Consider the following 140,152-nt stretch of genomic DNA (forward strand, 5'->3'; position numbering starts at 1 on the left):
TGGGTGGGGCCACACCTGGGCTGATGTTCCTGGGTTCTGTAAGACAGGCTGAGCAAGCCAGTAAGCAGTACCCCTCCATGGCACAGGCCTCTGTCCCAGCCTCTGGGTTCCTGTTCTGACTTCTTTTTGATGTGGAAGCGGGAGTTGAATAAACCACCCTTTCCTCCCCACATGGGTTTTGGTGGTGGTGCTTCATCCCAGCAGTAGTCACTCCAATTGAGACACGTGGGTTCCCGGAATTGAACTCAGGTTGATACAATAAGCATTTATTTATTGATTGATTTTTTTGAGACAGGGTTTCTCTATGTAGCCCTGGCTGTCCTGGAACTCACGCTGTAGACCAGGCTGGCCTCGAACTCACAGAGATCCACCTGCCTCTGCCTCCCAAGTGCTGGGGTTAAAGGCGTGCACCACCACTGCCTGGCTTATGTAATAAGCATTTTACCAGTTAAGCCATCTTGCCAACCCAAACAGAACCACACTCAAATCAAAGTCAAGCCGCAGCCACTGGTCCAAACCCTGAAGCTGACTGACCTCAGCCTCCTCTTGTGCCCAGGCTCTGGAGCAGGACCTGTGCCCTGAATTCACGTTTGCCCTCAGTTACGAGCACAGCTTCACCACCCCTGGTCCTGGGCTCTCCCTTCTGGTCTGCACCCCTGAACTATAAGCTGAGGATCCTGGAGCCCACAACCTGAGCTACTAGGAGACAGGGGTAACGATGCCACGCCATGTGCAATCTTGTAACCAGCCTTCTCTGAGGAACCCAGACACAGAGAAGGCTAGGGACACTCGGTCAGCAGGTGGCACTTGGCAGAGGAGCCATCGACCAGTCAGGCCCTCACAGGCAGCAGCCTCCAGCAACAGGGTGGACTGGTAGCCACTGTAGCTACACTGCACAGGGTCTTCCAGGGCACTGGCTCAGGGCCACGGCCCTTCTGGGAAGATGTTGGTTCAGTGAGGCCTGCTCAGAAGGCCCCGGCCACACCAAGGGCTCCCATCTGTGCAGACAGGCCTCCTAGGCTGGGAAGTATCAACAGCCCACCAAGCAAGAGTAAGGGAACTGAGAGGTTCTTGGGTTTGAGTCCCAGCACCCTCATGGTAGCTCACAACTGTCACTCCAGTTCAAGGGGATCCTATGCTTTCTTCTGGCCTCCACAGGTATCGGGCACACAGGTTGTACACAGACATACATGGATGCAAATCACACACGTGTAAACTTTTTAAATGAATAAATAAGCATTAAAAAAAAGAAGAAGCTGAGGTTTCTGGACTGGGCTAGAGACGCCGTTCCTTCCAGGAGGTGAGTCCACTATATTCTGAAGAGGCCAAGGTGGGAACAAATGGCCACTGCCTACGGGGACTGGCGCTGAGAGCAGAGTGGCTGGCTACAGGTCACGTCCCTGTCAGCTTGGACAGTGGGAAGAGGGAGAGGCAAGAGTGGGAGATAGTCCATGGCCATGAAATGGGACTCTCTGTGGTCTCACCTCCCCAAGCCCAACACAGCAGAGAAGGACAGGCAGGTGACACAAAACATTTTTAAAAAACAATGAGGCTAACTTATTTTACTATAAAACACCTGCAGGCATGCTGACAGTAATGTCCTGAGCACTGGGGTTCCATGAGGGGTGCCTCTCACACCGGCTGCTATCCTACCCTTAGCCCTGTGTCTTGGGATGGAACCTGGACACCAGCTGCAGCGCTGAGCATCTGCTTCAGGCTTGGTTTTTCATCCTAAGGGTGATGTCACTTAGCATTCAAAGATGGCCGTCTGTGTTGCTCCAGAAGCTCCTCTAGGTGGTCTGCCCGTTTCACAGCGGCCTGCAACACGTTTCAGTCAGGCCCCAGACGCCCCCCCCCCCAGGCAAAAACCCTCACAGGCCCACAAGGGACTCACCTCGTGCTGTTTCCGGAGACTGTTCACGGCCTCCTCCTTCTTGGCGAGAGCCGTCTTCACCCTGCAGTGGAGTGAGATGGGCTTCTGCGTAGCCCCCAACTTCCGCACCGGGTCAGCCTGAGGGCAGCCTCCTACCACCTGGTCTCCACCCTGCTGACCCTGACCTGAGCAGCTGGCCCTAGGCCACTGTCTCCATGAGAACCAGATGCTAAGGTGGTTCTTGGAAGGGAGGTGGCTGGGCACGGTGAGAAGTCATTTCATGACTCTGTCTTGTTCTGTTAGCCACACAGGCAGGCAGCCTCCGCCTCAGGAAGGACTAAGATGCTGGGTGCTCACTGTCACCCTCCCTGCAGCAGGCCCCCTGCTGAACAACACCTCCTTGGAGAAACATGTGGGCCCTCCCCAGCCCTGATGGGACACTCGGTGCTCCAGAACTAAGTGACACCCGGGGGAAAGGCACAAAGCCGGGAGCCATTGAGCTCCTGCCAGTGGACCATGTCTGCACTGTGTGGAAGAGAAAGGAAGATGAATGACCCCTACCCCGCCCCCCTGCACCGACCTGAAGTCCTGACCACCCACCTCCGATGCACCTCATCTAGCTCCATCTGCTGGCGGGCCTGCAGCTCAGCAAGCTCCGCCTTCACCCTCTGGTTTTCCTCCTGGGAGGCTGCCAGTTGGTCTGCAAACTCCTGTCGGACCACCTGGGCCAGGCTGGCCCTCTCACCGCACATCTGTGTGTTCACCTGGGCAGCGGGGGAGGCTGTGAGTGGGCTGGCAGGATGGAGGGCTCCGATGCAGAAAGGGCCTGGGGATACTTACCACCCTCACGTCTTCCAGTTCCTTCTCCTTCTGCCGTACCAGGGACTGCAGGCGCTCCTTCTCCCCCTCGGCCTCCCCGAGGCGGCCTTTCAGCTCTGTGCACCGCTCCTGGAGCTTCCGCTCTGACTGCTCCAGCTCGGAGAGCTCCAGTTCATACTTGTCCCGCACACGCTTCACGCTGGCAGGCACAGGAGGGATGAAGACAAACTGCTGCTCCCACGGCTTCTGCTCCCGGCCCTCCCCATCTGCAGAACCAAAGGCAGGGGGCAGCTCACCGGCTCTCGGCCGCCCTCTCGCTCTCCTCCTTGACCAGTGCCATGTCGGCCTCCAGTCGATGGATGACCAGCTCGATCTCCTGGTCTCGGCCTTTTCGGATCTCTTCCTTCAGTTCCCGTTCCCTGTTCAGCATCCATGCTTCCTGTAGGACACAAGGAGTCACAGAATCTGTCACCAGGACAGAGGGTAGGAGAAGCTGGAGACAGTGGCAGGACTAGCCTCGTGGACTCCGGGGAATGGTCCTTGCTTTGAGCCACAGGTCAGGGGTATCAGAGGACCTTTGTGAGCACAGTGGCATGAGATGGCCTTGGCTAAGAAGGCCACCACTGTAACAGGTTATTCATCTCTCTTAGAGAACTAGAGCCCAAGACAATCAACTACTACTGTCTGCTAGACAGGCCAAGCCAAAATGGCAAACCTGCCCTGGGGCCAAGGGGCCTCAGCGGATTCTGAAGGGCACAGGTGGGTGACACTTGGAGGGGACATCCTCTCAGGACCTGCCCATCCTATTTCCTCCTGTTCTAATTAAACAGCCAGCAGCAGGGCACAGCTAGGGATGAACCACCAAACCCCAAAGCAGCTACAAGGGACACCCAGAAGCAAGTGCCCAGAGAGCCCTGAATGGCAGCCCACTCTGGCTGCTCCTACCTCCTTCTTGGCACAGCTGGCCACCCACGCCTGTCTCTCAGCTTCCAGCTGGTCCTTCAGGGCTTTCAGCTCCATCTGGAGGGGACATGCTGTGAGTAGCCCCAGGGCCACTACAAGGCCCTGCCCGCCCTGTTGAGGGGTCAGGCAAAAGACAGAAGACACTCCCTCCTCCACTAGAGGCTAGATTCAGCCAGCGTTCTGAGGGGTGGCACGCCAACCTGATGCCTCTGCTCTTGTTCCTCCCGGCTCTTCTCAAACTCGGCTCTCAGGGTTTGAGTCAGAGTCGCGCTGCTCTCCTCCAGCTCTGCCCGCTGCCTGCAGGCCAGCAAGAGTCAGGGAACAAGAGTCAGTCACTGTGAGGGGGCTGAGCGGGCTGGCATCACTGTGAGAGAACAGCCCTCAGCAGCACCTGGCTGCCTGCTGGCCCAGTCGCTCCTTCTCTTCAGCCACCTCATTGTAGAGTCGCCGCCGCTGCTGCTCCAGGGCCTGATGTTCCTGCTCCAGGTGCTGCTCAAACCTGCAGGACAGTAAGATGTGTCCACCATGGCGGTGGCCACTAGCCAGGGTAGCCACATCAGCTCCCGGGGACCCTCTGTTGTTGGCGGCACCCTCTGCAGCCCCATAGGATGCTATGACACGGCCTCAGCTCAATGAGTTTGGGGCTCAGTGTGTCCTTACACTGGCCTCCCTCTGCTTAGGTCCACTGTCAGGTGAGAGCCAGGCACCTGCTTCTTTGACCTGAGCAAGCTCCTGCATGGCTGGTACCCTTGTCCTTCCTGAGAGTGGGAGGGCACAGGTCAGCCAGACGTGTTGAAGAGGGCCAGTGGGTCACGTAAGAGAGTCCAGCCTGGAGCCACTGACAGTGAAGGAGGGGCTGTATACTGGCTACTGGTGCCTAGGGAGTCCCAGGCTCTGACATCACAGCCTGGTCATACCTGCGAGTGGTGAGCCCTGGAGCTGAGGGAGTGAATAAGGCTGTCTGTCCTCTGCAGCAGATCAGCCTGCACATTACTGTGTGCTCAGCTTAGAGTCTGGACATCTGAGTACTGTGACAGCAATGTCATGTGACCCCCACAAGGGCGTCCCACTGCACTGGCCCGGCAGCTGGACTGCACAAGCCCAGCACAGGCAGCTGCTGTTCCAGGGGGAACCAGGGGCTGCTCTAAGACCCCAGCCTCCGGTGCCCTCCTACCTCTGCTGGGCGCGTTCACGCTCCTGCCTGGCCAGCGCCTCCTTCTCGCGCTCTAGGTGTTCCCGCAGCTCTTCTTCCTGGCGCAGGTGGCGCTGTGCGGCCTGCTCCTCACGCTGCTGCAGCTCAGCCTCGTGCAGGCCCCTGAGCCTCCTCACCTCTTGCTTGTGTTTGGCAATGAGTTTCTGGATCTCCGGCTCCAGACCTGTGGGGACAGGGGTTGCACCAGAGACAGGGCTGCGAGGCCACTCCCATCCAGTCAGTGCCCGAAAGCACCACAAGCCAGATAAACTATGGAAAGAGAAGAGGCAGGGACTGCACCCTAAGACCCATCTCCAGGAGTGTCCTGGAGACACCATCAGACCACAGTGGCTTTTCCAGCCTGTGGTACACACGGCCACCCAGCCCCCTGGTGTGTCTCCCAACGGCACAGTGTGCCAGATCCTGGACGAAGAGGACTTAAGGTAAGGAGAGTGGCTCCCTAAAACCACCCATGTCCACGGCTCTTTCACACACCAACTCTGTCAGCTTAAAGGGCCCTGGTACTTTTCTATAGTTTTCTCTGGGGTCTGCAGTGTGACCTACACGCCAGTCACCTACTCCCCCTCAGGCGTCGGTGAACTGGGAGTAAGCAGCTGAAGCGGGGCTTGTGTCTACCTGCCACAGGCAGCCTTCACAAGGGTCTCGCCCAGGAACACCTATCTATGCTCAGTGCTGTACCATATGGGACTGAAGTCACCACTCTCTCTGAAGTGTCCCCAACTCCCACCAGGGCGGGAAGCCCCCCACCTCTGACTGTGATTTCTTTGATCTTTTTTGTTTTCTCATTGATCCACTTCTCACGGCGGATTTTCTCAGTGGCACTCATGAGTTCTTTGAGTTTCTTAATCTCCTGGGTAAAGAACACAGGAAGTCGGAGTGCAGAGATGAAAGGGGCATCCCGAGTCCCCTGTCCCCTTGCTACCTCCTGGGCCTGTACTCTGCAGCTCCTTCCTCTCCCCCAGGGGTGGGGACTACCCTACCACATGTATTCCAGCCTGAGGCACTAGGTAGGGTGGCTACAGCCACCGGCTTGTAGAGGTCTCAACCCCAAGAGGGATGCCTCCCTCCGCTGGAACTGAGGCCATACTGAAGGGCCGAGAATGAAGGGGACATAGGAAGGAAGAGGAGCCCTCCACCTGGGAGCTGGTGTGCCTGTCCTGATGACAGACACCATCGACAAAACCTCAGCTGACTACAGGGACAATGCATGTTTTCTTAAAGACACCTCCAAAGGAAACTAAAGGCATAAATGGTTTATAACCTTGTTTAAGCAATTCTCTCCTCTCTAAATCTAAGCAATGGCCTTCATACATTTACCTTACAGAACCACACTTACAGAAAGAAAAAACTTTTCCCCCCAAGACAGGATTTCTCTGTGTAGCCTTGGCTGTCCTGGAACTCCCTCTGTAGACCAGGCTGGGATTAAAGGTGGGCGCCACCACTGCCCAACCCAGAAAGAAATTCTTTAACCCCTAAATCTTACGCATTACACGCTCCAACAATATGACCTAGAAAACTATGGGACCATGCATACATCCATGGTGAAGAAAGCCCAGGTCTGCTTGGAGAAGCCACACTCACAACTGTAGGTCTCCTCAGTACCTGTATCGATTTCTGTGCTTAAGATCTACAGAAGCCAGGCGTTGGTGGTGCACGCCTTTAACCCCAGCACTTGGGAGGCAGAGGCAGGCGGATCTCTGTGAGTTTGAGACCAGCCTGGTCTACAAGAGCGAGTTCCAGGACAGCCTCCAAAGCCACAGAGAAACCCTGTCTCGAAAAAACCAAAAGAAAAAAAGAAGAAGAAGAAGAAGAAGAAGAAGAAGAAGAAGAAGAAGAAGAAGAAGAAGAAGAAGAAGAAGAAGAAAAAGATGGAGGGGGGGTGTCCCCTTGGGCTGTTGGAGATGGCTTGGAGCAACAACTCTGACAGGAGAGCCCAAGAGCTGCAGTCTCCAACTCTGGCTGTGGGTTATGGATGCTGGGGTCTCTCTATTGGAGCCAGCCCCTCCTCACTTGGGTCTGGGCTCCAGTCTAGGTGTCTTCAGAGACGCCAGGTCTATGCTCTGAGGAGCAGCACAGCCAGGTGGCGGAGTCAGACTTAACCAGCTTCTGCAATCAGGTGGGAGCTGAGGTACACAGAACATCGAAGATGGACGGTTCTGTTACTCAGGACTTCGCTGGACTCCTGGGTCTATGGCCGCTGTCCGGTGAGAGGGGCCAGGTAGGCTGTGCATGCTTACCTGGGATGTGGCAGATACACCTCAGAATACAGTTCAAGAAGAGGGAGAGGCACCAAAAAGGTAAAAACAAAAAGCTGGGTGTGGTGTTGCACGCCTTTAATCCCAGCACTCAGGAGGAAGAGGCAGGAGGATCTCTGTGATTTCAAGGCCAGCTTGGTCTACAGAGTGAGGTTCAGGACACTAGGTCTGTTACACAGAGAAACCCTGTCTAAAGAAGCAAGCAAAATCTCAAAAAGTAGGAAAGGGAATGAAGGAGAAGGTACTGGCAATCTTTTCACCAGCCGCCTGGACCTGCATCCTCAGGCCACGATGCCGTGTGCCCCAGGAACTCGCTCATAACCAGTACCATCAGGGAGCTCACCAGCTCGTGCTGCTCCTGCATCTGGGCCACGCGCTCCTGACACCGCTGGTCCCCATGCTTCAGCTCAGCTACCACTGCCTCGCACTTCTCACTCAGAATCTTCTTGTCTTCAATCAGCTGTGATGGGGGTGGGGTGAGGCTCTGATGCCCACCCCAAGGCACCTCCACTAGACCAGCCAGCTAGAGAACTACCTTGGGGCCTCGGCCACAGTGGGCTTGCAGCCAGCCAGCGTTGTGCTCTGGTGGAGGGACAAGGACACCAAGCCTGGGTCTGCAGACCAACTCCTCTCACCCCACACAGCCTCCCAGAGCTTTGTCACCTGGTCAATAAAGGACAAGTGCCGTTGGATGGTGGCCTCATAGTGCTCCTTCTGCTGTCGCAGCTGCCGGCTCAGCTCCTTCTCTGTCTCCTTGACACGTCGAATGGTGAGGTCCCGCTGCTGCGCCTGCAGGGGGCATGCACAGGAGGTACTGGCATCGGGTCCCTACCAGAGACCAAGGGCTATGTGGGAAAGAAGGCGAAGACATAGCCTTGGGATGGCGATGGCTCAGGCCTCTTCAGTAGGATGTGGCGGGCCCCGTCCCAGCGCGAGCCCGGATGGCTAATGGCCTCACCAGAGCTCTCTGAAGGAGAACCATGGCCTGCTTCTTCTCCTCCACCTCCAACTTCAGCCGCATCATGGACGCACTCCTCTCAGAACCCAGCTCCAGGAGCCTTGGGCCCGCCTCCAGCACCAGGCTCTGAGGATATGACAGGACTCAGGCAGGCCACCCAGCAGCTACCACCCACCTGATACCCACCCTCCATGGGGGGGTCACTACAAGGATGCCCCTGCTCCACTCTGCTGTGAGGGAGCAACAGCTGCACGGGGCATCTGGTTGAGGGACGATGGGTGACAAGTTAGCCCATGAAGACAGCATTTGTTCTTCAGTGCAGAGGGAGAGCTATGGCCTTGGCGCTCTAACGCAGGTCATCAGACATGATCTATCCACTCCTGACCTTCCTGCCCCCCATGAAAACAAGACATCACTCCATTCATCATGGTCACTGTTGTTCACTCAGGAAAGACAGCCCAAGGAGACCAGAGCCCAGGGATTTCAGCTCCATTCACCTGGACAGGATGACCCACCTAGACGGGGGCAGCCCTGTCAGCCTTCACCTATTCGGAACTCAGGAGTGGGACTGCTTGCTGCACAGGGGCCTTGTGAGTGGTCACTTCCCGCTGGGAGCCTCCCCCCCAGGGCCTGGGGCTGACTACCTCCCGATGGGGCGCCGGCTGGTCCTGTGCCGACCTCTCCATCTCATCCAAGAAGTTCATGATGCTTTGCAGTTTTGCCTCTGAGAGCAGGGTGCCGTCATCGGGTGGACCTGGGGGTGCACTCAGTTTCCCAAACTTCTCCAGGTTGTCGGCTGTCAGGGAGTTGGTGTCATCCTCCTGCAGGCGGCCCAGCATTGGAGGCTGTCAGGGAAGCTGAGGACTTGGGATCCCGCAGGGATGGGGCGGGGTGGGGGCGGGGTGGGTGGGGGAGGCAGTGAGGAGGGTGGTAATGATGACTGTGGAGGAAGGGCCTCCTACTGCTCACACCTTTGAAAACATCACTGAAACAAGGGAGCTGCGAACCCTGTGGCTCACTGTGTCTTAAGCTCAAGGACCAGAGGGGAAGGGAGAGGTAGCAGAGGTCAACAGGCCACATCTGGCCCTTGTTAAGGTCTTGACTAAAGCAGGAACACGGTGGCACCCACCTTGCCTGATCCCTGTGGAGGCCTCCTGGCCTCTGCAGATGGTTGTCAGTGCCAAGGGCCCACTCACCTCATCTGTCCAGGCGTATCTGTCTTTGTGATAGGTCCTGGGGCGGGGCAGCGGCTCAGGCTCCTCCTCCAGTATCCTCAGTGTGTCTAGCAGCTCATCCAGGGTTGCCCTGGCCCTGGCCTTGCCCCTAGCAGTGCCCAACACTTCCAAGTCCTCTCTTGCTGCATCCTGGGAATGGATGGCCTATAGGAGGGAGACCAGTAGGCTAGTGGTGACAAAGCCGCCCCACGTACAAGGCCCACCCAGTGCTGCTGGGCAGGGGCCTCTGTACCTATCCCCAAGGGTCAGCGCACGCACCTACCACTTGGCACGTATCTCAAGGTGACCTCCTGGGGGAGAAAGGCCCCTGCTCAGTCTCACACTAAGCAGCCTTGTGGCCTTGCTGTCCCCTTTGAACTTCTAGTTCCTCTTTCATGGAGGGGGACATAGGAACCCTCCCTCCCCTGGAGAATGTGAACTCCCAGCAGGATTCCAGAGCAGCTCTGATACCCCACCCCAGCAAGATGACCAGGCTGCTGTCTTGCATCACGACAGGAGCCCTGTGGGCATCCTTTCAGGACACAGGGACCCCCAAAGCTGAAGAGAGGGCAGGGAAATGTCAGCTTAGGCCACCCAGGCACAGACATACCCCAAAGCCAAAAATCAGAGGGGAAAGGTCACTGTGTCCAGACCTGTGGTTTGTCCTCTGGAGGCTGCTGGGGCTGTGGGAATGACTCAGAGGCAGGAGGGCAGGGGTCTCCTGGGCCTGTAGGGTAGACGCTGACATCTGTAAAACACAACAGTGTCATCCCTCCCACGGCCTGAACGTGGAGGTGCCCTGGGAAGGAGCCAGGTAGAAGCTTAAAGAGACACTGAGGGGCCTCCTGGCCTTTCAGGGGATGAAGCTGCAGGGGAGCATGTACAACCCCTAATGCTGGGCCTCGGTCGCACAGGTCCCACTGCCAGGACGATCTGTCAAGGTCTGGACACTCTCAAGTCCAGTGCCACAAGTGACCCAGGCATTAGCAGAGGTGGGGAGTGATGACCTGGGGCCGAGAACCCGATTCTGCAGGAGCAAGTCACCAAGCTTGGCCACAGCAGGAGGATTGAAGCCGGCAGAGCGTGCAGCTCCTTCCCAACGTGGACCTCCCAGAAGCAGGTAGACTGGGGACCACTCACTAGCATTGTTGGCCTTGAGGGCCGGGTGGGTAACACTGCCTGGCACCAGGGGCGGCTCCTGCATGGGTCGAGGCTGTCCTGGTGCTCTGGTCTCCGGTCTGTCCTTAGGTGGCCTGTGCTCAGCCTCGCTTGCCTTCTGGGCTCGTTTCTGTTGCAGTTCCTGATGGAGGAGCATCTCTAAGTGGCTGCCTAAAGCACCATGTCCCCTTACCCCTCAGCGGCCCAGCTGCCCTGAGGCTCGGTGTTTCCAGGTATTGGTGTCATGCAGAATGGATGCTACCTGGGGTACCCGGTACCTGAATGGCTGCCTGCCTGGCCCGGCGAGCCTTCTCCTCCCGGGCCTTCTTCCTTGCTGTCTCCTCCTGCCGGTGCAGGTCCAGAAGGTTCCCCCTACCCAGCCGTTGCCTCTGCCCCTGCCAGGGAAGCCAATGCCATGAACTTTACAGAACTGAAAGGTGACAGAGCCCTGGAACCAGCTGGTAGGTCTCCACAGGACCCTGAGTCATGGGAATCTGCAGAGTTCACTAGCAGAGAAGAGATGAGATCCCTAGGATGCTGGACCTGCCCCCTTAGCTCAAAAGAGAGCCCGCCCCACCCTGAGATGCGGGGAGGCATATCAGAAGGTGACATCTCTGTAGCACGCAACCAGGAGCTTGCTCGGGGTGTCATCCTGGCCCTGGCTGGTCTCTTGACACAACAACCCCAACAATAGCTCCAAGAACCAAGCAGGGCCCACAGAAGGGTTATGCACCAGGTCTGACTCCATTTGGTTTGTCTCAACAAAACTCCACTGTGCACTGTCAGACCCCCGAAGACTCCATGCTCAGCCTTTGGGTGAGCTTAGGTTAGCTTACACAATCACACTGACCTCTCGCTTGGACGCCAGCAGGTGTTCGAGGCTTGCCGCTCCTGCTTGGCGTCTCTGTACCTGGCGGCGGTACCAGCGCTGGATGGTGACTGCCGCCTGGTTTACCTGGTGGATAAACCTGTCCAAAGAACCAGAGTCAGGACCAGAAGGGGTCCCCACATCCCTGTGCCCTAGAACAAGAACCTGTTAGTTGTGTCCAGATGGAGAGAAAGGGCTACACACAGCCCTTTCCCACCAGGCTGTGATGTGGAAGGCCAGCCCTCTGGATTCCTTTAAAACCTGAGCCCGCCCTCCTGGGAAGCTACCGGGGGACACAAGAATCAGTCTATAGCACATTTGGATGGCTCTGTGCTCAATCATCAGAAAGCGAATGGCCAATGGTGATGGAACACAGTGTGAACGGTGATGCTCCCAGGCAACGGTTACTGCTTGGGAGCAAGGGCCAGCACCAGTGAGCCGTGCTAAGAACACAAAACAAACAGGTCAGTGGCTGCTAGGTCAGGGCGCACAAGGACACACACAGGGTCGGTGTGGGCTGAGGGAATTGAGGGAAGTTGAAATAGTCTATTTTCAGTGTTACTTATTTTTTAAGATAGGGTCTCTCTATGTAGCCCAGGCTGGCCTTGAACTCATGGAGATCCTCCTCCTCTGCCTCCTGAGAGCTGGGATTACAGGCATGTGCCACCACACCTGGTCACTTATTTGTTTTTGAGAGAGTCTTATGTATTCCACTCTGGCCTTAAATTCACCATGTAGCTGAAGACAACCTTGAACTCCTGATTCTCCTATCTCTACCCGAAATGCTTGGAATGCAAGCTTGTACTACCACATACATTTGTCAAGTGGGTACATTTTAAAGCTAAACCTGACAGGCTGGGGGTAAAGCCCAGAGGTATAGCTCCTGCTGAGCATATGCAAGCGGCTGGGTCCCATCCCAGTACTGTAAGAGGAAAAAATAAAAACTCAATAAATCCAATTAAAGAAAAACCTGTCAACCTGACCAGAAGGACTGTGAGTGGATCCATTTACTGAGGACGGTAGCAGAGGTCCAAGAACTTGCAGCTACCTACCACAGGAGCCTTGGCTGTGGGATGAGGCCCATCCACAAGGAAACACCAAGGGCTCTGGGGAGCCAAATGCTCCTGGCCTCACCTCCCAGCCACTGTCTACTTGCAGGGCTCCTCCCTACACTCAGCCTTGAGTCACAGGCTAGGTAGGTGGTCTGGGTGGAGCCTGGGAGGCTCCAATGCAGCTATTCACCCACTAAGGGGGGCTGGCAAGGTGCCACCATGGTAGCTACAGAATGGTGTGCCTGTGCCCACCCCTGTAGCCCCAGAGGGCACTATCAAGGACAGCCCCACAGGCAGGTGTTTTGTTCTCCTCAGTCTTTTATCTTCTTTCTGCTAAATGTGTTTCTAATTACCAGTTTTCCTGATGTATAATTACCATACTATAAAACCCTCCCATTTGTGGTGTACAATTCAATGCTTTTTAAAGCAAATTTACAGGGTTGTGCATCCATCAGCACAATCCAATTCTAGAACATTCCCATCACCCTAAAAACAATCCCTGTGGCATCCTGGTTCCTGGCAAGCCCCAAACAACCACAGCCCCCTCCCCCCATATACTCATTTTGTCTTTGCATTTTATACACAAGCCAACTATTGAGTGGAAACTCCTATCATTGGAGTCATAGGTTCCCAAGCCTCCTCTCCCTGTGAGCAGTCACCTCTCAGCTTCCTCCTCAGTAACTTCCTTCCGCCTCAGCAGGCTGGTGGCGCCTCGGGTGGAGTGACTGCCACCAGAGAAGTTCTTCCGAGGCTTCCCAAAGTCACTGCCCTCGGTGCTCTCGTGAGCTGCGGCCTTGATGATATTGCTGACAGGACAAAAAGAACCCCTAGTTCTGTCCCCAGCTCTGGGCAGGGTCCCTGAGCCATCCATGGCTCCAAGACTGGAGGAGACCTACAGGCCATGGTGAAAGGTCGGCCCTTTGGCTCCACCTTGCTGGTCCCCAAAACTACCTGTATGCCCAAGGCCCACTGACTGCCACCCAGGTACACAAAAAGTACTGTACATTAAAGACAGAAAGAAGTTCTCAACAGAGGAGTCCAGAACCAGACGGCCTCAAGAGCTCTGAGGACCACTGACTCAAGGGTAGAGGGTGTGTCTGCTTCTCGGTTATCCCAAACTGTGGTACCCTTTTGGTTCTGTATGTGAGTCAAGGCTCCACCCTGAGCAGAGACCAGAGCTTCCCCAATCAGCTGCTTGTTCTCCCCAGGGAGATGCCTTAGCCCAGATGGGAACAGCAACGTCACAAGAGCCAAGAGCCCTGCCACGGGGCCAGTATCCTCACACGCTCACACTGCGCACCCCACCTGGGGCCCACCCCCAGGCCAGTGCTTCCTGTGTGCATGTAAGCAGGTCTTACTTACTTGAGGGAGGGGGCTGTCTGGTTGGAGCTCTTGGGAGGTGACGCCTTCTTCAAGGAGCTATAGTGGTTGTGCACCATGGTGGTGACACAGTTACCCACGGCTCCTTTGTTGCTCCTGTCAGAGTGACAGGGAGGGCGTCAGTCTGGAGGACACAGTCAGGTTGTTTGTGGCACACACTCATGTAAAATACCTCAGTGAGGACTGTGACGATGATCAAGCACCTCCAGGACCCATGGCCCACACCCCAGTGGCCAAGCCTTTTCTGGGTTAGAAAAACCCTTTCTTGCACCCAAAGGAGATGGATAGTGTCTCCTGACCCCAAGGTCCAGGGAGGCATGCTTGCTTTGGAGGTGGCCTGGAGTGTCTTGCTATCAGGAAGGACACCGCACCAGCACCTGCCATCTTGGATACTGCTCTCAGACATGCTTTGGTCTGTCATGTCCCTGGGGAGCATGCCCCCAAGAGGGGCAAACACAGCTCTGACACAGGCTCACCCTTCCTTGGCAGGCAGGTTGGGGGCCCCAAGGTGACACAGTCCCACCTCCCCAAATCTGATGAACCTTCCAAGTCAGGTACAGCCAGCCCTGAGGGAGCCTCCTAGACCTGAAATCTCCAGAAAGCACAGCTGGGTGACTCAGGCCTCTAGAAGGAAAGGCGCCCCAAGGGAGAGGGGCGTCCCAGAAAGCCTGCTGGGCCTGGGCACAGCCGCTACCCTTAAACAGTGGCCAAAGGTCCCTTCTGTGCAGGATACCACTTTATAGCCCCCTCCTGTGGCTGAGGGGGAAGCCGTTCATTCAGTCACTGACTTCTCCATTCATTACAGAGGAGCGTGATACATAGAAGATGAAAAGGACAAGAGCTCCTGGGCCAGGAGCGTCTGGGGGAATGATACCTGTTGTTAACAGTGAAGCTGGGCGCCAGGGCACACTCCTTCCTCCGTGGGCCCAAGGCAGAGTCAAGGGTGCTGGGACTCTGGACACTGGCTGGCAGACCAAAGCCCCTAGGCTGGTCATCCTGTGGATCACATGGACACTTCTCAGCCTGGGACACCGGGAGCACAGCCCAATACCAACAGCAGGCTCTTACACGCCACGAGGCAGCAGCTGAGGTCCCCAAGTGTTGGAACTGAAGCTCACCAAGCCCAAGACATACCCTCCCTGCAGTTGCCCCTCTCTCTGCAGGAAGGATGTGGAAGGAGCCAGATGGCGACCCTAGCAGGATTACTGGGACTCGTGGTTACCATACCCCACCCTTACCAGGACATTCCAAGAGGCTTCCTTCTCACTGGACGCCTTGCTAGGACTGGCCATCCTCCTTCTCCCACTGGCGCCACCTTCAAAGAGCATCAGGAAGTCGCTGGGATCTGCTGGCCTGTGTCAACGAAAGGTCAGCACACAAAGTCAACCGTTAGGGTCATCAGCAAGGACAGGCCTGTGTCTTAAGGAAGGCACGGGGCAGGGATCCAGTACAGGACTCCGGTCTCAAGCCCAGTTTGAAAGAATGTTTCTTGGAGGCTGAAGAGCTGGCTCAGAGCACTTGCTGCTCTTACATAGGACTCAGGCTTGGTTTCTAGCACCTACAGAGGCTCACAACCCTTTGTAACTCTATTTCCAGAGAATATGACACCTTCTTCTGGCCTCTGAGGGCAGCAGATACAAACGGGGTGTACATATATGCATACGAGCAAGTATCATATACATAAAAAGAAAAATGTTTCTTAGCCCTGACCTACATTCCTGCCTGGCAGAGATGCCGCCCAGGAGATGAGGTCTAGAAGCCTGGGGAGTCTGGGTAGCCATATAGAGCGTAAGGATCCAAAGCCTTAAGATGTCTGGCTACCAGCTATGGCTACTACTGTCATCCCCCTATAGACAAAGAGCCACACAGCGATCAGCTCAAGAGAGTCAGGGGCCGGGTGTTGGTGGCGCATGCCTTTAATCCCAGAGGAGGCAGAGGCAGGCAGATCTCTGTGAGTTTGAGACCAGCCTGGTCTACAAGAGCTAGTTCCAGGACAGCCTCCAAAGCCACAGAGAAAGCCTGTCTCGAAAAACCAAAAAAAAAAAAAAAAAAAAAAAAGAAAAGAAAGAAAGAAAGAAAGAGAGTCAGGGATGACAAGAGCAGCTAGATGGCAGGAACTCCCCCAGGTGGCCATGGACACGCCATACTCCAAGGTCTGAACCTGGTGCAATGCCCTGTGCGAGGCCATGCAGATCTTGTGGCAAGTATAGGATGTGCACAGGGCGGCACAGTATGGCAATACACAGACATGCAGCACACACCATCACACGGTGAACCTTAAAAGCATGGCACTCAGGGACCGGCCAGACACAGGAGGCCATGCTGTGTCTGAGACTAGTTATGACAATGTCCAGGCCACAGGGACAGAATGCAGACTGGTGGCTGGTAGAAGCTGGAGGACATAGAGGGCCTTAGCAGATACCATGGTGCTGGCTACATTGAAAACAACAAGTGGGTTAGCCAGGTCCCAGAAGGCTCCTCAACTGTGTCCTGTGTCCTCTCAGCCCAGACATACCCCTGCCAAGACTGCCACATTGACAGACCACACCCTGTTACAGGCTTCACATGTCACCCCTGACAAAGGTCAAGGCATAGTGCTGGTATCACCAGCCATGTGTCCCAGCCACAGAAGAAGGTACCACAAAGTCCACTTTCATGTGGAGAGGGGTGGGCTCATTCTTCATGAGGTACCCGGAGAGGGGCAACTTGTCCTGATTCACAAAAAGTAGAAGAGACTAGTCACAATGCAGTGCTGGAATCCTGTCGTGGAGTGAACACTGAAACCCACCAGAAACAGGGGGAAGGAGACCCAGTACACAACAGCAGGGACTGGAAGGCCCTAGATAACCTAGCAAGAAATAAGCAAGACTCTCCTGGACATTGAGGCTGGTGAAGTGGGCAGTCACAAAGAAACAAGGATGAGAGGGCCACAGGCCTGAGAACAAGCATGGCTCTACTCTATCCAAGTCATCATTTCATAAGCATGGGTACAGAGACATGAGACAGTAGGCCCACCCTTACTGACACACTTCTACCAGCCAGCCCCCACCACCACCACTCCCAAAAATTCCATTTCCAAAACATTGAGCTCCTCCCATTTCTTGTCTGTCCCCATGAGCTCCTGCTGTCTGGTGACAGCCATGCAAAGCTTAAGGAATACAGAAAACTGGTACAAAAGAGTGGGGGGGGGGCGCATTGCTGTGATAAACATAACCATATCGGCCTTGGAAACTGGTTCGTGGGAGGGATTTGGAAGTTTGGGGCTGCAGGTAAGAGAAGCCTTAGGATGCTGTGAGCAGATGCCGATGGAAATATCAACAGTAGACACAGCTCATGGGGCTTCAATTGCAAGCAAGGACCTTAACTCAAATGGAGGCTATCTGTGTTACACTGTAGCAACAAATCTGGCTACATTTTGCTGGAGTCCTTGAATTTTAGGTGAGGCTGAATTCAAAAGCAATAGATCAATTTATCTGGCAGGAGAAATTTCATGACAACATAGCATCCAAGCTGAGACTTTTAGTCAGACTTACATTGAAAATTGAGAAAAGAGAAAAAAAGCAGAGGACTTTTAAGAACACAGAGCAGCAGGTGAGGAAGGAGCTGGGGAAAGGATCACATGAAGTAGCTATGGTGAAAACACTCAAACTTTGCACCAGGCAACAGGAAAAGTTCCTTGAAGGCGGACTGCACTGTCAAAGGCTCCAGGATATGAAAATGTGAATCAAAGTTCAAAAGGGTTCGTGGGCCTGGAGAGATGGCTCAGTGGTTAAGAGCACTGCTGCTCTTGCAAAGGACACAGGTTTAGTTCCCAGTACCCACAAGGCAGCTTACAACCAGCCCTAACTCTAGGTCCAAGGAATCTGACATCCTATTCTGAACTCTGGCCCCCACCCCCACCCCCGCTCAAGGAAAAAAAAAAAAAAAAAAAAAAAAAAAAAAAAAAAAAGCCTGCAGAGCCTCAGGAGGCCCTGCTCCAAACAACCAGCTAGGGACACATTTTTTGCATTTAACTGCTGAGGCCCTGTAAAGTGTCTTGAGTTGGCAGAACTTGGTGCTGACTACATGGCGGTAGTATTACAGCATGCAGAACGCCAGAGTTACAATAGGGCCAACAAGGCTGTGTGCAGTGAGGTTGCATGGGGCACTTGAGCAAGCTACGTATAAAGATGACTTGGTGAAGACCCCAGAATGTGTGTGGGGAAAACAAGGCTTCTGGAGCCCAGCTGAACACACTAATGCCAGATATGGCTGCAATACTCACTGTTTGCCCTGCTGGGTTGTGGGTTTGCATTGATGTGACTGTTTCTCCTTATGCCCTGTTTTCCATTTTGGAACAGAAGTCTCACTCTGTGCTCTGACGTGTTTTTTATTTTACAGGAGTTCACTGTGACAGACTACAGGGGCTTTTAAAGTTGGAACGCAAGCATTTTATATTATAACGTGGTCAGGAACCTATGTCGATCAGGAGTGGGAGAGTATGGCTTAAGTGATATATTTGGGTATCATGCTGATGAGGGGTGGAGTTGTTCTGGAGTTTGTTGTCAGCCTGACAAAATCTACACTCTCCTGGGAAATGGGTGTTGGAGTGTGACTGTGTGAGATTATCTGTGATCCATTAATGTGAAGTAGGGAGATAAGCCCACTTTTCCTTCCCAATGTGGGTAGCACCATTCCTCGACCGACCGGGATCCTGGAGTAAACACAGGGATAAAGGAAGCAGAGCAGTGTGCACCCACTGACTTCCTCCAACTGCAGAGGCGATATGATCGGGTACTTCAGGCTCCCGCTGTCCTAACTTCTCGGCAGTGAGGGACTAGACCCATGTGGTGATGGACTGGATCCCTGAGTTATGAGCCAGAATGAACACTTTCTTCTTTAGATGGCTTTTGTCAGGGTATTTTATCAGAACCAACAGGAGAAACTAAGCCAGACATTCAATTGCTAACACAACCAGGCCTGCTCTCCACCAGCGGGAGAAGTGCAGGTATGTCTGCAACGGTTTTCTTGGATGTTATTTAATGAATATAACCACACCACACACACAGACACACACACACTATATGCATCCACCCCGTTATACACACCACACACCTATAACTCATATCATCTATACCACACAAACACACCACAAACCATGAATGCCACACATGAAGCGCATGTACAGCCCCCCCATACACCCCACTTCTAACACTGACACACATGTGCCCACCCCACACCCCCAAGAGATCCTGAATTTTCAGCCACTTGCAATTTGGAAGAGTGGACATCCTGAGAAACTGGCACGCTGTCTCAGCAACAGTCCCATCTTGGGCCCTGAGGTTGCTGCTTAGTGGACACTGTGAGGCTGAGGCTATTTGCTGTTAGCACAGCTCCCATGTTCCCAGGGGAGGGTCCACCTCTGTTGGCTCAGAACCTGTGAGTATGTGACTGGGTCTCACTAGGGCAATTCATGCAAGAGGGCCTCATTGGTCCCTCTCAGCTCAGTAGCCCTGGCCACTGCTGGCTCTTTGCTGGCCTCCCCATCACTGAGCTTCCAAGACAGCTATGCTGGTTGAAGACAGGCATGGGGTCCAAGGGAAGACTTAGAAACGTCCCAATACTGATGTCCCCACTAACAGTGGGTTTTGACATCCAAAGGGCAGGAGAGGCTACAGCTGAAAGATGTGTAGATAAAGGCTCACAGGCAACCTCACTTGCACTACCAATCTCACTGAGTACTGCTGAGAAGGTAGGAGAAAAAGGTGGAGGAGCAGGTGGGACCTACCGAGAGGGTCCAGGGTCTAATGTCTCGCAGATGTAGCAGGACAGAATGAACACTCTTGGCTGCCCCTGACCCTCCTAGCTCAAGACAACAGAGTGGGACACCAAGGCCAAACAGTGTGAAGGTCACCAAACCCCACAGCTCAGCAAAGACCGTGACTGACAGAGCTGGAGGAAAGGCTGGAAGAAGGGTAGGTGGCGGTTACGGGTGACCTGGAGTCACGATAGGCTACCTGGGGGAGCTGGTCCATGACTGGTTGACCTGTGTAGTGCTGTTAGATCTTCGAAGATTGTTGATAGCCCGGGAGCCCCCAGGCCCAGCGGCCTCCTGTAGAAGGGAAAAAAGAGCCTAGTTGGTAGAGTGCTCAGCACTAGGCCGGGCCTTGAAATCATTGGGGAATAAAGGAGTGTTCCGGGTTCCAAACAAGTTGGGAGGCTCTGAAGGTGGCACACGGGCAATTAAGGGGGTGGCCACAGGACAGGATGGGTGGTCAGCAATGCTAGGCCTAGCCGGCAGTGTGTGTGAGGGGCAGGGCCCCAGCCCGAGAGTCTAGGTGTACTGCACAAAGTAGGGAGCTCCTCACCCCTGCAGGGGGGAGGTTCCATGAAGTAGCACAGGGCCCAATTAGGAATGGCCTGCTGTGGGTACTATTGTCCTCAAAAAGTGAGCCTAGGGCTCTCCAGGAGTGGAGATGTTGCATTGCAAGGAGTGGGGAGGAAACAGGGGCGTGGAGCACGAGCCATCTACAGACCAGGAGTGGCTACCATACCCAGCAGCAGGCTTATCTCTCCCTCCTTTCTTCCTCTACACATCTGACCTAATCCCCATCTCCCTCCCCCTTGGTTTTCTGAGACAGGTTTCTCTGTGTAGCCCTGGCTGTCCTGGAACTCACTCTGTAGACCAGGCTGGCCTCGAACTCAGAGATCCGCCTGCCTCTGCCTACAGAGTGCTGGAAAGCCTGACCTACTTCTTTTTTTTTTTTTTTAGATTTTATTTATTAGCCGGGCCTTGGTGGTGTACGCCTTTAATCCTAGCACTCGGGAGGCAGAGGCAGATCTCTGTGAGTTCGAGACCAGCCTGGTCCACAGAGTGAGTGCCAGGATAGGCTCCAAAGCTACACAGAGAAACCCTGTCTCGAAAAACAACAACAAAAACAAAAACAAAAACAAAAAACAAAAAATAAAGACTTTATTTATTTATTATGTATACAACATTCTGCTTCCATGTATATCTGCACACCAGAAGAGGGCACCAGATCTCTTAACAGATGGTTGTGAGTCACCATGTGGTTGCTGGGAATTGAACTCAGGATCTCTGGAAGAGCAGTCAGTGCTCTTAACCTCTGAGCCATCTCTCCAGCCCCCCTGACCTACTCTTAATAATTTGGAATTGCTAAATACATCAGCACACAGTGCCAACACTGCCATCAGTTGGTTCAGGGATACCCCTTTCCTTTTCCGTTTTCCTGATGGCAGTTTTATGTTCTTCACACCAAGGAAAGAGGTGAGGGTGTGTCTTGTGCTCACTGAAGGTTATGGAGGTGGAGAAGAAGTGTTCATTAGATAAATAAGGTCATGGGCTAAAAACCTAAAATGCCATCTGTGTGATGGGCAGAATGTCACCAGCCCAGGAGCAGGACCCCTCCTGGAGATAAAGCTAGCTCGCGCCATTGTCACATATGTGCTATCTGCTCTAACGGCAAGCTGAGTCCATTGGGATTTAAAGGCCTGGCCAGGGAAAATGCTCTTCAGAAACCCAATGGGATGAAGCAGTCACAAGGACCAGCACTAAGAAGATGAGGCCTGTCCAGAGGAGGCCCTGGCGAGGGCTGCTCTTTCATTAAATACAGCGGCTAGGGTCATCCTTCAGAAACAAACAGCTGGGCCAATCCATAGAGAGAGGGCTTGGCAGCTTTCTCTACAAATGAGCCATACAAGCTGTCACCGAAGGAAAGACTGGCATGATGGGACCACTCTCAGCAGGAGGCCTGGAAGAGAAAGCTGTGGTCCAGGTAGCCACAGAGGAAGCCCAGGTATGCAGTATGTAACCATACGACACTGTCGCCACTCAGCAGCAGACCCTGAATTCACACATACAGCCCTGGCTCACCACTCTGCTTGGGGCTTCAGGGCAGTGGAGGGACAGTAACTCAAGAGCAAAGCTGAGGCCACAGAGGGCATCAGGGCCAAGCGTCACGACAGCCAGAGCTGCCCTCCGTCCCTCTGCTGAATCAGCCTAGTGACTGGTTTGACATCCCAGGTCCTTGCTGCACTGTAGGAACTTTGTTCCAAACAAACGTCCTTTATTGGATGGCCATCCCTGTGTGAGGCCAGAGCTCAGCCCGAGCAGCGTAGGCCAACCCCCCCTGACAGCCCTCCCCCGGGAAGGAGCGGGAGGTGAGCCTTTTACCTAGAGAGGAAGCTCAGCCCAGTCAACCAGCCCTTCGCCCTCAGTCAGGAGCTGCTTCTCAGGTACAGACATAGACTAGAGGCAGCAGCCAGGTCATGCCCAGGCTCCTCCCTCTTCTACAAGTTCAGGCCAGACTCAGGCACAGTCCTGGTCCCCAAAGCACTTGACTCCTCTCCTGGTCTGACATTAAGAATGCCTAGCAGGGGGCTGGAGAGATGGCTCAGAGGTTAGGAGCACTGGTTGCTCTTCCAGAGGGCCTAAGTTCAATTCCCAGCAACCACATGGTGGCTCACAACCATCTGTTATGAGATCGGTGCCCTCTTCTGGTGTGCAGATATACATGGAAGCAGAATGTTGTATACAAAATAAATAAATAAAATTAAAAAAAAAAAAAAAGAATGCCTAGTGGGGCTGGGCGTTGGTGGAGCACGCCTTTATTCCCAGCACTCAGGAGGCAGAGGCAGGCTGATCTCTGTGAGTTCAAGCCCAGCCTGGTCTCCAGAGTTACACAGAGAAACCCCGTCTCAAAAAAACCAAAAAAAAAAAAAAAAGAATGCCTAGTGGATAGCATTTGGGTGGCAAAGGTCCACCTTGGCCTCTCATGGTCACCCAGTTTCCACAAGGCCCCAGTAGCTCGAAACCCTCCCACTGGTCCACCCACCAGAAGAACCTAAAGAAACCTAAAGGCAGTGGAGCAGGAGGGGCAGGGCCTGATGTCAGAAGAGTGTGGGTTTGCCCCAGGGTAGCTGGCTAGGCTTGTGAGGCACAGCCCCCTGCCCACAGGGTGACCATGGATATGAGATAGATGCTCCTGTGAGAAGCTATACCCAGAGACCAGATGCCACCCCCAAAGGGCCGGGGGCCCCCACACTCACCAACGCCTTTTTTCTGGGCTCAGTGCCCGTGGCCACAGACACAGAGCGGACAATGGACTTGGTGGCGGAAGCACTGCTGGGACGCTGAGACATGGGTGGAGGGAGGCCAACTAAACTCAAGTCCACACCTTCTGGACTGCCTTCCGGAGCAGCACTGATGGTCCTCGAACCTTTCATGCTGGGCCAGGCCAGCCCTGAGAAAGAAATGAGAGACACAATCAGACGCCATGGTAGGGGCTAGGGACATGGATTGGTCTAATCGCCAGCATGGCATTGGGCCAGCACGGCAGTGTGTGTATGTAACCCCGGTGCTCAGAAGGTGGAGGCAGGAGGGCCAGAAATTGAAGACCATTCTCAGATATATAGTGAATTCAATTCAAAGCCATCCTGGGCTACACGAGACCTTGTCTAAGGACGATGGGGATGGAGCTTAGAGAGGTGACCTGGGACTTACGAGAGCTTGCTGCTCTTCTAGAGGCACAGAACTTGGTTCCCAGTTCCCATATCCTTGGTTCACAACTGCCTGTAACTCCAGCACCAGGGGATTTGACACCCATACATAAATTAAAATAAATACTTTTCCCCCCAAGACAGAGTTTCTCTGTGTAGCCTTGGCTGTCCTAGAACTCATTCTATAGATCAGTCTGGCTTAGGAACTCACAGAGATCCACCTGCTTCTCAAGTGCTGGGATTAAAGGTGTCCGCCATCACTGCCCAGCCTCATGATTTTTTTTTTTTTTTTAAGAGACAAAAAAGACAAGAAACCATGGAAGAATCTCAAGCCTCACACTTGCCCTGGACATCTGGGTCTACCTGCCACCTAACTCAGAAGCCACAATTAGGGATGGGAGCTTAATCAGGAGCATGACAAGACAAGGCCACTCTGAATGCTACACAAGGCTCTGAATGGTGAGAAGTGAGCACCTGAGGCATGGCCTGGTGGGCACAGGGGTGGCAGCAGCAGGCTGTGGTGGGTGAGCCCAGCCCTGCCGCTTACCCCAGTCCTAGCCCTCGGTCAAGGTACTCTACCAGTTCTGGACGGTCTCTGCATTTAAAAAAGTGCGTCTTTCTGGGCTATCCTGAGGTTAAAATGTGACTTTGAGGTTGGACCTTGGTGATCCCTCAACAGCTTTCATCTACTCCAGCATCACCTCAGAACAGAGCTCACGGTTGTACTGTGGCCTCTCTCTGGTCCAGCCATTGGGTTCCCACCGTGCACATGTACAGCAGCCCTACTTGGCCAGGGCTCGATCTCAAATCACTCACCGAATCCTTCCAAACTGCTCTCTGCTCACTTCACACCCTGGGGAAAATGCCTTCTTTTTTTTGTTTTGTTTTTGATTTTCGAGACAGGGTTTCTCTGTGGCTTTGGAGGCTGTCCTGGAACTAGCTCTTGTAGACCAGACTGGAATGCCTTCTTAAGACAGAATAAATCTGAACACCTGACAGGCCCAGCTCTGACCCTGTCCTCTGCAACCACTCCACTTTGTATTAACCAAACCTGCCTTCCTGCTGTTCCCCAAATGTAGGCAGTGCACCCCAACACACCTCTGCACCTGCAAAATCCCCCTGCCTCCACACTGTCCATCAGGACAGGGACCCTGCAGTCTCAGCCGCTGGCATGTGGAAGACACTAAATTTAGCGTTGAGTACTGAGGAGAGAGAGATGGACAGAGGGCACATGGTAAGTGATTACAATCCCCTTGCTGAGTCCAAGGAGCCAAGCGCATACACTCACCATGGTCCAAAGTGATGCTGCCTTGGTGTGTGTGGTGGGGGGCGGTGTCTGCTCTGCCATCAGTCAGGCCAGGTCCTCACTTACACATTTCTCACTGTGTGGGTGAAACCTAACACCTTCCCCTTCTTGGCACTGGCCACACCCGGGTGGACTCTGGCTGGCTCCTGAGCTGATGGACATGGCTTTCCCTGCCCCACGTGCAGTCAGTGAGGTAAACATAGCTTCTCCATGGAAACCTCCAAGCCAGAAGAGGGGAGGAGGATGGGGAGGCCAACCTCACCCTGGACAAAACCGGGCCACAAGCTCGCAGGACCCGGAGGGGCAGGAGCCTGCTCCTAGGCCCTGGGGTGGCGGGGGAGCTGACTGGGAGAAGCAGGGCCCTTGAGCAGTGCAGTGCGGCGCCCCCGCGGGCGACCCGCCTCTCCCAGGCCTCTCGGGACTTCAGGCAGGGGTTCCGGGCCGCCCGAATGGGCCCCACGCCGATCTCCCGGGGCGAGGGGTAGGTACCGGGCACAGGCCGTCCTCGCTGCAGGGCCCGACCCCTCACCCTGCGATGCCCCTCACCTGCGCGGGCCCGGCCTGGGGCGCAGGGCCCGTGGGCTCGGCCTGGCGGGCACGACTGCAGAGCCACCCGGGGCCCCACGGGGCTGCCCTCGGCCGTGGGTGACAATAAAGAGCCGTCCGCAGGGGCGAGCGGCGGCGGCTAGCAACCAACCAGGCGCCTCCTCCGCTGTCCGTCACGCCGGCCCGCCTTTGCAACGCGCGCCGCCCAGGGATTGGCTCTCCGGACGCCCTCGGGTCGTCCGGCAGCTCATTGGGCCGCGAGCCTGTCCTGCAAGTTCCGGCGTGGGAGGAGCTGCGCGAGCAAGGTGGAGGGGCGGGGCTCCGGAGGCGGAGTCTGGTGGAGGGGCGGGGCCGCGGCAGGAGGAGGAGCCTGCGGGCCTCTGCGCCTTCTGCCGCTGGGCTTCTGGTCCGCTCACCCTGGGCTCCCGCCCAGGCCTGACCCGACCACGAGGTGCTGTCCGCGCCGCCTCTTCCCATTCTCTCCTAACTAACCGCATTGAAGAAGCTTGGATGAATCCACTCGCTGCTTGGTGCACAGTTGTGGGCTCTCCTCCCTTTTCCCAAAGGGCTCGGGCCCCGAATCTGAGCTGCCTAGTCCCTCAGAAGTTACCTTTATAAACTCAGATGCTTAAAAAAATTATGCGCGGATATTTATTAATTTGTGTGTGTGTGCGCGTGTGTTTGGGATGGTGGCCCGGGGCTTGCACAAGCTAAACAAGGGCTCTGCCACTGAACCTCAGCCGTTTTTGTTTTAAGAAAGGGTCTCAGGAGGTGGTGGCGCACACGTCTTTAATTCCAGCAGAGAAAGAGGAGACGAGTTCGAGGCCATCCAGGTCCACAGAGCGAGTCCCAGGACAGCCAGGATTACACAGAGAAACTGTCTCGAAAAACAAGCAAACCAAAAGGGTCTCATCTAGGCCAGCCTGGAATTACAGGCAAAGTGCCACCACCTGGCCTCCCCCCGCTTTTTTGTTTTGTTTTGGTTCTTTTGTTGTTGTTGTTTGTTTTGTTTTCTGAGACAGGGTTTCTCTGTGGCTTTGGAGGCTGTCTGGAACTAGCTCTTGTAGACCAGGCTGGTCTCAAACTCACAGAGATCTGTCTGCCTCTGCCTCCTGAGTGCTGGGATTGAAGGCGTGCGCCACCACTGCCCGCCTCCCTCCCCTTTTTAAGATTTATTGTGTGTATGTGTTTTGCCTGCATGTATGTCTGTGCACCATGTGGAGGGGGCTGGATCCTGGAACTGGAGTTAACGGATGGTTGCAGGATGCTACATGGGTGCTGGGAACCAAAACCTGGGTCCTATGCAAGAACAGTACGTGCTTTTAAACACTGACGGCTTTTCCTCTTAATTGACAGAAAGCTTTGATTATACATATTGAAAGTCACATCCTTTTGTGGGTCACTCAGATGGGGTCGCTATTCCACCTCCATGCACACCCCTGTGGAGGCTCAGTCAGGTCCCTGAGGCACATAGTGTCTTCCTGTGGCCCCACTGGGAAGCCCCGGGCTTCACCCTGTTGTCCCTCTCCTCAGTATTCTAGCCTGTGGGAACATGTTACCTAACTTATCTTTAGAATGACCCAGGGTCTGAGTAGATGTTTGAGTAGATGTGATGGAAGCAGCTGTAGACACTGACTTTTGTGTAAACATAGCTTTCCACTTGTCTGCTGTAAATTCCTACGACAGAAATCAGGGTTATTTCAGAAACCGCCAAGATGTTTTCCAGACACTGCGTGGCCAGTGTCATGTAAAATCCAGATGGTGTGTGTCTCCTCAGCACTTGATGTCTTGTTCCTTTAGTCAGGTTAATAGACGAGTAGGAGTAGTTGCGTTTACCTGCTCAGATGGGGGAGTTTGATGTGTGTGCTTATATCTGCCACACACTCACCAGACTCCTTCATGTCTGTCCAGATCTTTTATACACTTTGTAATCTGGGTGGTTTTCTAGTTTTGAGTTTTAAACTGTATGTACACATGAGAGCACACTCATGTCATGGTATACATGCAGAGAGGCGTCTTAGTCTGGGTTCTCTGGAGTCACAGAACTTATGGAATGAATGCCCCCATATATATATATAAATATATATATATATATATATATATATATTATACACACACATCTATATGTGATTTATTGGAATAATTTACAGGCTGCAGTCCACCTAATCTAAGTATGCTGCCTATGAATAGAAGGTACGAGTCTAGTCGTTGCTCGGTGCCACGAGGCTGGGTGGGACTCAGCTGGTTTTTTGTATAGGCTGGAGTCCTGAAGAGGGAGGAGCCAGTGACAGTGAAGGAATGGATGTCTAACGAGGACAAGCAGGCAAAAATCAAAAGCTTCCTTCTTCTATATCCTTTTGTAGACTTCCAGCAGAAGATGTGGCCCCAATTGAAGGCCTGTGTCTTCTAGCCTTAAGATAAAGGCTATGCCTTCCCTACCTCAAGATCAGGAATAAAGGTCTGCGTTTTCCTACCTCAAAGGTCTGGACTAGATGTGGATTCAAACACTTCAAGCAGAAAATCTCTCACAGGTATGCCCTCCACTATTCTGGATTGTAGTTTATTCCAGATATGGTCAAGTTGACAACCAAGAGTAGCCACAAAAAGTCAAAGGATAACCTTCTTGCACCAATTTTTTTCTCCCACGTGGGTCCCAAGGATTGAACTCTGCTTGTCAGGCTGTGTGGGGGGCAAGTACCTTTACCAGCCTAGCCATCTTCCTGGTCTTTGTGTGTGTGTGGTTTTTTTGTTTGTTTGTTTGTTTTTTGTTTTTTCGAGACAGGGTTTCTCTGTGTAGCTTTGGAGCCTGTCCTGGCACTCGCTCTGGGGACCAGGCTGGCCTCGAACTCACAGAGATCCACCTGCCTCTGCCTCCTGAGTGCTGGGATTAAAGGCATGTGCCACCAACACCCGGCTTCTTTATGTGTTCTTGACAAGGTTTTCACATTAGTCTGCACGAGACATTCAACCTAAAAATACTGTCTCTCTGTCTTTGGCTCATCTTTCCATTCCCTTAACTATAACATTCAAAGCTTTCCCCCTTTGATAAAGATTTTTTTTTTCTTTTCCTCCACAGTATTTTACTATGCAGCCCTAGCTGGCCTAGAACTCTTTATGTAGAGCAGGCTAGCTTCAAGTTCACCTAGAGCCATCTCTCTGCCTCCTGAGAGCTGGAATTAAAGGAGCACACCACCACACCTACGTGTTTGATACTTAGGCTATGGTTCACTTTAAATTTCTGTATAAAGTCTGAGGTACAGGCCAAGATGTTTTAAGTCTGTTTTTACACATCAGTAGCCCCAGGACCATCACTGGAGGGTACGACCTCCTCACTAAACTACTCCTGTAGGTGCCAAAAACCACTTGACTAGAAGTGTGGCTGGTTGTGCTGGCACACATAAAACCCCAGGTCCTACCCCCAGGATATGGATGCTGTTGTGGACCTTATTTGTGCAGCTCTGTCATCTTAACTTGTTTAAGACTTCCCCAATACCAGTCTTGGTGAGCATAGCTGCAGTGAGACCCTAGCAAAATCAAGTCTGCTACCATTCCCTCACAGGAGGGGAGGGATCTCAGGTGTCACGCCCCCCATATGTCATCAACAGTTATTAGGAAAAAGGACACTCCAGTGGTACAGCTGCCATGAGCCTTCCCCTGCCCCTGCGACCCCAACAGAACCCTGATTCACTAGCTGAACCTATGTGAAAATGTTTCTGTTCCCAGGGTCAACAAGAAGACTCCCAGGAAGACACACTGTAGGAGCTGGAAGACGTAACAGGGGCTGGAGAGATAGCTTAGAGGTTATGAGCACTGGCTGCTCTTCCAGGGGATATGATCTCAATTCCCAGCACCTACATGTCAGCTCACAACCATCTGTAACTCCGGTTCTAGGGGATCTGATTCCCTCACATGAACACATCTGCAGGCAAAAACACCAATGCACATAAAATATTTCCTGTAAGCTTTGGTGTCAGCTCATCACTACATAAAAACTTAAGCTGGGACTACAGCTCAGTGATACCGTGTGCACTTGCCTAATACACACAAGGTCCTGCGTCTGACCCTGAGACCCTGGTGGGGTTTAGGACAACACCTCAGAACATGTTACCTCACCAGCCAAGTTCACTGCTCACCCTGGAGTGCTGTCACCACAACTTCCTTTCAGAATATCTTTCTAGCCCCTTGAGGATGAGGGCAAAGAGCACCACTGAGTAGTTCCACTGAACACTTAAGGAGAAAGCATCTGTTCTACTAGAAGTCCTTGAAGTGTGGCCCTGATGAATAAAAACCAGCCAGAGTGGCTGGAGAGATGGCTCAGAGGTTAAGAGCACCGAGTGATCTTCCAGAGGTCCTGAGTTCAATTCCCAGCAACCACATGGTGGCTTCCAACCATCCGCTATGAGATCTGGTGCCCTCTTCTGGTGTGCAGATAGACATGGAAGCAGAATGTTGTATACATAATAAATAAATAAAATCTTTAAAAACAAAACAAAACAAAACAAAACAAAAAAACAGCCAGAGGAGCGCAGGCTGTGTAAACATTGGTTTTATTGGGAGAGTGCATGTCGCAGCTCCACAGGCTCTTCTGGGATAGACAGGCAGGTTCACTAGGCTCCCATGGTCACAGAAAACACCTGGGACAAGCTGAGCATCCAGGGAAGGGTCCTACAGGACCTGACACTAGAAATGGCCACAGGCACAACCCCCCAGTGACCCAACCTGAAGGCTGTGGCTCCCAGCTGCTGAGACTTCCCTCTGGAAGGAACCAAGACCAGAACCTTAACTAAGAACCAGGTCAGTGCTTCCAACCCATACACGCGCTCACTTCTGAGGGTCAGGAAGGCAGGGCCTGCCCAGCGTGCCCAAGCTCAGCACCACAGCCCTGCTACTGCTAGTTGCTACCATAGGAATTCAAGTCCATATAACCATTGCCAGCACCAAGCAAAGGGACGGGAACTGAGGTAGCCCGTGTGTGTGTGTGTGTGTGTGTGTGTGTGTGTGTGTGTGTGTGTGTGTGTGTGTGTGTGTGTGGTGTGTGGTGTGTGTGTGTGTGAGAGAGAGAGAGAGAGAGAGAGAGAGAGAGAGAGAGAGAGAGAGAAAGAGAGAGAGAGAGGTGAGTATGTGTGTATGAATGTATGTATGTGTGTGTGAGAATGTGTGTGTGAGAGAAGAGAGAGAGAGTGTGTGTGTTTGTGTGTGTGTGTGTGTGTGTGTGTGTGTGTGAGAGAGAGAGAGAGAGAGAGAGAGAGAGAGAGAGAGAGAGAGAGAGAGTATGGCCTCTGTGTTCAGCGTCCTAGAGTCAGAGCAGCATGGGGTGGAGGAGCCGTGGCCAACAGCCCTGGGGAAGCACTGCCCTGTCTGTACTACATGAAGCAGGAAGCCTCTGAGGTGGCCCCAAGCCATGGGCAGACAGACCTCCAAAAAGGTTTGTGTGGGTCTTGCCAGGAGGAAGAAGGAACCAATCTCAGGGGCAGGGCCAGAGAGTCAACTTCCCAAGAAGCAATGGGTGTGCAGACACCTTCTGAGGCACCGCTGACCCTCCTTTACACACTCCCACCTTGGCTGCTCACCACTGAGGGCCCAATGCCATCTTCTGTGACTCGTCTGACCACTGGAGGCCCACACAGGGCTCCGCTGGCTCAGAGACTGCCTCACCACAGCTTCTTGGGTGAAAGAGAGGGGCCAGAGGACACATAAGGACCACTCCTTGGTGGACATGAGGCCATGAGTACCTGAGGGCCTCAATATGAGGACCAGGGGACTCTGAACAGCTGGGCCCAGAGAGTCACATGTTTAAAAATGCAAAAGCTGATGGCTCTGAAACAGAAGGTTTTGTGGTCACCTTCTGTGAACCTGGCTGGAGATCCTGGGAGCTGGGGCAGGGCAGGCTGGGGCAAGCCACCAGCTCCATTCCCTCAAACAAAGAGTTGGAGCTCCACAGGCATGGTCTGGAGCTGTCCTCGGGGGTGTCTGTGTTCTCCGGGCTCTGCTCAAAGCCTGTCCCCTGTTCACTAGAACATACCAGGTGGGTTTTGACCTCACTGGCATCCTCCAGAGTAGGAGGAACAGTATCTGGCAATGGAGCAGGCACAGGGTCCCTGGGCACCACGGTGGTGGAGCTAAGAGGCTGGAGGAAGACCTGGCTCCCAGGGGGTGGCACAGGGCTGGTCAGCAGATCGGCTGGACCCACAAGGGCAGCTGCAGAGCTGGGCAAGGCACTGGGCCTTAGGGCAGGGATCTGCTGTCCACAGGAGGCTTCAAAGTGTCTTAGGATCTAGAGGAAAAAAGGAAGTAGATGGGAGGGGTGTGAGGGAGATGCCCAGGGACACGGGTGAGACCCTGAGACATGACAGGGGAGAACTGCAGCCAAGGGAAAGTTTCTGGAGAAGGTAGTGTGTGTAGGAGCCAGACACAGAAACAGTATGCGTAGGAGGGGGGTCCAGGCAGGGGAAGAGGCCAAGGCACCCACAGTGCCAGAGCCCAAGGGAGGTGGGCACCACCCACTAACCAGGGCTGTAGCAATCACGGCCAGCTAGAGGAGCACTGCCAGGGGAGTGAATGGTAAGACGGACTCTGCTGTTCCCAGGGCCCACTGCCCACCTTGGTAGCTTTGTTGGTCACAGGTCCAGGGTTGCCTGCACCAAGTTCCTGCAGCTGTGGCCGGCAGAGGTGGAGGACATGCTCCTGAGGCAGAAGGTCGGCAGCTCCAAAGGAGGCAATGGCACACAGCGCCCTCTGTGAGCGGGAAGCGGGGGGCTGGAAGTCAGCTCTCCATGGCTCCTCACTTAGGGTGGTGAAGGCCACACAGGAGGCCTGTGTGTGGCCCCACCGTACTCTAACTGCCCTCTCCCCACCTCACAGCCAACGCCGGCTCCCTCACACTCATCCTCACCATCTGCTCTCCCTCACTGGTCCCGACCAGCTGGTGGAGGAGCAGCTCCAGCACAGCCTCACAGTTGAGCAGCCCACACCTGCACAGGGAAGGGACACAGGGCAGGGATTGGGGGCAGCCACAGCCGGTCCCCTCCTCCCTCAGGGGGCAGGCGCCGGTGGGTAGCTCACTCTTTGATGAAGTGCTGGGTCTCCTCGCGGCTCAGGAAGACACGTGACCCCTGTGTTATGGTTCTTACTAGGCTCAGCTCTTGCTGGCAGTCATTTGGGGCCATGCCCTCAGCCCTGGAAAAAGCAAAATGACATGGCCAAGTCAGGATGTCAAGGTCTCAGGTAGATGGGTGGGACAATACCCCGTAAGCTCCCACACTGGAGAAGGGTAAGGCCTGGAGGTTAGAGAGCCTGTTGACAGCCCCTTTGGGAGAGGTGGTGTGGTGGTTTGAAAGAAAATGGCCCCCAAAGGAAGGGGAACTATTAGGTGTGGCCTTGATGGAGGAAGTGTGTCAGTGTGGTTTTGAGTTCTCATATGTGCTCAAGACACTACCCAGCATTTCAGATCCCTTCCTGTTGCCTGCAAGATGTAGGACTGACTCTCAGCTGCTTCTCCAGCATCAAGTCTGCCTGCACGCTGCCATGTCTCACCATGATGATAACCCCAACTAAATGTTTTCTTTATAAGAGTTGCCATGGGGGCTGGAGAGATGGCTCAGAGGTTAAGAGCACTGACTGCTCTTCCAGAGGTCCTGAGTTCAATTCCCAGCACCACATGGTGGCTCACAGCTATCCATTATGAGATCTGGTGCCCTCTTCTGGTGTGCAGATATACATGGAAGCAGCATGTTGTATACATAATAAATAAATAAAATAAAATAAAAAAAAAGAGTTGCCATGGTCACAGTGTCTCTTCACAGCAATAGAAACCCTAACTAAGACAGGGACCACCTATCCCACACACCTTTCTGTCAGGTCGCCTGTCTCATGGCTGGCCCCAGATTGGCTGTCGCTGCCAGACCGACTGCCTGAGTCGGAGGCCCTGCTCAGGTTGCTGGTGCAGGAGGAATTCTGGGAACTAGGACCACTGTCCAGCTCATCCCAGCCTCCTCCTGCCTGCCCAGGCTGGTGTCTCACAGCTGAAAGACAGAATAGCAGGCAAGGTCCTAGGACTTTCCATAGGCCTCACACCTTAGGGACACTGGGCTAGGAGACAAGAGGTTGAGTTCTGAGCTCACAGAGCAGCTCCGGAAACTCCAGACACACAAAATGGGTGAGTGCTTCCTGCCGGGTCTAGAAGCCTGGGGCTCCTGCCAGTCAGGGCAGCATCAACACTTGTCTCCATATCCATAGTATCCCATTGTAGGGGAAGCTGTAGCCACGCCTTCTTTGGGGCTGGCTACAGGTGTGCCTGACCACGCTTGTGAGGGCGTGGTCAGTGTGACTGCGTTTTCGCTTTCAGTTTCTCTTTTTTGCTTCTTGTACAGGTTGCTGCCACCGGCTGGCTAGGTCTCCATATCCAAAGTGTCCCATTCCATGCCCCCACACTTGACACGAAGCAATGACTCAGATCTGCAAGAGTGGCAACCCTTGCCTCCATACCTCTGGCTCCAAGGATTAGATTCCCAGGGTTGGGGTGTGTGTGGATAGCTGAAGGTGTCACCGCAGGCTGATAGGCATCACGGTGTGGCAAGAGTCCCTGGGTACTGGGATTCTCAGGTCCAGGACGTACAGCATTAGCCACCACCTCTGCAGCCTTCTGGATCGTAGAGAGGAAGGCTTCGCCTGCAGAGCCTGAACACAGAAGAGGTGGCATCAGTAGAAGAGGTGGTGCCAGCACCCTTTTGAGCCCACGTCCCCTACCTCCAGCCACACTCTCCAGGACAAGACCAGGGCTGCCGCCTGCTCAGATCTAGGGAGGTACAGACAGGGTTACAGGTAGCAGAATTGCGACCATAAATCCCAGGCATTGTGGTCTGGACACTTAGCTTATAGCAGCTGAGGACAAGGGATGTTCTAGGGGGTTGTGGCAAGTGAAAATGTCCTTGGTTGTTCACTCTAGTGTCAGGGACCCACCCCTGCCTTTGAAGAAGGGACTTCCAAGTTAAGGTATCAGTCAGAGGCCTCAGAGCTGCAAAAAGGCCTGTTTGCAGCAAGTACAACACAGAGCTGGATACAGCCTGGCATTCTGCCCCAAGGATAGCTGAGGTTCTTGCTCCATTATGTGCCGTTGTATAGACTTCAACAAACAGACTTCAAGAGTCTGATGGCACAGGTAGCCACAGGCACTACACCGTTTCAACCTGTACAGATGACCCTCTACGTTCCTGTCACAGCCTGGACCCTTGCCCCTCAAGCAGCAAAAAAGGCCAACACAGCCAGCTGGACTAAGTCTACCTTCTCCTCCCCGTCCATCAAGCAGAGCTGGCCACTCCTGTCACACCTGCCTCCCAGCTGGGCAGAGTTAACAACACAGGGGAGCATACCAGGAAGGAAGGAGTCCACACGTGGTATAGCTGGGGGATAACTAAAGAGACGGGGTGAGGTCTGACCTGACCCTTTCATATCCCTAGTCAAGAGCCCTGTACCTTACCTGTCCGGCCCCACTCCTTAGAGTAGCCGAAGCCCTGGAGAGCACTGTGAGGTCTGGCCTGGGCGCCCATACCTGAAAGAGGGCACTGGCGTCAGTGTGGGCTTCCACCTAGACCAGCCCACATGCACAGAGACGTCGAGGACACCAAGAGGGACAACCTTGGTGGTTGGAGGTGGTCACCGGAGTGGCATACCTGCTGGAGGCAGGGCCTGGGGTGGCTGGGAGGGAGGCAGCGGCATGGCATCTGAGAACAAGGCGCTACCCAGATCCTAGATGAAGAAGTGGGTGCTCAGAGTCCCTCCCGAGCCTGCTGTTCTGCCCGTTCCCACCAGCTCTGCTCTGTTTCAGATGCCTCTCCTGAGCTGCCCAACCAGGCCCAGGGGCTGTGGCCCAGCAAGGAGGACAGAGCTGGGTCCTGCATGGCAGGAAAACACTTCACAGGCATTCTGCCACTCTGTGCTCTGACCCTGTCCTGGACTCACCTGGGCAGCTGCCCGCACCTTCTGGTACAAGCTGTTCCCATGAAGAGGGTCCGGGGGGCCTGCGAAAGCTGCAGGGCAAAAGTTATACAGGACAGGCTGAGCCTGGTCACTGCTTGTGACCCACCAAGTTAAAACCTAGCCCTCCCGAATGGTATATTCCCCAGGCCCTCCTCGGGACCCTGTAACATCCCCTCTTTTTTTGTTTTTGTTTTTGTTTTCTCGAGACAGGATTTCTCTTTGTATCTTTGGAGCCTATCCTGGCACTCGCTCTGTAGACCAGGCTGGCCTCGAACTCACAGAGATCCGCCTGCCTCTGCCTCCCGAGTGCTGGGATTAAAGGTGTGCGCTGCCAACGCCCGGCTTTAACATCCCCTCTTGACCACTCACAGTAGCAACTCCACCATCTACCTACTGCCAGAGACCACTCCCCCTCCCACACATACTGGAGTTATGACTGTTTCCTTGGGTCTATTCTCTCCCACCTACCTGCAACAGGAACCTTTTAGAGGTTTCTCAGGGCCTGGATGTAGACCTGGGGTCTCTATCAGAGCCTTTCAGGTATGATCTAGTCCCTGATTCCTAGACTGGTTTGGCCTGAGCTAATCCCCCTCTGCTAAAAAGCTTCCATCACGGAAAATCAGGTTTTCTTATATATTATGCCACCCCCAAGGTTTCCCTGGTTCAGGGCCTTGCACATACAGGTGAATACCACAGCACCCCTGTACACACCCACTCTGACTCATCCTTCCAGAGCCATTGCCCAGAGAATCCTTAGTGGGCATTTCCCAGCACCGATGCATTTCCATTCATAAGCCCAGACCAGTCAGAACCCCAAGCCCGCTTTCCCTGGGCACATCTGTGTCTTCCTATACCTGTGGCTTCCTGGATGAGGGCAGAGTTTCGTCTGAGGGTGAGCAGGAAGGAGGAAGAGCCATGACCACACAGGTAAAGCAAGATCTTCAGCACCTGGAGAGTGGACAGGTTCATGGGGCTGGCGGTTGTGGCACAGGCCACTCATTCAGCACAGCTGAGTGCCTGTCCTGTGTAGCCTGGCCGGTGCCTGCCCCTCGTTGGCGTCTGCCCCTCAGGGACGCACCTTGAGTTTCACGTGACCAGAGCTGCTGTCCAGACGGTTCAGCAGGTACTCCAGCAGGCACTGGCTGCTGCCCAGTGACTCGTGGGAAATTTCTGAGAGTCATTTAGGTTAGGGAAGGAGCAGGCAGATGCAGGACCCACTGGCGAGACAAACCCACTCTCCTGTGACCATGACCCTTCCTCAGGCCACACTCCCTGAAGTCCACTACCACAGGCTGTAGTTTCACCAACACTGGAACTTTTAGGGTGTCCTGGGCTCTACGCCACTGGTATTGCAGCTTCGGTGCACCCCGGCCACACATAAGTTGTTGGTGCTCCTGGCAGAGCAGAACACTTCCGGCTGCTATGTCAGGATCCCCACTGTTTACTCCCCCCCGACCACCACCAATGGGGACAGTGCAGAAGGATACTGGCAATCTCTTCAAACAGGTAGCCTGGACACGGGGTGTCATCGTCTGAGGTCCCCTTCAAGAGAATGGGAAGCTGAAGAAGAGGAATGAGGATCACGGTGAGCTGCCATGGTACACAGGGAAGGTCCCAGCCACCAAACGAAATGGAAGCAAGCCTCAAGCTCACTGGTGCAAAAAAAAAAAAAAAAAAAAAAAAAAAAACGCCCAGGAGAACGCCTAAGAGGCACCAGAACCACCTAGCAGTCACAAAGCATAGCTTTCAACAGGCTCTGTTCTGGCAGGAGCGAGGGGCCCCAGGAAAGAGGAAAACCAATGAGGACTCTCTAAGAAGGTCAAGATAAGGTTCAGCCCTAGCCTCTTAGGAATCGTAAGTGTAAGGATATTTTAAATACACCTACTTATCAAGCAGCCAATGGCAAGAACCTCAGGGTATTCCGTGTATTGGATGGGCGCGGTGCCGGACCCCAAAGAGCCACAACTGCTCAGCTTGGTGGGTTTCATGGCTCAAGAACCGCTAACTTAAATTTCACACGGTCGTGAGCCAGCACGGTCCCGTCTGCCTATGCCACCGGCTTGCCTGTCGCTGCAAGTGTATAGTGTTTATTTGGTTGAAATCTAGAAACACCCGTTTCTCATCACTCAGTATCTGGGCAAGCGGGCGGGTGGGGTTTGGGCATATTTGAGACAAGTCTACGGACACTGCTAGGGTCCCAGCCTCAGACATCTGACCTGTAGCATGACCCTGAAACACCCGACCAGGGTCCCTAGGGCCACTCGGGACCCCCAAGCCGCAGTCAGAAAGCCCAGGGCGCTCAGCAGGGGCAGCGGGCTCCGCCTCTCTGCCCGCAGCTACGGCCTTGAATTGAAGACGCCTCCCATCCCCTTGGGACGCTCCAGTTCCCGGGAAAGGACCCCTGGCCAGCCGGCCGGGCCCCGGGGGACAGCGCCCGCCGCCCTGGGGCTCAGCAGCTGCCGGGCCGCCCTGTCCCCGCTAATGTAGCGTCAGCCGACCCTGCGAGCTTCACTCACCCTGTGCAGGAAGCTCAAGCGGTCCCGTAGCGGCGGCGCGGCCGCCATGGTCCAAGGAGCCCCTCAGCCTGCCCCGCTTCCGCCAGGCTTCGCCCCTCCAATCATCGCGCGGCTCTGGCTACCCCCAGCCAATCGCCCGCAGGAAAGGGGGGAAGGATCCGAAAACATGGAGCGCCTTGGCCAATCCCAAGTCCCAGCGAGAGACGGACAAGGACTCAGACCAATTACAGAGGAGCACGCCAGCGACGCTGACCAACCAGGAGGCAGTGTGGGCGGAGCTGACGGATGTTTGCGTAGTCGACGCCGGAAGAGGCGGGACCCAACATGGCGGCGCCCACGGGGGCCTGGGAGGAGCGCCCATGTCCGCCAACGGAGCCGTATGGGGGCGCGTGCGGAGCCGTCTGCGAGCCTTCCCGGACCACCTGGCGGCCTGCGGGGCTGAGGTGAGGGGCGGGCCGGGCCGGGCCTGCGGGGCAGCCGGGAGTGGGGAGGGCGGCGGCTCTGGTGAGGCCGCACTACCGACCGGCCGGTCTCCTCCCCTCAGGCTTCGGCGTACGGCAGGTGCGTGCAGGCCTCCACCGCGCCCGGGGGCCGCCTCAGCCAGGACCTGTGCGGGCGCGAGTTCGAGGCCCTGAGGAGCTGCTTCGCCGCCGCGGTAGGTGGGCGTGGCCCCCGCGCCGCCCCGCGCGCCCCGCGGAGAGGCCAGACCCCCTTTCCCGCCCGCAGCTCCCGCAGGGAGGACCGCGGCCGCACCGCCTCCCCCGGCCTCCTGTGCGCTGTCGTGGGGGTGGTGGTGAGGTGCGCGGTGCCCGAGCCGGTTCCCGGGGTAGCGCGGTACAAACGGCGAGACCCGCTTGGGTCCTTGGCCCTGGTCTTCGGCCTGTGACCCCCCTGTCCCCCGTCCCCCATCCCCCGCCTCAAGTCCGCCCTGGGAAGACGGCTAGCACTAGAAGGGCTAAAGACCCCGAGCTCTGAGTTGGGCGTCTTGGTTAGACCCCGGAGGAACTGCGAAAAGGGTGCAACAGACCATAGTGAAGTATTCCACAACAAACGGGCACGTGCCACCAGATGAAGGGGACGGTGACTCATGCTAGGACAGGTTCCTGGAAAGCCACTACTGCCGACCCAGTGGGTCTGGGGTAGGCAGGTCGTACCACAAGTGCTACTGCTAATGCCGAAACGGGACTAGAGGAGAGGCAGGGCTGATGCTAAGACCCCAGAGCGAAGCAGTGATGCTGACACTGACGCGATCTACTGACATTCTGGAATAGCCGTAGGCAGAAAGAGCAGTGCTGGGGCTTCTAAACTCCCCTTGAGTTCACTACAGCCTAGCCTTCCCTAGCAGCCCGTGACTAATTCAGTCATCAGATCCCTGCCTTTTGGAAGCTTTCCAACCCTCCATCCCTCCCTGAGGGGAGAGGCAACCAGACAGGCCCTCATTCTGTGGTGGTCAGTAGCCAGGCGCTCTTGCTGAAACCCAACTTTCCCAAGGTTCACAGCTTTCTGCTTTCTCTGTTACCCTTTCTGTGGCTGACTAGAAATGTGTGGCTGGCAAGCTGTTGGGTCCCCCTCCTTCTGCTCCTTTTCCTGAGCCAGATGCAGGAATCCCACTGCGATTCGTCACCCATCCCTGCCCAGCAACTAGCAGAACCTCCCGCTCAGTCACAGGGTCCGGGTTCTTTAAGGTGTTTGGAAGAATGTGGCATTTGATGTGTGGATGTCTTGCTTTTAAACCACATCTAACTTGGAAATACATGCTTTCTCTTCCAGGCCAAGAAGGCCCTGAGGGGCAGCACCTAGGAGAGCTGTGGGAACAGCTGCCCTGTACCCATGGCACACGTGGACCGCTCTGGGAACTGAAAGGAAGCGTGGGCTTCGAAGTGTTTGTTTTTTTCTCAGCTTGAATGAACCCTGGCCAGGGCATAGTTTGTTTGCCAGTGGTGTGTGTGAGGATCTGGATTTGACTAAGATGTAACAGAAACAGCAATGAAGGTTATGTAATCCAGCCCTGTTTCAGGTGTTTGTGTAAGGAACTGGTCTCTCCCAAGGACACTGCATCCCTTCCCCCCCCAAAAAAAAAAAGCAGGTAGCAGGGCTGGACCACAAAACTCTGCCAAAGGGTCCCCATTTAAAACTGTTGTCACCAAGAGCTAGAGAGATGCTTCAACAGGTGAGACCACATGCTGCTTTTTCAGAGGACCCAGGTTCAGTTGCCAGCACCAACATGGTGGCTCACACCCATCTCTGATTCCAGTTCTAGGGGGTCTAACACCTTCTTCTGACCTCCGTGGGCACCAGGCACACATGTGGTACAGACATGAATATAGGCAAAACACAATATAAAATTAAAGAGTTTTCTTTCCAAGACAGGGTTTCTCTCTGTGACGGTCCTGGCTGTCCTAGAACTCACTTTGTAGACCAGGCTGGCCTTGAACTCACAGAGATCCACCTGCCTCTGCCTCCAGAGTGTTGAGATTAAAGGTGTGCACCACCACCTCCCAGCTAAAATGAAACCTCAAAAACCAAAACCCTACCACTCTCATCATAAGTATTTAGTCTAAGTCTAGCATACCAAGCTCTGGATCCAGATGCTTACAAGAAAAAACACACCAACGATAACACACAGCACCAGGGCAGGGAGCCCACAGTGTGAGACGTCCTGTGTAGATGGCTGTCCAGGAGTTGGGCAGAGGCTTTTCTGGACAAAAGCCATCAAGGAAGTTCTGCTTGGGGCTTTCAGTGAGGGAACAGCCATTCCTGCAGTCAGTCGGTCATGGACTTCCTTTCCCTTTTCACATGGGCAGTTTAAAAAGTTCAGCAAGGGATTCCACGTGTAGGAGTGACACCTGCTGGAAAACATGGGAACTGCGCGGTCCCGCTTCTAGGTGTGGAGGTCACGCTGTCCTTGAGCCAGTCTGTCTGCACCTGTCTCAGAGCCTTGGTACTGGGAACAGGGCCAGAGGCCATCATGCCCTACACTTCATGCCAAAATCTGCCACCCTGTGGCATTTAACTACAACTCTGGAACTGGCCTGGCTTACCAGGGTGAGAAAAGCCAGGGCTTTTTTGTTTAAAATTTGAGTGTTTTAGATGGATGTATGTGCAATGTGTACGGGCCTGGTGCCAGGGAGGCCCAAAGAAGGTGTTGGATCCCCTGGAACTGGAGTTAGAGATGGTTGTGAGCAACGTGTGGATGCTGGAAGTCAAACCTGGGTCTTCTGCAAGAGCAACAAGTGCTTTTAACTGCTGGGCCATCACTTCAGCCTCTAGAAAACCTGTGTGATGGATCTGAGTCCACCTCAAGACATGACTTCTTGGCTATTGCAGAGAGACAGGTCAGCTAGTTTGTCCCAGTGGACAGTGATGTCGGGTCTCAAGGAACCTGAGCATGTGACTCTGGACAGTCCACCCCTCCTGCTGCTGCTCAGGGACACAGCTAGACTGTCTTCCCAGCCTGCCACACCATCTTGAAGCCCTCCTGACACTCAGGCTATAGGTTCTTCCAACTTTGGGCCCCACTGAGCTCAGGCCCCTCCAGTTTGCTGGGCAAACGTTCTCTTGCTGTCTTCATCCTCCCCTCTGAGCTGGCAGACATCCACTGCTTTTCATGGCCCAGGCCTGCAGACTCAGCAATCAGGCCTGCAGGGCTCACTTCTTCCACGCTCTCATGGTTTGAATATTAGATTCCTACAGATGAACCCTATTCCCATGGACTAGTGTTAGTGAAGTCTTGGTCCCCAGCTAGAGGTTCTATTTTGGGAGGTTCTAGAAACTTCAGGAAGTAGGTCACTGTGGGCATTCTTTAGTAGGTTGTGCCTGATCCCCGGTTCCTGTCCAACAGGATATGGAAAACCTCTACCATAGGCTCGTGCTGCTGTGATATCCTGACTGGTCACATAGACCCAGCATCACAGTACTGAAACTGAGCAAAAGAAATGAAGTCGTTTTCAGGTACTCAGGCCACAGCTGTGCAGGCACCTTTGGCCTTTGCCCCTGTATTATCCCTAGGCCTCCAAACTGTCTGAGGAATGCATTCACTGGCTGCTGGAGAGACAGTTTCTGCAGCTGTGTCAGCCGCACAGCACCGGCTGCTTAAGTGTGCTGTCAGTCTGATTGGGCTGTTGTGGTAGAATACTCAACCAGGGGATTACCAGGGATGAAAATGCATTCCTCACAGCCTCCCAAGCCCAGAGGTTTAAGGTCAAGGTCTGAGGACCTGCCTGCTGACTCTTTAAGGGACAGGAACACAGCACAAAGGTTGCCCCAGCAAGGGCACTAGTGACCTTTGTATCCTAAGCACTTAAAACATCCTCCTGGTACTCTTACTTGGAACCCCTGAATGTTAGACCAATTATCTTGGTCTCAGATGAGATCGATTGTTCTTTTTTGTTGTTTTCAAGAAAAGGTTTCTCTGTGTAACCCAGGCTCTCACTATGCAGACCAGGGTGGCCTTGAACTCAGAGATCTGCCTGCCTCTGCATTCCGGAGTGCTGGGTTTAAAGGTGCGCACAACCACTTCTTGGCTATCTGTTGTTCCTTTTAGAACTTGAGCTCCACTGTTTCAGCCCTGCTCTGTTGCCCTGGTAACAGAGCATGCACCCTGGCCTGGTAGCGCTGCTACCAAGCATACCTGTTCTACAGCAGAACCCTCGTGGGTGGACACAACATCCCAGTGTCCTATGCCAGGTGACCAAACACCTACTACAGGCCGCAGCTGAACTGGCAGGTGGCTCCCTGGTGCCCCGGCACTTGTACTGGAAGTACAAGTCCCCTGCTGAAGGCTGCTTACAGAAGGGTTAGAGAAAGCAGCTAGGAGGAAGAGCTGGGGCAGAGGCAACCCTGTCTGCTCTACGATAGACTCTCAGCGGACCACAAACGCCGAATTAAGGGGGGATTTTCCAAAATATCAAGCTGTGTGAGAACCCCAGTTCCAGCAAAGTGATAAGAGTTCCAATCCAAGAGGATGGCCAGGTGGCATCTAACTGCCAAACAGCTTATTTGGAACTGTTTTTAGTCAGACAGGCTAGGAGGAAGCTGAGACTGCCCATCACAGGCACTCCCTTCTGTGTGAGCTACACTTGGTCCTGCCCAGCACAGTCGCACAGGACCTGTGGAAGCTTTTCTAGTTTTTCAAGCTGTCCAATGAATGACATCTTTAAAAATTGTAATGAGGGCTTGAGAGATGGCTCAGTGTTTAAGGGCCCTTATTCTCATAGAGGATGCAGGTTTGGTTCCCAGCACCATATGGCAGCTCAAAACCATTCGTAGCTCCTGTTCCAGGTATCTGACACCCTCTTCAGACCTCCAAGGGCACTGCATGTATCTGATGCAGAGATGGGTGAACAAAACACCCATAACGTAAAATTTTTTTAAAAATGTAGTAAAATATTTTAAGAGGTGCAGAGACAGCACATGACGGGGTGTGGCCTGGTTCACATATGACCCCATTGACACTCCAAGCTCTTCATGTCAGGGCTTGAGGACAAACCAGGGTCTTGTCTCTCAATCTCACAAGTGCCTAAGTGTCCCTGCTCTGACATGGGAACACTCCCGACAGCCCTGCCCTTTGAACTCGAGGCCATGCAGCAGATGCCACCCCAAGGCTTGCCCTGGTGGCCACTCTGTCCCTACAACAGGGATCAGCACGACAGACTAAGCTGCCTGTGGAGCCCAGGACTGTACTCCTCCACCCGAGTCCAGCGATGATGCTGGGGAAGGTACCCCATGGTCTCTAGGCCGTTTGGTACCATTCAGGTTCGTGAATAGGTTTTCCTTAGGCAAACCAACTTGACTCAGCAGAAGTTAGTGGTGTTTTATTGTGTTTCATAGTCAATTTCAAAGAATGTGGAGACAGGAACCCAGGAGGGTCATGTGCCTTCTCCCCACCCTGGGCCTCCCTGGGGTGGGGCTCAGAGGTTCCGACTGCAGGCTTCCCACACATGGAGAACATGGGACAATCAAGTCAGCCTGGAATCTGGCTGTGACAGGTGGCAAGTTAGATGAGGACTGCGCCCTGCTGTCAGTGCTGCCACTGGTGAGTCTGAACAGACAAGAGCCGCCACCGTGCAGCAGCAGAGCTGAACCCCAGCACTGCCTTTCCTGGGCTGGCTCAAGGCCCAAACCATACTTGGGCTAATGGGTGCCTTGGCCTTGGGGCAAGTGATACCACAGAGTGACAAGCTGTCTGGGGCTATACTTTCCCAGCTCATCATGAGGGGCTTAGATACCAACCCCTGGGGACATAAGAATGTGGCCTCCAGTCAGTGTGTCACCAGCTGCTGTTCAATGTCTGGTTCTCACGCTTCCTCTAGATCTCCAGGCAACTGTCTAATTTGCCGGCTGTGTACCACCTGTACCACGGCCCCCGCAGCCTGCCGGAGCTGGGTGTCCAGGGCGCTGCGGAGGTCATTCACCTGTACGTTAGGCAGGGAGTCAAAGCTGATAATGACTCTGTCCTTGGGAGCCAGCTCCTGCTCTGGAGGAGAGGCCAGATCCCGTCGTCTCCTGCGGAGGTCAGAGTCAGCCTGCACTTTCAGGTCTCGGTTGGGTTTGGCATTCTCTGGCTTCTGACCCCCAGGCACAGCTAGCCTGGGCGCAGAATCAGGATCTGGCCTCTTGTTGGTCTCCTCGATGGCAGCACCCCCATTTCCTCTGTGCTGCCCCTCAGCAGGTATGTGAACCCCTTGGGGGGCCTCACTTCTTACCTCTGGGTGAGAACCCTGACCTTTGTCAGGGATGGCCTGGGGCTCTTGCTGAAACCTGGCCTGGGGCTGAAAGCCTGTATCTGCTAGCCTAGCTGGGACCATGGTGGGTTCTGATTGCCTGGACTTTGTGCGAGAGCCTCCAGCCTCTGCCCTTGCCAAGGGCTGGGCAGGCTCTTTTGGAATATCGGCACCAGCGGCCATTGCTTCCTTCGCAGTTTCCTTCCTTTCAAGGGAACCTCCACCAAAGGCATCTAGGTGCTGCCTGGCGACTTCCTCTGCAAATTGCTTCTCTGGACTCTTGGGTGGTGCCCCAGCAGAGTCTGCCTTGGGCACTGGTTCCAAGTCCCTAGGAGCCAGGTCCCTCACAGCCCCAGCCACCTTGAGTGAAGCACCCTTCTGGTCCTCTCTCAGTTTAGTCTGGGCCCCTTGGGGCCCTGTGTCAGAGCCACCAGCAGGAAGATCAGCAAGGTCTCTGCCTGGCACTGGCTTGGCTTCCTCCAGGGGGTGCTGGCCCATCTCTTGGGGTGGAGCAGGGCGACCCATGGGAGCTCCAAGCACAGGCTGCAAAGGCTGTGGAGGGCCACCTTCCACTGTCTCCCCAGCATGCTCGTCCAAGGCCTCCTCCTCCTCCTGTCTTCTGAGTACCGCCATCCCAGGTTCTGGCTGCAAGTCTGCTGCAAGTGAAGGTGAGCATCAGTTTGGCCACAGAAATGAACACAAGCTGCTGATTCACTGACTGAAAAGAAACTTTCAAGCAATTAACAATCACTAAGAGCTGGAGAGATGGCTAACAGTTAAGAATGCTTACTGGCCGGGCAGTGGTGGCACACACCTTTATTCCCAGCACTCGGGAGGCAGAGGCATTGTGAGTTTAAGACCAGCCTGGTCTCCAGAGTGAGTTCCAGGACAGCCTCCAAAGCCAAAGAGAAACCCTGTCTTGAAAAACAACAAAAAAAGAATGCTTGCTGTTCTTACTAAAGGCCAGAGCTACGTTCCCAGCACCTATTTAGGCAGCTCACAACCGTCTGTAACTCCAGATCTAGGGTATGTGACAACCTCTTCTAGCCTACACACACATACATAATAAAAATACATAAATAAATCTAAAATTAAACAAATAAATAAATAAATAAATAAATAAATAAATAAAAAGGATCATTCATCAAGACCAAAATTCTCCTTCCACACTTCTGGCCACCAGGTCTTAGATGTAGCCCCAGACCTGGCCTGCTGCTCGCCAGGGCTCTACCTACCTGGCTTAGCCTTGTCCTCCTCATCCTCCTGTCGCTGCTGTCGAATCTCCTTGTGCTGCTCCTCAATCACAGCCAGCAGCTTCTCCTGCTGGTCCAGGAGGCGCTTCTGCTGTACCTGCTGCTCTTTGATCACCTGCAGCAGTACTGCATGGTCCAGCATCTCAGCCCTCCCGGCTTCTGGTGGGGACACACACAGTCAGATGCCCTCCACACAGGGTGGCCAGAAACCTGTGGGACTGCTGGCCTTGCAATGCAAACAGTGACCCATGGGGGAACTGGCCCTGCCACGCCTGTATCAGCAACACTGTCAGCATCACCACAGTCCCTCTGGCACAGCAGGGAGCACTGAGCTAAGGCTGCAGGGATGTGCCCTAACTAGGAAGAGTAGTCTTCCTGGAGCTGCCTGCTTTTACTTTCACCCTCTGTGGGTGTTCACACACCCTGGCAGTCTGTGGTGGCTGAAAGTGCATGTGCAGACAAAACTCAACAAGGAATGTGCCAGAAAGTTAGAGGTTCACTAAGCTGTGCCATTCTCCCCTACCACCTCATAGTTGTTCCAGGACCAACACAAGAGAAAATAAAACCTAAAAGCTTTTTTTAAAAAAAGTTTTAACATTTAAAAAAAATTTCTTCTAAAATGAAGAGAATCTTAAAAATAAAAGAGGTCTTCAAGTGGACGTGAGAACCTGTCGCAGTGGCCTGGACACCTGGGGGCAGCCTGATGAGGGAAGAGAGCTTCATCTCATCACCAGAGGTGGGGGGTGAGGAGGGTCAAGACACAGAACAGCACAGGGAAGATGAAGGCCCTCCTATGCAGATTTGATGTGTCCCTTCCATGTGACACTGCTAGGGTATGGCACAGTCTCACCCACAAGTGCAGCAGGTGCTGGCTGGCTTTTTACTACAAGCACCTCAGCACTGGGCCAGTTATTCACAGCAAGCAGCCAAGGCAAGTTCGTTGTTACAGCCATACATTGTTAAACTAGGCATCTTTAGAAGATGACGGGTGAAGGGCTGGGTGTCAGGGCATAAAAACTGTCTTATGTAGGGGATGGAACACACCTTTGATCCTAGCACACAGAAGATATAGACAAGCAGACCTCTGTGAGTTAGAGGGCAGCCAGGGCACACTCACAGGCTCCACACCAGTAGCTAGCTGAAGCAGTTCATAGTCAGAGTCCTTCCAGGGGCAGTGATGAATTCCCATGAACACACCCTTGGGCCTCCTCAGGAGCCCATGCAAGGAAAGAAGGGCGAGTTGGACAGTGGAGAGGATACTGGGGCCAACTATGAAGAGAGCAGAGCTGACCTAAAGGGAGAGAACTGTCCCTCTTGCCGATGCCTAAGGTTCACACACTGGCTTGGGAAGGAAAGGCCTCACAACACAGGGCTCCTTCTCCTCCCTTGGCATGAAAAGCTCAAAGCACTCTCCCCAACAGGCCACACCTCACCCTGACTGTATGATCATATAACTACCAGCTGTATAAAGACAAAGTTATATATATTGCTGGCACTTCCCAGCCTCTAAAAGCAAAGTTCTGGAAGAGCAGGCCCCATGTCTCGTGTGTTCCTCAGCAGACTAGCTGATTGGTTCTGGGAGAGAAAGAATTGTGCCATGTCCAGCTAGAAGCCCCACACGGCAAATGGGAGACAGCATGGCGACTGGCTTTTCCCAGCCAGAACCGACCAGGACCAGGTGTACAGATGGGATGGAGACCCCCACACTAGACACAGTGGGACATATGGACGCAAGCCACACACAGCATCAGCAGGTACATGCAGCCCCAGCCCTGTCTCTAGCTCAGGTGGTACCTTAAGTTACTTACAGACACCATTCAGCTGTCCTCTGAGGACAAAGCCACAGGGGCTGAGGAGAACTAAAGTTGAAAGGGAAGAGGGGACTGGAGTGTCAGAGATGCCACCTGGGGGCTCTGCTGCATCTGGAGGGTGCCACTCCTTGGGACTGACACATATTCATGCAGGGCCCTCACAGGTGGAGTAGACCACCAGGGTGCCGTCCCCACACTGTCGGAGCCTCACACACATGCTTGTCTTGCATCAGTCCTGAGCCGTACCTGCTACTAGCTTTTTAATCTCAGCTGTCCATCCCATTGAGAGGCATATGGAAGAGAGGCACAATAGGGAATAATGAAAAGTCTCTTCTTCAGAAAGAAAAAACAAAGAATCAAACATATTTAAGTGGCAGATCACAGGAAACGGAACCAACAAATATAGTCAGACTAAAACCGGAGAGAAAAATAGCGAGTGTGGGGGATTTCCCAAGCAGTTTGTAGGCTCCAGTGAAGCAGAAGAACTCTTTGAGTTCTGCCTCCCAGGCCTGCTTCACTCAGGCGGTCAGCCTGGAGCAGCCCCATCTCAGCTGCAGTTGCTGGGCAGCTACTCAAGTCTGGCCTTCAGAGCTGCATCTTTCCACACCCACTTCAAGTGGGCTTTGTCTTGACATGGGGGTTCACCAAAACAACTAAATGGGTGATCACGGGAGGGCTCCTGGGAGGGCCGCCACCGCCTTCTCCACACACAGAATACACTGCATCCACCATAAAAAGTCAAAATAGACTCGCAAGTTTAGAGAACTCAGGGCAAGCCAGCCATAGCAAACTTCAAATGCCAGCACGGGCCTTTACTTCAGGTGTGACAAGCACACAGGGCACACTGCTGACCACTAATACACACACTGGTCTCCTAAGGCCTCACTCCTAGCTGGCTTTGCACACCCTGAGTAGGGGAACTAGCAGCATACATGCTTTAAGATGAAATACAAATGGTTATTAAAGGGAGATAAAAACGGCCATAGAGAGGTGCCAGAGGAAAGCCAGCTACCAGTGGGAAGCAGAACAGGGCACTGGAGGCTCTTCTCTGGCATAAAAACCAAGGAGCAGAGATTGTGGAGCAGGAGGGACCCAGGAGCACCCAACCCACCCAACCTCAATCTGGGGTTCCTTCTGAGGGGCAATGGCAGCCTCACCTTCCAGCTTGCTCCCCGCCTGGTCTCCACCTGGTCTCTCAGCCTCCTTCAGCTCCCTCTCCTCTGCAGGCACTGACCTTTGTGCAGGAAGGCCCACCTTCTCACCTGCACACAGGGAGACTCAGCTGGTTTGTTGAAAAGTCAAAAAGTCAGGGGTGGGGTGAGGTGCTGGCAAGTGTTTCCTAAAATGACTCCATAGCTAGCCACCCCCTAGCACAGTTTATATTCAACCTGATGATTACCAGGGAAGTAATAAAAAAAATATTTAACAATCTCGAAGGCTGATGGCAGCGAGCCAATGTTAACTACCTTCACCAATTAAAATGCAGGCACCGTCCTAACCAGCTCTTAGACGGGCACTTAACAATGTGTTACCTGTCAAGCGTTCCTGCACTGTCCCCCGTGTGCGCCTAGACACACGAGAACAGCATGGCACCTGACATTTAGTGGTCTGGCAAACAACTGCGTGACAGATATTATAGAAGCTGTCAAGCCACTGGGCTCTTCTCTGCTCCAGCAGCTGCAGAAGGGGCTGCCAGTCACATGCTAACCTTGTGAAATGAGAGACCTGGGGACTGAGGAGGACCAACCCGTCCTGTGGCACCTCGAAAGGGAGTCTCCCTGAGATTACCTCCCAGGAGGCTGACACTCACCAACGTTGCTCTCCGGGTCAATTTCCACGAGCTTCCTTGGGACCCCTCCCGCCTTCTGTGCAGCCTCCTTGCCATCACCTGCCACCAGCGCATTCTGCTCCACAGAGAGCCTGGACTCCACAGAGAGCAGATCTCCATTGTCTGGTCTCGACTCTTCCTTCCTGGGCTGGACAGGTGGCTGGCCATTGGCTTCTGGAACCTTCTGGGGATGTTCAGCCTCCCCCACTGCCAGGGCTTGCTCGGGTCTCTTCCCTTCCTCTCCCCTCTCAGCTTCCTGCTTCCTCTCTGACTTGGGGGCAGGTGGTGCCATCTGCCCCTTGCCCCCAGGGTCTCCTTCATCTGTGAGCCCGGGAGGTGGCTTTTTCTCCTCTGGCCCGTCCTGGTCTTCACCTTCATCCACCACCACTTTGTCATGAGGAATCGGAGGCTCATGGCGGTGGGCCTCGCCCACAGGGACAGCAATGCCTGGGAGGACACAAGGACAGGGTGAGATCAGTTGGAGAGAGGCTCCACTTTACCTTCCTAGGGAATCTGAATTGGCCTCTTGGCTCCCAACAGTGTGACATGGGTCACTGCCTCAGATCCCTCCACAGCCATCTGAGGACTGGCAAGCTTCCTAGAATGTTAATGCTACCAGAGGAACAGCGGTGGACAGTTGCCCTGGCTGAGCGAAAGGCAGAGCACGGGAATAGGGCTGAGGGAAAGAAGACACGCAAGCCCTTCCTTCACAGGGCTGCTGAAGCCTTTCCCCGTCAAGGCAGCTGGTGCAACTCAGCCACTTACCTTGACCAGGGCGATCCAGCTGTGCGGCTTCTTGCTTCTCCTTGGGGGCCTCCCCTCCAGGCACCTCTACAGGACCCTTAATCTGGGCCTGCTCCAGTGCCTCTTTGTCCTCTGGCGGCTTTGGCTTCTCCTGGCTATCCTCAGCAACAACCACAATGGGGTCCTGGACTACAAGCATAGCACAGTGAGCCGTCAGCACCCAGTACAGGCTGGACCATTCTCCTAAGGTCAGGACCACACAGCAAAGCCAAATGGCAGAGTGGAGGCGAGTTTCTTTCTGTTCAATCATTATTATCAGCTAAGCAGTGAAGAAAAGATTTTTTTCAATTCATAATCTTAAAAAAGTCAAAATTCAATTTATAACTATAGGCAGATGGCCACTCTATGTAATACTTGTCCACAACCACCAGGTGGCAGTATGAGCACACAGCCAGGCAATGTCCCTAGGGTCTCCCAGCAGGCACCAAACTGCCTGCCCTAAGGTCCAGGCTGAGGCCTTTGAAGAAAAGAGTACCCTGGATGCCATTGGGCAGGCCTGCCAACCTCTTGCTGTTGGTAAAGGAAATTCACACCACAGGGTGAGAACAAAAAGGCTGCCAAAGTTGCCCTTCACATGCCCACAACAGCAGCAGGGTCACAGAACTGGAGACAGCGAGCTTTGAGAGCTGGGGACCACGCACGGGCCCGCCCTGGTCAAGGCTCCATCTTAGCAGGGCATCGCCCTAGCACATCGGATGTGGACTCAGGAACATTATAAATTAAAGGCCATCCTCAGCTACACAAGAGTTTGAGGCCAGCCTGGGCTACATGAGATCCTATCTCAAAAAACAAAACAAGCTGACAGTGGTGGCGCATACCTTAAATCACAGCCCTTGGGAGGCAGAGGCAGGTGGATCTCTGTGAGTTCGAGGCCAGCCTGGTCTCTAGAGTGATCCTGTCTAGAAAAACAAATGAAAAAGAAAAGAAAGGTGCTGCCCCCGCCCCCGGTTGTTTAGCACATCCAGCTTTAGACACTATGTGGCCACCTGTACACAGTTCTCTGTTCCGCTTTCCCAAACTCAAATGCCAGTTCGGCCATACAAGACTGATTAAACCAGGATGGCTTTCCTCATTGTCCTCTTCCAAGGGAGGCGACTCCATCATATCTGCTATTCCGATGGGTCATTATGTGCCCCCCCTACCACCACACACACAGAAACACAGAATCCCTTGGATTCCTGGCCCTAGGGCACCTTGCCTTTCCCAGCATCAAGTCAAAGCAGCAAACAGTGTTTTGGGCCTCTGAGAAGAGATGACTGGGTTTTTGTTGTTTGTTTTCAAGACAGAGTTTCTCTGTATAACAGCCCTGACCATCCTAGAACTCACTCTGTAGGCCAGGCTGGCCTCAAACCCAAAGACCCACCTGCCCCCCCCACCCCCCCGTCCCCCTCCCAGGTACTGGGATGAAAGGTGTGTGCCACCATCAACTAGTAGCACTTTCCTAGTGGGCAAAGAACTCACTGGTTCTCAGGGAGCAGCCTGGGCTGCTCTGTGCTACCAAGTGGGCCAGGCAGATAGAATGAACCCGTCTTCATCACATGGTAACTCCCTGGCACAGGTAAGAGGCACCCATAAATTGAGGGGGAGAATGAAACAGAAGTTCCCCCGTCCACAGCACGGTCTACCCTGAGTGGTGAGGGGCAATCTGCTGCTCACTGTCTGGAGTCCTGGGGAAGTTCCACAAGGCCGCACAGGGTGTGAATGAGCTGCCCCAAGCTCCTTGGGGAGGCCTTCCAGGAAAGCTATCCCTGTCTGTGTTCTAGGACAGGAACTGGACTGACAGGCAGGGGCTGTGAAGGCTTTCTAGCCTGTGCTACCAGCAGCCGAGCCCCGCCAGCAGTGGACATGACCTACACCAGGGATGGATGCTGACAATGCTCTCGGCCATGACAAAATGTAAACTCTCAGAGCTGGCAGCCATCGGGACCCCGTGCAAGCTGCTTCCAATTTCAAGGTAACTATAGGGTAGAAATAGTGCAGTGGCAACAGGCTCACCTGCCCCACAGGCCAAGTGACAACTCAGAAGCAAAGGCCTGGTGTGGCTCCAAGGATGTACCCTGATGCTCAATGGGGAGGCAGCACCCTGGCCACCACAGACCCCTCCCTCACACACTGCGCCCCTGCAGTCACCTGGCCTGCTGACAGCACTGGTGACTGGAGCCAGCAAAGACCCATGTATGGACCTCCTATGATGGCTACTGGCTGCCACATTTCACACACAGGAGTGGACCCATGATGTGACAAGCCCCATGCTCACCTGCTTCAGTTCTTCCCTAGGGTCAGACAGGAGTTGCCTCATAGATAGCAGTAGCAGCTCCATCCTTCTCTCCTTCAGTCAGTGAGACACCAGCCTCCTAGGCCTTGCTCATGGAGCCAGGCCAGCTATAGGCTGGATGTTCTCCCCCTGTCTTCCTCATTCCTTACCCTCCAGCCCTCTTGGAGACAACTTCTACCAGTCCACCTGACTACCCGGCTTGAGGCCTCTCCCACCTCTCAGGACAGTTAGGGGCTGGACAGCAGCTCTGCTGCCCACTGGCCTCGCTTGCTGGGTGTATTCTTGTCGGAAGAGATCGGAATGTTCACCTCTGGATGCTGGCATCCAACCCAGATGCTAAAACACTGTGGCCTCGGATGAGCCCCTGGTGGTGAAAGAACAGCCCCACCTGTAGGGGCTTTCTCAAGGAAGCAAGAGAAGTGGTCTCACACTTTTCTGAAAGCCAGACCCTGCCCCAGGGAGCTTCTGCTTTGTTTTCCAGGGTTAGTGAGGAAAAAGTCACTTGCTGAGGTCTGGCTTACAACCCAATCTTCTGGCCTTAGCTGGATGGCTCCACAGCTCACCTTCCCAAATATGGCTCAGATCATAAGCTCCTGGGAGCTGGAGGACTGGGCTGGTGGCCCAGGCCAGCACTGTGGAACCTTGGCATCAGCAAGGAAGCCTCCCTTGTTCTTCATTCTTGGTTCCTTCTCAAACTCGTGTGTGTGGTGGGTGACAAGGGAGACCCAGCGCTGCACCTCTTGAGCAGCACCACAGCCCCAGTGGCTCAGATGCGACACAGGCCAACAGCTACCCGAGAGCAAGAGGAGCCCCGCTAACCCACCAGCAGGTCCCATGAGGAAGCCAGGGAAATGAGCCCACTGCCATCTCCTGGCATACCAGCAGAAAACCTGAACAAGAAGGGTAGGGGCAAGCAGCACATGACACAAAGAACTTTTAAAACTTCATCAAGGCACAAGGGAGAGGTGACAGGTCCCCTGTCAAGGAGTCAGCCATGGAGAGGAGCACATAACAGCAGGGTCTCTCCTGGACACATCTTGACACTACCAAAGGGGCTGGGGCCTGTTACCACCACAAGAGTGGCCAAGGCAAGGCAGCAACAGAAACCATGGACGGTCCCAGAGAGGGGGTGACCACAAGGAGACAGAGGGAAGGTCTACCCACTGGAGGACTCCTCAAGTCACCTATGCCTGGCACCCATAGCACCCCATGGCTGCACAACATGTCCCCCTAACCTCTACTTCCCACTAACCAGAGCTGCTTCCATGTTGCAGGAGAAGGGTGCTGGGGCGCAGGCCTGAGCTGTGCACATGGTGGGTGGAAGAAACGGAGCAACAAGGTACAGCATCAATGTTCACAGAAGGAGCCGAAACAACAAAGACTCCAAATCTGTCCCCAAGACCATCTAGGGAACTGTCGGGCACAGAGACAAATGGCCTAATTAGACTTTTTAAATGGATAATTGTCTTCCTGAGCTTTCATGGGGACTCAGCCAGGCTCACCAAAGGCTCAGAAGGCCAAGCATGGGGCCTGGGCTGCACCTGATGGTCACATGTGCCGTGCATGAGGGTACGACAGTCACAGCACACGCCGGGCTCCCAACAGAGCAAGCAGAGTCTGTGACCCCACAACATCAAAGAGACCAATAAACAGGCTCTCATACCCTGATGGTGCAGCTGACAGGGCAGCCAGAGAAGGCCCTGAGCCCCAGCCCTGCCCAGATGAGGCAAGCCTTCAATTAAGCGAGAGGCTGGGTGGCTAGAAAACAGCACTAGCTAAAAACAGACGGCACGTGGTTCTGAGAGTGGAGCCACGTGTGTTGTTATAGCCTCACGAAGAAATGGAAACCAGATGTGGCCTCGGAGAGCACAGGTGAGCAGGCAGCCTGTACATGCTGTAGAGACGGGACACAGCTGCTGGCTATGACTAGAGGCTGCACAGCATGGTGGTCACAGGGGCCTGTGACAGTCACAGGGGCCTGGGTGTGGACTGAAGAGAACCTCATTACCGGCCCAATGAGACAGAACTGCACTGGGCTCTGCTCAGGTGACCTCAAAGTACACAGGGCCATGATGTGCTTGCTACCCGCGGCAAGGAACCACACTCAGCTCAGCTCAGCTCACCTCACCAGAACACCACCCTCACCACCACACACCTCTTCCTTTTCCTGTTGCCATTCCCATGTCACACCCGTTCTCGACCTGGTGGCATGGGCAGTGACATCAGACTGGCTCATTAGCTGGGGAGGACACAGACGTGCACCTCCTTCCTCAAGCAGACTTCTTCCCAGTGCAAATCACCACATCTTCTGCCACACACACGACACACAGCACCCTGCAGCTTCTCAACATTCCACCTTCATCCTGAGAACCCCAGCTGTCCCCCAGTACCCCCCAGTGACCTCATCTGCTTCTCTGCCTCCTGATTCCTGGCAGCTAGGACAGGAGGCCTCTTCTCTGCCTTTGCCAATCCAAGAAGATAGAAGAGAACACCCACAGCTACTTCTAAGCCCTGGGCTGAATGAAAAGAGTAGCCCAGGAGAGCACCTTGGGGCAGCTACCAAGGGACAGGTGACAATGTATAGGCTAGCACCTACACAACAGCCCGAAACTTCCAGGGAGGGCGGGGCTCTTTCCTACCCATGCTTCCCAAGAGTCCGAGCTAGACAGATGGATGTTTCCTGAGCCTGGACCCAAACTCACTTTTAGTCTAATGTATGCCACCCACCATTGCCGGGGACAGAAGCCCAGGACAGCACCTACCACAGTGCCCATACCTCACAGCTACTAGGCAGGCACGGAGCCTCAGTCCATTGGCAAACACTGGCCCGGTGTTCCCCTTACCAGCTGTACCAGGGAAGGCTTGGGGTTACATCCTGTCCCCCTGTGGCATGACCACAGATGGGGGTGAGGGAGCACCACCAAGACTCTTGCTGAGGTACCCTGCTGCTGTGTGATGGACTTGTAACTATACCAAGAGTGAAACAAACGAAACAGCAAACAAAGCTGAGATACACTAGCTGGTTTTGTCAAGGGGAACACAGGCTCAAGTTTACATCCTCAAAACAAAACAAAACAAAACAAAACAAAACAGATGTGGGCAACACCCATACATTTACATACCTTTTGGTGTCCACAATGGCCAGGTATGAAGATCTGAGCCCAAGCTGGCACTGTGCCATCCCCCATGTCACCTGCACAGAGGTGGCAGCACACTGCCAGCCTCCATGTAGAGGGCATACCTTCTACACAGAGGTATGTCATGGAGCTGGCGGGGCCCAAGGCTAGAACCTCCACTATCTCCATCTCTCATAGGATAGAGGCTACTAACCGAGAAGCAAAACCCTTGAAGAGAAAATGAGGATGTCTTGGAAAGTACTACCATGACCCTGAGTCGATGCTGTGGACACTCACACCAAGAAAGCTCAGGGAATTTGGGGTGGGGCCTTTGCATATACCTGACAGCTGGGCCGCCTCCACTTTAATCCCGCCCTCGGTATCTCCTCGCCGGCCACTTCGAGCTTCTTGTGCCAAGTCCAGAGGGGCTTCTTCGCTCACAGACAGGGTAGTGACTGTGCTGACCACCAGGACGCCCAGGCCGACCCAGAGCACCACCTGGACCAAAGACCCCAAGACAGGAGGCGTGATGACAGTCCCACAGGGTTTGCTACACAGTGCAGGCTAGCCTCAAACTCACCAGCTCCCTGCCTCAGCCTCTCCTGAGTGTTTGCGAGGGGTACACCACAAGGTCAGGCTGGGGTCTAGCTTCTCAATTACTGTGGCAGAGAACCAAGAATCTCTGGGTAAGTATGTAACTCAGAGTGGCCCCTTGTACACGTCATTACTGAAGTGCATGGTCCCACAGGACCCCAAAAGGTAGGCTGTGCAGGGAATCTGGGTCACACTGACTGTGCATCCTGCCATCATGTTACCCATAGCAATGCCAGGTAATGGCTGGACACATTTGAGCCAGCAAGGTGAGACACCAAACGGTGCTCCACCTCTCATCTGAGGTGGGGTGATCACTGGTACCCCACAGCTGTATATATCTGACATGCTGCTGACTTTCCTCCTGAAGGGCCCTATTACTGGTAAATTCTGTGGTACTACAAGCCCTCATCATGCCACCCAGACACTGCCTAAGCCACCTCTCCACTGTGTGTCTGGGATGTACAGGTACTGCTATTTCTGATTTGACCTGCCTGGCCTCCTTCTGTGAGAGGAAATGCCTATGTGGCCTCTGGTCTGGCCAAAGGATCTTTATTGGTTTCCTACCTTGATGTCTAAGAGCCAAAACTCAAAAAGCTTTCTGAATGGTTTCTGACTCATAAAGATGTATGTGTACATGTATGTGAGAGTGTCTACACATGTGTGTGTGGCACATGCATGTCTGGTATACCTGCAGGAGACCAAAGAAGGTGCCAGGTAGCTCTGGACTGAAGTTATAAGCAATTATGAGCCCCCAGGGAATGTTACCTGGGTCCTCTCTAAGGGCAGCAAGTGTTTTGAACCATTGAGCCATCTTTCCAGTTCTGGCCTAATCTTCAAAAATAAATAAAATCAGCACCAAACAAGCCGGGCGGTGGTGGCACACACCTTTAACCCCAGCACTCGGAAAACAGAGGCAGGTAGAGTTCTGTGGTTCTAGGCCACCCTGATCTACAGAGAAGATCTACAGTTCCAGGGCAGCCAGGGCTACACAGAGAAACCTTGTTTTGAAAAAACAACCAACCAGCCAACCAACTAACTAAGCAAACAAACAAACAAACAAAAAATCAGCACCAAAGAGCTGGGAGATGGTCCCAGGTCCACCCAGTACAATCACAGAAGACAGAGTTCCATAGGGACAGAGAACCATCACTCTCAAGTTTTAGGAAAAGCCCATCTGTGAGGCCAGACACCTCGGCAGGCTGGAGTCTGTGTGCCTCATGAATGTGTGGGGTTCTTTAGGAAGCCCTGAACCTTCTGACAGGGACCATGGCTAGCTAGTGTGCCAAAGCATGTGTGGGAGGCTACCCTACTTGTACCCCCATATGTCAGTACATATGTCCAACAGAATTTGGGTTCAGAGCTCCTGGCCCCCATCACACCCTAAACTCTTAAGCTCTGCAAAGACCCAGCTTCCTTCCTGAAATTCAGCATTATCAGTTCTCATGAAGAAGGAAAGAGTCAGGGAACAATGTTTATGGAGTGGTAAAAGTAATCTCAACACACTAAAGCCAGTACGGTCACAACCTCCAGGAGCCTCTGCTCCCCGAGGAGGAGGCAGTGGTGAGAGCTAGCACAGTAAATGATGGTTTGGGGCACTCAGGCTGTCACAGGAGGTGAACTTTGGAAATTCACTAGGGCCCTGATGACCCCACTGTGCCCTCATGGCCTGTCCTGTACCAATCCTCTGTTTTCAAGGCTCCTGTTCCCTAGCCATGGCGGGGAACAGAAGCCAGGCTTTGGACACAAAGGCCAGAGAACCCATATGGAGGGACCTAGAGAGGTTTCACATTGCAGTCTGCAGACCCAGAAAGCCCTTCTCAGTGTGGGCAGGGTAACAGAGCCGGCCTTCCAGGCCACTTTCTAACCCAGCTCAATGCATTCTGTATTTCTCCGGCTGACGGCAGAAGCCATGAGAAAAAACCACTTCTCCCTAAATGCACTTCCTACCCACCAGTGGAGAAGGCCTGGGAGAGAGTAGCAGCCAGTGAGCTGGAAGACAAAGGGTTGCTTCCGCCATTGTGGAATCAGTTCCCTGATAAGAACAGAGCCTGGGGGACTCTGACAGGCCCTGGTGTTCTGTCCCCTGTGAACCCCATGAAGTGGGCTCTCCTAAATGCTCTGGACCAAAGATAAAGACATTTGTTGGTCATTTTATGCCAGTTATTTTCAAGGGGGACTATCATTCACCAATCCCATGGAGACTACAAGGAAAGGCAACATTTCATCCGGGACTCTGAATGATTTATTTCAACCTTCAAAAAGAAAAAAAAAAAAAGAAAAAAAAAAAAAAACAGAAGAAACATTAACTCTGCTGATGCTGGCAAACAAGCTCCCTGAAAAACTCCCATTAAGGGCCAGGTGTGGGAGGCAGAGGCAGGCGAATCTCTGTGGGTTCAAGGCCAGCCAAGTCTACAGAGAGAGTTCCAGGACAGGCTCCAAGCTACACAGAGAAACCCTGTCTGTAAAGACTGAGAAGAGAAAGAGAGACAGAGAGACAGACAGACAGACAGAGAGAGAGAGAGAGAGAGAGAGAGAGAGAGAGAGAGAGACAGAGAGACAGAGAGACAGAGAGAGAAATCCCAATTATGATCTGCCTTGAAAAACGAGTTCACATTACAAAGTTCTCAAGACAGAGTGGAGCCAACAAGAGGCCCCCAACCCCCACTTGCCCTCCACTTCCTGAGCACAGCTGGGAAAGCCAGCTCAGACCAGACAGACACAGAAAGGCAGTAAGTAGCAATTTCCACAGCTTACACAGGGACTATACAGTGAAGGGTAAGTGTGTAGTGTATTCCAACCTCATCTATTGGACCCAGACAACAGACTCAGCTCACCTGGTGCTTGAGGGACCTCCTACCTCAAGGTACCCCCCAATTCCCTTTCTGATAAGGGATGCTGACTCCTGTACCCCAGAGCACAGGCCAGCAGGATGCACAATCAGATTGTTTCTTGAGACTGGGGAAACAGGCTCTGCATGCTATAAGGATGTCTGCTGGGCACCACATACCACACCCAGCTGACGGTCTGCAGCCTCTCCTTGCTGAGCTTGGACTTCTCCTGAGAGATGAGGTTGCAAGCTGTTGGTTCTGTGGTCACTGGCCTCTGTCTGTGCAACAGCTGGCCAGCTCTGCCTCCCCGACTGCCATGCACACCCTCTCCTCTGAAGAAGCAGGAAGATCCCAGGGGAGAGCTCTAGAGCTATTCAGCTTGAGGGAGTCGAAGGAACAACAAGCAAGGCTAAAGACATGAGACTGCCTTCTCACCTGTGGTGACAGCCTCAGCAGTGAGTGCACCTATCAGCAAACTCCTGCTGAACTCTCGGGGACACTTTTGCCAGACCCACAGCCAGAGCAGAACATACCCAAGACAGCACTCAAGTGCTGCTGACCGCACACATGAGGCTTCTGTTAGTGAATGCAACCAAGCATGAACTAACTTCCTGGCGTAGTGTGGGGGGCCAGGGGTCCCGGACTCTCCTGGAGCTGCACAAGGTTGAGGGTCAGTGTCCCCTGACTGCTGACCATATGCAATGCAGTGGTAACAGCTCCTTTGGAGTCCCGAGCAATGGATTCTAGCTCTGTCCTCTAACAGTCAGCTGCAAGGAAGGCTAGAAAGTCAGGGAAGGGTATCCATCCCAGAGTAGCCTCAGGCCCAGGAGAAGACCAGCATGGCCTCAGAGTCAGTCTAGCTCCCAGCACTGTGCCACAGCTTCCTGCAGCGGAAGAGCTGCTTTTGAAGCTGGGATCTTGGTCGATAAGCAGGATCCGGTGTGCCAGACATCTGATTTCACAGTACCCTGCTGACGACAATCCTGGCATCGATCCATCTTAATGTAGTCCAGAGCCAGCCAGAAGAGACACAAATCCACCCCCTACAGTTCAGCTCAGGCTTGGGAAATACAGGGGTTTGACTAAGGCCACCATCCACAAACATCCTATAGCCCCTCCCCCAGCTACCCAAGGCTGCAGCCCCAGGACTGGACAGGCAGAGAATGCACCCTTCTGTACTGGATAAAAATTTTCAGAGACAGAACATATGCCCAAGGTCAGGCTACAGCTACTCTGCCTGTCAAACACCTCACCAGGGCCAACAGTGTGGGTATGTAGGCCCCCAGCCTCAGGCAGCCTCGGGACAGAAGCTGACCTGCTGATGGGTCACTGCCACTCACACCGGCCCAAGATCAGCTGCTTCCTGGAAGGGCAGCAGGCAGGTCCACAGGCTGCTCCTCTGTGGGGCCTCTTGCTAGAGGAATCCACCCCTCTTGTAGCTTCCCTGGGGCTCCAGCACCCCCTGCTGGTTTTACAACAGAAGAGGATAAGGCCACCCAGCCTCATTCAGGCCTAGAGACAGAAACCAACTCCTGGGTGAAGACAGGATTTTTGTTGTTGCCCACTAGGGCCACTGTCATACACTCTAACTATTCTTGCTTCAGCCACCTTCACACCAGCTGCCCAGCAGGCATGGACTCCCTTTCTGGCTCCTTGTGAGGTCCCTGAGGTCAGCCAGACGGTGGCCTGTCCTAAAAGAGCACAGAGGCTGTGTGGTGGGCTCAGGGCAGAACCACAGCATCTTCCTACCTCAATCAGAAAGTAGTTCAGACGTTCACGAGTCTGTCCTAAGAAAGAAACACAGCTAAACAGGCACAGATCAAGCCCTGGCATGATGCAGCGTGTTTACAACTGCAGACACCACACTGTGACCATGCTTGCTCATTCCTACACATGGACTCAAAGGCTAGCCAGTCCCAGCTGCCCATGCCCACCACAGGCACCATGACAACAGGCACACAATGACACACAAAGACAAGAGAAACGGAAATGTGGTGATGGGAAAGAAGGAAGTGAACCAAGAGGTCCAGGGATGGCTCAATGAAGTGAACAGGAAAAAGTTACTATAGGAAATCCACAACTTCCCTGCACACAAACAGCTACAGTCAGCATGCCAACAAAACAGATCCCGCACAGAAGCCAAGTCCAGAAGACGAGAGAGCCAGACCGAGGAGCCCTGAGATGACAGCTGAGTCAACACAGCCAAGGCCACCTGCTGAACAGGAAGCTACCATGTGCACTGCAGAAAAGATACAGATGACACAGACAACAATTCTCAAGCTCATGTGTAGCATTCACAAATTCCAATGGGAACAAAAACAAAACTGGAATTTAGGTTTCTTAGATTCATTGATTCAAATATTCATTCATAAAATAAATCAAACAGCATCCAGGACATTATTAATGAGAGCAACAAGGAAGGAGGAGAATTTAGTGTTAAAAAGCCATGGAGGCAACCGTCTTTAATCCCAACACTCAGGAGGCAGAAGCAGGCGGATCTCTGTGAATTCAAGGCTAGCCTGGGCTATATACTGAGATCCAGACCAGCCAGGTTTACACAATAAGACTCAAAAGAGAAGGAGGCCACGTGAGACAATGACAGACAGATCAAAATGCAGAAAGTAGGACTAGGGACCTTGGCTAGCATGCATGAAGCCTTAGGTTCAGTGTCTAGCACTCTATGAACCAGGCATGATGGTGCACACCTGGGAGACAGAGGCAGGAGGCACTCAAGTTCAAGGTTATCTTGTGTGACATACAAGTTTGAAGGCAGCCTGGGATATATAAAACCCTGTTTCAAAAACCAGAATATAAAAAACAAAAATGAAGCAAGTGCTGTGATGCCACAGTGATAAAAACAGCACGGAAGGAAGAGACCAACCAGCAAACTAATGTAAGTCCCAACGAGTGCTGGAGAAATGGCTCAGCTATTAGGAGCACTGGCTGCTCTTCCAGAGGACATGGGTTCAATTCCCAGCACCCACATGGCAGCTCACAACTGTAACTCCAGTTCCAGGATATTTGGCACCCTCACACAGGCATGCAGGCAAAAAAATAAATCTTAAAAAAAGTCCCAACTAAACCCATACATCAAGAATATGTTATATAACACAACTATCTTTCTGTGAGTCACCATGAGCCAGACTCATGTATAGCAGTCTTGCCGGGGAACCTGTTAACAATGGCCACACCCCTTTGGGTGTGTTTTCAGGCAGACCGAAGGGGATAGAGGGAAGTTTGAGGCGTGGCTTCCTTTTTCAAAGTCTTTCTCTTGGGTCAGCTGATCCATTAGGAAGAGCAGAGAAGGGCTACTGGGGTTCTTTGTGTTTTCCTGTGTTAAGTGTTCCCCAATAAACACCCATTTATCATTTATTTTGGATCTAGTGAAATCTTTATACCCACAACCTTCAAAATGGCACCAGCAACGTGAGGCAGGAATTTCAACATAGAACCTGACAAAAGCTTAAAAAGAGACTTTAGAAACAAAAGAACAAAGTCAAGCACAGCTTCTTGGTAGCAGCATTTTCTCGGATGGTCTCCGTTTGTTAGAGACAAGCAGAGGCTTGCAGCTCCTTTAAGGGAGTCTTCCTGACTCAGCATAAGTGGCAAAAGCTGCAAGGATCTTTTAAGAGGCCCTGCTAACAACTGAATGATGTATACAAGCAGCTGGCAGTGGCCACATCTCCAAGCCGGCAGCATGCTGCTTGATGGCAGCACAGACCAAGGCAGTGAACACAGCTCCCAGTGCTGGCGGTAAATGTACCCCTGCCATCTTGGAAAGCCAGAATCTAAGTCTAAAACAGCCACGGCTTTAATTTTAGCAATGCTGTTAAGCAGATAAAAGACTCATTGCCAGAAAAAGGTAAAGATTTATAGTAAAGACAGATTCAGATGAAGTAAAACCTCTAAAGGGTTTACAGTGTGTTTAAAAATATACGTAGGCTTGGGAGAGAAAAGAAAAAGATAAAGTAGTTAATAGAGTAGCTGGGGTGGTGGCACAGGCCTTTAATCCCAGCACTCAGGAGGCAGAGGCAAGCGGATCTCTGTAATTCAAGGTCAGCCTGGTGTACAGAGTGAATTTCAGGACAGGCAAATGCACACAGAGAAACTCCGTCTCAAAAAAGGGAAAAATAGGGCTGGAGAGATGGCTCAGAAGTTAAGAGCACTGACTGTTCTTCCAGAGGTCCGGAGTTCAATTCCCAGCAACCACATGGTGGCTCACAACCATCCCTTATGAGATCTGGTGCCCTCTTCTGGTGTGCAGATATACATGGAAGCAGAATGTTGTAAACATAATAAAGTATTTTTAAAAAATGGAAAAATAAAAGTAAAAGAAACAGACTAATAAAAAGGCCACATAAAGATGGAAAATATACAGAGAGTCTGGATACTGTATGCTATTGTGTTGTCTTTGAATTATTTGATTGCTAAGGAAGGAGCAGCAGCTGCTAAAAGACATTTGATTATAAATGCTGCTAGATTAATCCTGTATATTCTGAAAATGCCTTGACTTCAAACTTTAAGTCTAAGGACATGTTTCTTTGGAAAAGAGGTTCTTTTTTGTTTCCACAGAAAATGAAGAGCTGTGGATTTCTTCCAAACTAATATGGTTTGAAGAAGCAAAACCCCCCTGAAGCAGTGGCCCATGTGATCCAACATCCAAAAGCAGCTGAATCGATGCAGCCTTGCAGACTACTACAGCCAGGATTGGGCCAGGTTTCTGTGTTCTCTCATGATCTCCATGGCTTTGACAGCGCCCCCCCAAAAAGCAGGAAGCAGTTTGGAGAAAACTACACCCAAATTCCCAAACATTGTTTATAAATGTTTGTTTTCATTTAAATTAAGTTGGTTATAAATGGTTAATGATCACAACAAATCTCTTTTTAAAGGAGAAAGGGGGAATATGATGTAGAAATGAATACTTTGTTGGAATGGATTTTTTTAATTTATTAATATTTATTTTATACTCATTGATGCTTTGCCATGGGTGTCAGGTCCTCTGGAACTGGAATTACAGACAGTTGTGAGCTGCCATGTGGGTGCTGGGAATTGAACCCAGGTCCTCTGAAAGAGCTGTCAGTGCTCTTAACCACTGAGCCATCTCTCCAGCCCCTGGAATGGATTTTCATTTATTGATACAAATTTAAGGTCAATTTGTTGTAAGTATATTTCTCCTCTTTGTTTAGGTACTGTGTTTATACAGCTTATTTAAAAAATGTAATATATAATTAAATACAGGTTATATATAGTCACCTATAATAGTCAAAACTTAAAGTTAGGTCAGTTAGGTTTTCTAGATATATAGAGATATATTTCAATTGGATAGGCATTCTTCAAACCTTTCAAAGACCTACAGAATATGGCATTTAAAATGGTTTAGGGTTTTTCATGGCAAAGAGACACAACTGCTCCTGGCAAAACCAATTACTTCAGAGAGGAAGATGGACATCGAAGAAACTCATTATGGAGTTTGCCGTTGACATGGCAGAAATAACCATTTGGGCAAGAAAGTGCTCTTGCCTGAACTGTTTGCCTGTATGCTGTATAAACTGGACATGCAGGACCCACAGGAAAGTGACTGCTGAAACAACATGGGACAGTCCTGCAGGGTTCCTACTTCATGGAAGAGTCTGCCAGACATTCTACAGGACACAAGAGAAAAATGACAAACTGCCAATACAGACGGGACAGTTTCAAATTTTCTGCTTTGCTCAGAAGTCTGCCAGACACACTGTGGCCTATGCGCTGAAGAGGGATGCTCCAACATTACAGAGGAACCTTGGGTGACAGCGAGATGTCTCTGTCAATTCTAGAGTTTATATATTATCCTTCTGTGGTCTTTGATGGAATTGAAGACAGTTATGGTTAGGGTTTTCCTTAGTTATGATAAAAGATAGGTTACATATAAGACTTTAGACTCACAAAAATAGGGCAGATGATAGAATATTTTCTTTAAATTTTGCCAAATGTTAATGGATTAAATATTCTAACTATAGTTCTTACTTGATAAATGTTTTCCTATATATAATTTTAAAACCTTTCTTTTTATTAAGACAGAAAAGAGAAGATGATGAGGATTGTCCTTCTGTATATATGTTTCTCTTAATGATTAATGAATAAAACACTGTGGTCAATGAGGCAGGAAGATAGGCCATAGGCCGGATTAGGACAAGGAGAAATCTGGGAAAAGTAGGCAGAAAGGGCCCTCCAGAACAGTCACCATGTAGCCCGCCAAAGGAATAGCAGGTCCAGACCCTTCTCCAGTAAGCCAAGACCACATGGAAATACACAGATTAATAGAAATGGGTCAATAAACAGAGCTAGCCAATAAGAAGCCCAAGCCACTGGCCAACAGTTTTATAACTAATATAACGTCCAAGTGTTTATCCAGGGCTCCAGGGTAGCTTTTCTTACACCCAGGTCCTCTGAAAGAGAACACTTTTTTTTTTTTTTTTTTTTTTTTTGAGACAGGATTTCTCTGTGTAGCTTTGGCTATCCTGGAACTCACTCGGTAGATCAGGCTGGCCTCGAACCCACAGAGATCCTCCTGCCTCTGCGTCCCAAGTGCCAGGGTTATAGGTCTGCATCACCACACCCAGCTAAGAGTAATCCCCTGGTCCAGAAAACATCTTCCTTTAATCTTTAGATTTCTAAATTTTATGTATGAAGGCTTTACCTTCACATATGTGCACCATGTGCATGCCTTGTGCCCTCTGAGGTTAGAAGGTCACAGGTATCGTGAGCCACCATGCAGGTGCTGGGTCCTCTGCAAGAGCCACAAATCCTCTTAACTGCTGGGCCAACTCTCCAGCCCCAAAGTCTTTCTAACAGGATTCCCTCCCATCTCATTCTCCCCAAAACATGATAGGGTTAAAACTAGGACTTGACAAACTAGAAAAATCATCTGCAGTCTGACAGGTAATGGGTTAATCTCCTTAACCTCACTACAAAATTGCTACATCAAGCTACAGCAGAAAAGCCAGTATCACACTGGTTCTCCCATTTAACTATAGAGCCAGACCACAACCCTGAGGTCAGCCAGGGAAGACGTGGACAAACAACTCCAGAGAACAGGGTAAGCACTCAGGGACAGGCCAGAGTCACTGCCCAGGACACTCAGTCAGTAGAACCAGACAACACAGTCCACAGTCTAGACTCCAGAATGACTCACCAGGTTGAGCACCAAGAACTGGGAACATGAGCTCCAGCAACCACAGCCTAAAGAAGGGAACAGAGCCCCACAGAAGTGTGCTGCCCTGGGGTAGCACCACCATTCTTTTGAGGTACGAGCCAGCAGAGGGCAGAGCATGCAGGGAACAGAGCAGCCAAGGTGAAAGCTAAGTGAGAGTCAGCTCCGTGAGGGCTGACAGCATGTAGCTGAGGTTCCAGGAGGGAGGGCACACTGAATCCATGTTTATTCCAGACAGCTACAGCCCCACCTGAGCTGTCACATGACACACCAAGGGTCACACCACTCAGAACCTCTGTAAACCATAATGACTGGAAAATACCAAACGTGCCAGCAGACAAGACTAAATGACAGAAAACTGAGGACCAAAACTGGAACATCAATCCCAACTGAGGGCAGACACTCCTGGATTTACAATGGGGTTTTATTGTGATAAACCCAACCTAACTTGAAACTACCCAATGCTGGAAACAGCAGCTAATGCCCTGGGGCTGACCATCGGCCTTGGCTTCCTTTCTGTTGCTGTGATACAATACCCTGACAACATCGAGAAGGAGAGGGTTAATTTTGACTCCCAAGTACAGTCAGTCCACCATGACAAGAAAGGCCTGGTGAGAGCTTGAGGCAGCTGCTCAACTGCACCCTGAGGCAGGGAGCAGACGAGATCAACGTTCTTGCTCAGCCCAAGTTCTCCCTTCTACACAGTCCAGTTCCCAAAACCAGGGATGGTCTTGGTCCACTACTGGAATGCTTATTCCCACTCTTGACTGAGAATGAAGATAATCTAATCCCTCACAAGCATACAGTGTGTGCGTGTGTGTGTGTGTGTGTGTGTGTGTGTGTGAGAGAGAGAGAGAGAGAGAGAGAGAGAGAGAGAGAGAGAGAGAGAGAGAGAGAGAGAGAGAAAGAGCGCCTGCCTGCCTGGAGGCTTGTCTCTCAGGTGACTGACGACAGGTGCTGTCAAGCAGACAACACTAACCATCATGCCTTGAGTGTCACTGACTTCTCTGACAGTGGGTTAGAAGGGAACTGTAACTTGCCATTGTCGCCCAATTCTGTTGTGTTATATCTTCACAGTGTGTGAGGATACACAGGAAATAAAAAATGGGAATAAGGGATGAAAAGGAAGAAAAGGGGGTATAGGAATGACAGGATAAAAGGGTAGATTATTGAATCTACCAAAAAGCAACTACCAGTTTCAAATATTTTACACTGGTATGGATTTTTGTATAATGATACAAATTTAAAGATATATATTATGTATGTATGTATGTTTGCACTCTTGTTTAAGGTACCTATGCAGCTCACTTAAAAATGTAATGTAAAGTTCTATTCCTTGAAAGCTACTATTACAAACTGTTTAGTATAGCTAAGAAATGAAGGTTAGCAGTTAGTCATCTATAACAATCAAGCTTACAGTCAGATATGTTTTCAAGGATAAACAGATATATTTTAGATAGGTAGTCTTCAAACACTTCAGAGATCTACAGAATATGGCATTTAAAATATTCTAATAATACATAAGACTTTTCATTACAGTGAGATACATACATCTGCTCCTGACAGCACCAATCTACTTCAGAGAAGATGATGGGCATTGAAGAAATTCCATATGGAGTTGGCTTCCAATGTGATAAAGCTAGTCACTGGGCAAGAAACTGCCCTGGCCTCCACTGCTGACAGTAGGCAGTCCAAACTGGACAAGCAGGGCATGAAGGAAGTTGACTGCCAATGTTTGCCAAGACCAGGAGGGTTAGGGTTAGGGTTAGTCACTCTTCCCCAAACAGCAAGGTCCAGGTCCAGTGAGAAAAAGGGTAGAGAATGATAAAGGACAGGGTGCCAGAAGTCAATCTTTGGCCTGCATACACACAGCAAACACAGTACACACACATATATATACCCCACCCCACCTACCACATTGATAAATAATGACCTTGTGTGGTTGGAGCTGCCTTTAATCCCAGCAATCAGGAGGCAGATGCAGTCTGGTCTACATAGTGAGTTCCAGGACAGCCAAGGCTACATGGTAAAACCCTGTCTCAAAAATAAATAATAAATAAATAAATGAAAAAATGAAGCTAGGCATAGTGGTGATTGCCTGTAATTCCAGCACTTGTCAGGCAGATCTCTGAGTTCAAGGCCAGCCTGATCTACAGAGTGAGTTCCAGGACAGCCAGGACTACACAGAGAAACCCTATCTCAAAAAAAAAAAAAAAAAAAAAAAAAAAAAGCAATTGGAAATTCTTGCCTAAATAAGTGGCCATACCAACAGTCAACAACCTTGACTCTGTAGGTAGCAGACAGGATACCATTTGCCTTGCACGTCTGCCCTTGCACACCGGAGTGTGAGTAGTAGGACACAGACTGCTGTGACATCAAGGCTCGGGGTGGAGGGCAGGTATTACGAGACTTTACAGGTTATGATATCTTTATTCAAATAATACCGGCCAAGCACAAGCCAGAGAGTGCCCAGAGGCAGCAAGCTAGGGAGGCCAGAGCGAAGGCTCCCCACGTGTCTGCCACTCCTTAAGAACTCCCCACGAGTCATCCTGAACCTCTCCTGACCACACCCTGACAGGCGTAGTCAAGCACACCTGTAGCTAGCTCCTAGGAGGCGTGGCCACAGTGTCTCCCTACAGAAGAGTAAGCGACTCTTCCCACATCAACCCTGGCTTGTCTCCTGAGTGATTCTAGATCCTGTTGACAATCAATTTAACCATCACAGACACACCCACACCCCAAAGAGTAGACAAAGCTAACCTGAGCAGAGCAGAGCTAAGACATACAATACCACCTTAGGGGAAGTGTTTCCACAGATACAGGGGACATTTCACAAGGGACAGCACCAACTAGTAACACACGTTCAGAATGAAAAGCAGAAACTGAAAGGGCTGTGAGGAGACACACATCTACAATTAGGAATCATCTTAACTTCCTCATAACTGGTAAAAAATTTTAAAGTATCAGTACAAAAATGTCAAATCTGAAGACCTCGTTTTGTGACCTTAGGCCTAAGCATTCACAGAACAGGCCATACATCAGACCACAAAGCACACTTCACCCAATGGCAAAGGGCCGAAACTCTGCAATGTGCATTCAGAGAGTTACTAAAAGCCCCAAATATTTAGAAAGTGTTATGCTTTGGATTTGAAGTATCCCCCAAAAGGTTCGTGTGTTGCATGCATGGTCTCCAATTGGTGAAGCTAATAACTGAAGGAGAACAGGTTCACAAAGGCTTTGCCTCTATCGGGGATGAAGTGATCCACTGACAGACTGACAGACGCTGGCAGCATTACAGAGGTGATGGAAACCCTGGGAGGTGGTGCCCCTCTATCTCGCTTGCTCTCTCTGCTTCTTGGATGCCATAAGATGAGCAACCTCTGGCACACGTTGCCATGACTGTAACAACTGTAACTCATACCTAAAGATGAGGTCAAGGACCACAGCCCAACTCTGAGACTGTGAGACAAAATACATCTCCCTCCTAAGCTGCTCTCAGAAGCACCTGTCACAATGACGATAAGTCTAAGAGGCTGTGGGCAACGGAAAAACAACAGAAGTCAGAAAACACTGTGAGGAGCAGGAGAGGCGGTGCAGCGGTTCTGAGCACACACTCCGAGGCCTGAGTTCAATTCCCAGCACCCATACCAGACAGCTCACAACAGCCTGGAACTCCAGTTCCAGGGGAACCAATGCCTCTGGCCTGTACTGACACTGGTACTCAAACACACACAAACCCACACATATGCACATAATTTAAAAACATAAATCTTTAAAACAGAAAGAAAACACTGTGAGTTGAAGGGATGACATCACCTCTTCGATCACATCTTGATGCAACACCGATGAAAATGCCAGTAATTATTCTGGAAGAAACCAAAGGCATTCTAGGAGTTGGCCAAGCATGCAGAGGACCGCTGATGAGAAGGGACACCTTGAAGAGGGAGAGAGTAGGATACCTCCCACGACCAGCCACGGAGGGAAAGCACAAAGGCTGAGAACATGAAGCAGGCAGAACTGGTACAGGGGGACCAGCACACCAGTGAACAGAGGTGTCCCCAAGAGCCTCAAACAGACAGCAGGGGCTGAGGAGGACACAGCAGGGGACAATGTGGATCAACTGGACAGCCACATGAGTCCTGCCTCACTTAAGTTGATCCCAAGTGGGGTAAAAGATAAAAGCCACCAGAATAGATCTTTAGAACTTAGGGTAGACAGACATTTCTACTTTTCTTAAATAGAACCAAAAAAGCACCAAAGGGGGAAAAGTCAATAAACTGGGCCAAAGTAAAATTCAGAACTTCTGTCACCAAAAGAAGTCCAATTCCAGGTGAAGTAACTAACCCTGTAACCCAGCACCTGGGCTACAAAAAAATGATATGATATGGTGCCATTGAGATGGCTCAGGAGGAGGGCTGGAGAGATAGCTCAGAGGTTAAAAGCACCGGCTGGCAGTTCTTCCAATGGGCCTGGGTTCAATTCCCAGCACCCAATGGCAGCTCACTACTGTCTGTAACTCCAAGATCTGACACCCTCACACAGACGTACATGCAGACAAAACACCAGCGCACATACAATAAAAATAAATAAATTACAAAAAAATAAAGATAGCTCAGTGGGTTAGGGACACCAAGGTTCAGTCCCTGGCACCCACATAGAGGCTCACAATTGTATGTATCTCCAATTCCAGGGGATCTGACCTGGCCTCTGTAGACACTAGGCACACCCATACACATACATTAATTAACTGATAATAAATTTGAAAAACTTAATTAAATGGGGCCAGTAAGTTCAATTCTGAAACTCAGATGACGGGAGGAAAGAAGTGACCCCACAAATTCTACAGCCTCCACACGAGAGCACATGCACACTCATGTAGACAACAAAGTATATAAATGTAATTAAGGGGAAAGATTTTTTTTTCTTTTGGTTTTTCGAGACAGGGTTTCTCTGTGGCTTTGGAGGCTGTCCTAGAACTAGCTCTTGTAGACCAGGCTGGTCTCGAACTCACAGAGATCCACCTGCCTCTGCCTCCCGAGTGCTGGGATTAAAGGTGTAAGCCACCAACGCCCAGCTTGAGATGTTCCTAAGAAAGAACAACAAACCCAAGTGTGAAGTATATATATTTAAAAATAATACATCACTAGAAATCTGGAGATTAAGGGTGTAGGTGTTTGGTTAAGATCTCTAGGAGCCTCCAAGCCTTCAGCTGGAGAGAATATGTATGTATATATGTAAATATGTTTGTATTAGAGACAGGATCTCACCATGTAGACAAGTCTGGACTCAAACTCACAAAGATCTGTTTGCCTCTGCCTTCCAAGTGCTGTGATTAAAGGTGTATGCCACCATGCCTAGCTTCATCAACCTTTAGATTTATTTGTTTAGTCATTTATTTTGTGTGTATATATGTCCACCTGAGTGTATGCATGTGAACCACATGCATGTAGATACTCAAACAGAGGCCAGAATGTTACATGTGAGGAGTGCTCTTAGCACCTGAGCTGTCTCTCTAGACCTGACAGCTGCAACTTTTACAGAACTGCTCACCATGGGCACCCAAAGGGACATTTGAGCATCAGTGTCTGACTAGAGATGACAAGTCACACCACAGTGGGACAGTGGGTGGGTGTAATGGCTGATCTTGGTTGTCAGCTTGAGTACATCTGGGATCAACTAAAACCCAAGCTGCTCTGTAGTCCTGTGAGGGGTTTCCTTAATCAGATTTAAAGCAGAAGATCCACCCTAATCTGTGCCACACCTTCTGGAGGCCCACATGGGAAACACAAAAAACTTTGCCTTTGCCTGCTTGCCTTCACCCTGATGGCAAGGTCATCTAGGTCATCTGTCCTGTGCTCTGGCATTCCTTCCCCACTAGCAGAACCCACTTCTTCAGAATTCCAAGGAAGACTGAAGACCTGCAGCTCTCCAGGAATGCCTCAGGACTCCAACACCAGACGGGGACTGCTGAGCCATTTGGTTTCATGAACTGAACACCTCCAGATTCTTGGCCTTTCCACAGTGAAACAGTCACCAATGGTCTATGCAGACAACAGCCGGTAAGCAATTCTAACAAGCTTCTTTTACTATAGATATTACCCCATCAGCTGCGCTTCTTCAGAGAACCCTCACTGACACAGCAGGTTAATGTGGTGAATAGGGACGTGCAAAGCCCTCATGCAGTGATTTTGACCACTACACGGGACAGGCATGAGGCCCCACTGTATCAAGCTAGAGCCACCAAAGGAGACAATAGGAACCTTTGAGATACAGCATTAGATGATAAGAAGGGCTCACAGGGAGCTTTGGGGTGGCAGGATATTCAATCTGCCCTGGATAATGAAAATTGGCCAGAGTCACACTGCAAAAATATGTCAAGTTGTATGTAAGAACTATGCTTTTCTACATACATATTGTATTTTTTTCCAGTGTATGTATATGTGCACATGGAGGCCTAAGGCTGTTGCTAGGTGTCTTCTTCAATTGCTCTCTGCTTTATTGAGACAGGGTCTCTCACTGAGCCTGGAGTTCTAATTCAACTGGTCTATCTACCCAGCTTGTTCTTGGGACATGGTCTCTGCCTCCCAAGTGCTGTGATTCCCAGCTGCCCCTGCCCCTCAGCTTTTACGTGGGTTCTGGGAATCCAAACTCCAAGGCTCATACTCGTACAAGTGCTTTACCCACCAAGCCACTGTCCAAGCCCACGTGTTATTTCTTCTTCTTCTCTCTCTTTTTTTCTTTCTTTTTGTTTTGTTTTTCGAGACAAAGTTTCTCCGTGTAGCTTTGGAGCCTGTCCTGGCACTCGCTCTGGAGACCAGGCTGGCCTCAAACTCACAGAGATCCGCCTGCCTCTGCCTCTGCCTCCTGAGTGCTGGGATTAAAGGCGGCTTCTTCTTCTCTTTTTAATATATAATTTATTTTTATTTTATGTTGTTTGGTGTTTTTGCCTACATGTATGTCTATGTGAGGGTGTTGGTTCCCCTGGAATGGGAGTTACAAACAGGTGTGTGCTGCCAAGTGGGGCACACCTAAACATCTCCCACCATGCATCAATAAGGAAGCAAAAACACAAGCAATTCACAGAGAAAGAAGTGAAGTGGCATTTGTACCACCCTGGGGTGGTGACTGTATTCTGCTACATGAATAGACTAACTGACCAAGGACCAGACCATGTGGTGGGCAACACTCACCATCATCCAGGGGACAGGTACACAAGGCCTAGAGGAGGGACACACTCACCTGGGCTGAGGGGGCGTTCTTGTGGGCTTTCTTATAGATCAGAGCTGGGCAGATGAAGCAGATGAGGCTCCCCATCGTCGCCCCTGTGAGGCCAAGGATGGTTTCCACTACAAACAACAGATAGCAAGGCGTGACTGGGAGACTGTGCTCACCTGGTATAAGGGTTAACAGGGTCACTGTAAAGGCTGCCTGAGTGTCAGTGAGCAGACACTGGGGCTCCACTACCACCTCCTTGTTTCTCCTCCTCCTCATACACTAAGGTTTGTCAGAGCAAAGCAGCCTGGGAAATTCTGACAGCTCGTCCTTAAATGACCAAGCACAAGCTGGGCAGTGATGCAGAGGCAGAAGATCTCTGAGATTGAGGCCAGCCTGGTCTACATAGTGAGTAACCCAGGACAGCCAGGGTTACACTGAAATGGCCAAACACAGAGGGTTTCCTTTTCAAAATCAGGTGTTGGCTCCACATGGCCTAGTACACTCTGTCATCACTCAGTAAGTAACCTAGTACCTTGTCCTAAGACCTGTGTGAAAAAGGCTACAATGTGCTGCTGGTGAAAGCCATCACTCCTGTGTTTGGTGAAAGTCAAGGTGTGACCTTGACTTTCGAGGCCATTTTCAGGATATAGAGAGAATGTTGGGAATAACTGTAGCTAAATGCTAAGCATAGGCCAGGGACATCTCTGGGTCCCCTACATAACAAGAATGGGAGAAAACTGGAGGCAGAAAAGAGGCAGCAAGGCCATGCACCACAGGGGCTGCCCACCTTACCGTTGGGTATCATGATTCCACCGACCATGGTTCCAAACACCACCGAGAGGGTGAGGGCTTTAAACCGGAGTGGAGGCATGTAACCTCCTGCTGCAAAGGTTCCGTCTTTCTGCTACATGAAAGAAAATAAAAACAACCAGTTCTGAAACAACTACTTTCCAGTGGCACAATGCCACACCAGCCTAGCCACACTATGCCAAGCAAGCCTATCTCTGCATGGGTGCAGGCGGGAGCTCACCTGGCAGGTGAGTGTTCCAGCATAATCAGATGTGGTTGAGCAGCTTTGATGGAAGCCCACAGAGTGCCAGGGAGCCATAAGCTTTACACCACTATGGGCTGTACATCTTACAACTCTGCTTTGAAATGTCAGCATTACGCCCTTCATGTTCATATTTGCTCTTAGTGCAAAGACAAAACAGTCTTAAAAAGGCCCGCAAACTGGACAGCAGAAGAAAGACTCCAGAGGGACAGCCCTGTTGAGTGAGTCAGCTTCTCCTCAGTGTGCAGCTTCGGAGTACATGTTGAAGCCCTACATACACACGTGCCCACATATATGCACTCACGCACACGTGCACGTTTAACTCTTATCATTCCCAACAGATCCGTGGCGGACACTTAACAATTCCAAAGTCTAGGAAGGAGGAAAGTGGAGAGGGATTTGATGTGGCACAGTCCAGTACCCTACCACACCTGGCACACAGGTCACTCATCTCAGGTGTAGTAGCACAGCCTGGTTCTGCCTCTGTATCTCCCTGTTGAGCTGCTGATCCTAACGTAAGCTGACTCATGGGAAGGACTGACCATAATGATCACTCCTGGGTTAGGAACAACTGAACCTTCCAGAACTAGAGTTTCAAAGCGATCTATTTTCTTTTCTTTTCTTTTCTTTCTTAAGCAAACTTTATTTGAAACTAGCTATGCTGGGTTTTTTTTTCCAATTATTTTATTATGTATACAACATTCTGCCTCCATGTCTGCCTGCAGGCCAGAAGAGGGCACCAGATCTCATTACAGATAGCTGTGAGCCACCATGTGGTTGCTGGGGATTGAACTCAGGACCTCCGGAAGAGCAGTCAGTGCTCTTAACCTCTGAGCCATCTCTCCAACCCAAAGTGGTCTGTTTTCATAATAGACATTAATGTGGGTGGACTGAGGTCGCTGGAGCGGGAATCTTTCGCTGAATAGGGATGACAGTCTGTCCATAACCCAGGAATCCCGGTCACAGCACTCCAAATTGACCAAGAAATTCTCTAAAGGAGGAAGCGGGAACCTGTGTGTGGACAGGCAGAAAAGTCATCATCAACAGGAGAACAGCGACAGGAGAGGATGAGCAACAGGTAAAGAGAGGCTGTGGGTTTCCATGGATACACAGACAGGCCCCAGTAAATTTACTGAAACAGAGAAAAGGGAAGGAAAAACAGCACTGTAAACAGATATAAACATGAAGAAGAGGCTACATGCATGTGAAGGAGAAACAGGTGAACCAACTTCCTTCCTTTCCTTCTTTCTTTTCCTTCCTTTCTTTCTTCTCTCTCCCTTCCTTTGGTTTTTCTAAAATAGGGTTTCTCTATTTAGCCCTGGCTGTCCTGGAACTCACTCTGGAGACCAGGCTGGCCTTGAACTCAGAGATCCACCTGCCTCTGCTTCCCAATTGCTGGAACTAAAGGTGTGCGCCACCACTGCCTGGTGGTGAACTTTCTTAATACTTCGCTTTGTTCCATTATTGATGTTTAACTTTACAAAAGAGCTAGACACTAGCACTTGGGAAACAGAGGCAGGCAGATCTCTGTGAGTTCAAGACCAGTTTGGTCTAGAGAGTGAAGGCCAGACTAGCTAGGGCTACATAGTAAGACCCTGCCTCAAACACACACACATACACACACTTTTCAGAAGAGAGGGGACAGTATGCAAAAGCGCCAATACTGCTTTACTCTGAAGCACATGTACACACCAAGCTCACATGAAGCAGCAAGGGGTGGTTTCAGCAACCCACAAACAAAGGTGGTACAGCATAAACCAGGGTGGAGTAGTGTGAACCTTTGGCCATAGAGCTGATCTCACCTTTGCCCCTTGTGGTAGTCTGAATGCAACTGACCATCATGAGCTCACAGGGAGTGGTACTATTAGGAGGTGTGGCTTTGTTGAAGTAAGTATGGCCTTGTTGGAAGAAGTGTGTCACTGTGGAAGTAGGCTTTGAGGTTCCTGTCCTCAAGATACCACCCAGTGTCTCAAACCATTTCCTGTTGTCTTCTGATCAAAATGTAGCCAGCACCACGTCTGCCTGCACGCCACCATGCTCCCCACCCTGATGATAATGGACCGAACCTCTGAACTGTGAGCCATCACCTCCATTTATGTTTTCCTTTATAAAACTGCCATGGTCAGGGTGTCTTTTTTCACAGCAACAGAAACCCTAAGACACCAAATCAAGGGACAAAGTCCTAAGTCCTACTTTGGAGGGTACACAGACAGACAAAGTGCTTAAGTGGCCTTGTATTTCTGGCCACCAGGAGTCCTGGCTGATCAGACACATCAGGTGTTACAATGTCAGGCACTGGAGCAAAAGATGTCATCACAGAAAACAGTCCAGACAGTGGAACTACCTTACCAGACTCAGGAAAGGGCGCCCCTGTGCACAAGGGTGGGGAAGCTGAGATAGAGAAGCTTGATGGAGGTGAGGCAACCCAGGGCAACAGCAAGCAAGGACCAGAGAGCCAGCCTTTGAGTTTCAATCCCTGTATTTGACAGTTCCTTGTGACGGGCACATGTGTGCACACAAGCACGCAAGCGCATAGGCACAAACACGCACACAGAGTACAAGGGCTCTATCATCATGCTGACAGGAGTTACTACAAAGAACAGAGGCAGCACAAGTCCATCCCATGATCCCAGGTGTGATCGATGCTGGCCAGTGAATGTGTGTCCCCGCCACAGCCTCCCCAGGACCATTCCACAGCAGCCCCACTGTTTCCCTGACTTGAGGTTGCTAGCATCAATGCTGGGAAGTCCCAGAGATAAACTAAGTTGCCTACACAACTGGCATGGCCCAAAGGGTACTCTTGTATGTTCTTTTTACTGAGGTTAACTCAAGCCATGCCTGGTCAGGGGCTGGGGGTGCACACAGCTCACGAGCAGTAGGTGTGCTTCAGTGTATACAAAGGCTTAGGTTCCATCCCTAGCAACAGAGGAAAGAGGAAGAAAAGAAAAGGAAGAAAAGAAAGGAAGGAAGGAAGGAGGGAAGGAAGGAAGGAAGGAAGGAAGGAAGGAAGGAAGGAAGGAAGGAAGGAAGATCTCTATCAAAAACTTCCTGGCGGGCCAGTAAGAAAGGCTCAGCAGGTAAGAGTGTTTGCCATACAAGCCAGACAATCTGGGTTTAACCCCTGGACCTACAACAGAAGGAGAGCATCAACCTCTAAATGTTGTTCTCTGACTTACGCACGCACGCACGCACACGTGCTTAAAGTTTATTTCTCGCTAACAACTAGAAAAAGCTCTACCTACGGCTGTCATAGAGACATAGAGGCAGCCCAGGAGAATGAAAGATCATACCTGCTGCTCAAACAGCAGTGTGTTCAGGGCCTGCCTGCACGGCAGGATCATCATGGGGAAACCCACAGCCACAGACATCACGAAGCCCACTCGGATCATCTCTGTCACCAGATTGGAGGGGAAGTGGATCAGCACATTGCCCGCAGTGGCGTCGGTGAAGCTGACGTAGCCGAAAAACCCCACCTGTGAGAGGAGGAGAAACAACAATGCAGCCAGCTGTCTGTCAGTCCACCAAGGCAGCCAGCTGTCTGTCAGTCCACCGCCTGTCACTCTGGGCTGACTGCCTGTCTGGTTGTCTGTCTGTCTTTGTCCCACATTGGCCTTAAGAGTACCTCCCCAAAGAAGCTGGCACAAGACCCACCCTACCAAGGACAACGTACTCCTCAGCTCCTCAGTCTTAAAATGCTTGGCAACCGGAGGTGAACTGTTTAAGGTACACAGAACCATAAATGAGGCAAACATGGAGTTGCCTGTATGGACAGGAAGACTCTAGAATGCCTCCAAGCCCTTCAGAGGAGACACTTTTTTTGTTTGTTTGTTTGTTTTTTGTTTTTGTTTTTTTTTTTTTTGGTTTTTCCACACAGGGTTTCTTTGTGTAGCCCTAGCTGTCCTGAACTCACTCTGTAGACCAAGCTGGCCTCAAACTTATACAAATCTGCCTGTCTCTGCCTCCCAAGTGCTGAGATTAAAAGGTGTGCGTCACCAGAGCCTGACTCAGATGAGCCGATCTTAATCTGGTTCAAACCCAACCAGGAGCTGGGTACAGGGGCACAGGCCTGTGATCTAGCTTTCGGGAGGCAAAGGCAGGAGGATGGAGAGAGTTCTAGGTCAAACTGGGACACACAGTGTGACCCTGCCTCAAAAACCAAACAAATAAAATAAAACTAGTCAAACGGCTGTGGGAGGGAGAGGATGGAAGAAGCCCCAGGATTGAATGATGCTCCAATGACCACTTGGAAGACTGATGCCACAGGAGAGGGTGGGAGCTGAACCCCAACCCCAGCACATTTACACCCTCCATCTCAGACAGCATCTTTCCCTCCATGGTTCTGGGGATTGAACTCAGGGGCAAGCTCTCTCCCAACTAAGGTACTTGCCTAGCCCTATATTCTTATTTAAAGACAACTCATAGAAGCCAGATGTGATATAATCCCAGCTCTTGGGAAGAGGAGGAGGCAGGAGGATCATGAGTTCAAGGCCTAAGCTACATTTGAGCTTCAGGACAGCTTTGACTACATAATGAGAACCTGTTTCAAATAAACAGAGAAAGAAGGAAGGGAGGGAGGGAGGGAGGAGGGAGGGAGGGAAAAAAGAGGGACAGCAAACAGTAAGTATATTAAGAAGAGCCAGGCGGTGGTGGTGCACGCTTTTAGTCCCATTACTCAGGAGTTCAAGGCCAGCCTAGTCTACAGAGGGAGTTTCAGGACAGACAGCCAGGCATACAGAGAAAGCCTGTCTTGTGGGGAGGGGTGAGAAACCTCTACAAACATTCACAATGTTTGCGGATGGGGTATTCTCTCACACTGGCGTCTCTTTAACTGGAACGCTCCTCTTGGAGAATTAACAAGGCCATGGAGAGGGGAAGCGGGGCCTCCAGTTAAGGCAATCTGGAACCAGCCCTGGCCAAGATGCTGAGCTCTTCAGACTAGATAATGTCAACACAGCTGGGCATGGTGGTGCTCACCTGTAATCCCAGCACCTGAGAGGCAAAAGCAGGAGGATTACCCCAAGCTTGAGACTAGCCTCATCTACACAGCAAGTTTCAGGCCAGCCAGGAATACAAGTGAGACCGTCTTAAAAAATGAGAATAGATGCAACAGGACCCAGGGCAGAAGCAGCTCAAGGGTACCCAGGCCTAGAATGCCTGGGGCTGAGGAACTGAGCTTCTCTGGGTCACCAAGAACGCCGTGCACCTACAGACACTGGCATGGTATATCTGTGACCCGACAGACGGCCACTAAAGGTCACATGGGGTCTGGAGTGCGAGAGGCAGTGTGCGATGCTCACGGCATCAAGGAGAAGGTGTGGAACAGCTCCTACCATGACATAGAAGGCGGTGACCACGTTGAGGGAGGAGGCAAATATGGAACTCATGGTCTTCACCGATGGCTCATCCAGGCTGTCATAGGTAGGTAGGACCTGGCTGTGTAAAGACAAGCGAGTCACACAGACTCCAGACAAGCAGACTCCAGAGCCTCACCAGCCCCTCTTGACAACTCCTAGGACCTCTACTGAAATGGCCCAGGGAACAAACCTCTGGCACTTCCTTCCCCAAACATTCTCCACAGACCATGATCTACGGTGCCAAGGACAGAAGTTGGGTGACACTGTGGATGGTAGCACTGTGGGAAGACCCACAAACGTTCACCCTAACAGGTTCCACGGAGACACCGTCACAACTAGCACTGTGCAGTGGAAGTACAATGTGACTGGGCAGGGAATAGAAGCAGATCTGAGTAAGGGACAAACAGGAAGCCAATGCAGCACCACTGCCAAGGGACGGGATAGTTAAACAAACACAAGTCTGGCTGGCTGCAGTCACCTCAGCACCATGAACAGACACAAAGGTGAGCACAGACAAGGAGACAGCCTACACACATTTCCCTCCCTCTCACCAGTGTGATGAGAAAACTGGCTTCTGTCCTAGGCCTGGGGCCAAGAGTATGCAGCTGCTGGACAGGTGAGAGGCACCCAAGTCACCCGCAGGACAGGGTTATGACAACCTCATGAAGGCTCTCTGAAAACAGCATGTCTGAGGACTTGGGACAGAAAACCCAACTGTGGAGAGTATGTAGGACCTGGACACCCGAGAGGTGTGGGGAGTCGAGGCTGAAGAGAGGGGACAAAAGAAGAGGAGATGGTTCAGGCTAGGACATCAGTTAAGGAACTAAGCTACCACAGGAGGAAAACCTGGTAGCCACACCCTTAAGTACTTCCCAGGTGGCTATAGCCTTCCAGGACAAAATCAGAGGTCCTAAGGAAGCTAGACTAGGAACAACCAGGCAAATGGGTGTGTGTGTGTGTGGTATGTCGTATGGGGTGTGTGTGTGTGTGTGTGTGTGTGTGTGTGTGTGTGTGTGTGTGTGTGTGTGCAACCACTCGCATGTGCACGCTGGAAATCAGCAACCAATAAACAGATCAGCACAAGGACCAATGAAGCCATGCCCAACAATATCTCTACAAAGTTCAATAAAGCCAGGGGCGGTGGTGGCACACACACACCTTTAACCCCAGCACTCGGGAGGCAGAGGCAGGCTTATCTCTGTGAGTTTGAGGTCAGCCTGGTCTACAGAGCCAGTTCTAGGACAGCCAGGGCTACACAGAGAAACCCTGTCTCGAAAACAACAAAATTCAAGAAAAAAAAAAAGAGAGAGAGAGACACTACTTTGATCAAAAAGCAGGCAAGAATAAGTGGGAGGGCTTGGCAAAGCAAAGCTGCCATCCCGTCTACCCAAGCTTACAAGTCAACCTCAGGACAAGAGGCCACCATAGAAGTCATCGAGGAGGAAACAAGGAAGCCACACCCTATACAGCTTCAGGGACACAGGGAACCTGAAGGAAAGGTAGCAGGGACCCTGGCTCAGGCTAAGACTCTAGTCAGGGCAGGAGGCCCACCTTGAGGGGAACCTGAGCCAGATATGCCTGCACACACACAAACACACGTCTGCACACACAGGCAAGGGCACTGAGGGTGCTGGGAAGGGGTGGGATGTGCGTGCATGAGCCATAGGCTTCCATGAATCCCCACGGCCCTCCCACCCCACCATCCCCCACCTCACCCCACCCCACCCCACCCCCACTTCAGAGAACAGCCTCTGTGGCATCACAACTCTTGAAGTACCCTCGCTACCCCTAGGCTGAAAGTGACATTTCCAGGTGCGCTCTCTTCTATGGAGGCTTTCTATGTTCTGCGTGGCCAAGATTCATTTACCATGAAGTAAGATCAAACGGGCCAGATGACGACAGCAAGAGCTCTACCGGGCTCAAAGTAAGGGGGCTGGCTGCCATCCCAGTAAGGACAGGCCACTGAGGGAAGAAGAACTCTTGTCACCTCATCTGGCAAACATGCCAATGCTTACAGCCTGGGGACAGTATGTGACGAACACAGAGGAAGAGGATACATTTATGGCCCCCAGGTCTCCGTGGAAGGGCGACGAATCCTGCACATAGACAGTGGCATGCTTCCACCCTTCAGGAACCAGTAATTTGCACTGAGAACCAACCCACAGATATGCACTGCCTCGTAGGTGGCTACCGCCAAAGAAGCCCAACCGCAGGCTTGTTTTTTTAAAAGCAAACATGCAGGCAGAACGGACAAATGGTAACTAGGTACGCTGCACAAGAATGTAACTTCTGTCACCGAGGATAATGGGGACATTAAACAGCGAGGCTGGAGCACGTTCTGGTGGAGACAGAGCTGCCAAGAGGGAGCCAGTAAGTGGGAAATGACGATTTGGAACTCGCATGTGGGTGTAAACACAGCAGTGTGAGCAAATTTTCTCTGTCACACTAGTTTACGATTGGCACAATGCATGCCCACTGACACCACAGGAGGGGGGGCTTCTCTGCCAGCCCCCCCCAACACACATGCTGATGGTCTTTTCCCATTGATATCAGATTTATGCTTGCTGTTCCCACCCGGGAGTGCATCACAAGCTCCTGCCACCCTGACAGAGAAGGTACTGATGCTGTGATGGTGAAGCAGCCCATTCCTGTTCACAGAGCCCGGCGTGCCAGAGAGCCCGCCTGCACACACACGCCTCAGAGACATCCTAGCAGCAGCCTCAAGTCAATGTTTGCGCAACTTCTTTTTAAATATTCTCAGACGAACAGCTAGATTCTGGCAAAGCGCTCGGGACTCTGCACAATCAGATGGCTGGGTTACTTACTGCTGCACCCCACAGCCAACTCTCCTGTCACAGGATCTGGAAAACTGGGTGCCCTTGCCAGTTAGTCCCAGCAACAGTTCATTTCCAAGTTAGCACAGAACTATCCCCCTCAGCCTAGAGGGAACAGGCCACACTAGAACAAGCCATCATTCCTCAGTGGCCAGGAACAAGCAACTCAAGAAACAAGAAAAGCAGGACTCTCATCCCCACACCTCCTTCATGTCACCGTCCCCCCCACACACACCCTCAGCCCCACACCCTCACCCCTTCCCCCTCAATAGTACTTACGACTGACAGGCAAAGGACATGCCAAAGATGGGCACGCATCGGAAAACACCCTCCCAGCGGATGTAGCTGACGCGCTGCAGCCACTGCCCACCGAAGAGGCCATGCTTCAGGGAGGACAGCACAATCTGGAGTGAGGAGAAAGTAGGGCACAGGGTCAGGAGTCAGTGTGCAGCTGTGACCACTGGACACCATGCCTCACAGGAGGTACAGAGACAGGCAGCTCTTCTCCACATCTGAGACAGCTTACTCCTGTAGCCTGGGGCTGTCTGATGGGGCAGGGACCCCACCTTGCCTGGTTCCCAGACCCTGGCTCATACTCAGTCCATACCTGAAGCTGCTTGAACACTACTGAGGGGCATACTGGCTGCAGGGAGTTTTCTGCACATGGTGGAGCAGCTCCTGTGCAGGCTCTTTTGGTGGAGACAGAGGCGAACCCTCAGTCACCATCCCAGCCCCAATGTCAGTCCCCTGATACGGCATGCCCTTCCTTTCCCCACCCTGGTAAAGGGACAATGTTCTCAGCCCTCATCCTGCTGTCAACTGCCATGCCTCTGGTGCTCAGTTAGACATACATATGGCCTTCATGACACTGCAGTAATCTACCACACCTTTAAGACTCAGAGCCACCTTCTCTCCCCTGTGCCCTACAAGGTAGCTGACGGCTACACCAGACTCATCATGAACACTTACAGTTTATGGGAGGGACTCAGCCACAAACAACCCCCTTAACGGTGCATGTGGTGCTCACCACAAACATGAAGATGGTGTAGAAGAGGAGTGCCATGGCACTGAAGGACTGGATGGAGGCCATCATGTTCCTCTGCAGGCTGAGTGGGAGCACGATACACAGGGACACTGTGAAGAGCAGGAACACGCGGAAGCTGTTGGTCACCTGGAAGGGAACCCAGAATCCTCACAGTCTGCAGTCTGGGCTTACTCACTGCCAAGGCTCAGCTTATGATGCTGCCAGGACAGGAGCCACTGCAGGCTGGGGAGCACTTTGGGGCCTTAAACAGAAGGTGGGGGGGTCAAGCTGGCATGTTCACTCTGAAAGCTCCCCTCTCAGCAGTTGTGCCATGTGGATCAAAATACTAAACAGCTCTGGCCCAGTTTGGCCGGGCCTGGCTCCACAATGAGACCAGTCAGGAAGAAAAAAGTCAGCTATCCCTTGTTACACAGGGAAGGAGTGTGGCAACAGCGGGTAACCTGTCCTGCTCTGGGCATACCCTGCACAGCTAGTGCCGGGGGCTGGTAGAAGGAGCTACCACTTCTCCACACATCTCAGAGCCAACTCTGCTGCAGAAGAAAAATCTGATCCAGAAAATTCGTCACAGAGCTCACTCCAGACTGGCGTCTACTAGCAAGCTGAGGTCTGGGGATATCTCCCATCTAACTCAGCTGTAGCCAGCACTCTTGACTTCCTGCATCCTTCTTCAGAGCTGGCAGCACAGGTGGAGGTGAAGAGCTCTGCCAAAACCCTTGACAGCTTCCACTTCCCAGCTACAGATACCTGCTTATCTAAAACAGCCTCACACTGCTGAGCATGGGAGCACTGCATGTGACAGGGGAAGAGGACAGATAGGCTCTGTGCATGCTGGCCTATAGCGTGTAAAGCACATGCAAGGCTCCAGAGGCTGATATACCCATCCTGCAGGGCTCTCAGAACTGCAGGCAACATGCCTGGCCCTGGCACAGGACAGCGGGTTTTGAGAAAGGACCCGAGCATCTGTGTGAGGGACTGACCCACAGCTTTGCCAGATCCACAGGGAGAGTGGGAGATGGAAAGCCAAATGGGAAGATGCCTTCAGAACACAGACCAGAGCCAGGCTCACAAAACCCTGACTGGAAAGCTCTTCAGCACCGTGCAAATCCAACACATTGTATTCCAGAGTAGGACCACCCCTCAGCTGCCGTCTTTACAAAACCACCTCTACCTGTCTGATAAACAGACATGAAGGACTCTTCACAGAAAAGACCCTCCAGGGCCATGTGCGCATGCTCCCTAGTCAGGCATTGGCTACAGCTCTGCTCCCCAGGAGGGGAGGAAGGTTGTGTGGGGCCCTGTTCACAGGTGAGACCCCTCAGGGGCAGGGAGTGCCAGGTTTGGAGGATACACAGGGCTAACTCACAGGCCTGATTAGCAGCGCCCTCGCACCTTCCTCAGCAGGGTGAAGACCCAGCTCCCTGCCTCAAGGCACTACCGGTCAACAGCCAAGCACAGCAGCCACATGAAGACCTGGCCTTTCTTGCCTTTTGATGGGCAACATTGGAAGGCTGAGGCCTCTGGGCTACACAATGGTGTATCCTGCTATGCCCTGCCTCCTTCCTGCCCCTCACACTACAGGCTGTATCAAAGCCTGCTCTCCTCTCCTGGTATCTCTCAGACATAACCAAAGCAAGTCCCCAAAATCCAAGCCAGGAAGCCTGAGTGACTGAGAGGCATGGGGAGCCTCTCTGGGTCAAGTACACTGGTCTCTGCTGACTTAAGGAGAGGAGACCCTGGGTGGCAACCACAAGCATTAAAACAGATCAGACAGTTAACAGTGCCTTACCCGTAATCCTAACAGCGGAGCAAAGAAGTTGGAGCCCAAGTCACCAATCACGACGTAGAAGGCAATGCAGGTCCCCAGCATCAGCCCAATCATGCTGTGAAGACAGAAACTAGGCTTTGGAATCACATTTGAAAGAAAGTGCTACTCTGTGACCAGAACACTGCACCTTTGCAAGACTCAAGAGCTCCCAGTCTGACACCCAGAGCCAAATCCAGTTCCTGGGCTGTGACGACAAAACTGGCTGAGTGAGAGACAGTTCTGTGTGTCCACACTCACAGGAATGGATGTTTGGGGGCTCTCTCCATTGCACTTGGGGTGAATAATAGCCACACTTAACTGTTCTCTGTGGGGTATCATATTTTCCTTCCAAAGGAGCTTCAGAAATTCAGGTGCAACAAAAACTCAGTGATATTAGATGAGTTAAAGGGATAATCAACTGCTTCCAAAAAAACCTTTTCTTCTGTTTTTACAACTCCCTGATTTAGAAGCCTAAAAGTAATTTCCCAACCATTTTTACAACTGATAAAATTTTACTCTCAGTGAAAACAATGTGACATTTCAGTTTAGTGCCTCTCTTCTGCTGTACAGCTGGGGACATACACAGTTTGAAGAACAGCCCTGAGATGAACTATACCAAGAGAACTGTTTTGCTGTGCTCCCCAAGTTTCCATTCCCATGCACTAGGACCCAGCAAGACTTAGATAAAGCTTCCAGGTTTGACAACTGTCATTGTAAGGGAACAGCACACTGACTTCCAGCTATTCTCTAAGTAACTCTCCAGAAGCACCACACAAGCTACAAGCCAATCCATGTGCAGTACACCGTTCCTTCCCCAACAGGCCCCTGCTCCTGCACTGCTGCAGGAAGAAGGGTGGGACCCAGCAAGGCTACACCGCTTACCTGGTCTCCACCAGCATCTTCCCAGCCTTGCCGTAGGCGTGGAATGCTAGGAAAGAGAAGAGAACAAAGCTCAGTCTAACGGTGAGAAAAACTTCAGTAAAAAGGTTGTGAACAGCAGTTTGCAAAGCATGTGACTGCTAGAAGTTTCATGGATAAGGAAATACTTTAAAATTCTGGTCCCACTGGGCATAGGTGGCACACGCCTTTAATCCCAGCACTCGGGAAGCAGAGGCAGACAGATCTCTGTGAGTTTGAGGCCAGCCTGGTCTACCAAGTGAGTTCCAGGACAGGTTCCAAAACAATACAGAGAAACCCTGTCTCGGGGAAAAAAAAAAAATCTGGTCCCTAGACTTTCTTCAGACCTACCATCCTCAAATGAAACAGCCTGAAACAAGAACAAGGCAAGGGAAATCAAGGCTGCGGTTTTTGTTGTTTCTTATGAAATTGCAAGAGGAGAGAAAGGAAGCCAGGACCCAAAAACAGCAGAAGCCCATGGCAGCTACGAGTAGGCCTGCTTGGAGCAGCGCCAATACAGCAAAGCTAGCCTCGTTTGGGGGTAGGGAAAGAGGCAGAACTAAAAAGGATCCAGGAGGTTCAAGCCCTGCCCCAGAACTCAGTGTCTCTGCCCTGCACTACAGGGATACAGCCAAGAGCGTCATATTTATCCTTTGTGATTGTCAGAGCAAAACAGAATCTCTGTGAGCATGGCACTCTGGAAAGAAAGAACCCTGACAGTGGCAAGTGTGCATGGCCACAGCAGTGTCCTACCAGGAAAGGGGTCTCTGTCTTTCACTCCTGACCCAAAGCTATTTCCAGCAGATGGGAAATTAAAAGCTGACTCAACAAGGTCCTTCACAGGACCTTCACAGTTATCCGGTCACCCAGAGTTTCCCCCAGACTCCAGCCAGATGAGGGCAAAGGGAAGTTCTGGTCCACTGGGAGCAGCCCAAGGCAGTGCATGTGACAGGATGGCCTCAACCCTGTCATAGCCCCAGTTTCCTGCCCCTTGTTTCCTCCCTCACTCTGGGCCAGCAGCCCTCTGAGGTTGAAGAGCAGGAAACACACATCCACTGGGTATGAATGAACCAAACAAAATCCTTGTTACTTTTAACTGAGGAAGAGGCACAAAGTTGGCAAAGGCCAGACAGTTGGCATCAGCCTCAGCTTGGCCTGAGGACAACAGACTTCAGCCTCCAGGGGTCACTCTGGCCTTTCCCAGACTCGGTTGGGAAAGGAACCTAGTATACCCCTCAAGTCCATCTTACAAGGACTGAAACCCAGTTCAGAATGTTACCGAAGGTCTAGACTGAGAATTTCAAAAAACTCAGAGAACTCCAAAGGTGATGCCACCAAAGGATACCCTCCAAGCCCTATGCCAGAACACTCACTATACTAAGCACTGACCCGTTGCAACCCCTACTCTCATTCCTTCATTGCCTCTAAAATGAACGTGGGCCTATTGCACACTTCAAATTCAGAATACCCTGCCCTAGAAAATCCCAGAGCACACATGCTTCCAAGATGTGGTAAAGTGGGGGGTTATCTGCCGGCCGGAAGGCCAGCAGGAGCTACCACTCTCTCTCCTCCCAGATCACTCTCACTTGGACCAGGCCAAGACCAGGCTTTTCTGCCCACCTGTCTATCTCTCTTCCCTGAGCCCTGAGAAACAGGGCCACAGGACAACAGGCAGAACTGACTCTACGCTCCACCTGCCCACAATACCCAGCAAAGCAAAGCCAGAAAGGGGTGCTATTCAATATGGGACAGAGAGACAGGGAAGAGGCTGCTGCTCATGACTGGGCAATACCTGGCAGGGAAGGCTGGCCAGTGACTTCAGCTGAGCCACTCCTGGAGGAGGTGTACAAGGAAATGCCCTGGGATCCCCCCGCCCCCCGCCAGCATGGGCACAGGGCCAGCAGAACTAGGCAGGTACATAGTAAACACCCTCAAGTCCAGGAGCTGGGACAACATGAAAACGGTGTCAGAGAGCTCCACTTCACAGCCTTGCTCACCAAACCAAGTGGCAAGTGCACAGGCCACACCACTCAAGGACGTGCAAGAAGAGGCATTCGGCCAGCATGCCCCTGCAGGCACTAACTACTCTAGGCCCATGAAGAGAGAGAGGCACACTGACCATAAGCCATGGTGACACAGTACCAGCAGCAGCCACCATTCACAGCTGAGCAGTAAGAGGCCAAGGGAATGTCACACAGTCCCCCGCTGCTAGAGAAGGTAGCTTCCATCCCAGGGCACACACTCCTAGGGCAGGGTCAAATGTTCAGGAGAGTTCTCCAAGAGCCACTGATATGTCTGTGTTACCATCTATCATGGCTGGTTTTTGTCAATGTGACACAATTGTAGACATATCCAGGAGAGAGAGACTCAACTGAGAAAATGCCTCCATCAGATCTCCTGTAGGATGTCTGTAGGGCATTTTCTTAGTTAATGATTAATGTGGGAGGACCCAGCTCACTGTGGGTGGTGACACACCTGGACAGTTGGTCCTAACTTGTCTAAGAAAGCAGGCTGAGCAAGACATGAGGAGCACCACTCCATGGTCCCTGCTTCAGTCCCTGCCCTGACTTCCCTCAGAGAGCTGTAAGATGACATAAACCCTTTCCTCCCCAGGTTGATTTGGCCATGGTGCTTTATCATGCACTAGAAGGCTATGGGAACAGCAACTCTACCGGACTTGAAGGGCAAGTATGTACATCTGTACAATAGAGGCATCAGGGTCAGTCCTGAGGCAGGCAATTCTGCTTCTTTGTTTTGTTTTGTTTTGTTTTGGGGACAGAGTATCTGTGTAGCCCTGGCTGTCCTGGAACTTACTCTGTCGATCAGGCTGTCCTTCAAGGGACAGAGCTCCATCTGTCTCTGCGTCCCAAGTGCTGGGATTAAAGGTGTGTGCCAACAGGCTTTTTTTTTTTTTAATTTTTGAACAGTGTTATTAATTGTATGTTTTTAAAAACTATTATTCAGCACTCAAAAAACAGAGGCAAGTAGATCTTTGTGAGTTCTACGGCAGTCTGATCTACATAGCATTTTCTAAGCTAGGCACACCTACACAGTGAAACTGTCTCAAAAACAACAACGTTTGTGTATGCATATCTTCGTAATTTTACTACACAGTGAAACTTTGTCTCAAAAACAACAATAATGTTCGTGTATGCATAGTCTTTGTAATTTTACTGATTATCATGTGTGCATATATGTATGTGTGCATTAGTGCCACACTGTGGATGTGTAGATCAAAAAAACTTCGTGTAGCTTGTTCTCTCCCTCTACGATTATCACCTTTATGTGGGTTCCAGGAAGTGAACTCAGGTTGCAAGGTTTGTGCAGTAACTCACTGTACCATCTTACCAGCCCTTGTTTTGTTTTTTTGAGATAGTTTGACGCAGCTTAAGCAGGTCTCAAGTTTGCTATGGTCTTGAACAGCTTATCCTCCTGCCTTATCCTTCCAAGTGCTAGGATTATAGACACACACCATACCCACCTTGTATTAAAATTATTAATTAAAAAAAAATGCTGTGTGTGGTGATGCACACCTTTAATCCCAGCACTTGGGAGGCAGAGGTAGGAGGATCTCTTTTTGAGGCCAAATGGTCTACAGAGTGAGTTCCAGGACAGCCAGGGCTGTTACACAAAGAAACTTTGTCTTGAAAACCACCCCACTCCCAAACCCCCACCTCTGAAAAAAACAATATTGAAAAAAAAAAAAAAAAACAAAACAAAAAACAAAAAACAAAAAAAACCAATGATGGGGAATGTTCTTCTGTGTATGTTTCTCTTATTGGTTAATGAATAAAACACTGATTGGCTGATTGGCCAGAAAGGAAGTGACGTAGCTGGGCAGAATCAGGATATAAGCAGGGACAAACAGGAAATCACTCTCTTCTCTGTGGAGACACTTAGCAGTCACCACATGAGCTGCCAAAGGAGTTAGAGGTCCGGATCCTTCTCCAATAAGATAAGACCACGTGGAAATACACAGATTAGTAGTAATGGGTTAATAATTAAGACAGAGATAGCCAATAAGAAACCCTAGTCACTGGCCAAGAGTATTATAATTAATATAAGTCTCTGAGTGTTCATTTGGGGCAAGGCAGCTTCGGAACTGGGCAGGAAATCCTGTAACACCCCAAAACCCAGGGGCTGGCGAGACAACTCAGGGATTAAGAGCACTGACTGTTCTTCCAGAGGACCCAGGTTCAACTCCCAGAACCCACATGGCAGCTCACAACTGTCTGTAACTCCAGTTCCAGTGGACCCAAAACCCATGGCAAAACACTAATGCACATTTAAAAATAAGAACAAACAGACAAAAATCTCCTTAAGAAGAAAATAGAGGGCTGGAGAGATGGCTCAGAGGTTAAGAGCACTGACTGCTCTTCCAGAGGTCCTGAGTTCAACTCCCAGCAACCACATGGTGGCTCACAACCATCTATAATGAGATCTGGTGCCCTCTTCTCGTGAGCAGATATACATGGAAGTAGAATGTTGTATACATAATAAATAAATACATAAAATCTAAAAAAAAAAAAAAAGAAGAAGAAGAATGGGGGTGAGGGGAGGGAGAGGGAGAAGGGACTTACACGTGAAACAAGCCTGTTCCCTAACTTGAACTAATAAAAAAAAAAATTTAAAAAAAAGAAGAAAATAGAAAACAAGAAGAATCAGACCCCTCACCCATAACCCACCCCCAAGCAAGAGCATCAGCCTTCTTGGGAAGGGGCTATCCACTCTGCCAGCACTCTCAAAGTCAGGTCTTACCCAGGCCAGCATAGGTTCTCCTCTTGCTCAGGCTGGCCGACTTCACCAAGAACATGCATGACTGGTGAGTCATCCATGAGCAGAAGACCAAGAGCAGGGCCCCCAGGATGATGCCACACTGTAGGGTGGAAAGAAAAAGACACATTTGCAAGACCAGACCTTCTTAAGTCTCCATCTCAAACATCCCCAGCACTAGGGGCTCATGCAGGCCCTCACTGCTCCATCTGTGTCGATAAGAGGCCCTGACCTCCTGTGGATGACATCTTTTCCCTAAAACAGAAGCAGCAACACCGAGTACTGTTTTAAAGGGGCTTTGTTAGTCCTAGGTCTACTGGGTGAGACCATCAGCTGGCACCCCACACTCCCTACAACACCCACCTGCCATGTGGCATCCTTAGCTACCTTTCTCAGTAGCCCTATGTGGAAACACGGTCTACAAGGATTAGGAGTCATGTGTGCCTTCCTTATAAACAGATGCTGACCACATGATCCTGCAACTACTCTTAGGTCTTTCCCCCAACAGAAACGTCTATTCCCAAACCTGTATATTTACAGTGGATTGAGCCATAACCCCTGTAGCAATATTTCTGTTTATGATATAACAAAGTGCAAAGCTAGCCACACTAGCTAGCCATAGAGGCCAGGCAGTGGCACACACCAGCACTCGGGAGACAGAGGCAGACAGACTTCATTAGTTCAAGGGCACCCTGAGCTACACAAAAGTGATCCAGTCTACAAGAGAAACAGAATTTACACAAAGGGTCTCAGCACTTGGGATCCCAGGGCTTTAATCCCAATGCTAGAGAGGAATATAAAGTGAGAGGAGACAGGAGCTCAGGCATTCTGAGGTTTGGTGGAGAGCAGTGCTCGGTATATCACCCCTTCAGTCTGGGCACTGGTGAAGGTGAGAAATCTCTAGTGGTTGGCTGCCTTGTTTCTCTGATCTTCAGCTTTAACCCCAATATCTGTCTCTGGGTTTTTATTACTTGTGCTACAAACCCCAAAACAAGAAAGCAACCCAATGGCCTTCAAAGGTAACTAGAAAAACAACTGTAGTCCAACCATGCAAAGAAATATTATTCAATATTCAGGTTTAGAACCCCCAACCCGCTGGGCGTTGGTGGCGTACGCCTTTAATCCCAGCACTCAGGAGGCAGAGGCAGAGGCAGGAAGATCTCTGTGAGTTCGAGACCAGCCTGGTCTGCAAGAGCGAGTTCCAGGTCAGCTACAAAAGCCACAGAGAAACCCCGTCTTGAAAAACCAAAAAAAAAAAAAAAAAAAACCAACCCTTCAATGGCATGAATGCACCATGCTGTAGGAAAGAAGGGAGCATGAGCTGGGCAGTGGTGGCGCCCTTTAATCCCAGCACTCGGGAGGCAGAGGCAGGCGGATCTCTGTGAGTTCGAGAACAGCCTGGTCTACAAGAGCTAGTTCCATGATAGTCTCCAAAGCCACAGAGAAACCCTGTCTCGAAAAAAAAAAAAAAAAAAAAAAAAGAAGGGACCATGAAGGTGACACTCTGTGTGTTACCACACATGAGGAATACTGATAGTGTGGCCAGGCAACATGTCAAACAGCTGACAGAGGGAGAGTTATTGACTTCAGAGGGGCAGAGGTGACTTTTTGGGATAACAGATGTCCTGATCACAGTAGCAAACAACTGTATGCATAAACCAAACCCCAAGGAACCACACCCTAAAACAGGTGCATTTTATTCCAAGAAAACTGCCCCCCCCATAACTGGCATTTAAGGCATCAGGGGATTGGGCTAGGCATGATAGTCCACAATCTTAATCCCAATACTCAAAAGACAAAGGCAGGTGCATCTCTGTGGTGATTCAAGACCATTCTGGTCTACATAGGGAGTTCCAGGCCAGCCAGGACTATATAGTGAGGCCCAGTCACACAAAAAAGTGGTGGCACACACCTTTAATCCCAGCACTTGGGAGGCAGAGGCAGGCGGATCTCTGTGAGTTTGAGGCCAGCCAGGTCTATAGAGTGAGCTCCAGCACGGCCAGGGCTACACAGAGAAACCCTGTCTCAACATTAGTGGTTTGAGGATGTAGCTCTGCAGTAGAATGTTTGCCTGGGATTAGAGTGTCAGCATTACAAAAAATTCTAAAAACTAAAAATAAAACAAAACAAAACACTAGCACCACTAGACCAGTTCAGTCTGCTACCGAAAGGAAAACTGGGAGGAGGGACATGGGGGCCTCCTGTACTTTCTACTCAGTTGGCCATGAAGCTAAAACTGCTAAAAATAAACAAACAAATATATAAACATAGAAAACAAAACCACAGATGGCTCAGAGGTTAAGAGCACTGGCTGCTCTTCCAGCAGACCTGAGTTCAATTCCCAGCAACCACATGGTGGCTCACAACCATCCATAATGAGATCTGCTGCCCTCTTCCAGCATGCAAACAGACCACTGTATACATGATAAATAAATCTCTAAAAAAAGATGTTTAAAGGGCTGGAGAGATGGCTCAGAGGTTAAGAGCCTTGGCTGCTCTTCCAGAGGACCTGAGTTCAATTCCCAGCAACAACATGGTTGCCCACAACCATCTGTAATGAAATCTGGTGCCGCCTTCTGGCATGCAGACAAACATGCAGACAGAACACTGTATACATAATAAATAAATAAATAAACTCTTAAAAGAAAAATATTTCAAAAAAAAAAAAAGATAACATCAAACTCTCACCAGAATGATTCAAGGACCCATGACACCAAACACTTCAGATGACACCTTTGCTGACAGGCTCCCCATGCCCCAGTCCCCCAGATCCCTAGAGTAGGATCTGTGTGTCTCCCAAAGGAACACAGGCATAGTCTACACACAGCATGGAATATCAACCAGATGCTGACTCCTACACTCCATGGACCACCTCTTATCATCAAACCAGGCCACGCCAGCCTCTGGCACCACGCTAGCGGAAGGTGGTAGTCCCTGGTGGGCAGGAGCACCTGGAGAGTGTGCCAGCTTTACAGACTCCTCGGTGTACAGCAAGGCACTGTGTGTTGTTTCATGTCATGAAAATTCGAGTACATGTAAAGTGTGCACAGTTTTCTACACGCTGAGTTACAGGAAGACGTCCCTGCTTTTTAAATTGTTGGATCCCTGAACAAACTGGCACTACACCAAAGTTTCTTAGTGGTCTGCCTGCTCAGCATTACACACATCGCCCAACACGCTACTGGGTCAAGCGGCTCTGCCCCGGCGTCCCTGGAGGAGACTGCCAGGTTTTAGGCACATGGTGTGACTGTTTCTAGTTTGGCTTGCACACTGGAGCTACTCCTCCTAAGTAGCTCTCTACCTGGCTCATCTCCTTATGCTCTAGCAGAGGACTAGCACCCATGCACAGCAATGTTCCGATCCCAGTCACCTGAGCCCAGGCATCTATAACAGAGCCCAGTGAAGGGTCACACTTGACAGCAAAGATGGTCACTCGGAGATTCAAGCCAGGCAACACTCCCTATCCCAGGATGCAGTTCTGCTGACAGGCAAGTTGCCATGGACACTGGGACACGTAGACACTTCAGAAACACCCTGAAGTGACAGACTCAACACTGGGATCCGCCACACAGATGTCACCCCCAAGGGTCTATCTAGTTCTGTCCTTCTGTCTGCATTCATCAACCACAGCGGACCCCACAGAGAACCTAGAGACATTCTCAATCAGGACAGTGTGCAGAGGAACCGAAATTCCCTGGTCAAAAAACTTTTTTTTTTCTATTTTACCCAGCAGCTGTGAAATACAAAACACGCAAGGTGGTTTTTAATTTATTATTAAAATTATCAACAACCCACTTTCACTTCCAAACGTCTGCTACAGATTCATTTCCCACCTCACCTCTTGGGTGTCATCGGGCAGAAGCCGTGGAGTCTTCGCCCTGAGGTCCCACCGTCTCCACAGCAAACGTGGCACAAATGAGTGAGTGGGTGAGGGACAGGGAAGAAGCCCCATCGCTTCCTTCGTTAACAGTCACTACCCAATTTGACGTTCCCATCGGCTTGCGCGAAGCACTGGCACATCCAGCAGAGCCACGTAGAAACGGGGCCATCTTTTCGCGTGGCACCCTTTCAACGTTGGCATGACATCGGACTTTTCCAACTGGGGTGCGCATTACGCACAGGTCGGACCAAACGAGCAGTGTGTGTGCAAAACTTAGAAGTAAAACCTAGAGAACGCTTTCAATCACCCGCTGGAAGCCGGAGCGTCCCCGCCGTCGCTCACAGACGGCAACGACAGACGAACAAACAACACTACCCGCCGGCTCGTTTCTCTCCCGCGGCGCCCGCCCGCCCGCCGGGTGGACACGGGGCGCGCGGCCGGGACGCGGCCTGGCGGGAGCCTCTCTGTCCCCGGCCCGCGGGGCTCGCACACCCCTCCCTCCGGCCCGCCGGACCCTTCCAACTGACGCCGCCGCCGCCGCCGCCCGCCCGCGCCCCGCGCCCCGCGCGCCCGCCCCACCTGTTTGAAGCAGAAGGGCATGGTGAGCACGCTGACCCCCACGATGCTGTTGACCACGTTCGTGACCAGCCCCCACTTGGAGGCGGAGGCCGCGGTCATTTTGAGGGTCTGGGGGCCGGGACAGCGCGACCCTAGCTAACCCTAAACGCGGAGCCGCGGAGGTCAGCCTCCAGACCCCGCCGGGCTCCGCAGCGGCCTCACAGCCATGGTTCCAGGTTCCTTCCCGCCTCCGCCTCGCGCGAGCGCCGCGGCCACAGACCCGGAAGAGCCGCGGGCAACGCCAGCGACACCTCAGCTCCGCTCCGCTGCCTCCGGCACACAAACTTCCGCCTTCCAAGCGGACGCTGCCAGGAAGTGACGGTGTCAGGGGCGGGACGAGGCGGGACGCCGGCCAACGACGGAGCGGCTGTGTCTGCTCGGAGGAGGCGTGACTTGGGTGGGAGCCAGGAGGCGGGGCGAGCAGGAACCCTAGCCAATGAGAGGGGAGTGGGGCGGGGCGGAGGGACTGGTGGGTGTGGTCGGAATCAGGGCGGGGCCCACACGTCTGTGTCCCGGGTTCCACGCCGAGCCCGTGAAGTTTGGCTGCCTCTCCCGCAGCCTGGGGAGACGAGTGGCTTTCCGGGTACGGCCTCTGGCTGGAAGGCCAGCAGAGACATGGAGGTACCAACCTTCGGGTGAGGGTCTTAGCCCATAGAAAGGATTTGGGGTAGCTGTCTAGGCTGGATGCTAACTTACTGGGGACAAAATTAGCATTTATGTTTTACAAATGAATGTCCGGGACACCGAGAGGTTCAGAGACCCCGCCAAAGTCAAGCAGCTTGTAGGAGGAAGCATTGCGATGTGTCGGCTTGGTACCCAGAGCAGCAGGAAGAAATAATCTACTCCCCACTTAATACGGTGATAATTCCTCCTGGGGTAGTGGAAGGTCGAACACGAGTGGATTGCTGGCAGTGTGTGTGGAGAATGAATACCTGAGGACCTGAGGTCTGGGAAAGGCCCCACAACGATTCCAAGCGGCTAGCGTTGTGCATGCGAGGAGGATCTACATGCTGCTTCACCAGACCGTCGTAGAAAACAAGCTTGAGGCTCTTGCAAGATTATGCATCTTAGACCAGGGGCAGATTCTTCAAGCATCAGGCAGAGCGGCCTCTGAGTACAGAGCTGTACCCCCCACCCCCCAGATGGGAGAGGATAAACAGGGAGAAAACAGGGTAAAGAGTAATTGACTACAAATAAATGTCTGTATTCATTGTTTGGAAGTGAACAAAGACTGCTGTACTCATCTCCTTAATGTGCGGCTGTTAAAGTTGTCTCAGGTAAACGCCTGGAAGTAGAACTACAGATTTAAGTGCGTGCACACCTCCGGCCTGACCCAGTCTTGCCCAATTGCTCTTCAAAATCACTAGAAGGCTCCCGATTGACGTCCAAAGTGTTCAAACTTCTGTTGGGAGTTGAGTGGGCACTGCCTCTCTTCCTCTGTAGCACAGGAGCAGAGCACTTGCCCTGCATGCTCTCGTCCCAGGTTTGATCCCCATGCTACAGCAAGTTGAAATGGACTGCCCTGAATGGCCTCCTTGGAAGAGTCATATGCCTCTCAGATTTTACAGTCTGTCACAACTATTCAGTTCTCCATGGTAGCTCAGGGTATTCCAATAAAACTTTATTTATAAAAACAAGAGCTAGCTCAATTTGGCCTAAGGGCTGTAGGATATGGTCCCCCTGCTCTATATTGTCTCCAACATTTGTTATCATTGCTTTGGCCAATCTGATGAATCAAACAGAGTCTTGTTGTGCTTTGGATCTCTTCTTTCTAATCATGAATGAGGTTAATCATCTATTCGTAATTTTACCATCTATTCATTGTTCTTTGGTGAAATGCATGGGTTTTTTGTTTTTTTGTTTTTGTTTTTGTTTTGCAATTTGTTCTCTGGAATTTTGAGTTCTTTTTGTATGCCTGATAACTAACCCTGTGGTCCTCCGTTTTGTCTGCTGTCTCCCAACACCACATTAGGTTTTCATTGTTGCTCTAACAAACAATCACAAATTCAGTAACTGGGGGGCTGGGGAGATGGGCTCAGTGAGTAAAGCCCTTGTGGCAGGGGTATGGGACCAGAGTTTGGATCCCTGAGCTCTGCCTGTAATCCCAGCCCTCTGGCAGTAGAGACATGAGATCCCCAGAACAAGATAGCTAGTTAGAATAGCCAAACCAGCAAACTCTGGGTTCAAGTAAGGCTGTGACTCACCATAAAAGGGAAAGAGAAGGAAGACAGCTGATATTAACCACTGGCATGAGTGTACAAACCCTCACACAAGCATGCCCACACACACATGTGAATATGAACACACACAATTTCAGCAACCAGTTGCAAGGTTGTCCAGTTGGTTCTGAAAGTCTGAAATCATACCTAGGTCACTGAACTAAAGCCAAGGTGTTGGTGTGATTCATTCCCTCAAGCTTGGGTGAGAGTCTGGTTCCTGCTCCTCTGGCTGCTGGCAGAGCTCAGCTCCTTAGGGTTCTGGCCGTTTTCTTGCTGGCTGAAAGCTGAAGGTAGTTACCAGCTTCCCTAGCACAGGGGACCGTACCACAATCATCCAAGTTAGTAGCAAAAGGATTGACAATCAAGTCTCTTATGTGACATCTTAGGCTCAGCTGGGGACAGTTTTCAGATTTCAGGTCCTCTTGCAATCATCAGATGATCCAAGAGAATCGGCCTCCAGGGCCTAGCGCCTCAAATACCGAATGCAAAGGCTCTGTGGGCATGCTCTCACAGGCTCTGGGAATTAAAGGGTGCATATTTTCCAAGGGCTCTTCTTCTGTAATTGCCTTCATGATATGATTTGGGTTGTGTCCTTTTCTAGAGGGTGCAGAGTTTTGTTGACAGGCTCCTTGTCCGTAGGGCTCATCCCAGGCGTCCTACTGTCCATCTGTAAGGGCCTCTCCCTGCACCTCCAGATTCACACACTGAAGTCTTTGTTACCTCAGAGTACAGCCTTCTTTGGAACTTGGCTCTTGGAGATGTCATTAGTTAGAATGAAGTCACAAGGTCACTGTGAATTAAGGTGTTCACCTTCTGCAGTGTGACTGATATCTTTATAAAAACAAGAGGCTCGGGGACTGGGCGATAATCTCGAAGTTAATAACGTGTTTGCTTTGCAAGCATGAAGACCTGAGTTCAATCCCTAGCATCATTCTAAAACAGTTACTCGAGTGTGGGGGTGTCTCAGGGAGGCAGAGAGGAGAAGATCCCTGGGATTTACATCAGTGAGCTACAGGTTCAGTGAGAGACCCTGTTGGGGGATGTTCGCTCACACTGTGAACTCCCAGCTTGCATTTGCGTTAATTAAATAAAATTAACCTTGGGTCAGAGGAGGCTGAGTGAGCAACTAGTTGACAGAAAGTTATCACAGAGCATCAGAGGGCATCCAGGAGAGATAGACACACCAGAAGTAGTAGGGAAGGGTTTGGAGTGGCAGCTTTTTCCTGTGTGGATAAAGCATGATCTTTCATAGATGCCAGCAAGGAGAGAGGGTTGGCTAGCTGCTCCTCAGCCTCTCTGAGCTCTCAGGTTTTCACCCCAGCCTATGAATCTTGAATCTTATTTATAATTAGAATAATAGGGATTCAGTTAAAGCTACCTTTAGCGGCAGTGACTTCTGGAACAGGCAGCGGCCTGAACAGCCAGGCCATTGCTAGAGAAGAAGGCGGGTAACTTCAGAGTTGCTATTGCTGGCTGAAATATCAGTAGATGATGGTGCAACTGCTGTGCCAAAGTTAAAACAAGACAAGACCCTTATCTGGGAAAACAAGGTGTGACTGGAGAGATGGCTCAGAGATTAAGAGCACTGATCATTCTTCCAAAGGACCCAGGTTCAATTCCCAACACCCACATGGCAGCTCACACCCATCTGTAACAGCAGTTCTAAGGGATCCAACACCCTCTGTGGCCTCTGCACTGCAGACATGTGGTGCACTGAAGCATACAGGGAAAAACACTCAGAAACAAAGTTTAAATTTTTATTTTGTTTAAAAGGTGGGTGGCTCCTGAAGAATGACACTTGAAGCTAACCTCTGATGTCCACAGATGTATGCCCACACATGCACACCCCTACACACACACACACACACACACACACACACACACACACACACACTGAATGAATGAATGAATGAATGAATGAATGAGTAAGATGAATAAGTAAATAAATATAACAGGGGCTAGGTAGATGGCTTAACAGATAAGAGCACTTGTTACCTAAGCATAAGGGCCAGAGTTCAAATCCCCAGTACACATACAAAGTCAATCAGGGCTGTCTTGGGATCCCAGCTCACATGTGTGGCTCCCACAGCCTCAGTATCTGTCACAGCCTTCCTATTAAGTCACCTGACCACCATGTCATCCCTCCCGCTCCTCCAAAGATCTTTTGTGCGTTAACCTGATATGAGATGTCCTTCTGTATGCTGTGAATGTGTTGCTTTTACTGGTTGACGAATAATGCTGTTTTTAATCAATGGCAGCAGAATATAGGTAGAGTTATGGCCAAGCAGTGGTAACACACGCCTTTAATCCCAGTACTCAGGAGGCAGAGGTGGGCAGATCTTTGTGAGTCTGAGGCCATCCTGGGCTACAGTGAGTTTCAGGATAGGCTCCAAAGCTACACAGAGAAACCCAGTCTCAAGGGAGGGTGGGGGACGACAGAGTCAGGGAGACGTCATGTAGCCACAGAAGGCATAAGATTGTAACATTCTGGAGCATTGAGGATAAGCCACAGACTAGTGTCAATACACAGATTAATAGGAATGGGTTAATTTATCAGAGAGAGCTTGCCAGTAATATGTCTGAGCCATTGGCCAAACAATTGCAATTGATACTAAGCCTCGGAGTGTTATTTCATAAGTGGCTGTGGGAACTGAAGGGCAGAACAGAAAGAATCCAACTACACTCATCCCTTCCCCAACTTGGCTTCATCCTCAAAGACCACTTAGCTGCAAAGCCAGCTGACATTCTTAATGGAGCCAAGTTCACAACACCCACATAATCTGTCAGAGAGACCCACACAAAGCAAGAGGCAAGCACTTGCAGGGAGAGAGCCCTAAGTGTGGGACCTGGGGACCTGAAGGCTGGGAGAGGCCTTCCCCTGCTGATAGTGGGGGACCTTGGTATTAGACTGTGGCTTCTTAGACAAGAAAGGAATAAGCTTGTCAGCCCGGGTTCCTTCAGGGAGCAGCATCAGGACACAGGTGCAAGATGATTTCAAGATAGAGTCTTCCCAGGAGGAGAAGGGCAGCCCAGTAAATGCTCCATTGACTAGATGGAAGGGAGAGAGGGCAGCCAGGCAGAAAGACAGGCATGGTCCTGTGACTGAGACCTGACCCATAAAGCCAGAAAGATAGGGTGGGCTTCAGTGAAGACTTGTGAGCTATCCTGGGCTCTTCCTCCGTTTCTCTTTCTTACTGCCTGGAGAGCGGATGTAACGTTTGGAGTTTTCACAGCCCCTGTGGAATCATCTTTGACTTCACTGTCGATACTACCCCTCATCCGGAAGCAATGGAGAAATTCCGGCTATTCCATCTTCAGAGCCCATGGCCACTTCTGTGATGCCATCCCTTGATGTGGGCTATGGTTGCATTCATATACTTTGCTTTGGATCTTAAATGACCCTACAGAGGTCCATCTGTATATTGGAGGTCCTGTGCGGTGATATTTTGTTTGCGATCTAACAAATAAAGCTTACCTGAAGACCAGACAAAGCAAAGCAGTCAGCCACTAGGGAGTTCTTACCTCTACCAAGGCTCAGACCAAAAGTGGTGACCCTGTCCTCAGCCTGACTGTAGACTGAATACACTACACTCCTGTCTCCACCTCCTCATAGTCCTCTCTAGGGCTGGGATTAAAGGCACCACCACCACCACCCAGCTTCTATGGCTGTGGCTAGCTTTGCACTCTGATCTTCAGGCAAGCTTTATTTATTAGATCATAAACAAAATGCCACTACCATCATGCATGGGGCTAACAGAAGGAAATATTTAGGAGGTGGAACCTAACATGAGGAAGTTAGGTCATTAGGTCGTTGTGGTGTGCCCTTAAAAGGGAAGAACCCCTTCTTTTCCTTCCTACTGCTCTCTATGCTTCCTAACCACCATGGGGTTGAATAGTCTCTACCAGCAGTCCTACTCTGATTGACTTTACCCCATGAGACCAAGGCAAAAAGGCAATGGGCTGAACAACTGATACCAGGAGCCAAAAATAAACCTTTTAGGTTGATAATCTAGGATTCACTACACAGTAATGGGACGCTGACCAGCAGAGTTCCCTCTCTCCAAGAATGGTTCTCTACAATACTTCCCTCACTTTGCCTCCTCAGCTCACCATGCAGCAGTCAGCATTAGTCTCCATCCCTAGCTAGGTCCCTGCAGGTGTCCTGCACAGTCCATCCCAAGATGTCCCCAGCATCCTCTCCTCCCTTAGCCCACCTCAGCCTCAGTTGTGCTGCTGGGTCCTCCCCACCTGTATAGATTAGAAACTGAAGCTTAGGGAGGTGCTGTAGACAGCACAGTCACAGATTCTAAAGTTCCCTTCCCTGTAGGGCCACCTGCATCTAAGCCTTGCCATAAACTCAGATTTCCAGTGACTTTCAGCTGCTGCTGTGTGCAGTTTCTTACTGACTGTGCCCTGTGCTTTAGGAGAAAGAGGATGGAATGAACATAACAATTTGGACCTCATCCTGCCGGCCTGGAGCAAAGCCTGGGACCTTGGGGTCCAACTTTGAAGTGGGACTGGGCCCTAAAGAGCCTGCCCTGGAGCAGACTTAAGGTGCAAGCCCTTGCCAGTCCCAGAGGGAGGGCGGGTGCTGTCTTCCAGCAGAATATGCCTTTGTCTTTCCAAGCAGGGCCTGAGAGCTTGGGTGGCTTACCCCCACTCCTACCCAGAAAGCCACACAGGGAAAGCCTGACAGTGTGACCTCTGCAGATGTCCCCTGCTCAGACAAAGGCTGCAGATTATAATCTTGGCCACCAGGAGGAAATGTCCTCTGAACCTTCCATTATCGTGCTGTAATTAGTGGGGGCCATGGAGAATTTGACAAGATGGAAAACCCTGCTCTCATCTACATTTCTTTTTCTCCTTTTCTTAAAATTCCAGAGAGAAAGGAGGAGGCTTGGTCTCAGTGTGGAGTGCCTGCCTCCTGAGCCTAATACACAGAAACACAGCACGGTACACACGCACAGCTGACCCTGAGATTCCTGCAGACAAATCCTGATGAGAAGGGGGTGCCATCTCAAACACACACACCCCGCCCCAGCAAAGCACATGCCATGTATCTTGAGGCAGAGCCTCGGAGGCACAGGGACAGAAAGGACAGGATATGAACACATTGTCCTCCTGACACCCTCAGCAAGGGACAACCCTGGCCCAGAAACGCCACCTCCAGCACAGGCCTCAGTCCTCCCAACGTTAGGGCAGCGATCGATCGAGGGGCAGAATGAACATACCTTAGCCTCTGCCTAGGGCTTGAGGTGTTGCCAGGGCTGAGACCCAGCATCCACTCAGCTTTCCATGCTCCCGCCCCAAGGACCCTGTGGCCCAGGAGTGCCAGGGAGGAGACATCACAAAACTCAGAACTGAGACTTCCTACTCCTCAAACCGCACCACAGATGGTGGGGTGAGGTAGAGGGCAGAGGGATAAAGAAGCAGCAGTAGTAGACACCCACCCCCACGCACACACACACACACTCACACACACTCACACACACACACTCACACACACACACACACTCACACACACACATTCACACACACACACACTCACACACACACTCACACACACACATTCACACACACATTCACACACACACACACATTCACACACACACACACACACACACACACTTCACACACACACACACACTCACACACACACACACACACTCACACACACACTCACACACACACACACATCACACACACACACACACACACACACTCACACACACACACACACACACTCACACACACACACACACACACACACACACACACACACTCACACACACACACTCACACACACACACTCACACACACACATTCACACACACACACTCACACACACACACACTCACACACTCACACACACACATTCACACACACATTCACACACACTCACACACACACATTCATACACACACATTCACACACACATTCACACACACACTCACACACACACACATTCACACACACACTCACACACACACACTCACACACACACATTCACACACACACATTCACACACACACACACACACACACTCTCACAGGAACACCAGGGAGAGCTGGGCCCCAAGGGTTCGGGCCACAGATGGAAACAGTGATGCTGCATTTTAGAAGGGACAGGGAGCCAATGCCTTCCATTCCTTAACCAGGACTTCCTGAGGTGTGGGAAGAAATGGCCTGGGGTCCTACTTTCTTCCTCCCCACCCCCCATGCTACTCGAGAGCCCCACCCACCCACCCAAGGCTCTTGCATGTGCCAGGTACCTACTTTATACTGAGCTGTATTCTAGACCTGGGGAGATTCATTCTGCTGAGTTCTGGCTTGTTCCATCGACAGGTCAAAGAGCAGAGGGCTCTCCTGTCTCCCACAAAACTGTGCCCCAGTCAGGACTCATCTAGAAAACATGAGTCCTATAGCACCAGGGAAGGGGTAACCTTCTGGTACAGGGTGGCTAGACCTCAGAGAGTCCTGCCTTATGAGGGAATTCCTGAATGCTTGCTGGATCCCAACTGTAGAAGTGGCTAGTGTCAAACCCCCAGGCTTCCTCCAGGAGTCCCTTCACTGTTAAGCTGAGAGACGGGCAATGATGGGGGTGCAAGGATCAAGTAGACACAGCTGAGGGTCCTGGGGCACAGTTGGGCTGCATCCAGGTCCCCTGCAACCCTGAGCTCCCTGCACCGCCCTGCCCCATGCTTTCAAAGTGGTTGCATAGTGGCCCCAGGGAGGTATGCAGGAATGCAGCAGGCCCAGGCCCAGCTCCCTAGCCTCCCCAGCTGAACTGGTGTGAAAGCTATTCACAGGAAAGCAGATAGAGGCCTGAGCACACACTGAGGACTCAGCTAGAATGAACAGCTGGAGGCAGCCTACAAGGAGGCAGGGCCTGGCAGAAAGAGAAGGCTTAGAGCAGGGTGTGATCAGTGGGCAGGGGTCCTAGGTGAGGCCAAGTCTAAGCCAGGAGAACATTTATGACAGGCCTGGCCTGACTCTTGTCCCATCTGTATTCTATCTGGTGTATCACCTAGTGACTTAGTCTGGAGCCATGGAAAGTCTGCCAACCAGAAAAGACATGGGTCACACATGGGTCCTAGCTGCAGGGAAGTGAGCCTAGTATCTCAGCTTGCTTGCTGGTCACCAGAGACCCCATAGCTACAAGGGTCCTCTCACGGCCAAGAATTATAGTAGTCCCTAATAGTCTCCAAGAGAAGCCAGTGGCCCAGTGGAGTCTCCAGACAGACTGTGTTTGCCTCTTCAGCCTCAAAGGGAGTCCTGCAGGGCAGGGAACTAACCTTCCTTGCGGATATGCCCACATAGCCCCAGTGTTATAATACATTTGACAGCCTAGTAGAGAACAGGGAGTTGGGGGTCATGGACCCCTGAACATAGAGGATACTCCTTCAAAGAGAACCCTGGGCCCTAGGGAGATGTGTTAAGTGTGGCACTGTCCATGCCTGGGAATGATAGTGTCAAGTCAGGCGTGTGTTTCAGCCTATAATCCCAGCAGCATTAGGGAGGTGGAGGATCAGAAGTTCAAGGCCAGCCTTGGCTACATGAGACCTGTTTTTGTGTTTTTGGTGTTTTTTGTTTTGGTTTTCTGAGACAGGGTCTTGCTATATATCTCTGGCTGTCCTAGAACTCACTGTGTAGACCAGGCTGACCTCAAATTCATATTACATCTAGCTTGTTTTATTTTATTTTCTATTCTTTCTTTTCTTTCTTCTTTTGGAGGGGTTTGATTTTGTTTGTTGGTTTTATGTTTTGTTTTGTTTTGGTTTTTGGTTTTTCGAGACAGGGTTTCTCTGTGGCTTTGGAGCCTATCCTGGCACTCGCTCTGTAGACCAGGCTGGTCTCAAAGTCACAGAGATCCTCCTGCCTCTGCCTCCCTAGTGCTGGGATTAAAGGCATGCGTCACCAACACCTGGCGGTTTTATGTTTTTGTTTGTTTGTTTTTGCTTTGTTTTGTTTTGTTTTTTTGAGACAAGGTTTCTCTCTGGAGCCTGTCCTGGAACTTATTCTGTAGACCAGGCTGGCCTTGAACTGACAGAGATCTGATGCCCACCTTTGTTTCTCTTAAATAGTACAATCCCAGTCAGCACCCCAGCATATGACAAGCCACAGAGAGTTACTACGGGAGAAACAAGATCTTCATCCCACATTCTAGAACTCTCCTTGAGAAAAATTAGGGCACCGGCTGCCAGAAGAGGGTTGGGCAAGGCCCTGCACAGAGCCACGCTGTTTTCCCTCTCAGCCTCTACTTAACAGCCTTCTAAGTATGTTCTGTGCTACTCCATAAGAAATCAGAACCAGGGGGTGTGAGGGCGATCCGGCTTGCGACATCTGTCACCCCATTGATCGCCAGGGTTGATCCGGCCGGCGAGGCGGGTGTGGCCGTCCTCCCCTCCGCTCCATGCGCGGTCCTCCCCTCCGCTCCATGCGCGACCCTCCCGAAGCTGCCTGCGCGCTCCGTCGAAGAGGACGACCTTCCCCGAATAGAGGAGGACCGGTCTTCGTTCGTTCGGTCAAGGGTATGCGAGTAGCTGCGCTCCCCTGCTGGAACCTCCAAACAAGCTCTCAGGAAACCAGAACCAGAGTGGAGAGATGGCTCAGCGGTTAAGCACATTTGCAGCTCTTGTGGAGGACCCGGGTTTCATCCCCAGAGCTGAACATTCCATGAACATTCAAAGCCAGCCTAGGCTGCAGAGCAGAACCCTGCCTGAAAAAAAAAAAATCTTTTAGGGGTCTGGAGAGATGGTTCAGCGGTTAAGAGCACTGGCTGCTCTTCCAGAGGATCTGGGTTTAATTCCCAGCACTCACACAGCGGCTTACAACTGTCTGTCACTTCAGTTCTAGGGGACCCAACACCCTCACACAGACATACTCGGCAGGTAAAGCCCTAATATACTAAAATACAAGAATTTAAAAAAAAAATTAAGGAAAAGAAAACATGCCAGGAGGGCCACGCAGATGCTTTATCATGTCCCATGTCAGAGGCGACCTCTGCACCCAGCAGTCAGGGGTTTGTCCCCGGAAGGAGCCAGGGCAGGAATTCCCTCGGGAGAAGAGCCCTCAGACTTTGACGGGGTGGGGCGGGAGTGAGGGTTTGTGAACAAAGACCAGGTGAGGACGTAAATCAGCTGCCCTATCACATTTCCTGCCCGGAAAGCTCCTGTAAAACACAAGAGAAAATTGACCTGTCAGGGGAATAGATGAGGCAGCGCCAGCACTGCCTCCAGGGTGGCTTCCAGTCGCCCTGAGGTGCCACCTGCACTGTGTGCCCCCATGCTGTGCAGACTGCACCTGCCCATCAGGACCAGGGAGAGGTGGCATGGCCCAGGCAGCCTGGAGGGGGGGCTTGGCTCCCTACCCTCTCCCTTCCGCCCACCCCAGCAGACAGGGGCAGCTGCGGAGCCTGAAAGCTGTAAACCGGATAGAGACCAGGCATGGTGTCAGGAGACAGCTAGAGTGCCTTTTAAAAAATGTAATCTCTTTTTATTTCCCCTACTCTGCCCTCCCTCCCCCAGACCATAACCTCCAGTCACTCCTCCCCTCTTCCTGTGTTGCTGGAGGTGACCTTGGTGCCCAGACCTTAGTGTGCAGCAGCGAGAGCCAGCAGAGACGCCCTTCTCACCTTGGATATCTATCTGTATTGAGAGCCCGCTCACAGTGTGGGAGGAGAAGGTGGCAGGCTGTGGTGTGGCAAGAAACTGCCCCTTCCAAGGTGACCCACCACCTGCAGCTGCCCAGTACGAGGGTCTGGAAACCTAGGATGGGGCCCTTGAGGCTTGAGACAAAGGGCAAGGGCCTTCTGCAACCCACTCTTGGGGACAATGGAGGCTGACAGCTCCGGACTCCAGGAACTCGGCAGAGCTGGGCCTGACCTCTTGCAAATTGCTTCCAGTGCAGCTCAGCTGTTTACTGTCAGCCTACTTCATGGTAGAGAAAAGGCAGCCCAGCAGCTCTGGAGGTTGCCCGTGGCCAGCTAGTGGGTAGGCAGTGTGGGCTGGGATCTTGCCAGTATCCATTCGGGTCCCTTGTGAACTTCCGGGGTCTCGGTGCTCCCCAGCTATGAGCTGCCCAGATGATCCCTCTAGCTACTGGGCCACAGCCACAGTGCCCACAGGGACTGAAGGTCACCACCTCTCACTCTAGGGGGCCAGGTGAATGTTCTCTGTGGTGACAAACGCCAAGGGGAGGGAGAGAAGAAACTTCACCAACAGGATCAGAGATCAGGGAGAAAATGCTGTGGGGACTACTCTAACAAAGGAGCCCGACTGCAGCAGCTTCCCCAGACTTTGGAGGCCAGTTTACTGGGGGAGGGGATCATGCAGCCTATGGCTCCCAGGCAGGGCTGGGTGGCCAAAGCAACAGACCATGGAGACCATGTGGCTAGAGAAAGGGCTAGACAGAGTTGAAGATCTACCAAGAGACACAGACAGATGAGAAACCAAGAGGCATGGAAGCTGGGCAGGGCCAAGAGAGTGATTTGCCAGGCTGAGCCAGCACAGTGCCCTTCCAGATGCAGAATTCACAACACAAACCCAGTCAGGGCCTCCCAGGCCTGCATGTGTACGGTGAGTCTCTAAGACTCAAGGAGACAACTGCCAGACCTCCTCTCCACAGAGACTCCTGAACCCCATGTGTCTGGATATAGAAGGCTCTGGAACCAGTCTAGTCTGGGGCTTGAGGTATAGGGCATTGAGGGTATAGTCCAGTCTCTTATGGGAGACTGCCCAGCCTCCACGCAGGAAGCTGAGGTACACCCTTCTCAGGGCTCAGCTAGACCAGAGTTCCTACCAGACTTGAGCATGGACTCTCTGCAGGTGCTTACTAGGGACAAAACACACCACTGTCTCATTCCTACATCGCTCAGCAAGAATAAGGGGCCACCTCAAAACACAGGCTCTCTCAGCAGCTGCTCTGAGGTCTGATTGGTCTAGCTGCTAGCAAATGCCCAAGGTATGCTGGCACAGCCACAGGCTCCCAGCCTTTCCCATCATGCCCCATAATTACTGACCTGCAAGGTCCCCAGAGGTGCAGCTTTTGAAACCTCATCCCTAGTCCTCCCTGCTTCCCTGGCTGAGGTCTCTGGGACCCTCAAACAGCCCAAATCTCCTGGCTTCCGGGCTTCAGCCTTCCCACCTTCCTGGAGGCTGGTCATTCACCCCCTCTCTCTTGACCTAACCTCTCCTTCCTCAGAACTCTTCCCCAGTGCTAACAGGGCCACATCCTACCAAGCTACTCCAAGTAGCCTGGCTGTCCCTAACCCCAGGGGCTGTGCATCTGTCGTCTCTCAATGAACACACGTATACGCAAGTGCACACGTGTGCACATACATAGTTTGAGGGCGTCCTCGGTTTTGTGAGAACTTGTCCTGCAGCTGTGTGTGCTCAGTGAGAACAGGATATTCACGGAGGCAATGACATTATGAAGGCCATGGGCTTACCCCACAAGATGGTTCCCTGGGGTACGGGATAGAGAAGATCCCTGTCCTTCATCTCTGACCTTGCCCACCCTCTGGCCAATAGAGTGCGGGAGGGAGCCTCATGAGGCTGCATTGTATTCCCCACTCTGATCAGACCTCTCCTTCCTGGCCTGGGTGGTGTGAGGGTCTTCTTGCTATCTCCTGGGACTGACTCAAAGGCAGAGTGGGTAGACTTTCTTCCCTCTCCTGTGTGATTTAACCTTTTAACTTCCAGCACTTCTCCATAGCCCGACACACCTAAGGAGGACTAGCTTGTGCCACAGGGTCACCCTACCCCAAGCTTTGCTGGCTCTGTCTATCATCCTGAGGTAGACACAATGGTCACTGTCCTTGTGTCTGCCCAACCTCCCCTCCTTTTCTCTACCACCTCAGCCCGCTCTTCTTCCTCCGCTCCCTCTGAACTCCAGGACACTAAGCACCACAGCCCAGGAATAGACATATGTAGGGCAGCACTGGCTCATGGGGCTACCTGACACAGAAAGCAGGTTTTGGCCACCAGGCCTGAGGCCAGCATGCTTTAAGAAACAATGAGTAGCCATGAACAGACACTGGGATTTGGGGTCTGCCCAGCCCATCTGACAAAACCCAAGTGTGACTGGACTTGAGCAAACAAGTCATGCCAAGGTCACGGAGGACCTTCCGAGTTCCAGAGTGTTCTTGGCCTGCCCAGGGCTGTAGGGCAAATAGGCATGAAACATAGTCCCATTTGGTTCCAAATTTTGTTTTGTTTTGTTTTCTTTTCTTTTTATTTTTTTTCCCTATGTCTCAAAAATTGTAAGTTTTCTAACTGGTAGAACAAAAGAAAACTCAGGAAGCCTGCAAGGTTGGAGCTCATGTGAGCTGGTGTTTCAGGTTTGGGGGGCTTCAATGTAAGGGGGGGTAAGGAGGCTTAGAGACCAAAGATCTGAACCACAGTGGCTTGTAGCCTCTGCTTCAGTCACTAGGGAGGGAGACCTAGGGGCTCCTCTTTCCTCCTCTTCTCTCGGGACTGAAGGTTTGAGCCTGTAGTTCTCACTCACCCACCAGGCCCCTGCCTGCCTACACCTGACTCTTGTTCCTCAACAAGGCTGGACAAGGCTGCCTGGAGCTCTTTCTTCCCAGATACACAGCTCTCTCCCACAAATAGTTTAATGCAACTTAATGGCTTGAAGTTGATGTAAAAATTACAGGCACACGGCTGGGGTGGGGTGGGGGCCTAGTAAGAAATCCTTTAGAAAATATAATTGAGTTAATGGAGCCATAACTGCGGCTCATTTTGGGGGTAATTGGCCCGCTTTTTGTCACCCCGTCCATTTACATACTCCTGTTTTCTTTTTGCGATTGATTTTTTTCTTTATAAAGTGGGCCACTTTACTGCAATTTTTAAAGCCCCAGTGATGAATAAAACCTCATCTTCCCGCTCATTAAGACACTGGAATTAGCCGGGCCCAGGGCCCCACCAGGCAATTTGCTTAACAATCCCAAGGCTGCCGGCAGCAGGAGGGGACAACCTCCGGAAGGTGGGTCCAAGACCCTGATCCACCTCCCAGGAAAGAAAGGAGGACAGTAATCTGCCTCTGACTGCCCAACCTTGAGTTTAGCGCATCCTCCTTCTCCTCCCGCCTTCCTCTCTTGCTGAAGACTTCAGCCTTGGACTCTCCGCCCCACAGCCTGCCTACTGAGGCTGTCACTCAGAGGCCCCGCCCACCTGCCGCTGCAGATCAAGGTCACCCTTCCTAGAAAATATATATTTATATTTTTAATTATAAAATGCGTGAACTCACAGAGTAAGCGAGTCGGATAGCACAATGGGACATAGAATGGAAGCTGAACTCTGTGGAGGGCACATTGTTCAGGCGCCTAGACGTTCTCTCTTTAAATGCGTCTGACCTCACTTACCCATCACTGACAACCTGGTGTTTGGTTTGGTTTAACTTTCTTCTCCTTCTGGTCGTACGGATCAAACCGAGGGCCTCTTGGGTGTGGTAAGTGCTTTACTACTGAGCTCTGTCCTACTTCTGTTTACCTTCCGTCTTGAGTGCTCAGTGTCTCATTATGGTACCCAGGCTGAGCTTGGACTCTCTGTAGCTGGCAGGCCTTGAACCTTCGACCCTTCTGCTTCAGTCTCCCGAGTAGCGGCAACCTCCTGAGAGGCCTGCAAACACCAGCCCCAAGTAGACCCATTGTCAGGTGGCCATCATCCATAGTGGTACACAACTAGTCTAAAAAGCAAGTTCCGTTCTGGCGACGGCCAGGGCTGTGTATCGAGACCCTATCTCAAAAACAATAACAACAGACAAACAAAGCAAACTCTCACAAAACCAACTTACAGGAGAAGGAATTCCTATGGTCCGTTCATCCTGCAGGAACTGTACAAACCTCCCCTGGCCCCAGACCCTGGCCAGGGCATTTCTCAGACATGGTTGTTTCTTAATTTCCTGGCCCTGTGTTTGGTTGTTACAAAAATATCTGTCTGTTCTGGCCATCTCAGCTCCTTGGAGGATCCTGTCTTCCTGGCCTTTAAGGGGTCCCACCTGTCGTCCAAACATGGTTCAGACTTGACCACCACCAAAGCCTGCCAAACCCAGGCCCAGCCAGCCCATTCCACTTGAGTAGGTGTGGGCAGCGGATCCGAGCCTGCACTAACAAGGCTTGGGTGACACCGAACCGTTGGAGCCAGGCTCAGAACCACTGCCCCAGGCCTTGTCCTCTGAGGAGGCCATCAACACTGCGCGGTGGCCCTGCTTACACCCTCTCTTCACCTACGCTGGACTGGTAGGGAAGGGTGCATCCATAGGCACAACCCCCAGAAACCCAACACTCCTCTGCGCAGGAAAGGAAGACAGAATGAATTCAAGGAAAAAGAGCTAGAACAGTCAGGGCTCCTTACCCGCAGCCCCCAAAACTACTGGACCCACCCGCAAATCCCGCAAATGGTGCCCTCTGCTGGCCACCCCAATCTCTAGTGGGAAGGCTAATTGGCCAAGAGTCAAGCATAGTTGGCTCTGATTGGTCACACTAGGCTAGAGGGCTACACACTGTGATTGACAGCCGGACCAGGAAGCCGGCAGTGAGAAAAGCTGTCCGTGGGTATCTTGTTTGGATCAAGCTCTTCGTGCGGACATGAGAGCCTTTCCCCTTCCTACCTGTGCAGCACAGATCCAGCCCTGTCTAGTCATAGAGTTGGCGGTACCTTTGACCACGCTCGCTCCGTCTATGGTAGAGTGTCAGGAGGGCCACAGCCATCCCAAGAGAACTGTCCAGTTGCCAGTCCAGGGTCTCAGGGCGATGGACCTGTTCCGAGGAGAGAGCTTTGCAGGTTGCCACCTGCAAAAGCTGAGCTGGGTTACCACCTCTGCTTCCCTGTCCTCTTGGGGAGTGTGGGGCACCTGGGACACCTAGGGTGTCTGTACACTTGCAGGCTGTCTGCACACAAGTCTGTCACACTTGCAGAGTGTGCGATAGATAATGGACAGCTCTGTCCCTGGGGACAGGCATCTACTTCATGGACCAGGGTGTGGATGCAGGTAGGGGTTATTTTCATTCATGGCGAGGCCTAGAGACATCAGTGATGTAGGGTGGCCTGGTTGATGCCCTTGGGAATCCAAAAATGTTTGCTCAAGTTATCTCCCTCAAGAATTGAGTGGAAGGGCTCTTTGCCAGGTCTGCAGGGCAGGCCATCCTTGTACCAACCGAGGTCTCTTCCTGCTAAGAGGGACAGACATCCCCTAGCTTTCTGTGTTTTGGTCCCCAGGGTAAGGGAGGTACCGAAGTGTCTGCCTCGACAGATTACACCCACTTTCTAGGAACTCGGCCCTAAGTGGATGGTCCTAAGTCTACCCACTGTCATCTGTCCCAGATCCTACACTCAGTAAGAAAGGAAACTGTCAACCAGCCCTTCTTGTTCACCAAGACTTCAGACGGTGGTCAAGGCAGGGCTTAGGAAGGCAGAGACCCAGCCCAGATCTGGGACCCGCAAGGATAGTGGAGATCCCACATCCCAGACCTCAGGCGTAGATATGGCGTGGCCCAGTCAAGTCGAGCTCATTACCCTAGACTATGGCACTCAACGGGGCTCAGTGGGACTCAGGCTGTCTCACATGGGTTATCAATGTCTCACAAGCAGCCATGAGGTCCTGAGTGGGTCTCTAGATCTGGACATTCAAAACAGCAAGTCAGGCCTGTTCAGGTCTTGTAGCAGTTGGAGACAAGATGAACTGGGTGTAGGTAGCCACATCAGTCCTGCTTGACAGCCCTCTGGAAGCTTCATCAGAGGAGTTCAGGCCTGGTATGGAGCGCTTGCTCTAGTGGGCTGATCTGGGAAAGAGGGAAGCCTGGGTCTCCTTTAGCTTCAGGCTCTTACCAGGAGGGGGCCTGAAAAGGCTCAGGCTGGGAAAGGGAAAGTCTGTCTCATGGAGGCTGCTCCCTGGCCTGGAAAGTGACAGAGTCGGATCTTGTCAAAGTCCAGACCTACCCTACTGTCTCTCCTGAAGTCAGGATAGTTAGAAGCTGAGTAGGTTCCATAGTCCTAGCCCTGTGGCCCCAAATCAGGAACCCCTCAATTTGGAGCCTGTGTCACCCCCTCCCCCAGGCAAGAGAGAATAGCTGAGAAAGGAGAGCCCCAGCCCGTGGTGACACACAGGCTCAGCCCACCACTCTCCCACAGCTGATCCTCACCCCATGCCTCCCCCCTGGTCATTGATGAGCTGGTGTCACACAGCAAGGCTCTCTGGGCAGGCAGGGCAGAGAGAGCTGCAGATCCTTGAGGGGAGAGGGCCAAGGCTGGGGTGGGGACAATGAGGAGAGCAGCAGGAAAATTCTTCTTTGTTTAAAATATTTTTTTATTTTATGTGCTTTGGTGTTTTCTGTGCATGTGTGTCTCTGTGAGGGTGTCAGATCTTGGAGTTACAGACAGTTGTTAGCTGCCATGGGGATGCTGGGCATTGAACCCCAGGTCCTTTGGAACAATAGTCAGTGCCCTTAACCACTGAGTCATCTCCCCAGCTCCAGCAGGGAAATCCTATTTCACAACTTCCCTACTATTCAGGACACTGTGGTGACCCCAGCGAGCCCACCAGAACACAAGAAGAACCCTGAGCCTCGTTGGAAGCCAAAGATGCCCATGCGAAACTGCCTGGCTGCTGGGGTTACCTGAGCTGTCCCCTGGCAAGGAGAGTCAAGGTCCCCACACTCCACCCAGGATCTACCCCAGGATGCTCCTGGTGGACTGGTTCCCTACAGTGTGACCTGGCACATTACAGCTGTCCCACCATGGCCCCTGTGCTCCACAGTGCCCCTCCATCCCTTGATCCTCCTCCTGCCCCAGATGGGTCCACAGATCCAAATGGACTTTGTGGTCCCTGGATTTGAACCCCAACTGCAGCAGCCCTGTCCAGGTGGTGTTACTACTGATGCTGATGCCTGGGGCAGACTGGTTCCCACTCAAGCCCCAATGCCTAGTACTTGTTGGCTACAATTCCAAGGATCTCTCACCTCAAGGGAGGACAGACCCTTTGAAGGGACTGTGCAAAAAAGGAGGCTCCCCTATGGTCTCCACCCCCTCTTCCCAGTGCTAGGAGTGAATAGAGTATGCAGGAGAAGCCCCCCAGACATTTGGTCTGCCTCCGCCACAGGATTCTGACCCACTTTCCTGGAGAAGTAATGGTGGGTTAGGGACATTGGGCAGGGCTGGAAGGAGTTTTGAGTTCTCTTCTGGTGTGTGTGGGGGGTCCGGGGAGCTATAACGTGACTGTTGGGAGCTGGACATCCCTCCAAGTTCAAATCCTACTCAAGCCCCCGGGCTGCCCATCCCAACATGTCCCAAGCAACTCCCAGGGTCTTGCTGTGTAGCGATGGCTGGCCTGGAACTTGTAGCAATCCTCCTGCCTCAGCCTCCCGAGTGCTGGCATTACAGGTTTGCACTGCCATGCATAGCTCCAGCAGCTGTTTTCTGGAACAACTGGAGGCTGAGGTCACCAAGAGGCCAGCAGGGTAGGGGAGGCCCTACCAAACTCTAACCCTCCAACAGGAGAGCTCCCCTTCTGCCCCCCTGCTGCCCCCCTGGCCTGGCTAGCCCTGGGCCCCAGAGAGATGGGGGTGGCTCCACAGCCCAGGAGCCGCAAAGGGCAGAGAGAGTGCAGTGTGGCGGCCAGCCGCCAGCAGGGCCGCCAACAATGTGGTTTCAATCTAATTGTCCCAAAATATTGTTACAACACAAACCACGTGCTGTCCATTCACCTGCAACTGATCAGCTGCAAAGCTACTGGGATAAACGGCTGCACACCCGGCTGGGATCTGTGTCTGGCCTATTTTCTGCCAGGGCGAGGACTGTGAGGACAAGGGGCCAGGTTCTTACTCTCTCCAGGGTCCTCTAGCCCTCTGTTGGGGTAGAATTCAGCACTCCAGGCCTCAGAGGGTTAAGGAGGGAGCCAGAGACTGCACTATGGTTAAAACTTGGTCAGGAAAGGCAGTTTCAAGTGGTGTGGTCCAGGAGTCTTACTGTTTTTTTTCTCCAACCCATCCCAGTTTGGTAGGATCTTCACCCCCAGGGAAAATATTTGGATGTACATCACAGTAGCAGCAAAGTCAGGCTTCAAAGGCTCCCAGGCCAGGCCTCTTCATCCATTCGTAAGACTGGAGTGACTCCTCCATGACTGAAGTAAGCTGAGGACAGCCCTACTTAACCAAGAAGGAAACTGAGGATCACAGAAGGTCCAGGAATCCCACACCCAGTGATAGAAGGCTGGGGTGAACACTAGGATCTGGACTGGTGCCTTGAGCTCCAAAGACACAGGACCCCAAAAGAAGCCTGGGAGCGTGACCTCCAGGGGGACAGGTAACAGGAAATGACCAGCAAGTGCCTTAAGCACTAATGGTGTGATAGGAGGTGGGAAATGGGAGAACAATGAGCCCAAATGGGTTCACAAATAGACCCTGGTAGGTGGTTGGGGGAAACCCAACATCTCACAGTGACTTGGGACCTTCCAGAAGGAAACTCCACAAGGTAAGGGTTCAGGGGTGTACCTGATTCGACAGCAGAGTGAGCGGTGTGGTCATAGGCTGTGGAGGGAAGCTGGGGACATCTGGCAACTATAGTCCACACACTCTGAGGGCACAGTATTGAAAATGACGGCTGTATGTGGGACCCAGTGTGGTGGCTTACACAGGGTTTGTCCAGGAAGACCTGCTCTTGTCTGTCTCAACATCTGGAGCATCTCTGTGAGTGTCAGGTACCCTGGGGCTCTGTCAGCACCCCTCCAGTCTTGGCCTCAGCATTTACGCAGCCTTCTTCCCTGACGTGGACCTTCTCTCTGTCTCCTGCCTTATTATTATAACATGCCCTGTTGGACTTAGGGACCACCCAGCATGACCTCATTTCAATATTCCCTATGTGAGAGATTAGAAAGATGGCCCAGCAGTTAAGAGTGCAGTTCCCAGAACCATCTCAGATAACTCACAACCACCTCTAACTCTGGCTCCAGGGGATCTGACACCATTTTCTGGCCTTCATGGGCACCTCACCTGTGTGAGCATGGGTGTGGGCACGGGCACACGTGCAAAAGAGAACAAAGTTGGGATTTTTTGTTTATTTGTTTTTTGCTTGCTTTTGTTTCTAATCCTTAAATGAGATTGCTAAGCAATCCACCTTGGGGCAGCACAGCTGTGAAGTAGCTGATTTAGAGGTCTGTGCTTTGCTATAGAACAAAGCCTGAAAAGCCAATAGAAGCTTGGTGCCTCCAGGTGCCAGAAATATGGGCATGGATGCCTGGCAGAGAGGAGAACAATGTCTCCAAGTGCCACTGTGAGGCTGTGTGTCTGAACATGGAGGCAGTTACTCATCTGAACAGCTCTGTGCAGACTAGGCAGCCCAGAAGGGCTGTAACACGACCCAGAATCACACAGTGGGCAGAGACAGAAGGCACCAATGCAGCTCACGCTCTGGAGACTGCCTTCCAAAGCCATGGACCAGGGCAAGCCTTCAGGATCTTGGCAGGCAACTTGGAGAGGTTTCCATGGCAGTGGGTAACAACAAGATGTGGGCTGTACAGAGAAAAGATGCAGCTGGATGGTGGTGGCGCATGCTTTTAATCTCAGCACTTGGGACACAGCAGGGTCTCTGTGAGTTCGAGGCCAGCCTGGTCCATAACCAGGGGTAGCGCTTCCTGTGGTCCTGGAAGCCGCTTGGGGTGGCAGTAGAGCAGTTGAGAAACAGCAATGGACACTGTGCAAGAATCACAGAGGACCCGTACGAGCCCCATCCCACTACCGGCCAACTCCGCTTTCCATGCAGTCTCTGGACACAAGCCAAAGCAGACAGGGCTGCTTGGAACCTCCCGCTGAAGCAGAGCTGAACGTTATGTTAGGCTAGAAGCGGGCTCTGGCCTCCCAGCCCTCAGAGGGAACCCAGGTGGAAGCCTCAGGCAGCACTTCCATGCCTCCCTTGGACCTCTGTTTCCCTTTTTGAGACAGGCTTTCATGTAGTAAAGGCTAGACTCAAACTCCCCATATGGCTGAGGACGGCCTTGAACTTTTCATCTTCTACCACCCAAGTTCTGGGATTACAAACAGGTACCAGCCAGCATGCCAGCTTTATATTAGGCAAGCGCTCTACCAAGTGAGCTATAACCCCAGCTCCAGGCATTTTCTGTTTAAATCTCTTTTTAATGTGAATACTCACACACACACACACAGACACACACACGTGCATACCTACATATGCACACACCTCAAAAGTAGCCATTGGGACCACTTTTCAGGGCATGGTCTGTGGCACTGGGCATCCGCCCTGTTGTTCAGCTGCTACTAGCACCATTTGCAGAACTTTCCCTCTTTGCAAACAGAAATTTAGTTCCTATCAGGCAGTGGTGTCCTAGCTCTGATATCTTCTCTAATCCCCTTGTTCCCGCGCACTTGCCTCTTGTAGACGTTTCACAGGCGTGTGCTCTGAGGTCCGAGGTGCCCATTTGTGCCTGTTTTCGCTCACTTAGCATAATATCCTCAAGGTTGGTCCACGTGCTAACAGGTAGCAGAATTCCTTTCCTTAAAATTTTGATTTTTTTTCTTTTTTTTCGAGACAGGGTTTCTCTGTGTAGCCCTGGCTGTCCTGGAACTCTCTCTGTAGACCAGACTGGCTTCAAACTCACAGAGATTCACCTGTCTCTGGCCCCCACTGCCACCCAGTGCTGGGATCAAAGGCGTGCACCACCACCATCGGGCTTTGAATTTTTTTTAAATTATGTGTATGCATATGTGTCTGTGTGTGGGTATGTGCTTGCAGGGGCCTGTGGAGGCCAGAAGACGACGTCAGATCCCATGGAGCTTGAGTTACAGACAGCTGTGAGTTGCCCCGTGAGAGTGCTGGGAATGAAACTCAGGTCCTCTACAAGAGCAGTGTGCACTTCTGATCCCTGAACTGTAGTTGTGATGTTTTTCACTTTTTAACTCTTTTGGGGGGCCAGCCACCCAGCTCCCAAATAAGTCACACATGGCATCTTATTACTTATGAATGTCTGGCCTTAGCTTGGCTTGTTGCTAGCCAGCTTTTCTTAACTTAAATTAACCCTTCTACCTTTTGCCTCTGGGCTTTTTCCTTTTTCTTACGCCTGTCTATCTTACTTTCTCTCTTACTCTGTGGCTGGCCCCTGACATCCTCCTCTCCTTGTTCTGTCTTGCTCCTCTCTCCTCTCTTGTTTCTCCTTCTATTTATCCTCTCTGCCCACCTATCCTTGCTCCTGCCTCTCTATTGGCCGTTCAGCTCTTTTTAGACCAGCAAGTGTTTTAGACAGGCGAGGAATCACAGCTTCACAGAGTTAGACAAATGCAGCATAACCAAAAGTCACACACCTTAAAATAATATCTACCACATTAAACCATCTCTCCAGTCCTGACTTCCTCTCCTTTTTTAAAAGTCCAAGTACTATTCCACTGTCAGGACCAACACGTCTGTTACCCACTCTTCCATGGATGGGCACGTGGGTTGTGAAGGGGGAGGTCCTTCTGTATAAATATGTTTCTCTTATTGGTTGAGGAATAAAACAATGTTTGGTTAATAGAGGCAGGAAGATAGGTGGGACTAGGAAATGAGAATTCTGGGAAAGGTAGGCAGAGAGAGAGAGAATGAAAGAATGCCATGTAGAAACCAAAGGAGTAACAGGTCTGGTCATTCTCCAGTAAGCCAAGACCATGTGGAAATCCATAGATTTATAGAAATGGATTAATAATTAAAACAGAGATGCCCTAGCCATCAGCCAACAGTTTATAAATTAATATATGTCTCTGTGTGCTTATTTGGGGCTGAAAGGGTGGCGGGACCTGGCAGGACAAGAAACAACAGCAGCAGGGTTGTTTCCGTCCTTCAGCTCTTGTGAATAAGGACCTCTGCAGAAAACAGTGTGGTCCGGGTGGTGCGTGCAAGTGGCATGTATTGAGTTGTGATAATTCTATGTTGAACTTTTTAGGTGACACCAAACCTCTCTCCCTTTGTCAACTCAGATTTGCTTTATTATTTGCAATGCTGGGGTGGAACCAGGACCCTGTACTTACCAGGCACGAGCTCCAGTCTGAACCTCAGTGCAATCTTTGCGTGAGCTCCTTCCCTCCCCATCCCTGCTCTGGGTCCAGAGGGTTCTCTGAAGCTGTCAAGTGCTCAGGAACTACAGCAGGACACTCAGAGAGTATGGGCGGATCTGAAGCTCAGAACACATCTCCTCCGCAGGTGCAGGGCCTGAGCTGGCCGCTCCACCACTGTGCCTCAGTTTCTTAATATCTTTGTCAGTTGAGGGTGGAATAGCACTGGCCTCTCAAGTTATGAGCATAGGGCAGATAAGGCCAGAACTGGCTCAGAGTAGTAAGCGCCTTGTGAATGGCAGTCCTGGCTACTCACAGCCTAGGGCAGGGGAGACAGACCACAGGGATGTCTCTTCATTTTTGTTGCATTTTATATCTTGGTTGTTTGAATTATGTAGCGCTGGCTAGCCTCAGACTTACAATGTAGTCCAAGCTGGCCTCAAATTCTCTATTAGGGCTAGAGATCGGGTCAGTGGTTAGGAGCACTTGCTGCTCTTGGAGATCAGGGTTCAGTTCCCAGAACCCATGCAGTACCATACATACAAGTTATTATACACATAAAATAAAATAAATCTAAAAAAATATTAAAAAAACAAAAACAAAACCCACCCCACTATATAGACCAGGCTGGGATTACAGGCATGTGCCCCTAAGCCTTGCCTATGTCTGCAGGCCACCAGGCCTCCGTAAGCTAAGATGTGGGAGGCTCCTCTCCAGTTCAGCTCCTTTCCCACGACACAGGTGCCTGGCTGGGGAGGAAGGAGGGCACCTGCCCTGCGGGAGCTTCTCTCCCAGCCACCCAGCCCCAGAAAAGATGCTTCTTGCAGACCCTCCCCACTGGTTTTGCCTGTTTGTCAGGCTGGCCGAGGGATGGATGACTCATGACTAGCCAGGTGCCCACTTCCCTGCACCCCTGCCCCAGGTGAAGTGAGGAGCAGATGAGAAACCACAGTCCCAAGCCTGCGGCAGGACAGGTGTGGCTGACTGCGGCCTCCCTCCCACACCCACACAGGCCTCAGGCCAGTGTCTGGGGCCAGCTTGGCTGTCTCCCAGGCTCTGAAACACCAGCTGCCTCTCCCCAGGCCTGGAACAAGAGTCTGGGTGGGCCTCGGGCACTCGTTTTAGGCTCTACCTTTCCTGGGAGCGCCTGTCTTGACTTCTGGCCATGACCTGGGATTACAGCCTCCTTCTACCTGTGAGTTCTGTGGCCTTCGACAGGTTGTGCCCCTCTCTGGGCCTCAGCGTCTTACCTGGGGATGGTTCATTGATTCCATGATCGCCTGTGGGCCCCTGAGACCCAGAGCTCCTTTTTTCTCCCAAACTCAGAAGCCAGATGCCTTCCTTACCTGGATCATGAAGGCAGGCATTCTGAGTCAGGAAACCAAGTCAGTGCCAGGTGGAGGTGTCATGAACAGTGTCCAGACTGTGGTGCTCTCTTCTACAGGCAAGTGCCACCTGAGGACCCTGCACTCACTCCAGGACCCTGCACCCCAAGACCCCACAGTGTTAGGACCACGAGGTTCCGGGGAGCTGGAGCCTTCAAAAGGAGAGTAAGACAAAGGACAAATTTCCACAAAGGTAAAGTACAGGCTCCCAGTCCAGATAAGACCTGCTGCAGGGATCACTCTGGGGATGGTCAGGGGTCTGTGCCTACTGGCTGGCTTGATCCATACCCAGCACCTCCCTTGCAGGTTTAATCTAATATTTTAGGGCATCCAGTGATAGGAGAGAGGTTGGACTCGGATTCTGCAAGATGGGTTTAGGTAGGTGTTCTGTCCTCGCCTGCCTACCGTCAACAGTGGAGAGAGCATCCCATGACTCCAGTGCAGCTTCTGCATCCCTGGGTACCAACCCAGGCACCACTCCAGCTGAGGAGACGACATCAGTGGGTGGTGTGCTTGCTGAGTTCAGATCCTTAGCACTGGTGTAAAGGCCATGTATGGCAGGTTATCTATGACCCCAACACTGTGTGTGTTAGGCAGGGGGTGCCAGGGGCTTGCTGGCCAGCCAGTCCAGCTGAAATGACGAGCTCTAGTCCAGATTCAGTGAGAGATCCTGCCTCTAAAACTAGGGTGAAAAAACATTAATCATGCTAGGCAGTGGTGGCGCACACCTTTAGTCCCAGCACTCGGGAGGCAGAGGCAGGCAGATCTCTGTGAGTTTGAGACCAGCCTGGTCTACAAGAGCAAGTTCCAGGACAGCCTCCAAAGCCACAGAGAAACCCTGTCTCAAAAAACAAACAAACAAACAAAGGACAAAGAAATTTTGATATCAATAAATGTTTAAGAAGAAAAAAAGATGAAGTGAGGGCTGGAAAGATGACTCGGCAGCTAAAGCACTTGTTGCACTTCTGAAGTCCTGAGTTCAGGTCTCAGCACCCACATCAGGCAGCTCATAACTGTCTGCAACTCCAGCTCCAGGGAATCTGACACCTACGTCTTGCCTACACACACACACACACACACACACACACACACACACACACACACACGAATAATATATATTTTATAAATAAGGTGGAGAATGATAAGGGAAGATATCTGGTATTAGCCTCCCACAACCACGTACATGCACCCTGCGTGCACACACCATGCACACACCATGCTCCCTTGAATGCATACACCAGGCCACGCACACACCAGGCCATGCACACACCATGCACCCCTTTGTTCACACCCAATAACAGGAATGTAAGCTCTCTCCTGAATCTTCTAGTTGCTGCCAAGAGACACACAGATGAAGCAGTACCTACTTGTTTAGGGCACTGACCAGGCTTTGAGACCATGGATAGCATTACCACAAGTGGACCAGGAAGGGACTGGGAGGGTTAAGACCAGATGGTCAGCCACTGCTGTGGCCTTAGCAAGCACAGTGGGCCTGAAGGACACCCACCTGACATAGCACTGGCCCAGAAAAGGGGTTTCATACTCCTGCCTGAAACTGCTAGCCTCGGTGAAGGCTACAGAGAGCACTGAAGGTGTTAGGCTTGGAGGTTGGACCTAGAACTACCATACATGTCTTTCTGCCTCATCATGAATCAGACAAATACCAAAGGCAATCATGGGATAACCTTCAGAAGGCTGGGGGGCTTCTCCAGGCTCACTGTGAGCTGGAGGCCCCCAGCCCAAACCTGGCAGTGACTGAGCAGAGGTGGCCAAGGACACTGTGGGGAAGTGCACATCCCAGAGGCTGCTCAGGGTTAGAAGCAGGCAGGCTGTGGGGGCACTGACTGCACAGGGCTAAGCCCCCACTCCCTTGGGGCATCATATCTAGAGTCCTGACACTCGAACTTTCTGACTTTCATTTTGGTTTTTGTTTTGTTTTGTTTTTCCCAGATAGGGTTTCTCTGTGTAACCCTGGCTATCCTGGGACTTGCTCTGTGGAACAGGCTGACCTTGAACTCACAAAGACCCACCTGCCTCTGCCTCCTGAGTGTTGGGTTTAAAGGTGCACGCCACTACCTGGTGAACTTTCTGGTCTTTGAATTGGGAATAACCCTAATAGACAGATGGTCTCAGACTAATGATGGTTTGACTTAATTTTCCTCTTGGCAGGTAGTGGTGGCACACACCTTTAATCCCAGCACTCGGGAGACAGAGGCAGGTGGATCTCTGTGAGTTTAAGGCCAGCCTGGTCTACAGAGCAAGGTCCAGGTCAGCAAGGACTACACAGAGAAACCCTGTCTTGGGGAGAAAAATTGTCTTTTTTGTCTTCTTGACAGTGTGAAAATTGTACTTTGAATTTTGACCTTTTCCTAACTTTTGCTAAGAGGTCTCATCCTGGGGATCAGAAAGGTGGTTCGGTGATTAAGAGCATTTACTGAGCCAGGCAGTGGTGGCTCACATGTTTAGTCCCAGCATTCAGGAGGCAGAGGCAGGTGGAGGTGGAATTCTGTGAGTTCGAGGCCAGCCTAGTCTACAAAATGAGTTCCAGAACAGGTTCCAAAGCTACAGAGAGAAACCCTGTCTCAAATAAACAAAAAACAAAAACAAAAACAAACAAACAAAAAAACATTTACTGCTCCTGCAGAGGGCTCTGGTTCAGTTCCCAACACCCACACGGTAGCTCACAACTGTAACTCCATCTGTTACTTCAGTTTCCCAAGCCCTAGGATCCACCCTGCTGCTGACTCGGGAGCACCCAGGGCTCTAGCCACACTGGCAGGCTCAAGCCTGCTAGCATTGACAGTGTGGAAAGGGATGACCTGGGCCTGTCTTCTGCTGTCTACCTCAGTTCCTTGACTCCTCAACAAGCCAGCATGGAAAAGACATCCGGGGCCTGGGGTGGGTCTGTAAAGCTAGACAGGACAAAAGACTACTGAAGCCAGGGCCAAGGTGGGGCACTAACTCCATGAGGCACAAGAGACCAGACAGAGAAGTAACCTTGAGTGTAAAAGAGACACCATAGGAAAGGCCAGAGACAGGGAAGAAGGCTGGTCTGCTTCTGGGGTCCTGGTCTGGGCTCTGTAACTCCACAGTGCTAAGGTCCTCCAAGAATTGTGACTGAGCCTGTGCACCTGCACAGGGCCTGTCAGTGGGGAATGTCCTTTGGAGACTGGAGACACTGTCACCTGCAGGGACAGAATCCTCCAGACCTGTTGCACAGAGGCCTTCAGCCACCCAGGGCAGAGGGTTGCTGAGACAGGAGCAGACCAAAGTCTCTGTGGTCTTGAGCCAACACTGCCAAGGAGCCGCCAGACAAGGGATCTCATTCAGATCTGATGGCAGAGCATGGGAAATGGTCAGAATGCACCCGTGTTGCCCTGGAGTCTCAGGCCCCAGAGCTGCCGGATGTGGTGTGAGCTTTTGTCCCTCAGGCAGTCTAGCTTGGGAAGCTGGGAAAGCTGGAGGTCCCAAGACCACAGATAGTACTGGGCAAGAGGAAGGATTTGTTAGGGGGCTGAAGAGATATTTCAACAGTTGAAAGTGCCTCTCGCTCTTGCAGAGAAATAGAGTTTGCTTCCCAGTATCTATGTCAGGTGACTCACAACTGCTTGTAACTCTAGCTCCAGGGGATCCAATGCCCTCCACAGGCCACATATGTGCGTGTGCACACATGCATACACGCGCGTGCGGGAACATACACACACACACACACACACACACACACACACACACACACACACATAACATATCTTTTTTAAAGAAGAGATATGTCAGGTACAATGATAATGCTAATTAATCTTTAAGATTGTATGATGCAGGGGCTGGAGAGATGGCTCAGTGGTTAAGAGCACTGGCTGCTCTTTCAGAGGATCCGGGTTCAATTCCCAGCACCCACATGGCAGCTCACAACTGTCTGTTACTTCAGTTTCAGGGGATCTGACACCTTCACACCAATACACATAAAATAAAGTTAAATAAATTATTTTTTAAAAAAGATTGTATGATGCAGAAAGAGTGCATTTCTTAGTCAGACAGACCTACTTCAAATCCTACTGTGTGGCCTTCTGTACTCTGTTGCAGAATAGCCACGGAGCCCGAGGGTTCTATTGCTATAGACATATCAAGCCAGGTGCTGGCCAGTGACAGCTTTCTCTTCCTTCATATATGTCTCTGTGGCTGAGGGACACAGGCTTGCCAAACTCCCAAAAGCACTTTGGGCTGCCACAAACCCAGCAGATCCTAGGAAGGGTTGGGCCTGCCTGATGAAGACTGGCACAGCCGAGGCAATGCCCTGCCCCGCTGTGGTGCTCACCCAGAGCCTGCAAACTGGAGGTCAAGCCTCTAACCGCACCTGGTGTGATTGTCCCTCCTGTCTCCATGAGTCCCAGCTCCTGCAGGGCCACATTTACCCAGGTGGAGCTGCATTCGGGCAACCCACACGCCCGAGCTGTCACTGTGAGCAAGCAGAAAGGTTGAGTCTGTTACCTGGAAGAGTTCCGGGCCGGGCCTGGAGGTCAGCTTGGCTGGCAGCAAGCAGAGTAGCCTGTCAACAGGTGAGGAGGTCATCTTGAGGCCTCAGAAGCCTCCACCGTCACTGCACTCATCCGTCCTCTAGCACGCTGTGTATGTGTGATTCTCTCCTCCCCTATGCCGGCGTACAGTCCAGTCCAGGTCTTCTTTGTTTTTGTTTTTCCAGAGACAGGGTTTCTCCGTGTAACAGTCTGGCTGTCCTGGAACTTGCTCTGTAGACCAGGCTGGCCTCGAACTCACAGACATCTGCCTGCCTCTGCCTCTTGAGTCCTGGGATTAAAGTTGTGTGCCAGCCACCACCGCCCGGCCCAGTCCAGGTCTTGGACCGCCCGGGTCAGCACTATCCAGGTTTTTTGGTGTCCACTCCTGTGTCTTGTAGGCTACACTGTCCAGATGTGTCCCTGAGAAACTGTCCCTGAGGATATAGAAGTGCAGCCAGGAGTTGGCAAAGCAGCTGACAGCAAATGTCTGTTGGGAACTCAGCTGTGGCTCCCAAGGGCCCAGAGAAGCGGCCACCTGAGCCTCAGACACAACCCCATTCCTGCTGGCTGCACTGAGAGGCCCTGTGGGCACTGACATGTCAGGGACAGATCGAAAGACACTGGGGAAGCAGGACAGATGCCCAGAGGCAAGTTCTGCCTCGTCTCAGGCATCCACCTTGGAGGACGGAGAAGAGGTCACCTGTCTCAGGAGGGAAGGGCTAGGGTAGAATGTATAGGTGGCTGTCTTTCTGGCTCTCCTCAAGCTCCTACCCAGCCTGCAGCTTTGACAGGGCCCCTCCTTCCTGTCTGCTGGCACTGGTGAGGGGCTTTCTGGGGTCAGTGAGAGAGCCCATTGGAAGTACCTGAGGTGACCTGCTGACCCAGATCATGTTGCCAGGGAACAGGCTGTCTGGCCCTGGGGCAGGGATGGCTGGACTCCTTCCCAAGCACCCCAACCCCCAATGTTGCTGTGCCCAGCACTGGTGCTGCAGAACCAGCCTCTAAATTGCACGGGGGACTCATCACCCCTGGAAGATCTCGTTCATATTAATGGCTTTTCCAGGGTCCTCTCACAGGCTCAGGCCCCATCCCCCCAGCTGGCCTGATTAGCAATGACTACAACACCGGGAAAATTATTAATTCTCATCCCTCAAGTTTACTTCTGGGAAAGTTTGCCAATTAACGTAGTGCACCAAGACTCCCAGAGTAAAAGGGAAAGGGAGGCAGAGGCCCAGACCAGCCCGGGGGAGGGGCAGCAGGTGAAGGATCCATTCTAGAAGGTCAGTCAGATAAGGCCAAGGCCACTGGCCAGGAGGCTGCCCCAGCCCACAGCAGACCAGGAAGGGGAAGGCTGCCCCAGTCCTGATTCTCTGGGGCTCTGTGATATTCTGCAAATGTGGGGGGGGGCTGGGTGGGAGACACAGTGGGCTGGGGACCCTGGCTCTCATGGTCATATGGATATTGCTGAAGAGAGGCCTAGTGCTGGCCTTAATACTGGAACCAACAGTGGTTGAGATGCTATGACTTCCATGGAGATGCTATGACCTCCATGGAGATGCTATGACCTCCATGGCCAGGGTACTTTAGGCACTTAAGAATGGCCCACCTAACAATCCATAGGTCTGGCCCTTTATACATTTTTTTTTTTTTTTTTTTTTTTTTTTTTGTTTTTTGAGACAAGGTTTCTCTGTGGCCTTGGAGACTATCCTGGAACTAGCTCTTGTAGACCAGGCTGGTCTCGAACTCACAGAGATCTGCCTGCCTCTGCCTCCTGAGTGCTGGGATTAAAGGCGTGCGCCACCAACGCCCGGCCTCCCTTTATACATTTTATTCTTTTTTTTTTTCTCTTCCTTTTTTGGTGCTGGGAGTAGAATCCCACCCAGGTCCTGCCCAGCTAAGCAAGCGCTCAGCTCTGAGCTGCAGCTCCAGCCCACTTTCCTCCGGTTCTTTTGTGCAGACCAAGCAACTCCAGTGTTGGCTTAGGCTCTCCTGGTGGCTCCCACCTCTCTGACCTGCTGGGGGACAGTTTGCTTAGGCTCTGTGGCTAGAGTTTAAATGTTGTTGCCACCATCAAGGGTTATCGAGGTCTGTGTGTGGTCGGGGTGGGGTCAGAGGTCAATGCTCCCTTCTCAACAGGATCCAGGGAGTAAGTAGTCCAGAGTGTGAAGGAGACACCTGCAGAGGCCATGGGGGCTCTTAAGCCCCAGAAATGCATGTGGCAGCCTGGCCAGACAAAAGTCCCTGAAGGAGACACAGGGACGAGAGGAATCAGGAATCAGGAACTGCACAAGAAGGAATCTCAGAAAAGGGCACTGATGGCCGCCCCTCCCCCTCCTCCTGGTCCTCTCAGACCCAAGAGGGGTCCTGATGACGGGAGAGAGGGAGAGCTTTCCAGCTACTTCTGTCCCCTGAGGAACCTGCCCAGCAGCCTGTGGAATGGAGAAAGGCAAACCACCTATCCCAAGGCCTGAGTATCTGTTGGGCACTGCCTTCCCCAGCTGCCCTCCGGATGTGGGCTCAGGAATGCTACCCCAGGCCTGCCGAACAACCCAGAGGATGAATGGCCCTTCTCGGCTTTTTCAAAGGCAGTTCATAGCAGTCCTCTCCAGAGCTGCCTCAGGGCAGGGATGCCCCAGCATCTCCAGCACGTCCTGCTGCTCTGGACACGTCACCTCTGGTGGACATCACCAAGCTCCAAAGGCCCCCCTTGTACTCAGAGATGGAACTGTTTGTAAATTGCAAATTGGGGCCATTTTATCTTTTTGTTACCACACAACCATTAATGAAGTATAGTGCCTGCCGGAGCCATCGTCACCACCATCTCTAGTGAAAACTGACTCCCCTGTCCTGCCACAAACCTGGTGACATGAATTGTAAATAAGATTGCAGGAGGGACCAGGTGCCTGCTGTAGGGTAGTTCTGGAGGCAAGGGCATACAGCAGAGGAGTCAGGTGAAAGGATTTGGAGACTTGGGACACAAAGAGCCTCTGCCTCTAGGGGAGGAGGGCCTCCCCTTCCTGACCACACAGGACTTGTGCAGGTTAGAAGGGGGGATTAGACCCCGGCTTGGTTGTGATGGCTGCTCCCCAACTCAGCTCAGGCACTCCCTATCCAGAAGGCCAGCCAACCAGCCTGGCACTCATGGGCCCCCGACACTCTCCTGGGCTCCTTGTCACTGAAGGAGTAGCCAGGAGGGCCAAGGCCTCTTTCCACATTATGGGCACGCTGGAGTTACCAGGGGTACACTGAGCCAGAGGCTGAGGTTACTGACTGTGGCTAATAACCAGGGCAGCCAGCTCCCCTCAACAGATAAGGGACCGGCAATGTCCTCTTGGACCCACACTGCACAGCTCTCCAGACGCGGGTAGGGGCAGCATGACGCTGGTGAACTGGGAGACCGTAGGCAGAGGCCAGGTTTCTGAGGGAGGGGCCTCAGGAGGGACAAAACTGAGCCAGAGTCCCTGGAAGGCCCTCTTCCCCTCCCCCAGGCCTCTTAATCTTTAACCGCTTCAGGGCTAACCCTGACCCCTGAAACAAACAGGGCCGGCTCTTCCCAGTTCCAGGCACCTCCCTTGGGACGAGGGCTGGAAAGAGGAGGGCTGGAGGGAGGACCACGTGGAGCAGACGGAGGATGTGATACCCCCCCACACACACAGGCGCTGGGGAGGCACAGCTAACTTTACCCCATTTTCTCCGTTGAGAGCTTTGTCCAAGAGTGGCCAGAGGCCAGCAGCCAGAAGTGGGACAAGGTGGACTTAGGGCCCTGAAGGCCAAGAAGCACACTGGTCCTAGTAGGAGTGGCACCGGCTTCAGTCGGAGGATATCTTGGTCCCTGGAGTACGCAGGGGAGGGGGCTTCCTCTAGAAATCTGCAGGGCTATTGTTGCACTTTGCAAAACCATGGAAGATTTCCAGGAGGCAGTGACAACCCCAAATAATAATAATAACGCCCCTCCCCCAGCAGCAGGAATTCTGGAAAAAACAGCTGCTGCCGTTATCGCCCCAGGAAAAAACAAGGTCAGGCGCTGCAAAGATTTAATTTAAGGTGCGCCCCCGCGGCCTGCGGGCCAAGCACCAGCACGCACGCGTCCTTCGAGCGTGGGGGTCGAAGCCTGTGGGAACCCGGGGGCACCCAGGATGTCTCTGCATCCACCGAGAGTCGGGCACACCAGACCTAGCTCCAGACGTCTCAGCAGGGAGTCTGGGGCCGGCCCACAGTCGCCTGGGGCCGTGAGCGGACCTCACTCAGGCTGCTCGCTGCCCCGAGCTTCTGGGGGGCTGAATCAGTCTCCAACAAAGCACTCTGAAACGAGGGTCTCTGTCAGCGGAGCACTGCCCGACCTTAATCAGAAGTGACGGCAGAGTGGGCCGCGGGCGCTGGCAGGCCAGGTCGGCTGGAGCCCAAAGACCCTTGTCCTTGTCTGCTGCGGCTTGCAGGGCCGGATCCGGGCGGGCGCACAGAGGGGCGGGCTGGAGAGCTCCTCGAGCAGCCGCCCTGTCCCCACCGACCACACTTGCTCAGGTGGGGCACACGGAGCGGCTGGCGCCAGCTCTGGGCACAGGCGCCTGCAGAGCCTTGGTGGTGGCCTTGGGCGTGGAGGACAGACGCTGCACACCGCGCAGCACGCGGCAGGAGGTTCCCAAAAACAGTGAGCGCGCTGCGGCTAAGAGCGCGCTTCCCCGGCGCTGCGCGCCAGCCAGGGGAAGCCGGGAAGTCGCTCGCCAAGGTGGCCAGAGGCTTCAGGCCCCGAGCACGCGGAGGATCCCGGGCCTGTGCGTGTGTCCATATTCTCGACTACCAGAGGGAAGGGTCTGGCCTGTGCGGCCAACTACAATGCGTGTGCCTGGCCCTGCAGGCCGCCCAGGCACCCCCGGGGTCGCCTATCTCTCAGGCAGAAACCAACTAGCACCAATTTCCCAAACTGGGGAAAAGGGAGCAGGGGTTAGGAGGAAGGCGGAGGGGGCAGGGGATAGGGTCGAACCCGTTGGTTTTTTACTTTAAAATTATATATTTTATGTCACAATCACTTTTCGTTAAGACCACAAACATCCAATTTGGCTCAGCGTAATAAAATCAGCCGGAGCTCCCTTAAACGGAGCCATTGCAGAGAATTAAGTTGTGAAATCTAATCTATTATATCCATAAAGGAGAATGCTTTCATTGTAAATTCAGGTTATAAAGAAACTACACCTGGGCCGCCAGCCTCCCTTTCGGATTTGGTACTTGAAGGCTTCTCAAATTACTTCGAAATGTTGGGCTCCCCCTCTTATCTCACGGCGACCAAAATTAAATGTGGCAACATTTCTTTAATACCTAGGGTCCGAAACAACTGGTTCAACAATGGGATATAATTTTTAAGACACCTCCGTTCGCGTTGGGAGGAACCCTACTTCCCCAATTTTCTCAAGTTTTAAAAACTCCAGACGCACAGACTCCTTAAGTTCCCCTCTGCTGCGGCGGAGGGCTCTGGGGTGCAATCCCGGGTGCATCGCACGTGGCCCGCACACACCTGCGGGACCGGCGCCTCGGAGCCCGGCTTCCGCCTGCGCCCCAGCTCCGGCCGCGTGCGCCCCGCTGGCTCCAGGAACGGTTGAGCCAGACAAAGGAGGAGCCAAGGAGGGGTGAAGCCGCCCCTCACCCCGCTGCTCAGAATACGCTCTTCCAGGCAGCTGGAGCAAGGCAAACGTAGCACCCAAAAATGTCCTTGGCGTTACAAACCGGGTGGGGTATCTGCTGCCCTCCCAGGGAGGGGCTGGGCCCAGGCCTCCCCGTCTCCCTCTGACACCTTCCATTTCTGAAAATTAATTAACTCCGGGCTTGGGCTGGGGCGTCCTGGGCTGGCCAAAAGTGGAGGGTCACCAAGGACTCTCCGCCCTGGATCTCAAAGACGGATGTTTGGGGGACGTCGAGGAGATCGATAAGTTTCTGGATTCCCAGGGAACCGACGGATGTGGCTTTTGTCAGGCCTGAGAAAAAGATTTATGAGGCGCCGGCGGAGCGTTGGGCCGGCTTCGCCCGGGCGGCCAGCGTACCCCGTCTAATCTTTGATTTCCATCTAATTATTTTTTTTTCCTGCCACCTTCAACTCAGTGTCCGGAGAGGCGAACAAAGGGACGAGGATGGGGGATGGGAAGGCAGGCACGGCGACTGGGGGACCCCCATCAGGCTGGAACCCCAGAGCCCAGGGCTCGTGCTTCGGGGGCGTCCCGGGAGGCGGAGGGAGCAAGGGTGACCGGACAGGAGCCGAGACGGTGGGAGGCTCGCCGCAGGGCCCGGGTGGGCGTTGCAGTCCTCGGAAGGGGTGCAGAGCCGGGGTTTCTAGGGAAGGATCCTGGCAAATGCCCGATAGTGGCGCGAGAAGGGGTTGGGGGCAGCTTTCCCCTAAATTGCAATTAATCCGGGAGTGGGGGGGGGGCGTCAACCCTTAGTAGAGGCGGCACCAGGAGGATCTTTTTTTTTTGATTCCTCCCTCACCCCCGCCCGGGGAAAAAAAAATAAAAAAGATCTGCACGAGACGCTGAGGGAAGGTAGAAACGTCAATTTTTCATGTTGGAGAGAGAGAGAAAAAAATCCGAAATGGAAAATGATTTTATTGGTCACTACCCATAAGTCAACTAAAAACAGGGATAATTAGAGAGTGGGGAATTCGGAGGCCATAAATCCGCGGCGCCCTCTCCACGGGCGTCGGGGGGCTTACGGCTTGTTGGGTTTTACTTTGAGAGCCACGGGGTCCGGCGCTTTGGTGGAAGCGGGACCTTCCCGCCGAGCGCCGCGGACGCCGGGAGGAGGCCACAGCCAGGGCTCGCTCGCTTCGTCCGGGAGAGAGGAGCCCTTGCCGGGGCCGGGCCAACCCGCCTGCGCGCAGGGCGTCACATCCTTCCTCTCCCAAACTGCGACGCGCAGACACTAGCTATGCCTGGGGCCCGGAGCTTTTACAACGACATTCACTCCACTTGCGGCTTCCAAACGTCCACCCCGTCCTGCACGCTTGGGGGCCTTTTGTTCGCATTTACAGGGAGGAGGGGGATGGAACAAAAAAACAAAACAAAAACACAACACAAAAACAAAAACCCACCTTACTCTGCAATCTTGCGCAAAGCGGCCGGGAGTACTTTTTCACTCCACAGGGGTTTCTAAAACCCCACCGTCGGCCAGAGGCCCATTTCCTCTTCTGAAACGGTCTTCTCACGAAGCCACCCTTTGCAGACCGTGTAAAATCCCATTATCAGGTAAGGCAGCGGGACACTTCTGACTCAGCTGCGGCTAATTTGGGGGAGAAAGGAAGGTGAATTCTTCAGGAACTCCAAAATAAAAGCGCCCCTTCCCTTGCAACTCGCGCCAAGCTTTCCCCTTTGTTTTAAACACACAAACAAAAACCCTTGTCCTTCCTGGGGACGGGGCGGGGAGAACTGCGCATCCACATTCAGAAGCGCTCTCCCCCTAAAAACTATTCTCCCAGGAGCTCTTTTGTTTGAAGTGGGGATGGGGGAGGGGATGGGGCCGCTACCAGGCTCTTCTGACCCGAAAAAAAAAAAAAAAAAAAGTCCGCCGCCGGTGTCACCTAACCGCGTAAATGTGAAGTTCCCGGGGCCAGGAGGGGTTCCTTCCTGGACCCCCGCCCAGCAGCAGCAGCCAAGGCCGGGTCTCCCTAACGCGAGTTCCCTCCAACTGAGGTCCCTACATCTCCAAAGTAAACACCCCGGATCCGAAAGCAGGAATCCCAGGTTTCCGGGTGGGGGTGGCCGTATGAACGACTACGAATCAGAGCCATCCGGCTGTGGTACCCACGGAGTCCGGAGAGCCGGGGAGGTCTGCGGGCGCGCCCCGCGGCGAGGGGTTCCAGAGCACCGCGCAGGGGCTCCCCGAGTCCGGCAGCCGTCCCGGGACCCCTCAGAAAGCCACGCTTGCTGCGAAAATCTCATGCCCAGCAGCTAGGTTCTTATTCGTCCCTCCCCAGCGACGGCTGTGGGCGCGCGGGAAACCAGGAGCGCACGTACCTGGCACCGCTCCGAGGGCGGCCTCGCGCGGGCCTTCCGTCGCCTAGGGAGCCCCCAGAAGCCACTCCCCGCCCGGCTGGTCGCCCCCAGGCCTGTCCCGCCCTCCCCGGCCTCGCACACCGCCGAGCTAAGTCTCCAGGGAGCCGGAGCGGACACTCGGCCCTCCTTTCCGGGAGCAGGATCCTTTCTCCAAAGCCAAGGCCCGTGCCAGCTCTGGGGCCACCGTCCGCTCGCAGGGCTCCCCGCGGTCCTTCCTCCGGATCGGGAGGGAGGGAGGGAGTGGGGCTGCCTAGACGCAGACCTGCGGTTCGTTCGCGCTGCAGCTCCAGGCTCCCGCGCGCCCTTCTGCATCCAGGCTCGCTCCTGCGTATCCGGGTTCCCTACTGCGAGACCGGGACGGACTCTGAGACCTCCGGGAAGAGGAGGCAGCGGCCGCGGTCCAGGCAGAAGCCCGGGGGCGGGAGGGGTACCAGCGCCCCGCGGCCACGGCCCTCGGGGGGCGCCGAGCCCCACCCACGTGGAGGACCCCTCCCCGCCTCCGCGAGGGCAGCGTCCCCGCCCGTCTCCGGGCTCCCGCCTAGCTCCGCCCAATCGCCTCCCGCAGCGGCCGCTCCCTTTGTCTGGGCCGCTGGTGCAAACCAATGGCATCGCGTGGGCGGTGCGCAGTTTGGCCAATAGATGATCTAGGAGGTGTGGCCCAAGGGGCGGCTCAACCCCGAGAAGATGCTGCAAACCCGCAAGCTGCGGGACCCAGGGTTTGGGGCCAGAGTGTGTCTGCAGCTTGGAGCTGGCTCCGCCATGGAATTCTGAGTTTAGGATCCCTTCCCACTATCAGGGAAGATGCCCCAAAGTCGGGAAGGAAGTGAGGGCATAGCGTCCGACCTGTGGAGAGAGGGAAGGTGGCTTAGACCCAGTCAGTCCCAAAGCCACAGCCCTTTACACCCCAGTCACGCTTTGCCTTGCCCTTTGAAATTCAGGGGGTGCAGCATCCCCGGAATTCAGGAAGGTGCCCTGAGATGTGATGTGATGTTCTGACTCAAAGGCTTCCCAGAGCCCAGGGGCAGCGGCGCATAGGCCCGCCCCGGGAGGGCTACACGATTGGGGGCCACTGCCCCATGCTCACCTTAAGGGTCAGCGACCCATTTGCATTCTGAACTGGGAAATACAGAGTCATGAAGGAGACTCAGACCAAAGTGACCACAGCCTACGTTGCTGGTTTACCCTCAAACAGAGACAGCGAAGGAAGGATCTCAGGTGTCCTCTCCACTAAGCTCTGTGGGGCAGCAGGTGCAGGGAAAAAAAATTATATATATATACCCTCAACAAGCAAGTACAACATGTCTCCACCCGAATCCACCTGAAGGCTTTGAATAATAGACAGGGGAGTCCACTGCCTAGTCCTGGTCTCAGGCCTGGAAGTGTTTCCCAATCTTTTCTCATTTCCTACACCTTGGCTCAAAGCAAAATCGTAAACCAGATAGGAAGGGAAACTGCCCTCCCATATGGGGGGCTGCAATCTGCTGCCACCAATACAAAGCTGAACTCGGGGTAAATGAGGTGCATTACATCCCTGGACCCGCAGGGCTCCACCTGAAAACTATCAATCCCCACGTCTACCACGCTGTTGTCACAGAAGCCAACATCTAATTCCTTGTTGCTACAGGCAGTACTCAGCCACCTTTATGGCTCTGTTTTGAAAGTCCTCTCTTAAAAGTCCAGGGATCCTGAGATGGCCTGTGGCTAACTAAAGGGCAGGGTGTTGCTGGGACTCCACCGGCTATGTTGCAAGCCATAGACCTGATCAATATGGCCTCCAAGCTCCCAGGGATTAAGCATCCCAGGCTGGACACAAACTGGATTTTGAGACCAAGAGGGATTGAATCAAGATTGTGATCTAGATAACTTCTAACAGCCTCCCTTCCCACCCTCAATCCCTAGAAATGATAGAAAAAAATTAAAACTCCCCTACAACCAGAGAAAAAGAACGGTGCCTGGGGATACAGGGCGGGCAGTGCTCCTGCAAGAGGGAGGCTTGAAACAACCAAGGAAAACTGCTGGCCAATAGGAGGGTCCCAAGGAGAGCTGCTCAGAGGAAGCTGTGGGATCCTGGGATAGCTGTCAGGGTGATGGGTGGGAAATCTGTGGAGACATTCTCTCCCTGGCCTGTGCTCAGCAGCAGCGGGCTGAAACTAAACAGACGCCACTGGAGGACAGCTCTCAGCAGCACAGGAGGCTAACGCACTGGCTAGGGACTGGCCACTTGCAGATGGACACACAGAACCTTACACACAAAGAGCGGCGCTAGTTAGGACCGCTAACCCTGTCTGGAGAGTTGACTCAGTGGTTAAGAACACTGTTTGCACTTGCAAAGGACACAGGTTCATTTCCGGCAGCTACATCATGGTTCACAAATGCCTGGTGGCCCTCTTCTGGCTCTGCAGAAACCAAGCATGCATACTGCATGTGCGTGATGCAAACACATATATGCCGGCAAAACACTCATACACATAAAATAAACAGATCTGAAACATTTTTGGAAAAGGAATCCCAAAGAGAATCGTCAAACAGGTCAACCTGACACACTAACATTCCAGACCTTGCAAGCCTGAAGCCTTTCACCACCGTCCTGTCTCGTGTGTGTGTGTGTGTGTGTGTGTGTGTGTGTGTGTGTGTGTGTGTCCTGGACTACACTTCTCAAGTTCCTTTGCAAAGAGTGTGATCACGAGGACAGCTCCCCCAAGCAAGGAATGGAGTAAGCCCCTTGCTTGGCTACACCCAGCGGCCATTACCAGAGTGACCCAAGAAGTTTCATGGGGAAGGCAGGATCAGCACCAGTTTGGAATTACCAGTGACCTTAGCAGTTGAAGCTAAAAAGAGGGCCCTAGCCATACTTCTAAGAGGAATCTTGGCCTTTGCTTGGGCCATTTGCCCCCAGAGTCTGTGCCTTCGGGCAATTAAACTTAACAGCTAATTCAACTTAAATTTATCTTGGGTTAAATATCATCTGAGCCTAGTTCTTTTTTTTTATTTTAAGATTTATTTAGTTATATATACAGTGTTTTGCCTGCATGTCTGCCTGTACACCAGAAGGCGGCACCATATCTCATTACAGATGGCTGTGAGCCATCCTGTGGTTGCTGGGAATTGAACTCAGGACCTCTGGAAGAGCCGCCAGAGCTCTTGACCTCTGAGCCATCTCTCCAGCCCCCGAGTCTAGTTTTGATGCTATGTCTACTTCTTTACAGGGTTAAGGAGCCTTGACCTTCTTCCTGACTGGATTTGACGACATGGCTCCCTCTGGCACAAGGGGTTGCTACCAGGTGTGAATTGTGATGAAACTAGAGATGCTGGGTCAGCTTTGTTCTACTGGATGCCAGGGAGCCACTCTGAGGAGACGGTCTCATGGAGGAGCGCACAGGTAAACCTGATCTCAGGGTGAGAGAGCAGCCCTCAGCACCTCGGCCTGTGAGTGTGAATTTGGCAACTGAGCCGTTTTCTATGGCTCTCTACACAGCACTGTTGTAGTAACAGTTGACTAAGATATCTGTCCTGACTAAGACAGATGTAGACGCTGGGCAGGAGGCACCGAAAACGTGTGGTTTCGGGTCAGAGGTGGACTGTGTATGGCAGGAAACTGAGGAGGTGGAAATAACAATACATGTTCCTTGTTACCCCACAGCAGACTGGGGGAAACTGGGAGAAGGGAGGCAAGAGCAGGAAGTTAGCGTGTCACCTGCCCCTGGCAGACAGTGAGGCCAGGTGTAAGCAAACGCACACACTGGGGCTGTAGAATCACAGGTTGGAGGGGCCACTGTTTAAACCTCCAAACCTGCGGAAGAAGTGGTTGTTATTGTTCTGTGGGCAGTGGTGACGACAGCTTGGTCTAGTTAGAGGACTTAGGCCTGCTTGGGCAAGATGGCGGCACAGGAAAAATTCCTGTTGCTACGCCGGATGACCCGAGTTTGATCCTGAACCCACACTGAGAGATAACTGATTCCCACAAGTTGTCCTTTTTCCTCCACAGGGGGGCCACACCACTGTGCATGTACAAGTGCATGCAGGTGTGTCGCACACGCGAGCACACACACACACACACACACACACACACAACTCCAGAGTAATCTTAGGGAAGCCAAGCCGCAGGCTCAACCACCTCCCTAAGACAGGATAGCCTTTTTTTTTTTTTTTTTTTTTTTTTTTTTTTTTTTTTTTGCGTGTTTGAGGCACTCACAGATATCTGGAGGCCAGAGGAAGACTATTAGACTCTGTCTCCCCACTCAAACGTGTACTCCTCACAGGTACTCTGGTTTTGTTGTAATAGGTGTGGCCACCACACAATGTGACAGGCACACATAAACCTCTCCAATGACCCTTCCCACAGTAGAGCACAGACAGCCACTTCCAGATGCCACACGGGCGATGACAGGGCAGCCACCAGCTCTCAGACCCTATTGGCTACTTGGAATGCCAGCCCCCCCAACCAGAGCGCTTGCTTCAGGTAGGCCAGAGAGAACACACTGTTGCTACTGTGATGAGCAGCCAAGCTTGGGGAGCCACTGGATATGGGGGTTTAGTCTGCACTAACACAAGAAAGAGTGAGTTTCCAAACCCAATGGGATGTTTTTTTAAGATATATATATATATATATATATATATATATATATATTATGTATACAGCTTTCTGCCTGCGTGTATGCCTGCACACCAGAAGAGGGCACCAGATCTCATAACGGATGGTTGTGAGCCACCATGTGGCTGCTGAGAATTGAACTCAGGACCTCTTGAAGAGCAGCCAGTGCTCTTAACCTATGAGTCATCTCTCCAGCCCCCTTAGGATATTTTAGAATAGTACTAGTAATATTTTCGGAGAGAAAAATTGTAACAAAAATGCAGCCAAGTAAAGTGGCACATAACTATGAACCCAGCACTTGAGAGGCTGAGGCTGTAGTGTCATGAACTCAAGGCCAGCCTGGGCTAGTCAGTGACTGCCAGGCCAGCCTGGACTACGTGGTGAGACTATACAAAATTGAACAATCATCAAGCCAGGGGTTTGGGATGAAATGCCATGATAGAGTGTGAACAACGTTTGTGAGGCCACACCCGGGATTCAAAAAGAATTTGAAAATAAGAAAAAGACAAAATAATAAAATAATCTGGGGAATTGAATATTCTGGTGGTATTTTGCTTTCTTCTTTATGATTTTATGTATTATTCAGAAATTTACAAGAATATATTATTTATGTATTCAGGGGGAAAAACGAAATCATGTTTATGTGAAAAAATAAAAATAAACTTAAAAAGAGACTTTCCAAAAGTCAGCTAGATGTCTTGGGAAATAAAATATTTCCCCATTGAAATAAAAAAATGTTCTTAGCAAGCCAAAGAAGAGGTTGGGCTGGTCTGTGGGTCATCAATGAGGGGGGTGTCAAGCTGAGGAATTTTCTAGAACACATGGCAGAGGGGATCCTCCCCCAAAAAAAAACGTGTGAAGAAAAAGCTAAGCAACATGGGAAACAGACCATTTAAATGAGATTCCAGGGAATGGAAAAAAGGAGAGGGAACAGTTAAGAAAATAATAAAACTGTCCAGGGCGGAGGGAAAACACTAGGAAAACATTTCAGAACACAGGGAAGAGAGATGCAGGTTCCCGTGGGAAAAACACCGCTACCTCCAGAAAAACAGAAGGAGCTGACATCTGATGTTGGGAACTTGAGATTCAAAGGCAGCGAGGGCACCTTCGCCGTCCATAGGGAAAATCAGCTGAGCTAAAGTTCCGCGCCTGGCCTGACAGCCCTTCAGTACCCGAGGAAAACAAACACCATTTTTGGTGGTGCCAATGTTCAGAGAATTTATTTCCAACAAATACTATCTGAGATAATTGCTGGATGGTATACTCAATCTAAATATGTAAATAAAGAATCCAAGAGGCAGGCAAGGAAGGAGGATACAGTATGGAGTCTGCTTTCATCAGGGGTTATATGGGGAATGCTCTTGGTGCCTGCCCGGGAGGATCCCAGTGAACGCAGAATGGACAGTGCCCTGGGATGGAGGGGAAATGAACCACCAAGCGGGGCAATTACTCTACGTGGTAGAAAGAGGGAAGGCCAAGTCCCTTTTCAAAATGCAGGCACTGCAAGGTTAGGGAAGACAGCTTGGTCAGTCATGTGCATGCTTCGTAAGCAACAGGAACCGACTGGCAGAACACATACTTTCAATTCCAGCACTCGAGAGGCAGAGGTAGGTGGATCTCTGTGAGTTAGAGGCCAGCCTGGTGTCTACATAGCAAGTTCTAGGACAGCAAGGGCTACACAATAGAGAGACCCTGTTTTTAAAAGAATGAGAGATCAAGAGATGGAGTCAGAGAGAGAGAGAGAGAGAAAGAGAGAGAGAGAGAGAGAGAGAGAGAGAGAGAGAGAGAGAGAGAGAGAACACATGAGATGCCTTAGCACTTAGCAGGTAAAAGCACTTGCTGTGCAAACCTGGCAACCTGAGTTCAATCCCTGGAACTCACATGCACATGGAT

General features: G+C 51.9%; 5 protein-coding genes and 1 long non-coding RNA gene across 15 annotated transcripts; 2 read left to right on the forward strand and 4 right to left on the reverse strand.

The window, feature by feature from the left end:
• Positions 1-1,214: 1,214 nt before the first annotated feature.
• Positions 1,215-25,259, reverse strand: Cep131 (centrosomal protein 131). Of its 4 annotated transcripts, none has more exons than XM_027425448.2 (26): positions 25,104-25,259; positions 22,802-22,995; positions 19,750-19,844; positions 14,992-15,106; positions 14,628-14,749; positions 13,736-13,849; positions 13,033-13,179; positions 11,304-11,421; positions 10,732-10,848; positions 10,436-10,595; positions 9,949-10,043; positions 9,278-9,460; positions 8,726-8,902; positions 8,082-8,207; positions 7,787-7,912; positions 7,467-7,583; positions 5,616-5,718; positions 4,830-5,031; positions 4,047-4,154; positions 3,856-3,952; positions 3,638-3,712; positions 2,989-3,131; positions 2,714-2,891; positions 2,474-2,637; positions 1,895-1,955; positions 1,215-1,818 (listed from the first exon to the last, which is right to left on the reverse strand). In XM_027425448.2, the coding sequence occupies exons 2-26, from the start codon at positions 22,976-22,978 to the stop codon at positions 1,744-1,746; spliced, it is 3,195 nt and encodes a 1,064-aa protein (XP_027281249.1). In that variant the 5' UTR covers positions 22,979-22,995; positions 25,104-25,259; the 3' UTR covers positions 1,215-1,743. The 4 variants fall into 4 exon arrangements, with proteins under 4 accessions (XP_027281249.1, XP_027281247.1, XP_027281248.1 ...); XM_027425446.2 differs by having other exon boundaries at positions 8,726-8,926; XM_027425447.2 differs by lacking the exon at positions 25,104-25,259 and adding an exon at positions 24,540-25,023 and having other exon boundaries at positions 8,726-8,926.
• LOC103164437 lies at positions 24,661-29,524 on the forward strand. The gene is made up of 3 exons (XR_003487101.2): positions 24,661-24,750; positions 27,467-27,634; positions 28,827-29,524. It is a non-coding gene; the product is annotated as an uncharacterized LOC103164437 (long non-coding RNA).
• Positions 29,525-30,290: 766 nt separating this feature from the next.
• Tepsin (TEPSIN adaptor related protein complex 4 accessory protein) lies at positions 30,291-37,749 on the reverse strand. 3 transcript variants are annotated; one of them, XM_027425442.2, is made up of 13 exons: positions 37,595-37,749; positions 36,566-36,638; positions 36,157-36,248; positions 35,933-36,026; positions 35,061-35,128; positions 34,772-34,847; positions 34,579-34,650; positions 33,588-33,779; positions 32,950-33,124; positions 32,166-32,279; positions 31,996-32,074; positions 31,704-31,838; positions 30,291-31,377 (listed from the first exon to the last, which is right to left on the reverse strand). In XM_027425442.2, the coding sequence occupies exons 1-13, from the start codon at positions 37,640-37,642 to the stop codon at positions 30,889-30,891; spliced, it is 1,707 nt and encodes a 568-aa protein (XP_027281243.1). In that variant the 5' UTR covers positions 37,643-37,749; the 3' UTR covers positions 30,291-30,888. The 3 variants fall into 3 exon arrangements, with proteins under 3 accessions (XP_027281243.1, XP_027281245.1, XP_027281244.1); XM_027425444.2 differs by lacking the exon at positions 34,772-34,847 and adding an exon at positions 36,964-37,148 and having other exon boundaries at positions 36,157-36,256; positions 37,595-37,734; XM_027425443.2 differs by lacking the exon at positions 34,772-34,847 and having other exon boundaries at positions 36,157-36,256.
• A 128-nt stretch (positions 37,750-37,877) lies between these two features.
• On the forward strand, positions 37,878-39,599 carry LOC113836680 (NADH dehydrogenase [ubiquinone] 1 alpha subcomplex assembly factor 8). The gene is made up of 3 exons (XM_027425445.2): positions 37,878-38,037; positions 38,139-38,249; positions 39,365-39,599. The coding sequence occupies exons 1-3, from the start codon at positions 37,954-37,956 to the stop codon at positions 39,392-39,394; spliced, it is 225 nt and encodes a 74-aa protein (XP_027281246.1). The 5' UTR covers positions 37,878-37,953; the 3' UTR covers positions 39,395-39,599.
• A 3,787-nt stretch (positions 39,600-43,386) lies between these two features.
• On the reverse strand, positions 43,387-95,780 carry Slc38a10 (solute carrier family 38 member 10). Of its 5 annotated transcripts, none has more exons than XM_027425438.2 (17): positions 95,447-95,779; positions 94,826-95,153; positions 90,973-91,090; positions 86,200-86,245; positions 85,300-85,393; positions 83,496-83,639; positions 82,748-82,872; positions 79,611-79,713; positions 77,571-77,753; positions 74,022-74,133; positions 73,254-73,360; positions 55,745-55,901; positions 49,974-50,141; positions 49,191-49,655; positions 48,538-48,642; positions 45,552-45,725; positions 43,387-44,972 (listed from the first exon to the last, which is right to left on the reverse strand). In XM_027425438.2, exons 2-17 carry the CDS (start codon positions 94,937-94,939, stop codon positions 43,891-43,893), a joined length of 3,297 nt encoding a protein of 1,098 aa, XP_027281239.1. In that variant the 5' UTR covers positions 94,940-95,153; positions 95,447-95,779; the 3' UTR covers positions 43,387-43,890. The 5 variants fall into 5 exon arrangements, with proteins under 5 accessions (XP_027281239.1, XP_035303142.1, XP_027281238.1 ...); XM_035447251.1 differs by having other exon boundaries at positions 43,387-44,969; positions 45,552-45,728; XM_027425437.2 differs by having other exon boundaries at positions 45,552-45,728.
• Positions 95,781-132,202: 36,422 nt separating this feature from the next.
• On the reverse strand, positions 132,203-134,277 carry LOC113836679 (cleavage and polyadenylation specificity factor subunit 6-like). The gene is made up of 2 exons (XM_035448177.1): positions 133,931-134,277; positions 132,203-132,895 (listed from the first exon to the last, which is right to left on the reverse strand). Exons 1-2 carry the CDS (start codon positions 134,275-134,277, stop codon positions 132,886-132,888), a joined length of 357 nt encoding a protein of 118 aa, XP_035304068.1. The 3' UTR covers positions 132,203-132,885.
• Between the last annotated feature and the right edge of the window lie 5,875 nt (positions 134,278-140,152).

The sequence above is a fragment of the Cricetulus griseus genome, chromosome 7, assembly GCF_003668045.3.
Source record: "Cricetulus griseus strain 17A/GY chromosome 7, alternate assembly CriGri-PICRH-1.0, whole genome shotgun sequence".
NCBI classification, from domain to species: domain Eukaryota; kingdom Metazoa; phylum Chordata; class Mammalia; order Rodentia; family Cricetidae; genus Cricetulus; species Cricetulus griseus.

Coding starts and splice junctions, on each gene's coding strand:
- Cep131 (XM_027425446.2), bottom strand. CDS start 22,978: ATGAAAGGTTCGAGGACCATCAGTGCTGCTCCGGAAGGCAGTCCAGAA. Junction 19,845..22,801: donor AGCCCAGAAAAAAGGCGTTG/GTGAGTGTGGGG, acceptor TCCCTTCTACAG/GAGGCCGCTGGGCCTGGGGG. Junction 1,956..2,473: donor CTAGATGAGGTGCATCGGAG/GTGGGTGGTCAG, acceptor ACTCCACTGCAG/GGTGAAGACGGCTCTCGCCA.
- Tepsin (XM_027425442.2), bottom strand. CDS start 37,642: ATGGCGGCCGCGCCGCCGCTACGGGACCGCTTGAGCTTCCTGCACAGG. Junction 34,848..35,060: donor AGGTGCGGGCAGCTGCCCAG/GTGAGTCCAGGA, acceptor TTCTTCATCTAG/GATCTGGGTAGCGCCTTGTT. Junction 32,280..32,949: donor ACAGGCGACCTGACAGAAAG/GTGTGTGGGATA, acceptor TGCTTTTTCCAG/GGCTGAGGGCATGGCCCCAA.
- LOC113836680 (XM_027425445.2), top strand. CDS start 37,954: ATGTCCGCCAACGGAGCCGTATGGGGGCGCGTGCGGAGCCGTCTGCGA. Junction 38,038..38,138: donor TGGCGGCCTGCGGGGCTGAG/GTGAGGGGCGGG, acceptor TCCTCCCCTCAG/GCTTCGGCGTACGGCAGGTG. Junction 38,250..39,364: donor GGAGCTGCTTCGCCGCCGCG/GTAGGTGGGCGT, acceptor TTTCTCTTCCAG/GCCAAGAAGGCCCTGAGGGG.
- Slc38a10 (XM_027425437.2), bottom strand. CDS start 94,939: ATGGGGCTTCTTCCCTGTCCCTCACCCACTCACTCATTTGTGCCACGT. Junction 86,246..90,972: donor GAGAACCTATGCTGGCCTGG/GTAAGACCTGAC, acceptor TCTCTTTCCTAG/CATTCCACGCCTACGGCAAG. Junction 45,729..48,537: donor GGCGGGGAGCAAGCTGGAAG/GTGAGGCTGCCA, acceptor TGTCCCCACCAG/AAGCCGGGAGGGCTGAGATG.
- LOC113836679 (XM_035448177.1), bottom strand. CDS start 134,277: ATGCCATTGGTTTGCACCAGCGGCCCAGACAAAGGGAGCGGCCGCTGC.